Raw genomic sequence first — 136,221 nt, 5'->3', positions numbered from 1 at the left:
TCTTACTTTTAAACATTGTGTTTTCTGTAGCTTTTAGCAGAAAATCAGCAAACCTACTACAATACTATGTTCTATATAGAATAGAAACTATAATGTGTTTCAAATAAAATGACTTCTATTATATTCAGTCTCGCTGCAGATGATTGCACGACTGGATTTAGATTTATGTCAAATCGTTCTAAAAGAATGCAGCTTAAAAAGAAGAGTAAAAAGTTGTTTTTTTTCTCCTCTTAGACTCACTTTACAACATCTCACGTACGTTTTATAAAACAGAAAACCAGTAAAACGCATTCCACATTTTTGTGAATAGCAGGAAGATCATTTGTTGAGGCCTCCTGTCTTATTCCAAACTCCTATCAGGTTTCCAGACTCCATTATCCTGCAGTTTTCATTTGCTGTCTTCAGACAGAGGTAAGATGGAAGGATGGCTGAAAAAAAAAAAAAAACAAGGAGTGAGGAAGGCTAGAAAAAAGGGATCGGCTTTGCAAAATGAGGCAGAAACTCAAAATCACACTAGAAATGAAAATTATGGCGAATAACAATTACTATAATGAGGTTAAAACATCAGCATTTTCATTAAGTGCATTTTGAAGGAACTGTTTCTTGAAAAATTCAAATAAGAAGGGTATTTTGCTATTTTTTGTGACCTTCTATAAAGACAATCGACTCTTACATGAGTAAAAAACATTAATATAAACACGTTACATTGGACCAATAAAGACATTTACAATATAAAATTAATCAAATGAATAACATTTTTGATGAAAAATATCTGTGATAGCTGCTTGTAAGTTGCTATTTTTCAACTGGTAATCCTAATTTGATAAACAAGCCTCCTCAGAGCACATATTCTGATTTATTGAATATGAACTGCATAGAAAAAACAAAAAACAAACACCAAACCAACAGCATAACATGGCTGAGTCCTGGTAGGAAAGGTGGGGAAAAAAGAAAAGTGGAAACGAACCACACTGCATTGGCGCCGTTTGTCCTTCACTGTTCTGAGCTAAGTGTGTGGGACTACCATAAAAATCACCTTTTCATTTTCCAGTGTCATCTTTTGCATGTTTGCCCAAACGGGTTTTGCACGCAGAACCTTTGGCCTCGCATTTCAGAAAGAGACAGAGAAAGGCTGGCATTAAATCCACTTTAACGCCTGAAACCAATTAAAACATGCTAAAATTAGTTCTGCACCTCAACAAAGGAATTTTATTAATCTGAAGTGGAGCAGTTGAGTGTGTGTGTGTGTGGTGTGTGTGTGCGTGTGTGTGTGTGTGTGAGGGTGTGTGGGTGTGTGTGTGTCTGTGTGTGTGTGTGCATGCGTGCGTGCGTGTGTGTGTGTGTGTGTGGAGGGGGGGTCATTTCTAGTGAAGGTTTTTCTTGAAGAGATGAATAAGTGCAGTGATGGGGAAAAAGGAAGTATACTTTTTTGTCTTCAGGTTTCAAAGTATAAATTGTTTGACTCCCACAGTAAAAGTATTGAATCTTCTTTTATCATTGTCCAGCACTGAGTAAGTTTGGAAAAAGAAAAACTGAATGTGAACATTTTATCATTCTAATACTTCATAAGGTATAAGAACTAATAATGTTCTGTGGTTCTCGGGTTTTCTGTTGTTTTTTTTTTGCCCCCAAAAAAAAAATTCATTAATATTTTAGTCATCAGTTTTTGGTTGTTGATTTACTGACCCAGTTGCTCTCGTTCAGCGATCAGGAAGGGTTGCTTTACTTCCTGCTTTGTCTCTGGACAATGTTCATTTCTGCTTGAACCAAATACGCCACCAAACCAGTTCACTGTCTTTATCAATTTAAAGAAATAATGAAGACAACACCATCAAATACCTAAAAGAAACCCTTGAATTCAAAGGAGAAGCATCTTCATTTCACTGTGACACGCTTGTGGACAACTATCTGCCCTTTACTTGCCTATAACTGTGAAAACGGTTGAACATTTGATGAGATAGACTGCCTCAGCTGTTCAATTCCAATAGATTCAAACAGCAAGTTTGCTTTGGGTGTCGAGTCGGGAGAAATGAACTGTTCTCTCAAACCACAAACAAGGTCCATTCATACCCAAAGCCTCAGGACTGAGCTAAACGAAGCTCTTCTGAAACCCTGTTCTCAGCTTCACACGTCAACACCTTCCTGAAGCTGAACCTTTCAGTTTTCATGCCTTTAGTGTTAAAGGGACAATTTGCTTTTGTGTCGTCCTGAACGCAGAGCCGATTATCTTCCCTCTCAAGAAAGAAAAATACATTCCCATCCTCACTTTTGTCGGGACTCTCGGTGTGTATGCAACAGAAGGAGGCCTGCAAACAGGATTTCGATTTAACAGGTGGAGCGTCTGGGCGCTCGGCTCTTTGTTGGGGTTAATTTTAGCTTTTAATTAAAATGTCTATTGTAGTTATTGTCTCTGAGAAGTGCTCTTTTCTCCGATGGTCCACCTCTGTGGATCAGAAGCGATGAAGCTAATTTTAATTTCCTCGGATTAGTATTGGTTCTTCAAGAATGTGTGTGATGTGATGAAGCTGATGTGGGTTAACATTTATGGTCATTAATTGTTGTCTAGCAAGGCTGCTCACCACTAAGAGAGCAATAGCTGGTGGCATTTTGTCCTTTGTTTCAAGCCTTCCTCACTTTAGTTTGTCGGAGACAATGGGACAAAAGCAAACAGCGACAATTAGTCTAGCCTCCATAGTTTGTCCTTTTTTCTGAGATCCCATCGGAAAATGCATCGCTATGTGCTGGTTGACATGGCGCTTCGAGCGGCAAAAGTTTTCAACTCCAAAGGGACAAAACGTGTCAAATCGCACAGAAGGTTGATGCACGAAACGTGCCAGGATGCTCCCTCCATGCCTCTCTATGCAGGCTTTGAATGTAAACCAGATGTGCCTGACATTCAAAACCGTTAGTTACCCGTCTGCTGATGTTTGGCATATAGACCAAAACTCACCTCTGGTCTCATCAGGCCAGATTACCTTCTTCCATGAACTTGCCACACCTCTGTGCTTCGTGCAGACTGCAAAAATGCCATCGAAAAGCTTTCTTTTCACTTCTTGTTGTTCTTCGTCTTCTTGCAGCTGAGGTCAGCCAGCGTTATGGCCTAAATGTTTGAGATTCATTCATCCCTTAGACCTCTGGTTGTCTTCTCTCTTTTTTCTTTGTTCTTGCAAACCGACAGTCCCTCACCCTTATCCTCTTTCGTTTCTTGGCTCCCTCCCTACTGTACACCTCTCATTCATCATGGTAAAGCATGGCGACAAGACGGTGCTGCTTGGTGGCAGGCCGGTTAGTGGTGCCTGACGTCCACAGCCTCGGAGACAGCATCTCAAAATGAAAGTGAGAGCGGTATCGGACGATATGGAAATGGCTGAGGTGAAACAAGGGCAACAGGGAGAGGAGACGGATAAAAAGACTGAGGTCACATGTTCTCCCAGTGGAGCTGTCATTGGCTAACATGCTCCAATCTGTGTGCCTGTGTGTTTAGTGGATGACCGACCTTGAGAGATAAAGACGTGGAGATGTGTGTGTGTGTGTGTGTGTGTGTGTGTGTGTGTATGCGTGTGTGTGTGTGTGTGTGTGTGTGTGTGTGTGTGTGTGTGTGTGTGTGTGTGTGTGTGTGTGTGTGTGTGTGTGTTTGTGTGCATGTGTGGATGTGCGTGTGTGTGCGCGCGTGTGCATGTGTGTGTGTGTGGTTATTTCCCTAAGAGCTTCCATTTGTCTGGCCACAGTTGAGTTGTAAAAGATCAAGGAGGAGAGATTTTATAAAAATGACAGTCGACATCCCTCTGTTTTATTCTTTGGAGGTTTTTTCCCCCACAAAATTGCACAAACATCAAACTCAACATCGCTGGTTCCCAAGCCCTCAGATCTACTCCTGCCCTTCATGCTTTGGGTGTTTCCTTGCTGCTAAACACCTGAATTGCTGATTAACAGCTTCTGCAGCATTTGTTGCCTGCAGAGGAGGTCATACAATCATTTGAATGAAGTGTGCTGCAACAGAGACAAATCTAAAACATGAAGCCCAACGGTACTTCAGGACCAGGTGTGGGAACCTCTGATTTAAGATCTGAGGTGCTGCACATAAATCTGTCAACTACCCTATCAAGTCATTTATTACTCATTGTAAATTCTATAAGATTAATATGTTTTATGAGCTTTCCAAAAATCAACAGAATTCAGATTTCTCTTTTCAAAGCATATTAGGCAAATGATCAACTTGCAGAGGCTTTCTAAGTAAGTGAACATAAATGTGATTTAGTTTTTGCAGGAGCTGCAGTAATTAGCACGCTATTAGCTGTCTCATGTGGAACCAAAACTAGAATGAACAAAGAAAGTAAATGTCAGTATTCCCTCAAAGGTCAGTGCTCACTGTGCATGTTTACAAAATTCACTATATATAGTCTGTTTTAATTGCCCTAAGTATGTCAGTCCAGTGTCCAAAATAATGTTGGCATTCTATGCTTCTGAAAACCACCATCAGATATAACCATGTTGTTTCTGGACCAGAGGGATTAATACCATTGAAAACTGTAACATGGGATAATGTGAAATAAGTGCAAATTCTTTCCTGATGTACTCGCAGTGCAAATTTATTCTGTCATTTGTAATTTCCTTTTCAGAAATGAAAGAGAGAAAAAGTTGATTAAAATTGGAACTTGGTTGTGATAAAAAAAAATCTGAGATCTGATTTTCAATCCACAGCTCAAACGTTTACGTCTTCACCTACATAAGTGATGCTGTGTGACGGAAAACTGTCACTGCAGATACATTCTACACTTTTCTTTTCTTTTTTAAAAAGTTGAAAGTACAAAACCAAAATAAATATATTTATATTGTTTATCATGCTAACGAAGCCAACATGTTTGCTTTTGTCCAAATTCATCTTTTTAACTGTTTTTTGTGGTGTTTTTTTTATCATTTGGCCTCTGACCTTTTCACAGCGTGCTGCATAGTCTGTCTTTCTGTTATGACCAAGGCAAATGTGGACAAATATGACAATATTTTCTATAATATCAAAGAGACTTCCTCCAATTTAGATCTTCCTGTCCAAAGCAAATCCTCTCTAACGTTCTACTTCAGCAGTTTTTACTTCCATCTGACTGTAATTTGCTTTTGCGTAATCTCAGCATAATCACTGAGCTTCTTGATGGTTTAAAAAACAGTGTTCATTGGTTAAACTGACATGTGGGTCCTGCTTGATCCAAAACACATCAACGGCTTTAGAGTTACACCGTCGAGAAGTTCTGCAGGTATTTACAACATTTTACCGCTCAGCAGTAACCGCTGTTACCTTCCTAATGAGAGGCGGCACTTGTCATACATTTCTAAAAAGAAAAAAAAATGGTTGTGCACCGCTGCATAGTGCCTCGTTTATTATATTAGCCATGCTAGTGCTGATAGATCGTGTTTTAGACAGATTCTTTTAACATGTTTTAGTGCACATGCTGCCCTGTAATGTTTTATATCTCCCAGCTCTTGCTTGAAATGTGTGGTAAGAATATGTGAAAAACCATTAAGTTTTATAATGACTGAAATGTAAGTAGGCTATGTCACATGAAAGCTTTGAATTATAACCTAACTAGTTATGTTAATTAATTTTAATTAAGTATTTTTAATTTTGTATTTTAGCTAGCTACAGAAAACTAAAAACTATAGTTTGGATAATAGTTAAAATAGTGTTGTCTCTGCCAAACAGTCATGGAGTGTAAATCAGGCTGTCTTATTTTGTGTGGAGCCCAAAAGAAGAGAAAAGGCAATATCTCCCAGTTCTTCTTAAAGAGGCAAAAACCAGGACCAGACCAGGACCAGACAGAACCCTGCAGCAGTGACCAGGACCAGACAGAACCCTGCAGCAGTGACCAGGACCAGACAGAACCCTGCAGCAGTGACCAGGACCAGACAGAACCCTGCAGCAGTGACCAGGACCAGACAGAATCCTGCAGCAGTGACCAGGACCAGACAGAACCCTGCAGCAGTGAAAAGGACCAGACAGAACCCTGCAGCAGTGACCAGGACCAGACAGAACCCTGCAGCAGTGACCAGGACCAGACAGAATCCTGCAGCAGTGACCAGGACCAGACAGAATCCTGCAGCAGTGTCCAGGACCAGACAGAATCCTGCAGCAGTGACCAGGACCAGACAGAACCCTGCAGCAGTGACCAGGACCAGACAGAACCCTGCAGCAGTGACCAGGACCAGACAGAACCCTGCAGCAGTGACCAGGACCAGACAGAACCCTGCAGCAGTGAAAAGGACCAGACAGAACCCTGCAGCAGTGACCAGGACCAGACAGAACCTGCAGCAGTGACCAGGACCAGACAGAATCCTGCAGCAGTGACCAGGACCAGACAGAACCCTGCAGCAGTGACCAGGACCAGACAGAACCCTGCAGCAGTGACCAGGACCAGACAGAACCCTGCATCAGTGAAAAGGACCAGACAGAACCCTGCAGCAGAGACCAGGACCAGACAGAATCCTGCAGCAGTGACCAGGACCAGACAGAACCCTGCAGCAGTGACCAGGACCAGACAGAATCCTGCAGCAGTGACCAGGACCAGACAGAACCCTGCAGCAGTGACCAGGACCAGACAGAACCCTGCAGCAGTGACCAGGACCAGACAGAACCCTGCAGCAGTGACCAACCTGGAGAATCCAGCCAGGAGACTCCAGACCCAAGTGTATCACCAGCGGGTTAGAGGCTGTGACAGAGAGTTATTAAGTATTAAAATCCAATAAGCCTAATTCTAAAGGTTAGCATGATGCTTTTTGCATTTTTTATTGTGTCTGTTTATGCATTTCACAATTAAGTTCCAGAGAGTGATGAGGGTGATACAGATTCAGTCAGACTCTGGGGAGGAAGACAGTGAAGCAGAAGGAAATGGCACTGAACTGCCCCCACCCAGCACAACCTATTGCACACCAGAAGCACCAGTTTATTTATTTATTTATTTTTGAGAATTTGTTTTTGTCATATTCTGGGCTCTGAGTTTACATTTACGTGTTCACTGTTCCATAGTGCCGTTTAACGTCTTGTTTGGTCATGGCAAATCTTAGTTAAATAAACCATTTTAATTTGAGTGTGTGTGAGAAAATATTTGTTTCCTTTCGTTCATCATTTGTATATGGACCCCTCTGATAAAGCCTTGCTCACCCTGTGGCCACCCCTTGAAAAAAAGTCTAGCTCCGCCACTGTTAAAAAAACACAAGAACATTTTCAGAAATAGCATATTAACCTCTCTGTGTCAACGTGTGTGTGTGTGTGTGTGTGTGTGTGTGTGTGTGTGTGTGTGTGTGTGTGTGTGTGTGTGTGTGTGTGTGTGTGTGTGATTTGGCGTCAGGGTGGTGAAAATGTCAGCAGCTGTAGTACAAGACAGGACATTGGTTATTCTTTTTGGTCTTCATTTTTAACTTTTCTTGATTTTCTGATGTGATGTAGACAAAACAGAGAAGCAAAAAGAAATGAAATAGTCCTGAACCGCCTTGATGCATTACCAACCTACTCAGAGAAATCTGCGATTTTATTCACTGCCCTCAAAACAGCTCAGGAACGGTTTCCAGGTTACAAGGGGAATGTTTTGAGGCAGCGGACTCTCGCCTTTCATCTGTGAACTGACCACACTGGTCACCACTTGAGGAATCAGGCAGATTCACATCATCTGCAAAATCCAAGTTTTGGCTATGCAAGGTTTGAATGTCCCCTTAAAACGACCTTTGCACTTTTTACTCCCCAACAATCTTAAAAAATGTCTTATGCACTGCAAAAATCAAACTGCGAGGATTCCCTGACCCAATCCGCAAGGGGGGAAAAATGAGAGAGAGTAAAGAGATAAAGCCAAATGATCTCATTATGTGATTCAGGCGCATTGAGGCAGAGATGTCTCTAAAATTCCTAGAGTTTGACACATGTGTCCTAGAGCAGCTGGATAGTTGTAATGTCCATCCATTATCTAGACCAACTTTAATTTTTGCAGGCCCCGAGAGGCTGGTGTCTGTATTTTGCCGTCATTGGGCAAGAACTGAGTTTTAGCAGTGCAGCTCTTGAACCCAAAACGCATCGAGTCTGGTCAACCTTTGTAAACAACTGAGAAAGAAAACGTGTCCGACCGGCAGGATGCGTTCCCACAGATGACGTTGCAGTAGACATGTCAGATAACAGAACGGTGCAACGTTTGGTAGAGAGATGACGGCACGATGCCATTGTTTCCCAAAAAAAGACGAGGCTCACACGTCCACACGGAAACACAAAACGGGCATTTTGAAATGTGTCCACTCTGGGATCTGGTCTCAAAACCAATAGTTTCTGGTCCCCCAAGAGAATCGGATCTATGACGACGGACAGCCCAAGTGACTAAATCTGATGATCTCGTTTCTATGTGGGCTGGACTTTAGATAGCAGAACAAATGCCAGGCACGCACATTTCCTTCCTTATGCAGAAACTAGTTGACTTTACGTGCACAGTCTCAAACTATGATAAGAAGCTGGAATACTCTGAGAGGGGAGAACATCCATACTTCATACCAGATACACTACAGTCTGAGATTAAGCCTTTTGTGAGAAATTAGAGATGGACTCTGCATCTTGTAATTTGCATGACCGCCTTTTCTAGTTAAGACCAAATCCTCCTGGACTTTGTCTTAGTCGAAGCTTGAGGTAAACGCTTCTCGCATCTGGTAAATATGTTTGCTTACAGGAAACTCCTGCACTACAGTTTTGTGGGGTGGGGGTTTGATCGGATTACTTCAATGAGCAATATTTTACCTTCTGTTGCTGCCTCTGTTGTCGTACTTTAGAGAAAATTGATGTTGACGTTTACAGAGTTTGATAGCAATGCATCACTAAAAAAAGACAACATTATCAGTGAGAAGCACAGTTGCCAGCATCAAACTGTAATTCTGCTTTAAAATAAATGTTTGTATTTATTTCTTGATTTAAAAAACAACAACAACAACAACAACAAAAAATACATACTTTGATAGGATTTACTATTAAAATAATGCAGGTCTCGTTTTATTTTGCTGAAAGAAATGAAAAGCTACAAACTACAAACTCATTTTTATAGTTTGAAGGGGCGTTACCTCGGTTCAGATTGCTCCGTGGAAATTTATAAAACGATTAAACTAACTGTATGCTACAACAGCAAATCAGATTTTGTTTTTGTTTTGTTTTACAAAAAGGCTATTTTCTTAAATTTACTTGGTTGCATGAAGGTTTTCAAGTGAATATTACTTTGACCTGGTTAGAAGGTGTGTGGTTTCGTCTTAGGATAGAGTGTTTTTTTTGTTGCTTTTTTTCTACGATGAATAGAGAGATAGAAAGCAAGATGTGAAGCAAAGCCTCAAAGATTATTGACAGCAACTGAAGGCATTAAGAGACGGGAGAGGAGGAGGCTGCTGCTCGCAGAAAATACAGCCGGAGGGAACGAGTTATTGACAGCAGGCAGAGGGTGTGAATGGCATGGCAAAGCAAACATAGAGCAAAATATATATATATAAAAAATAACAATAAAGTAAGAGATTAAAATAGAAAGCAGAATTGACATGGAACTGCAGATTAGTAGGAGTGGAGATGAAGAAATGCCCAGAGGAAAAAGGAAACGCCGACTGTGCAAGAAAGGTGTGAGCAGGGGTCAGTAGAAGTGATAATGAGACAGGAAGCAGCAGAGAAGAAATTTAAACTTGCATTTTATCTTCTCCCCCCTCCATCAAGGATCCGTCAAGAAACAGCTGTAAAAGATTCTTGTGGTTAATGATGCAGGGTGGAAGATTAGACCCAAGCAATGAATTTGCCCAAGTTTTTCCATGTATAACTCCTGACATCTGTCTCCTCCTTTTACTCTCTCGTCTTCATAAATCATTTTGGAAAACAACGAGAGCTCACCGGCAGGGAGTTGAGTCAGAGCGAGCCGGTTGTCGATCTCTGGGCTCGGTCACTTGAAAACATTCACCTTAGCAGCCCGAGTGAAAGTCATTCAGAGAACCTAAAAAACAAAAACAAAAATAGAAGTAATCGCACCAAAAGGCGGAGGCAGGTAAACAGAAACAGAAATCAAACGGGCACAGAAAAGACTCCAACAAACAGAGACTTGCTCTGACTTCATCGCTGCTCGTCTGCCGCTTGTTTGATTAAAAGACACAAAGAAAGAAGTAGAAGTGAACTGATTGTTGGGGAACACAACTATCACAAATGTTTTACAAAGTGATATTTTGAGCAAAGGGCATGAGTTTAAAGTTTTGTGTAATTTAGGTTTTATATATATATATTTAGATAGATTTAACTCACATGTAGAAACCAGGCACGTTTAGAAGGTGCTTGGATCTGTGTTTGGTAAAGTAAGAGTGTGTGATCTTCTCTGTCAACACTGGAGTCACAAGGAAAATCCTTGTTTGTGCAAGGAAAACAACGAAGCATCGCCGATACTTTATCGTTAGTTACAGATCTGAAAATGATTTTAGACGTTCTGGGTAAATACTTTCTGCAATATTTCTGAGGTTGTAGTTTGAGGCTATGGCAAGGGATTGGGACATTTCTCTCCTCAGCTTCCTCCCCCCCATTAACCAAAACCGAATGCGTTTAAATTTCAAAATGTGTCTAAATGCTGTTTTATAAAGGCAATGCAAAATAATACACAGGATCTCATAGTGACGTCAATAGAAAACTAAACTTTTAAAAAAATTTAAAAACAGTAATTGGGAAGACAACACACAAATGTACTTAAATGCCATCTGAACTTTAACGTTCTTCCTTTACTCTGTATTGATCCGCAAAAGATATAAGTGCACATGAATGATTTGTACTATACTTCCATATTTAGATCTACTCAGTGAGGCCAAATGAAGGAATTAATCTATAAAAGCTCCATACCAGAGGCGCAGCAGCAGCTGGGTGGATGACGGCGCTCTAGTGCGATTCCGGTTTCTTTCTTTTGGTCTGCCGAAACAACTTTTTACTTTTCACCCTGTAATGCCGAGGTTCCTTCTGCAGGATTCTGAATGAAACCGGAACAGGGATAAGGTTTATCCCTCTGGACAAAAAGTTCAGGAACTGGAGTAATCTATAAATAATTTTGGATCTTTGAGCATAATAACATTGCAGGAAAAAGATCAAAATTCAAATGCAAACATCTTTACAGCATCATAATTGCTGCTATAATTTATGAGGTGCTGCCTTATATGCCCATCACTTTATTGAATTGGTTTGTTCCTGTTCTATTTCTTTTATATTTGTATTTAGTGAGCTCCTTCTGTCATTTCCAGGTCTACCCGGTTCCCTTCTCTACCAGCTGCACCCTGTTTGTAATCAACCACCTGTGTCTTGTTAGTAATTATAATCCTTTGTATTTAAATTTCTGAGGTTTCATTGTTCTTGTCTCCTCTGGTGATCCCATGTCCATGTGCCAAGAAGTTCCTTATTTTACTCAATTTTTCTATTTTCATTTATGTCTTATGCTGCATTTCATGTGTTTTAAACACAAATTTACGCATCACCAACAGCGTTTGGCACAGAGATTTAGTGTTCCGAGTACGACTCATGGTCATGCAGGATGTGATTGTGAACAAACAGAGCTCTCCAAACGGCACAAGAAAGATACTTGTTTGCTTGTGAAAATAAATAAATGAAAATGATAAAAACACCTCAATGCACTGGAAGGAGCGCACACACCACCTGTCTGACTCCATTTACAGACACGCACCGGCAAACCAGACAAATGCACCCTTCACTCGTGGCGCTCCCGCACCTCAAAGCTGCGATCGAGAGCATTCGTCATAAAGGTGCACACGTACTCACACAAAGGTAGCGCTTTGATGGACGGCAGCAACAAACTCCATCAACAAAAGCACAGCCGGGTTGCGCGTGGTTTAAAATAATGTGATCCTAAAACACACTGAGAGCAGGCAGCATTTTAGCACAACGCACAAGCAGACATTTCTCGCCTGCTTGTCAGAGAGGCGAAAGCGACGAATACACACGTATGACAGAACAGCAGCTGTCTCCGGGTGACCTACTTGTGGTCTATGTTGGCAAAATAAGACAGGAAAAGGAAGAAATAGCACACAAAGAGATGAAGAGGAAGAATTAGATTAAATTAGGAGTTTAAAAATAATTTAGCATGTTTCCGGTTGCAGGTGATCGAACTAAGATAAAGAAAAAACAGTGAAGATGGTTAAAGTTGAAATGAAACAAAGAACTTTCGAAAATGCCCGTTTGTTCCTTTTGGCCACTGACGCCGACGCCGTGCAGAATTAGCTCTGCCATTTGGCTGGAAAGGAATCGCAAAGTTGCTGAACGTCGCAACATCAGTCGGTGGTGGATATTTTTGTCTGCCCGGAGCCATCCGTCCAATATCTGAGCCATGAATAAACCAGAGGGAGTCGATAAAGGGGAACTGAGAACAGAAATAACGAAACAAACTAAATGTCACACATAAGACAAACGGCCGCCTACTCAAAGTAAAGCAATTTCCTCCTATCCAGTTGTTATACCTGCTGAATCATGCAGAGTTCTTCAGCAGTCTCTGGGTGCTACATCACACATCATGACCAATACTTTACGCAGAACCGTGAAAAAGAGGAATATTCAACCAGGAATATTAATTTGCACGTAGCACGATTTGTTGCCCAAATGCCGGTTTCTTGGCTTTCTTTGCCTTTCGCTACATTTTTTTCAAGCGTTCATTTGTGATTTGCAATGTCACTGAGAAATCTGCTGATCTGCAAGTCATTTCACCCAAAAGCTAATTTGACTGAGTGGACATTTATCCTAATAAATGTCATATTTTAGACAAATATGGCATAAAAGTTGACCTAAACGTGTGAATGCATTTAAAGTTTGTAATAAGGCAGGATTGTTGAGGGAGAGTTGTGATTTTGTGGGCAAGACGCTCAGAGAGAGCAGACAGGTTTTGCATTAGTCAGTGATGTAAATGAATGGTCTTGGGCACAATGAATTATTCAACTGATTGAGCTGCATTTTAATGTCATTGTCCTCAGGCGCCAGTCAGAATACTCCCACATAACTCTCTTTGTGTACACAGAAATGTAAAAAAATAAATAAATAAAAGTGAATTTTCACAATTCTCAGCAGCAACACAGTCACTTTGAATGAATAGGAGTACATCACTTCATGCAACATAATGCGCCACTTTCAAATTAGCACCATTAACCAAATGAATAGATAAGCATTGTTAAAATGTCTGCTACCTGAGCAATGTTATAATCACATTCTGAATAGTAATTTGCGTTTGGAAGCTTCACGGTCCTTTTCATTCATCCTGGGTCGTTTCTTGCATTAAATCTGAGAGATTTGTCACTTTTATAATATTTTCTCCACCTTAAATAAAAATCCTGACGTTTACCAATAAAATCAACTCATCAAAAGGACTACTGGGCGACCAGCTGTCTGTTTGTTGACAGGTTTCACAGGAGCACAGAGGTTGTTTTTGACGTCCGTCATGGTGGAGCTGGCCGTTTTCTGAACAGGCCAGGGGTCAATACGTGCGCACAGTAATAGCTTACACCCACTTAGATGGACGCATGACGACCAGACAGATCCCACTCTGACACTTGCATGGGAACCCTCCACAAACGCACAAAAAGTAGCAAACAAACAGGCTCGAAACTTAATTAGAGTTGGGGGTTGTTGCCGCCGCGGTTAAATTTAATTGGCCATTTGTCAGACAATGGACTCATCATGCACAATGTCTACAACGTCTGTTTTCATCCTAAAAAAAAAAAAAAACTGTAGAAAACTGTAGTCAGGTGGAAACAGCAGGAGGTTTATTCTTCACACGGCATCAATTATCATTTCACAGGCAAAACTGCAGCCTTAAATAGTCCCAGCTGTGTCTCACTTCACCCAGCTCCACCTATTTAATTAAAATACCTTTTACTAAATGCAAACATCCACTTACTTTTTGTAAATATTTTATGCTTTGTCACTACGCCATAATGAAACACCACAAACCCATAATCAATCCCCCATCGCCACCTGCACACTTTTCAATGGCCTCTCCCAGAACCTATAAATGGTGTCTGGACCCCTGGGGCAGTATTTGTCCAAACACCCTGGATGGGACACAGAAAAGACAGTTGAGTCACTCCAAACTAGCACTCCACACTTCACAGATTATGCACAAACATTTGCTCAGTTTTACCCATCATTGCTCTGAGTGATGATTATCCTCCCTTCACAGGAAACCAACTCGGTCCTCAATGAGGAGCAGCTGTGCAGAGCCCAGAACAAAAAGCTCCATGCTAATTACTAACAATACTCAATAAAAAATTACATTTATGGTTTTTTCAGAGCTGTTATCCCATGTGGTGAGTAAAATCGGCACATGATTATTTTTGAAAGGGTTTATTTTCTACAATTCTGTTTAATAGTTTTTAAAATACAAATAAAAGTTTTTTTTTTGTTTTTGTTTTTTTTTTTCCATCTTAAGAATTACAGTGCGGAGATCAGCAATACATTGAACAGCTATCTTAGTTGAAAGTTACCAAATCTTAAAAGTGGAGTTGACGTGAGGCTAATTGGTGTAAGAACATGAAGCGATTTAAACACGGCCCCATGCAGGACCTTGTTAAAGCAGAACAGATTTGATGCTCCGCGTGTGGGACTTCATCTCCAATCAAGCCGGCTTACTTTCATTCAACAGTGATCTGCCTGAATGCTTGGGATGAAGAGGAAATGTGATGAATATGTGGAGTCTGTCTCCGATAAGCAACTCGGAGGAACTCTGGCCTCACAGCGTGAAAATTCAGCTGATTTACTTATTTATTTATTTATTTATTTTGTGTGTCTGTCACATTCACTCTTAGGACGATTTGGTCCATTGTGATCTTGTTCTGGATTTTAGTCAAATGTTTCATTGCTGAGTTTTAATTCTGCGATTTGTTTTTGGTTCTTAACTTAGTTAGTAATGCATCCTCTGGTTTTGGTTCCGATTTAGCCAAGGACCAAAGTCTGACTTTAACTCCTCCATCAGCTCTCGGTCCTGCGATATCATTTTATTAATCTTAAGAAGTGGCATTTCCAGCTTCCTTTATCACCCCAGGTCTGCCGGATTGTTGGTTTTTATTTCCATCGGTCTGTTTCACAAAGAGACAAACCTGTCTCTTTGTGAAACAGAAACAGAGACTTTGAGAAGTAAAAGCTTCTCAAAGTCTCGAGAGCTGCGCGTTTCCCTGATTTAACGTGCAATGCTTTTAAATGAGTCCTCTCCCGCTAGCTGTTTGCTAGCTTTTACCTCCATGAGGACTTCACCATACTATGTTTTGTGCTCCAAATTGTTTTGTTTTTTTTCCTTTTGCATTGCTCTTGCAACAGCATGACTTAAATGATGTAAAAAATAGGGATTTAAAACCATATGTCCACTTCAGCCAATGGCTTCATCTGGACAAGATTAAATCGATTTATTGAATTCGAGTTGATAAACTAATAGCAGTCAGTACATAGATTGGTGGGACCACTGACAGCTGTTTAGCTTCAGGACCTGGAATATGTTTTCCAAATTCAAGAAGGTGGAGACTAATATCTCTTGGACTTTTGCATAACACCGTTTCTCCTTTATTTGGGACCATTTCTGCAGTTTCAACTGCAAGCAGCACAGAGCCAATCTTCAAGAACAAAGAAAATCCCTATTTGGTGAGCACTTTCTGAAACAAGCAGACTTGGATGACTTCTGATTATGTTAAGATTGCAGTCGTGGGGTGTATGTCTCTTACAGCCGCCACGTAATTGGCAACATTGTTCTCTAAGAGCAATGTCAGCATGCAGAAAGAAAGAAAAACGTAATAACTCTCGGATCCCAAAGACTCGACTTGCATCGTGGTGACTCATTACTTTTGGCCAAGTTTGTGTAAAAATGAGTCTCAGTCAGTGTATTTGGAAAATGGCACCTTGAGGGGAAAGAATCTTAAAACCTTTTTATTTTCTCATACATAATAGCGGAGAGAGACTCAACCAAGCATAACCGACACAAAAAAATGTGTTTATGTGTCTTCAATGTTAGAGCTGCTTGTTTTGTAATGGTTGTCTGTGCTGGATAGACAAATGGATAGGAATCATTGTCAAAAATAGAATGTTACACGTTCAAGCATTGCTTAAAATATATAAAACATTAAAAAAAATTGTTGTGGCGCAGAAGCAACAATAAAAGCGCCGTTAAGTTATATTTTTGTATCAAAAATCACATCCCTTTAATTACAGTCTCCAACCTTTTGGACGAATCTGTTTGATCGGTAAATAATTTTCTTTACCGGAAGTTTCTTAGCAAGCAATTCAAATTGGCAATCAAGATATTTCTGGATTTAGAAAAAAAACCCAACAGATTAGGATTACTCTTTCAAAAACTTTTTTCTGAGGGTCCATGGTTGGAACAGTGCAGTCAGAAAAATTGTTACTGAGCTTCAATTACTAAAAAAATTCATATAACAAATGATAAAACAAACCGATCTGTTTTATTATTTACGATTGGAAACCGTCGACTCAGGTGTGCCGCAAATTGTAATTGTCACATTTATCTAAGAAAGAGAAACATTTTGATACATGTGGTCATCCAGAGACCTTCCACATTATGCACACACACATACAAGCAGCAACCCAATTATCAACACGTTAGCGGCCTCACATGGGAGGCTTAAATCACACACACAAACATGCTGATAAGCCACTGTTGACCTTGGCTGAATCCTCAGTGCTGACACTGTAAATCTGCTGGTTTCCTGATGGCTCACTGATGAGAGAAGCACCAGGCCAGTACAGACCAGTTCCCCATAGCTGAGCCTCCATACGCCGTTCTAAATATAAAGCGATTATTGCTCTTTATTCTTGGACCGTCTGTTGTGTTTTCATTCAAATGTGTTGTAATTTCCACAATTTTTTATTTTTAAAACCGGTCAAAATGAGACTGAAATGTCCTGGAAATACGGGTATTTATCGATGAGTGGATCACAGCTCCACTTTTTTAAAACGCATAACTCCATCGTTATTTTGGGTTTCAGAGCCTAATCACTCTGGGTTTCTAATAAGACTGATAAGTTCTTCAGTGACACGTTGATGATCACAGAAAGTACATCTGTCTCTGATTTTGTAAAGTTGTATAATAACTGTTTTTACTTACTTTTCCCTTTTCTAGCAGATTTGTTCAGCAGTTAAACAATATATGTGAAGGATACATGGTAAATCCTACGTGGGAAAAATGTATAAATGACTTAGCAAGGTCTCATCACAAGAACCTGAAATTTAAACTATTGGAAAACGGCTGGATTAGCATATAATTAGAGCTTTTTATACACTCAGAGATCATTTGACATATATTAAGCAATGAACTAACTGATTTTAGAAGTACCTCTCTGAAAATTTCTCCTTGGAAGGAACAAAAAACAGTGGAAACCTAAAACTGTGCAACGATCGTCATCGTGTCATTTCAAATGTGCTCGTTTAATCTTGCCTCCCTCCCTCCCACTTGATGCCATGTTGCAGCTGTACACAAAGACTGAGACGCCCACACACCGCCCCATTGCTTTTTTTTCTAATTTAGAACATTAAGCAAGCCACGTTCGCATGATTGCACTTTTGGCTATGAATGTAAGTGTGTGTATATGCAACTGGGAGAGAGAAAAAGACAGAAAGAGAGAGCAGGTGTGCATGTTCAGGGAAAATGTTTTACATGCGCTCTTGTTTGTACCAACAGCACTGTATAATATTTCCACTCGGTCAGGCAGCTATGTTTTATCCGGGCCAGAGGTGACACGGTGCAGTCAGCTGAAGCAAAGCAACCAGCATGGAGGATCCATGCTGTGACCTTCCAATTTTCCGTCGGTCAAACCGTCAATTGAGTCGCTGGATCACAGCGAGCCACCAGAGGGTTTGCATAATGGTACAGGAGCTTTACGCACAGATCGTTAGCGTCGCTTGGAGTGTACCACTCTATTAGCGGAGGTGAAATTATTCAGGGTTTTACTTCCTCGATCAAAGGGCAGGTTGATGTTCACAAGAGGTGAATTGATAAAAGTACAGATAAATCTTCTATTTTCCTGTTTATTGCGTAATATCGGCTTTGAAGTAAATTTGTGTCAATTAAATTTAACAAATGCGCAGAGCTCTAATTGAAATCATGTAAGCCTCTCACTTTAAGTGACAAAAAGCTGAAAAAAAATCCTGCAAATCTGTTGCACTGGTGAAACATTACAATGGTGAATATTTTTTGTCACATTATTAGGTGTCTAACAAAGTCAACTAATGCTGATGGTTTGACTTTACATAAATAGCTGAATACATTTGACGATGACAGTCGTGGGGTTAAAACTTGGATAGCACAGTCAGCAAACAGAGCTGACTGCTCTTGCTAAAAATGACAGAGGGCGTAGATTAGCAGGTATTAGAACCTGCAATCAGCACTGAACCCAGCAAACAAAATAAACGGATCATATTTTCTTTGTTCAGATCTTAATATCCTTTATTGAACAACTAGGGGGTAAATAGATGACTTATTCTTTTCACCTTCTAATTGATATGAAATAAAAACGTCATCATCCATTATTCCTCTAATTGACCCGTCAAGTGACAGGGTGTCACTGTGAACTTCACCGCAGCATCACAGGATGTTTCACATTTTGAGCGTCGACACAAAGGACAGGACGCATTCACCCTCACATATACGTGTCAGAAGCACTAAAGCTTCTTAAAAACAAGAATATAAAATAAATGTTGCTATTATCATGCAAGATTTATACTGTAAGTGCAGTTCATAGTTTGGTGAAATATGATCTCATCCAAAGCCCATGCTGAGTCAGTCTCTTTTTCTCACACACACATTAGACAGCAGGTTCTTTTGTCAGCACATGCCCTCACCAACCGATGTGCTGTCATTTGTTATTAGTTCCTTTTCTTATCTTATATTTTGATGACACAAGTCTGATCCTCATTCCTGCTCGGCTAATTACTCTTAGTTTAATACAGCTTCATTTCTTTGCTGCAGAATTCAAAAGAAGCGTTGATCTCAACGGAGTTTTAACTTGGCTAAATAAATTAAACGGGTAAATCTCTTCACCAGACGTTTTGTGAAACGCAACAAGGCATTTCTGTTTTTCCTGCTTGAAACAGCCATGCTGCCAGAGGCGGCCGGTGAAAATAATCATCCTGGCTGTTATTGGCCAGGATTCCCTTTGCAGGTCAGATTTTTTTTTATCTCAATTGGATTGTCCTGGTGAAAGAAAGGTGAAATAAATAATTCTTGGTGGTGACGCTGTGCCAAGAGATTTCCTTTTCTAAACGTCTATAATTCCATAATGACATTCTTCAGAGAGCAAGATAGCACAAAGAGTTGAAGTAAAAGGTCTATAACAAATACAGTGGAGAGCACTTTATTTTTTCGAATAATTTGGAAATATGCAGTTGCATTTAACTTTCAATTATGTTAAAAACGACAAAAATATTGGAGTTAGAGGGAATTTTTTTTTTGAAATACACTTTAAGAGTATTTGCACACCATCAGTAGCCTCTCAGAGGAAACGTGTTTGTCAGATTCAGCTGATGATGGATTAAAGTGCTTTCTATATAGATGTTTGTATTTGCAGAGCTATATTTGCTGTCTGTTTGATTGCTGCCAGACAGCAAGCTAAAAGCAGAGGGCAAAAACAGGATGCGTTTGTGCAAATGTGAGCTTCTTATAGCATAGTCTTGTTACTATGTGTCAGGCAAAAGCAGGGCGATGGAGTTCAGAAACCCCCACAGATTTTACCCAGTAAAGAAAAAAAAAAACAAACGTAACAACCCAAATCATTGGCATAACAACAAATACATTGTACATGTGATCCCCAAACATTTCACATTTTTCACTTATTTTTTTCTGAAAAATATATGATCTTTCCAGACACGTCACTATGTGCTTTTATTCAAAAATGTACATAAACCATTTCAGACCTTCAAAGGAAGATTTAAAACAAACCGTATTCCTCAAGAAAAAAGCTATTGTGAGCTTTTTGTGACCGCTTCATCACGGCTTGATAGAGGAAAAAAAATGGAGAGGGATGAAATTAAAAAAAGGCTTAAAAATTCAAAAAACAAAAACCCAGTGATAAAAAGGTGTGGCTGGCTGATGTGGAATAGTGTCATTTTTTTTATGTGCAGACACTGACATGCCTCCTTGTCTGCACCGTAAGCTTTAGTTCCCTGTTCTGAAAAGAGCAGAGTACAAAGCTCAGGGTCCAACTGGCCTCATCTCTTAAGACCACAGCAGGATTAAATAAATAAGAATATCTGCATAAACACCAACATTTTAAAATTGTTACACACGTAAGCTGGAGTTCACTGGGTTTGGGAGAAGCCTTTAATTACACTTGCAGCCTCAGTGCTGCACTTTGTGCAAGTAGCCATCACACCTTGATAACTCTGATTTCTCCACGTGAATGCATAAATGTCACTGTAGAGTAATATGCAATGAGAATATCTTGCAACCTTAAGCCTCAGGAGAGCTGCGCTGTGCTGAAGTAGTTAGTCAGGCAGACTGCAGGCCAGTCTGGACGTGACAAATTGAGGCTGCTTTTGAATTTCCCTAAACCATCAGCATCTCCTTCTCAAAGGAAATAGGTCTGTCAGATTCAGCTGATAGATTAAAGTGGTCTCTATACACATGTGTGTATTCACTGAGCTATACTCGTTCTCCATTTGATAGCTGCCAGACCTCAAGTTAATAGCAAAAAGCATGTGTACGTGTGCGTTTGTGCATATGGGAATGGGCAAACGCATTGTGTTTATGTTTGCTGTTGTAGAAAAGAAAAAAATATAGTAATTTACTCGTTTCAAACACATCCAGGCACGCCTCACCTTGACAAAGTGCTTGTGGTTTTGCAGATGAAAGAACAGTTTTGGGAAAATGGCCCAAAAATATCACTGTGGGAAGAACAAAGAAATGAGTTTCACTCTGCTGGAGAGGCATTGTGCAGAAGCTGAGGTTTGAAACTATACAGAAAATATAGACGCAAGAACTAGTTTACGATAGAATTATTCATAACAAGGAAATTGTTGGCGAGTGATGGAAAAAGAAACCTGAAGGCGAAAACATACACTTATGTAAAAAGACAAAACAAGCTAACAAACAAAAAAAAACATAAGAAACCCTTCAACATAGTGCATGTTTTTACAAAAACACATATAACATCAGTAGCAAATAATAAAAATAAAAAAACTACAATTCAGCATTTTCAAGGAGATGTGCTCAGTCTAAACCTCAAATGTAGATTGATTTGCTGCTGGCTGTTGAACTAAGACTGTACGCCACGATAAGAGAAAATGAGCTTTATGGGTTTTGTAGATCTGAAGAGGGTGCAAAATTATTGGCTCTTTGCACCTCAGCTTCCGCGTTCAGGGAAAAGCTTCTCGAGTATTTCCGATTTATTGAAAATGGTACTTTACACTGGGTATCTTCAGGGCTTTTCCAAGGTAACGATTGATAATGTACATCGAGCCGAAGCCCCAAGTAACCTGGAGAACGTTTTAAGATGTACGCCTCGTTATATACATTCTCAGATACGAAGGTGAGTTTTACTTCCTCTAAACTTTGTGATTAACTTGAACTTATTCTAGAAGGCAATATTCATCTTTCTTGTAAAAGTGTGCTATTCAGGTATCTAAACATTGTTCATCCATTCTAAAGACAATGTTTTTACCTTATTTTCATGTATATTACGTGTGTTTATTGTCGTTGGTGTCAGAGACCAACTAATGGGGGATTTTTAGGTTTCGGGTTTTTGCTTCCGAAGCACAACGGTAGTTCAGCTGATTGTTCGGGTTCAGTGGTTCCTTTAAGAAAAATATGTCCGTGTTTCTCAAGGTCTCCGTGTTATTTTGTTGTATTAGTTTTGCATGCCTCTTGTGAAGCAGGACAGTGTTTGCAGCAGTGTGTAAAGGTGGATAAGCTGCTCGGCTGTCTGGCTCTCGTTCCCATACTCTCGCTCTTTCAGGCTGAATACAGAAGAGATTCCATGGAAACAACACAAAATGGCTCCTTTCTCATCTTCAGGCTGCGAACTTTGCTGTGCGGTTTTAGCTTTCACCGGTCGCAACAAATATTTACAAGCCACCGTTTTAATTCAGGATCGTTTGGAAGAATAAGAATTTAAAAGCCCATTATAGTAGGGAGACAACAAATGCATATTATTGTTTTATTTGCGTCTGAAATACGACTTTGCCTTTTCCAGCTGTCACGTAACTCAAAGCGGAAAAAAGAGCCCACTGCAAATGATCAATATTGTCTTCCCTTCTTTTAGATACAGTAGAGGGTGGTCAAGGCATTAGGTCCTTCCATATGTTATTGTATTTCTTGTATTACCCACAAAATGATCAGGTTTGGTGATAAAAGCTGGGCAAATTTACAAATCAGGAATTATCATGGTCTGAAGGTATTGCTTCTTGCTTGATAAGATGAAGGTTAGACAATAAATCAATCTCCAGGGGAAATAGTTTAACGTGTAGGGAAAAGAGCAAAGGAGGATTGAGATGCGGGTGGGAAAAAAAGGCAATGCAAGAGATCACAAGCAGCCTAAAAATAAAATAAATCAATATCTAATTTTGTTCACAAACATGTTCACATAACCATGTTGATTCTCAAAAGGTAATCAGATCTGTTGTGTCAATTCAATCCAGAGAAGATGGGGATTCTGCCTCATGTTTTCTGGACTGTTCATTTTTTACTTAATTGTCCCTGATGGTTCTGCTCTTTCTTTAGTGATGATTGAAGAATATAATCGTCTTTACTCTGGTTAAGTGTAAAGACGCAATTTTTCTACAGTTATCAAAAGTAAAACAACTTAAATGCATTTACTTTTGACAGAAGGACAGATAAGTTATTTCCAGCAAAAGCATCAAAACAAATGTTAAAGGTTAGTTTCATTGTCATGACACCTATTTCATTTAATTTTACAAAACATTATGCAAATCATATGATCTGAGTATGAGAAAGTATTAACTTCACTGATTCATACAGCTATTTTCTACATATGAATTAATAATAAAGCTTGCAGTTTATTGTACTGACTTGCTGAAATTATTCATGTCATTAAAAGATGAAAGCATATCAGCACAAAGTTTTTGTGAGACATAATATAAAGTGAAATGTATGTGCTTTGATATATATAGAAATTTTAAATCAGGGTAGCAGACTAAAGAGGAGTTATAGGCAGAGCAGAGGGAGGTGATGCTGCAGCAGAGGAAGGTGATGAAGCAGATTTGATTTGAAATACCAAATCCTCCAGGAGAAATAAAAAAAATGCTCATACAGACAAAGCAATCCTGCAGAAAAAAAACCCAAAACAAAATAAAAAACCACTGGAAGATTCTACAGGGCATCTTAATTAAAAGGTTGAAACCCGGACAATCCTTCAAAAGTCCCAGCAAGAGAAATCGGGTTTCTCAAGAATCAAGTGGAGCAGGTCAAGATAAAGCTGGCTGAAACGATTCAGAGAAGCAATGGAAATAAGATAAACTTTTAAAAAGACCTCCTGCGTACACAGGATTATACAAAACTGAAGGTGCAAAGAAGACGCTATGATTAAAAAACAGAAGAGCCACAGAAGATACTGTAATGAGTGAAAAGTTGGAATACAGACTGATGTAACTTGAACAGGAATGTCGAATTATAGAACTAAGGAAGTTCTGCGACTCCGTGAACCCTGCCTGTGTTCCCAGTATAATATAAACAAATGAAATTGTGTTTTACTGCACACTTTTATTCTTTAACTTTTTGTGCATTTTGAAGAGAAATATCTCAATCTGAAGTATTAGTGCATTGAGACAGCTTATGTAATGAATTAAAAATCATTTTCTCGGTTGGAATATTTTCACTCTTGAATTCTGCAACAGCTGCTAACGAAGTTGTCTGACCAGCTGAGCGCTTCTTGTAACTGTGATCATTCCTCGGCTCGAGACAGATGGTTTGTGGGCTCCCGTGTTGCTTTAGGCTGTGTCCGGGTCCAGCTTCGGTGTGTCTCCTGGTGCTCTTTAAGATGTTTTGTGTTAAAAAGAAAAAAACAAAAATGAACGGAGCTTAATTGCTAGAAAAAAAATGCAAAACCGAATAGACAAAACAGTTTGTGGAACTAAAACTACTATTTCAAATAAGAATAGCTGTAGATTTTTACGACTATAAAACGATAGTAGTTTTATATTTTGATATCCGTGCAGTGTCACTGATATTTCTTCATTCTGGCGATTGCTTTTCGCCTCCAGTTCTGTCTCTTGCACAACTCTGTGTTGTCCTTTAAGCTCCTCTTTCTGAGAATCGATTTGCTTTTGTTTTGCATCCAATGCGATCTTAAGATTGCAAATCGTGTTCTGTCTATTTCTCAAGAGATTCGACTGCTTTTTAAGCTCGACTTTGAGCCTCCGATTCATTTCTAAATGTGCTTGCTCTTTGCTGAGACGTATCTAGGTGTATTTTCAATGTTGGGTTGTCATCTGTAAGCTCTCATCTGTTTTCCACCGCTTGTTCTTTGCACACCTTCAGTGCTTTGTCAGACATTAGATTAATTGTCTTCTCCGCAAGACTTTGTTCCATGTTTTTTAACTGACCTTCTATATCCTGAGCTCTCAGAAGAAGGATACCAGCCCAAGAAGCAGAGATAAGTGCATATGTAACCAACATAAGAGTTGAAAAGTAAGATTACAGATATCTCATTTTCAAAGATAAACTTAAACCCATGCCGTCAAAAAGTATCAAACATCAGTGATGAAACCCTGAAACATTGTTTATGCTTGACTGATGGAACTATAGCATGTGAGAAGAATGTAGGCAGAACCTCAGTATTTGGAGGAGGGTCCAGCAGGACATGTGGGGACAAATCTGGTCTTTTGGATGCATTTTGGTAAAGGGGAGCATTGTACTGACTTTTCAAGAGTGTGGTCAATGATAAGTGTTGGGTTGAGGAATCTTTAGGATGTGGGTGTATTGACTTTAAGAGTGGTGGTCGACCCGCTGTTTTTGGGGAGGGTCCTGTCAGTTGGTGGGACAAAAATTTTTCTTCACTAGCTGCTGCCAGGATGTTTTATAGAACTGCTAACTTCTGAGTTGAGCTTGCAGTGTGGCTGTATTTATTTTTTTTAGTGCAATTTTATAGCACAACCATATTACCTTCAGTCGTTTTGAAAGTTATATATTACATAAAATTTTAAAGAATTTTTACTTTGTAATTTGAAGCATTTAAATCGATTCCGTCTCTTTAAAACTCCTGCTCTTTCTGAAGCTCCGCCTTCAGAAAGTCATTACAACATGGCTCTAACCCTTTAACAATGTCTTTACCAACGTTGCACTGAGGAGTAGCTTGTATGATCAGCAGATGTGCAGTCCCACCAGGTGTTTGCTAATTGCTGCTGGCTAGTCTGAAGGAGCCGAGTCAGGGAGACATGGGGCAAGGCTGCTCTGACGCTGAAGCTCCAAGAAGGAGCTGCGACTCAAAGGTGGGGCTTGGTCCACCCTGGAGTTTTGCCACTGAATTGTTGCCACAGGAGATTAAAGTATTTCTTCAAACATGAAGGAAAGAATCAAAACAACATTGGATGTTTTCAATGAGACAAAAACATTATAACATGATGTAAAAGCTTTCCATTTAATAAAATTTGGTCAAACCACTTTCTCTAGAAATCAAACAAGTATTGCAGCCAGTGATTTTTTTTTTTTTTTTTTGGATACAGATGTCATTTAAAAGGGGAACATAAATAAATATTAATTTATATTTTCTCCAGAGATGGTTGAAGATATGAGAAGTCGTTGAACCCTGTTGAGTAATGCTTGTGTGGACAACTGTTGGGATTTGTTCCATTTATCACCCGTCAGTTCTTCATCAGATGGCGTCAGGCTGCACGGTTGGCGAGCAGCAGCTTGCAGGTGTGTCGCAGCGCGAGTCACCAGACGCCAGAGCGTTAACACTCGCAGTGACTTCTAGCCTCCCTCTGTGCTCTACTGGCGATCCGCTTGATATTGAATAGTTTTGTTTTCCTATTGAAGTCTCCGAGACAAATACCCAGATTTCCGTCCAAGTTATTCTCCGGACCCGTAGGTGATCCGCACCCGCCAAGAACCTGACTTTTCCACTGTGCTCAAACCTGCGGCGCCCTCTGTCAGGCTCTGGATCGGACCGAACAGACGGACCTGTCCATTCTCGTTCTGTGCTGAACCTTCACACAGTGAAACGCTTCCTGTTTCACTTATTTTAATTTTTTTGTCAATAAGTCCTTAAAACTGTTATTTGAGGGTTTCTGCATGTGGGTCAGACCAGCCACTAAAATCATACTGAGTAAGGAAACAACAAAAATCTGAGACAGGAGAACAAAAACAGCATTATTTAGCATATTATTGGTCAATATTCTCTACAATGCACAGAGTAAAATCTTCTGCTGGCTCCAGCCACATGGATTATTCTGCTATGATTTCTCATTTTCCAGCCTAGAAACTTAAGTTGTGTTATGTAATGGATGGGTTATGTAAATGTCAGTAAGTCAGTCTAGAAAAATCACATTATGGTAATTACTGCCATGTCATTAAACCTTAAGCTAATCCTGTCAAAGCACAATGACTTTACTGAAACACTTCATTAACCGTTTATGTATTTTATATTGTGTCTTTGAGTGACTGGAAGTATCAAACATTCAGGTTTCTTAGCAATGGGGGTGATTTTAATTATAAATCTGTATGGTTAAAAGCACTGCTTAAGAACGATCAGTTAATCTGCTGTCTGTTTTAGAGCTGCTCTGACCTCATCCCCTATATTTGCTCATTTTTTAAATGACTCCATCAGGTATTATAACCATGCTTCCTTTTCGTAGCATAATTTTATTTTATTAAAATCCTTGAATTGGTTGGAAAAAATTTGACTCAACTGGGCACAAGCTGAGTTTCAATTATAAATGGGCGCAAATCTTTGTCTATATTCTGCTGATGTAAAAAGAATAAGTAACCTTTTTGAATGGGCTCTTTGTGTTTGCAGGGCTTGCCAAAGCCAACAATTAACGATGTGCATCGTATTTGTAAGGCGGGATCCAAAGCCCCATCAAGAAAACTGGAAAAAGGTTTTAAGATGTACGTCTCGTCATACATGGATACGAAGGCGAGTCTTACTTTAAAGTTCTTTAAACTTCAGAGCTAACATTAACTTTAGCTTATGCTAGTAGGGAATAGTCTCGGACATTTTACTTATGCAATTGTGCTTTTTAAATAACTAAACATTCTTGTCCTAATGGACAATGTTCTTATTTTACATATTTAAGAAAACAGAAGTGGGGTGAACAACCAAAATTTTAAAAAAGGTTCATTGCAGTGTACAAGCTTACCTTGTGTAAAATCGGATGTCATCAGACCCTGCGAACCTTTGTAATCCAAAGGTAGATTGGATTTTCAGTTCTTCCATCTGGTTTGTTAGGCTCTTATTTATTCTTTTAATTTCTCATTTTCATTTATTGCCATATCCAGGCCAGCTGGTTCTGGGACAGAGCAATAATCGTGATCTGCATCAGTGCATCGCACAGGAGGATCGGTTTCTCGGCTGTCCTGGTCTGCTCACTCGTTCCCAAACACTGGCTCTTTCAGGCTGAACACAGACGTTTGTTTACCATTAATTTCTCTCTCCAGTAGTTTTAGGCTGAAGGAGTTGATCCAGAAGGAAGTGAAGGCTGCAAACTTTGCTATGCGGTGTTAGCTTGAATTTGTCACAACGAATATTTACAAGCCAAGTCAGGATAGCTTGGAAATCCATGAAAACTTAAAACGGCCTGTAAGGACTCTCAGAGGGCACCCGGAAAATACGTAAAGGCTTGGAAGAAGACGCTGGCTCTCTGCTGGCTCGTGGCTGTCAATAATCTGGCAAAGAGGCTGAGAGGTGTTTAAGTAGGGCGGGGCCCAGGTGGAACAGGTAAACAATCAGCAGGTGAAGCAGGGAAGCTGAATGAGTGATTACACACAGCATGGACAGAACATGAATCATGACACGGCCGTTAGTGTTCATTGTGTTGCTTAGATTGCTTTTGAAATACAACTTCACTATTAATCATGTGGACTTGTGTAATGTGAGGTAAAAAAACCCCGCATCCTTTTAAGTTTAGCGAAATGCATCTATTTTGAGACACCTGGAAAACCACCTCATCCCTGCACAAAACATGAGTGTTTTAAAAATTGGCTTCTTTCCACTAAGCAAATTTATTTCCCTAATTTAATTTTTGCTATATTCTGTGCTTCATGGAAACGCTGCTACTGACAACTTCAATCAGTTTCATGTCTGGATTTATGACTCATAGAAATGTATGACATAATATATTTGCTCTTTCCCATTAAAGTAGAAGATGTTATTTTTTGCATCATGTCCTTGGACATCTCTGGAGTGGATGTGAGTGTAAAAACACTGCAATTCTCTGTTGACAACTCACACATAGGAAGCAGAAGTTGCTGAGTGCAGAGTCACTCTGCACTTGTATATGGAAATCCTGCATTGCAGTCGGGGCTCTGAGAGCATTAGTGCAAGAGCGTTGTGCTGCATGATTCGCTTTTCATTTCAAACCTACAGGCCAAAACAGCTCGGTGACTGCCAGCTCAGATATCAACTGTGGATTTGACTTCACCTGTTCAGCCGCATCGATTTCTCAGATGAGCAACTTGGGCCGCATGAGGCTTTTCTTAAAATTACTGGAAACATACGACCTAAGCTCTTCGGAAACAACAAATTTAAATAAATAAACCAGGATGAATAAGTCAAAACATTCTCTTTGAGTCAAATCGGGATATTGTGTGTGCCGTTCAGAATACTCGAGTGCCTTGAAAGATCTGAAAAACCCCCAACCAAATCTGATTAGCTCTTTATTCTGTTTGCAAGCATATAATTTATGCCAGTACTTTGCTTGCAGTAAGCTCAAAGACTTGACATTCCTCCATCTACTTGAATAGTTCTGCATAAACGCCACATATGGCCGACCGTGCTGAGGTGCCCACAATAGTTCCACTTGTGATTGAGGTGACAGGCACATAATAACATGGCTCTATGGTTAATGGCTCCCACACAGTCAGGCCTTTAAAATGTATTTCTCTCTGAATAAATAACCCCTGCCTCCACCCTTCCCCCTTTAAACATGATGGGATAATACATCTAATAAAGGCAATGATTAGTTGAGAAGCCAAGCACCAGCGCAGACTTATTCTGAGCCCACAGCTACAGCCTCCACACATGCATGATCTTTTGTGTCCGCTTTCAAATGTACCTTTGTAATGAACATTCTTACTTTTATTAAAGCTGTGACTCTGTCTGTGCGTTACGTTTTTGAAGTAATCGGTTGAGTGGTGAACACGCCGATGTTTCCTCCTGTCAGTGTATTTCTAATGCATCTGTCCGATCTCTGAACCCACTTGAGAGACACATTGGTTGTACGTTTAGAGCCATTTGCTTGGAAATAAACACTTGTTTCAAGAACATCCGGATCCAGTTCATCATTCATACTTCTTTCAGTCATATGAAGTGTGCCAGTACTATAGAGCTGTAAGACAACCCACAATATGATTCACTCACCTGTAAACGTCACAAACTCTTTAACAACTTGATTTTCACTTTGACTCCTACACAGGGGAACTTTCAGATTACGAACAACACAAACAGCTACAAAATGCATCTAGTTCTTACATTTTGCAGCAGTCAGACGTATTTGTGAAGGTCTCTGTGCTTTCATCAGTTTCACCACTCTGTGCACTTCTCTGGGATTGCGAGAGTTTTATAGACCAGGAGTTATTAAACTAGCTGATACTGATTTGAAACCAGAGTGCTTTCTGAATGCTGACGGGTTTCAGCTGGTTTCTTAGCGTTCCTTTAACCTGTGTCAATTTTCCCACTGGCTGTAAATCATTTGTCCAAACATCTGTCATATGCAATCCCTGGTTTCAGCTGGAAATCAGACTGATTGGAGTGAATGGCCATGCTTGTCTCAAATCCTGTGTCCTTTTGCCAGAATGGCTTGAAATGCAGCACTGGACCTATGACTAAGTGGTGGATTTGTGAAAAAAAGAGTTGATTATTTTTTCAAGGTAAAACAAAAAAAAAACGGTGTCCTCTTGTCACATAGTACATTTTTCTTTTGGTTTTCTTAAGAGAATTATCTAGAAATAATACAACTCTTATTCCTTTGACAACATAGCAGCCGAGGAGGAGCCATATTTTGTTTTGGAAAGTGATTTAGAATGAGTAGTTTGTTCCAGCATTCAGTGTAATCCTTCACTATTTTTTTAATTTCTTGTGCCACTAGGTATTTGAGACATGCAGACAGGTGTAATGGGACGTTTAAGGACCTTATTAAGGATATAATTTCTCAGTGAAACAGATATTCTTTCACGTCTAACAAAATCATGCATCTAAAAACCTCCGGTCTCATTGTTGGTTCGGGAACAAATCGAAATAAAATGCATCATGTTCTATTTTGGAAACTTAGTACCAAGACTTCAATAAAATGTTCACATAAGAGATGAGTTTTGTTTTTCATAACCAGCTTTTTACATGTAATATGTGTTTACAAGCGGTCCTTAAACCTTCAATGCCCTTTTGCATCTATAGTCACAAAAGGCTCACAAAAAGCCCATACAGTTAAGAACACATGGATACTGAAGGACTAAACATAATGGAGGACAAAAACTATGGATGTTTTATCAAGTGAATTTGAAAATGAAGTTGTTTGTGGGGAGCCAGGCCGTGGAGATATTCACTACCCGTGACAACACTTGTGTGATTAGTTTCTGTTCGATTCCGTTTTCATGGAAATGAGAAATCCATACGAATGGCAACCTGATAAAGATCATTTAATTAAATAAAGTGGACAGACAGGTCATGTTGACCCAAACAAGGATAGCAAAGCAGAGGTAAAAAAAATAAAAAGAAAAGAACAGATCAACTACAGTACATCCAGTGATTGGCAAATTCATCACTCAACATGAAATACTTTTCTAAAGTAATTTTGATCCTGCAAAAACATCCCAGTATATTTTAAAACTTCATACTTTCCCCTCACTACAGCTTATGGTTCTTAACTTATAGCTTCTAGCCTTTGGCTGGGATCTGTTCATAAAAGACATAGCACCAATGATAGTGTGCAAAAGTGTGTAGGTGTGTGTACCGTCTCGTGGTAGAACTGCAAAATCATCACTGTTCCAGTTAATGTTCTGGATATTTGTGATAACTCAGGCATGCTACTGAGAGCGCTATAAAAATCAGGGAGTAGGAACAAATAGGCCGTTAAATGAACAAGGCTTTATATTGTGAACCCTGCTCATGTTGGCGAGTGATTTCATGATTGTGTGAATTGTCAATAGACATGGCAAACATTTGAGGGAATTAAGAAAATACTACCCCACGTGTCCTGGAGTTTAAAAGCTTTATTCTTGTTGCACAATGCAACCGATTGCCTTCTCCCTTATGCATACTTGACGATATGCTTACATTTGGTAACTTATGCCATTATTACTGCGTATGAATTCGTAAGTCATTTCTTTTCATTTGTATGTAACCGTGCGTGCAGGTGGTCGTGAACAGAAGGAGAGGAAGTTTTATGTGCGACTATAAAGGATATCTTCCAATTTTCTTGCTGCACTGAGCTGTGACAGCACTCCAAATGGCTCAAAGGTCAAATTAGTTCCATTGGAAAATAGTTGAAATGGTGTGTGCATGAGCATGAAAGGGGGGGAACCAAAGGAGCTTTTATCTGGGGATGTTATATGACATCCATAGAGCTTAAGCAGACAGCATGAAGGGTGGCTTCACTGCCTTGTGCTGTTTATTGTACTGATACTTTAAATAACTCAAACAATGTGTAACTAAAGGCGATGATGGATATATTATAGTGGTATACTATATATTATAGTGGGTGTGTTAGTTTAGCTAGGTGTACAGGTAGCAGGGCACCGTTTTATGATTGTAACATTATTTGCTTTAAGTTAAATCACACAAATGTTTTCTGACATAACAGTTGCACTGCAGTGCAGTGTTTTTGTGCCTAGAAAGAAACTCAGGTTTTTTGATGTTGCTGACAGAGTGTCAATTTGAGCTGCTTGAATTTAATTCATGTACTTCAGAATAATCTGAAAATCCAAAATTTCTAATGTTTTCATAATGATCAGGACGAACCCCAGCGGTTGGACGAGTCGGTTTGGCGGAGCCTCTGCCGCGGAGGTAAAGACACACCTGTGTAAAGTCGTGATGACTCGCCCTGCTTGGCCATCACTTGCTTCAGAGGATCACGTGACATTGCTAAGCCAATCAGCGCGGAGGGAAAATTAAGCCGAGGCTCAAATTCAAACTGGAAGACTCTTCCTAGCCCCACCTGCATCATCCAACCTGCTCTTTGCCGTCAACCAATCAACGCTGGTACAAGACATGTCACGTCCAATCACCCTCCAAGTCCCAGCTGATAAGGACCTCCATTTTATTTATCACTAAAGAGGAGTTCAGTGAATGCGCATATGAAACTGGTGGGTTCGGTACCTCAAAAAAGGTTAACAACCACTGATATATATATATATATATATATATATATATATATATATATATATATATATATTATATTTTTATTTTTTTTTTTTTTTTTGATATTGAGAAAATTGTTTTGTTTTAAGGTTTTTCCATTTGGTCAGAGTATCTGTTGTTTTCCACAAATGATCATGTCTGATACTTTACTTCCATTTGTGTCCAGTCGGACAACCGCGTCATGCAGGGATTTGACTTGTAGAAAATGTCACGTTCTCACTGTGAAAGTTATGGAGGAAAAAAAACTGCTACTTTTAGGGTACAGCTAGAGCTAACAAAAATAACTTCATGTCCCTAAATCCTCTTAAGCAGTCAAACTGAATAAAGTTGGAGACGAAGGAGCCTGAAATAAATCTGAAAGAATATGGGGCAGCGGCTGAATTTAATTCAACATGGTGAGGCAAATTTGTCAACTGCTGTCAGAAATCCTGATTCTGATTCCTAAAGCAGCATTAACTCAAGGCAGAAAGAGTCACTGCAGCAAATAAAACGCAATGAAAAGGTTGAAAGAACTCTTTAGCGCTGGTTCTCAATCCTCGTCTTACTTTAGTTGGTCGAGGCAGCTAAAGCAACTATTGCTCTTAAAACTAATGTGAAATGAAACAAAGCTCCTGACGTGATAAATAGTCTTCTAATAAGATAAAAGGTATACAACTCAAAGCTGACCACAAGCCAAAAACCTCTTCTGAATCTCACAGAAAGCCGTTGGAACGTCTCTACAACTGCAGTTATGTCCTTTGGGTGAAAGACAAGAACCTTTTAGGACATAAAAATACTTAATACAAATCCACACTCTGCTCCTTTCACTTCCACTTTAAGCATCATTCAGGACGTCGAGTCGGCAATCATTTCTGGGACACTAGAACACAAAAATGGAGCTGAGATGGGCTTTTGAGTGGAAGGGGGAAAAAAACAGGACAATAGACCTCTTGCATAGTCGTCAAATGGCTGAATTCTATTTTAGAGAAAACTTTTCATTTATATATAGTTTTTACCTATAATATTTACTGTGTTGCCTGGTTATGAGCTGTGCTTTTTCTGTTTATTTCTCAACTTTCAGCTGAGAAATAAAACAGAATTCTGATTAAATGCAGAAAAAACAAAGAAAACAGACGACATAAGGAAAGTAAGCTAACGGGACATGAAATATTCTGTGATGAATAAAAAATAAAAAAACTTAGATCCAACTGGTTCAGTTGCTGTTATTCTAAAAATTAGTTAGATTCAGCTGCAGGTCTCGTTAGTGTGTTAGCCAAATGCTAACACACTAACAAGCAGGCAGGCTGGTAACAGAATAAACATACACAGCCTGATGTTAGTAGAAAGAGTGCATCATTAATAGTTCTTTTTTCACTCTGTGTTTCACTATGGGAATGACTTCAGCGTGACCCAGGTTGAGCCGTGACTGTGGCTCCACCCACCATCCGTTGGGTGGAGCTCGGCTGACTTACCCCTCTCAACTTATTCTCACTTTCTTCCCAATTCTCCCTCAGCACATTCAGGCTAGCTTGACTCTGCCTAACAGTTCGTAGGCGCTCTGTAAGGAAGACGCTGCTGAGAGTAGCTGTAGCTAACAGCCAGGACGCGTGCCTCTCCTCACCTTGAGCTGTTGCGGCAGGTGAAAACCATCAACTGCGAGCCTCTGTAAAGAGCTGGGCGGACATGATGCCTCCTCTGTTTGAGGGTCTCATGGGGAGCTGGGAACTCCAAACAGGCTTGGAAGAAATGGAGGGAGACCCAAACTCTGACCTCCTTGATCTGGAAGACACGAAGGAAGACGACGTGTCCCTGGCTCAACTGTCCAGGCCGCACAGTGGAGCGGAAATCGCCTCCCCTGGGGACAGTGACCTGTGTGATGTGTGCAGACGGGCTGCTTTAAAGCTGAACATCCCCTGGCCAGCAGCCTAGGATGCAGGCGGTACAGACTGCGACCAGTCTTGCCGTCAACAAAACAGCTTTTGCCGGCTGTTCCAGCTTGCATGAGAGAAATGAGCTGTTTCTGGTCTAGTCCAAGTTCTGTCAGCACAACCATGGCCCCTTCCCATTCACAGGGACCTTCTGTCTCAAGCTCAGGAGGAGATTTGTGCAGCAAAAATTTTTGTTTGTGCTACTTTGTAGATATTAATGAAAGGTTAAAGGTCAAAAGCTAAACCAGCCTCCCCCCCACTTTTATGAAATCAGACAAAATGGGTATCAAACGTTTGCACAGACCAACACAAGCATAGTTGAATTAATTGACACTCATTTTGTCTGATTTGAAGAAGGGGGGACAACTTCGGTCAGGTGAACAATGGACCTGACTGATTGGCTAACTCATAGTAGAGGTGAGGGGGGAGAGAGAGACAGAGAGAGAGAGAGAAAGTGGCACAGGGGACAAGGAAGAATACACAGGGGACTTGGAAATAAATCCAACACTAAAGAATAACTCGACCTAAAGAAACATAACTAAACTAGAGTAACAAAAAACCAAGAGACAAGTAATAAACTAGAGTCACTGAGAAGGACTGAACTAGAGTAAAACAGAAATAAGACTGCAGAATAATAAACAAACCTCAAAATAACCCAGGATTCCAACTAACAAAAAATGCTCCACTACTTTGTTTCAACGTCCTCTCATTAGTTTCTGTTTTTTTAACAAGACAACTGGAAATAGAAAAAAGTAAACAACACGTTGCTTTACTTGATACTTCTTCTTGGGACAAATGTATATTCTGGAGTTGCCTCAGGATCATCATGGTGAGGATGTGAATGAACATTGTGAAGGTGAATTTAAGTTGTTCTGCAGGTTTTTTGCTGAGAGAGAAGGTTTGCATGTGAGCCTTTTCTTTGCAAAATGTCCTCTAGCAATTCCCACGGAAACTGCTTCTCACAAAAGTCACAAGTCTAATTCAGAGCTAAAAGATAGAATTACCTGCAGCGGAAGGTGTTGTCAGATCAGCACTTTTGCGAATTTGGCAGCACTGAGAAATCTTGGTGCCAATACGTGCAGCTTTTCATCATTAAGCCTCTGCACCTCACACACGCGCGCATATTTGCAATTTACATTAGCCGTTTCTCTCAGTGAGAAATCATTGTTGGGCTTATTTTCTGGAGAATATTGCTGTTGGATAATGACCCCTCACTGTCCCTGACCCTCAGTGAGGAAACGGCGTGCTTCCAGCCTGACTGACGGACGGATATACGGGCAGACCGCACAGCGGGATTATTTTATGGTGGATGCAATTTGGTGATTTTAATTCCACTGAACGTGGTGTGGCTCACAGCTACATTTCCCCATGTCAATGAGAATTAAACTTGCATGAGATGAAAGTAACTTTAATGTTCAGCTGCAATGCCGTCAGCTCCGCATGGTTCCATTTTATGCGCATACTAACTCTCCTCTGCTCGTCTCCTACGGCAGGCCAGCCATTGCACTGTTTACTACGAGAGGGCCAAAGATGTTTTGCAAAACATTTTTTTTCTGATTCCTCGTACTCGTAGGCTGACTGAGTTTTTATGTGGAGAGGCACATGCAGAGGGGGTAGGTCAATTTTTCTTTTGTTTTCTTTTTTAATTTATTTTTTTTTAATTTCTGACCCTTGTACTAAAATTATTATTTTTATTCTTTATGTTTTGAACTTTGCAAGAAAAACAACATGATACGCTCTCCGGTCACATTGTCACTTTTGACCTTTCGCCCTTGACGCACCACGCAATTGCCTCTCGCCTTATCAAGGCGCAGTTAGCTCAAGGTAGCGAACGCTGCAGATTACAGAACAGTTTTTGGTGAATAAAAAAAAAAAGAAAGAAATTTTATCTCGGTTGATTTTCATTGCACTTTATCTGGCAAGACAGGGCATGTCATTTAGAGGAAATGATGAGACTTCAGGAAGACTAAATCGAGGCAACTTTTAGAGCTTGTGGAGTTATTCTGCAAGTATGACGGTGTCGTTAAATTGCACCTTGATGGGTTGAAAGAAACACTGGAAAGTCACAAAATATTGCTGGTCTCACTACTATCAAACAGAACACAAAATGACATAATAAAAGCATCAGGTATAGCAGCAAGATGTGCGATCAAAACTGAAAGAAAAGAAAGTGAGCTGTATTCCATTCTTATTGACGAAACCACAGATGTTTCACGCACGGAACAAGTGTCCCTTGTGGTCAGGTACGTGCACAACATGCAGATTAAGGATCAATTTATTCAAGTGTGCAACATTCAATCCACAAACAGAGAACGCCCTTGAAAATCTGGTTATGAAGGAAAACAACCTAAAAATGGGTAACATTTCAGAGGTCAGGGATATGATGGAGCAGCAAACATGACAGGACACTACAAGGGACTTCAGGCAAGAATTCTCAGACACAATCCCAAGGCTTTGTATGTCCAAGAAGAATTAGAGGAAATGTATTGGAAAGCCACAGAAAAGGCTGCATCTGTGGGGCTCAAACCCCCTGAAGATGTCAGTGGAAACAGAGGGAAGAGGAAAGTGCCAGTAAAGTTTTCTGTGGTTGGTACAGGCACTTCTGATGACCATGTTTTCTGTACCTAGAAGGAGTCCTGCCGTGCACAGGTACATTATGTTTCTGTTGACTTCATTACACAAGAGCTTCAGAAACGCTTTAAGGGAGGAGATAATGGTACGTGAAAAATAGTAAATGACTTCCACTGCTCTACTGTCCCAGAAAACTGGACCAATGCAATCGTTCCTCCAAAAGCACTCCAAGCTCTTAAAGATGCTCTGCCATTTTTAGGAAACTGATGACCAAGAAAAATTGCAGACAGAGCTGTAGGTTTTTCACGGATCATATTTGGACTTTTCACCTTATCAGTGTCTACTGTTGAGCGTTCCTTCTCAAAAGTGAAGCTAGAGAAAGCAAAACTACGCAGCTTATGCAAGGAGGATCGGTGGTCAGACCTTCTCTTGTTGGCAATGGAGAAGGAAGTGCCAATCATTCACAGTGAGGTTAACATTTTTTGAGACATGGCCAAGAGAAAACTGCTGCTGTGAACAAAAGAGAACAAGAATAGCAAAAATGCTTAAAAGTTGGAAATTTGTTTTTAAACTGTTAAATCACCATGATGGAAAAGAAGATTTTGAATAATAATCTTAGATTCAGTTTGGGGGAAAAAAAGAAAGGCAAGAGACCAAAATAAATAAGACATTGGTCTTCGCTCAACACAGAGAAGATGAAACAATAATGGAAAAAAGAAACTTACAAGAAAAAAAGAAGAGGAAAGATTGAAAAAAATGTACATAGGTACTTACAAAATACACTAAGACACAGATAGAGTAGGCTTTTCTCATGGTGACATTAATAAATTTTTTGCTTTTGTTCTTTTGTTTTTTGTTCTGCAGTTCCACGGAAAAGTTTGGTACTTTTCTGAATGGACCGACTTCATCTCCACTGCAAGTACAGCAAACCGGGCAGATGCTCTTTTTTATAGATCACAGTACACTAAAAGGTCACGTTGTGCGCTTGTTTACATTTTTAATGGAGTAATTCTGTAAAGACAAGGTATGTCTGTTGGTCCAGCTCTGATTTACATATTTTGCTAAATTGCGGTTTGAATATTGTAATACTTTCCTACAACAAAATAGACCAGCAGGAAGAAATTACTAATAAAATATTTTACATATGCATAGTTGTATGTTCTATGTAGAGATTTTCCTTAGCTTTGATTGTATGTCTCACAATTTTGTTATTTATCATAGTTCATTAAACTCTGAAAATTGTGTGACTGTTAATATTCTGTCCTAAAATGCGGTTAGATGTGTCGTTTTTTTTTTTTTGAGCACCTGCTCCTTTAGTGGTCTCTGCACGGCCATGACTTATACGTTTGGAAAAGAAAGGCTTTGGACTTTAATTTGACCAGCTTCCTGTGTGGTTTGGATCGTGTTGCCCGGTGTTGGTAGAAGACTTTTCAGGCTGAAGCGCAGCTTAAACTACCTTGTTTGGTATCCTTGGGCGCTCTGACTGCACGTTAAATGTATTTTATAAAATTGTAATCCAAACAAAACCTAAAAAAAATATTTAATACACGGTATACAAACGCATACATCGACACGTACACATCGACTTACCTTGTCCCGAACCGCTGCCTCTGTTCTAAGCCTGTTCCCTAGTAGTGGATTTCCTCCCACCTTATTTTCCTCCAACAAGTTATTCCAGCACTTAAAGCTCCCTCTTAACCTCAGTCTTTCCATTTATGACGCTGGGTTTCCAACGTCATAAAGTTTGAAATACCAGGCAGCTGCAAACCTTTTGTAGTGGCTAAGTTTTGCTGATGTCAATGTGGCCCTGCCTTGACATCAGCAGGGAAATAAAAAAAAAAACTAAGCTCTGGATTGTACCGACTAATTACTGGACACAATTTGCACACATCAAAACTGTTCTGTGGAATTTTTATGTGGAGTTTTGTACCATTAGCTCGCAGGTATTTTAACCTTTGCATTTATGGTTACTGCCAAGACTAAAAACAGTAGGAGCAAACGGTACCCTGAACGATCTATGTGGCGAAAATTAAACGGAAGTAAGTCGGCACTACTCGTGGCATATAGGCTATTGCATGCTAAGTAGAGTCATTAACACTTCCCGCCAGCCCGTTGCCCCGCTAGCTATTGCTACACTCTTGAAAAAACAATACAAACTCCCTCCTACTAAAATGGCACGATTTGTCCCCTTATATTCCATCGTAACCCTCTATAAATACTGAGGCTCAACCTCACTTGAAAAGTCAACACAACACACCCCAAAGCCCAAAATCCACCCACATGGCCCGATTTGTCCCCACGTGTCCTACACCTGCGTGAAGCTGACACCCCACCCACGTCAAAAAATTCAACAAATAATGTGAGTGGTTAGTGCTCCGTTTGTGCCTTTAAAATGTTCGTTTGAACAGCTTTGGTTTCTGAGATATCAAAAATTATTTTATAGGTCATCCAGAATTCGCCATCCCTCCATCTAGCTCCAAAACAGACCAAAGTGGGTTGCTTCGTTAGTGCTCCGTTTGTGTAGGTTTGTGCCGTTAAAATGTTCGTTTGCGCAGCTTTGGTTTTCAAGATATTAAGTTATCATTTTGGCCGATGACGTCTCCAAAACAAAGCAAAGTGGGCCACTTCGTTAGTGCTTGGTTAGTGCAGGTATGTGCCGTTAAAACAACCGCAGCAAAGTTGTTTTCAAGTCGGATATTGGATATTCAAATATCCGCAGAGTGAACGGTGCCTAGCTCAAGATTGATCCAATTTATGAACGATAAGCCATTCTCACGCCCAACAATCTCGTTGACTTCTATGCCGCCCTACCAATCTACACATACCCTAACATCAGGAAACATGCAATGAAGATGTCCACACTTTTTGGCAGCACGTATATCTGCGAGCAAACCTTTCCACGTATGAAACTGCTGAAAACTTCAATGGGCTCAAGATTGATAGATGAACATCTGCATCAGTATTTGAGGCTGGCAGTCTCCAGCCTGACGCAGGCCCACAGTTCACACTGATGACCGCACAAAGGTAAGCTCATTTTCTGGCTTGAATGAGTCTTTCTGAGTATAAAAACAAAATCATAATAAAATCTACTGGGTTAAAATCCATCTCCACAACCATACTGGTAGAAGCTGAAAACAACAAACCAAAACCCTATAAAAAATATTAAAGTGCTGCTTTTGCATCATTTTAATCAAAATTGTTTTCTTGCTTTGGACATTTTCTTTAATCTGAAAACGTCCGGAAATGTAAAACCTGATACCTCTTTGTTCCTGATGTGATACGGTGCTGAGAAATAAAATAATCTTATGTTATACTCCTTCTCAATCCTTTAGTTTGTTGTAAAAATGTTCTAGAAGATTCTACAGGGTATTTAGGTTCTTTACTGCAAGTTCCTCCCCCCCACTTATTAATAATCACAAAATAAACATTAAGCCTTAAACCATACCACTGCAACAGGCTGAATGTTCTGCTCTTTGTGTGGAAAATATTTCATTGTGTTTTTTTTTTAGGGCCATTGCTGTCAGTTGCTTTGGCAACGAGACTGTGTTTTTGTTTGTTTTTTAATTGTCAAGATATGCTAAACTCAAATATTTTGCCTACTGCAAAGCCTTTTTTGTAACATCAGTAAAAACGTTACAAAGAGATCATGACATAAATGCCTTAACCACAGGAAGGCGGTCCTGAAGGCATTGAAGATGTCCGAACCTTTTGCGTTATAAAAGGGTCGAACATCTGCTTGTCTGACGTTTGTTGTGTAGCACATGTCTGAATATCTATAAAACTTTGCTAACTATATACTCAGCTGTAACAGTTGTGAAATACCTCATTTTAAAATGAAAAGTAGGAGTTTTGATAATCTAAAAGCAGCAATCATGTCAAAAAAAAACAAGAGTGTTGGAGAGCAAAGACTTTGACTACTTGTTAAATCTTTTGTAAGCTCCTCAGACTTAATCAGCAGATTAAAACAAAGCCAGGTAGGATTTGCAGACAGCTGCTTAATGGCTTGCACTTTTACCGGCAGAGGAATTGCTGTGACCCTCCTCGGGTTCTTCTCTCTTTGCAGGGGGGGAGGAGACACGGAGGCGTTAGGGAGTGGGTGTCAGAAACAAAACAGCAGGGTTTGCAGTATCGATCCAAGCCATGTTAGAATGACCTGAAGACAGACAGGTCACCTGGGAAAACGCTCTCATCTCGCTCTCTGTCTCCTGTATCGCTGCATCCGGATTCTTGTGTTTGCTCTACCGATCTTTAGAGCTCATCAGATGAAACTCAAAGGTGCTTCCAAATTAAAAACAAAAATACTGAAACCATGAAAAGTAGTTGATGATATTAAAGAATATGTCCTTCTATTCTATTCCTCGTTCATGTAGGCTATCCTTCTCCTGTTAGCAAAAGGAGGTTTTCTCTCTCTGTTCTTTGATTAATTGGTTCCCTTCCTCTGTTTCCTCTCCTCGTTCTTTCCCACAGCTGTTCAACATCCCACTGGTGAAACCCACCTGATTCGTATGTCAACGATCATCTCTTCTGTACTAAATCTCATTGGTTTCTTCTGTTTGGTGCTTGATTAATATTCACCTGGTCTGACGTGAATGAGTGTTTGTAAGTAAGTTTCTTGTTTCTTTTTATTTCTAATTAAAAGGTTTTAAATTAACATCCTGCCCCCAAATTCCAGTTGCTGCTCTAACCATGTGTTAGAACGGCCATGCCAAAGTTCAGACCTGAATCTAATTGGGAATCTGAGGCAAGACATAAACATTTATGCGCCCAGTAATCTCTGTCCATTTTGACTGAGATTGAGCTATTTTGCAAAAATAAAATAAAAAATGTAGTTTATCAAAGGCAAGATGGTTCTTCAAATTATTGACTCTCATGGGCTCAAAACAAATGCAGATCATATACATTTTGTTTTCATGGAAATTAAATATTTATTTTTTTCCCCACTTTACAATTATAACTGTCATGAAGTGTGTTGCGGAGGCGGTGGTGAGGCAGACGCTGGAGGCCCAGGTAAGATGAGTGATGTGGATTTATTAACAAAAACCGTCCAAAAATAACAGTCAACAAGTCCGCGGCCAGGCAGCACGGCTGAGCAGAAGCCAGGGCTCACACCGGTAGCAACAGGTCAAACAGGCGGTTCAAACGACAACCAACTACAACAAGGCCCCAACGAGAAACAAAGGACACAGGAGGGACTAAATACACTGAGGGTAATCAAGGGAACAAGACACACCTGGGAGTAATCAAGGGGAAGACAGGACAACGAGGAGACCCAGGACACGGAAAACTCAGAATTAAACACAGAAAAACACAGAGCATGACAGTAAGCTTCCTTCTGTTGGTTTTTCAGTGAGCATGCTTTAGCTAGACACCATGTGAAGCAAAGCGGTGCAGCCAACAGGACGACATGAAATTTTTTTTAAATAACGCATAAGAGAATAAACTTTACAAATGACTAATATGAGAAAGGCAGATTGAATATATCACCAACTCTTTTCCTTGCCCTGGAAATGATATCTCCACATTCTTCCACTGGCTTCCATGTGCTTCTATCCTTTAACTCTCTAAACTTGGCCAGCAATTTTGTCTGCAGCTGTTTCATGTCCAACAGTGCAGGCTACAATCCAAGCTGGTTTTTCAATATGCTTTTGCTCATTCTCACTACAGATCTTGAGGTGGATAAAGTTGACTGTGACATCGACTGTCTCCCTCACACGGGAGGAATCAGTCCTCCGAAATCGCCGCTCAGACGAATTCTGTTCGGCTCCCAACTCCCCGCTTGCAGAAAGACGGAGGTCTGACAGCGGGTGTGATTGTTGTCTAATCTCTAAATCCACATTGAGAAGATGGATGGCTGAAGTTTTTGTTGTTGTTGTTGTTTTCAGTCCCTCTACCTATATTTTTATCCAATTGTGTGTCTTGATCCTTCTCTGCAACTGTAACTGTACAAATGCTGCCTTGAATGTTGCGTTAAAGCTGCAGTATATTGCTTTAAACAGTATGTTTTTCACAAATTTGCTAAAATTGTCATGATATATCGGTAATATGAGACACGTGTGGACAAATCGAGCTCCTCTACCTCCTTTCTGTAGTCCTAATGACATCTGCAGAAATGTGCTGTTCTTAGAAACAACCAATCAAAGCCAAGAGGAGGAACTTAGCGCTGTCAATCAATCCTGTGTACACGTTGCTCTGACCCTCCACCTTGCTCTCTGCTACATGACAGCTTGCTCATCACATAATAGGCTGCCACCAATGCTCAGGCTAGTTAGCGTCGCCACCAACGGCGGCAGATGTAGTAGATTTCCTGTTACAATAAGTTGTTTTTCTGCCATTTGCACAATGAGCAGCGCATCCATGAGCTTGATTAACAGCGGTAAGACATTCCTCCTGGCTCTGATTGGTTGTTTTTGACCAGGAGTGGTACATTTATGCAGATGGCAATAGTAGCACTGAGAGAAGTAGCTTGATTTATTGTTTTTCACAGATTATCTCTCTCATAGTACATTATCACGAAACAGAGAGTTTTAAGAAATATATAAAATACAGAGTTGTTTTGTTTTTTTTTTTAATAAAAATTATGTACTGAAGAAATGGCTCTTAATCTCAACTCATATATGAAGTATGATGATCAGAATTACTTGTTTTCAGCCTTCCCACCACAGACAGATAAAATGTAAACTCTTTGATTATGAGGTGCGGATCGTCATGAGAAATCAGTCTGCCATTACAAAGCAGAGCCATGTTGGTAGCAGATCCATCCACACAATGTCTATTACCTAGTTTATTGCTGTTTCTCTATCTTTGCATACAAAAAAAGCAAGCACGGAGTTATTCAAGTGTGAAACAATCATTTTAGACAATCCTGTTTGCAAATTAAAGTGTCAACACAGTGAGCAGCACTTCCAACTGCTAGTATTCTGACTGGTGCTGGAACCGGCTCCAGCACCACTCTTCACTCCAATCTCTACAAAGCCAAGAAAAATGAGTCACTCTTTTACATAAAGCCCTGGATGACTCTGTCATCATGGGGCAATTATTTTAGAGAAAAGTCCCAGCGAGTCCCTAATTCTTTCAGCTGCAGCTTCAGCCTCCCGCTGTCACACAGCTGGGGGACTGTCCGTGCTTCAGAGGCTCTTTGATTGCAGATCTAAGTGGAAGATGGAAATAGGCATGAGATTTTGCCGAAAATTATCCCTAATAAGGTCAAACTGAGACCCAGCACTCACCAGTAACTCTGCCGCATGGCAATCATTTCCAGAGGTAAGAGGGGTCGACTGGTAGTCTGCTGTGGGCCCTCAGAGACAGATTTGTGGGAATATGAACACAGCTTGAGCTCCCACAGGCATGTGTGAACGATCAGCCGAATTGGCGCTCCCTGTTTCCCCATTGTTAGATACACGAGTGTCATTATTTGCACTGACTTATGCAGAAAAAGCAGAATGATTTAATACAATAATTATTTTGTCAGCACCAAGCCCACCAATCAAGCCCAGCTGGCTGCCGGGAATCAGTTCAGACTGCTTTTATATTATAAATGGTAAAACTTTGTACCCCTCTACATTTTGTTGCGAATGGTAATTTGGTCCTGTATTCGTAACACTTGAACTTTTTCACATTAGTCACGTTGTATTCCCAAATCTCCATGGTGACGGGCAACCACACAATTATCACTGTGTGAGAGAAAAAACAAGACATGATGGGTCCAGGAAAATCGAATATAATTCAAATTTTTTTTTGCTGTGGTTGTACTCTAAAGGGGCAGTATTATTTAAGGTTGTCATTTAGGACCTTTATATCACGTAATGTTGCGATTCCCTCATCAAAAACATACCTGGAGGGTTGCTTAGATTCTTTCATGCATGTTTGAGAAATCCTTTAATCTCCCGTGGCAGCCGTCCAGCTGAGCAAAACGCCTAGTGGACCTCGCTCCGCCTCAGCTGCAGTTTCCTTATGAGCTCCCATCTCCCAGAGCACTTCGCCCACACAACTCGCCCCTTCAGTTCCTTCAGACTAGCCAGCTGCAATTAGCAAAGATCTGGTGTGATCACCATGTTGCTCAGTGGTGATAGTGTTTGTAGAGTCATATCTGGTGGTGTTTTCCCAAACATAACCGGCTAAAATGTTCAGCGTGGCTCTGATCTGACCAGATGACCTTCTTCATCTGGGCTTCATAGGATATTGTTCGTGACCTCCTTCTTTGCCACCTTCCTCACTGTGCTTTCTGCTGTGTTCCTTGTTCCTTGGACTTTGTCACATCGTTTTTTTTTTTTTTTCACTGATGTTGTCAATCAAAGCCTGAGATCCTGACAGAAAAATTATAATCACATGGAGATTAAATTACACTGAGTTTAGATTTTGTTCACTGACTGTGTGACTTCAGAAGACAATTCATTTGCAATGGATTTTTGCATCTTGGAGAAAAAAGGCAAAAAAAGAGAGGAAAATTGTGTATAGATTTCCTTCTACTTTCCGATCATGAACCCCTTTTAGTGTTCTATGAAACGTGGTTGTGATTGAAAAAATACATAAATAAAAGGTTACAATTACTTGCATGTCGTGCATATATAAGGTAATTTCCCTGGAGATGAGAAAACCTTAAACTTTCCCATTGTTTTTAACTATAAACCTCTGCCCTCAGCTAATTCAAACATTTAAAGCCAGACTTACAGTTTTTAATAACATTGGAATATATTCCACCTGTCAGAATATGTAAAATCTTGCAGATATAGCCACATCTTCAGTTCTTTCTATCCTGTTTCCAGAAACGTATTAGGCCACCTCCACCAGTCAGCACTCCCTGTCATCCATTTCTCCTTTTTTCTGTTTTGTGAGTTATTTTATCTTTGTTCTGCCTCACCTCTTTGGTTTTTAATTGTCTTGTCGTCTCTCTTCTCAGTGTGATAATTGTGATTAAAAAAATAAGGAAGGAGGCAAGGCATTGTAGATTGATTTATTCAGCCAATCAACAGACCATAGGAAAACTCTTGACAGTTGTTTTCCTTTTTGTCTGTCTGATTATTTCCCCCTACCAGAGCCCAGAGCTGCTCAGCAAACCACAAACATATTCATGGTAACAGGTTTCTAGGAGCCACTTTCACCCGATGATGGTGTTTACTGGGTGTACAAACGTAGCTAAAGGGCAGCATAGACACCTCATTAATAGCGACTAGTGGGAGCAGTGTTGGCTAAATGAAGCGGCTAAGTCTTAAGCAATAGAAATGATGGATGTCATTTTATTGCAAGGAGTGGCACTCCTGTTGCGAGAAACGGGGAGATCTGTTGCAATCTGACATGGCAATGAGAAAGAGGAATTTAGGGTGAAAAGAAATGAGTGACGGTTATCAAATTATGATTTATCTTTCTTAAAAAAGCTCGTGTTATCTGGTCCCAGAAAGCTTAACCATGTAGACTAGTCTAGAACAATGCAGTGGTTCAATCTGTGACAAAAAAAAGGCCTGAACAAAATCTTTCATTGTGGATTATTTTATGGTTTTATATCAAATAATGTTAAAGCACTTCTTCACAGCATTTATTGATGTGCTTCTGGCAGCTTTCTGATGTTTGTCTGCTCTTCTTATAGAGCCAAGTTCATTGCTCCATAGGATGCAGCTAACAAGACAGTCTACACATTTTTATCAGTGCAGATGTTGGTGCCATTCCAGACGTTAATGTCACTCTGCCCTCTATATTCAAAAACTTGTTTTCACATATGTTTGGGATCATTATTTTGTTGGTCATCCAGTGTTTCAACCATCTCGCTGTAGATTTGAGGTGGAGTTGAAGAATCTGAAGGTAGTTCTCTATTATTCAACCACTTTTTGCAGTTCACCAGCATCACTGGCAGTAAATGATGCTGCCACGCCAATGCTTGCTGGACAGAGTTTTCTCAGCTTTTACTCCTCCAAACATACTTCTTGTCACAGCTCAATCTTTGTTTTATTTGGCTATAAAACTTTTCTGCAGAGGACAAGTTTTTTTACTGGACCCAACTGAAACTTTATGGGTTGGGTTTCAAGAGTCCTTGCGGGGAAACAAAGAGTGGTCATCTGTCCTAAATTACGCCAAAACCTTGTTTATGGTAAGAGAAAGCATTATTCTTTTTCCTAATTATAATTCACTAAATAGTATTTGTTGAAATATCATGGTAAATGCTTGCAGTCTGTAATTCTGCCCCTGTGCCAAGAGGAGAAAATCTGCGCAAACCTCAAACTCGTGCAGACAGTTTTCATTTTTACATTTAATCTCAGCAGTCTGTTGTCACTCTATCTGGAATACGTATGATTAAATACAAAATGAGGATCAAAAACTTTTTTGTGAAAATAGTGCATGATTGATGTGAAATGTAAATGTTCTGTATTCTGTCTTGATGGTTTTGTTTTCGATAACTGACTGAAATACGATTTTGGTTTGTCATTTTGTTTATATTATGTCATAATTCAGTATTAGGCTTTGGCCTATTCCCTTTTTTGGTAAATTATGGGTTTGTTGATTGTTATTTTTTTATTTTTTATTTTTTGTTTCCTGTGTTTAATGTTGACCAAAATAAAGTGAGTTGATTGAGTATATCCAGAATGACAGTTACATTGCTTTAAATCTGGCTAAGAAATTAGACTAATACATTTTATTAGCTTTTTAATGACAGTGGACTATTAATGATTAAAAATATATATTACTTTGATGTTTTTGTGTTTTTTTTCCCCCCTTTTGGTCCTTCCATTTTTTTAACAGGCAACAGTACAGTCACCTTGTTGACTTCCGAAGGACCCGTTACTTCCCCAACATGGCGGCGTCCGTATGGGTGTGCAGGGCCCTCCGCGTCACACTCGGAGGTTAATTATGTGTCTATTTCAACTTCTATAACTTTGATATCTCTGTTATCTCAGTCTATTGTTATGTGCTCGCTCGTCAGGGCGCTGTGTTTGTGTTATTCTTGTCTGTTGCGTATGCTAACGCTAAAGAAGCCTGTTCCTGCAGACAACCAGCAGCCGCGTCTACAGTAGCAGCACTGAAGAGTTTGCAGCTTCATATTCTGGCATTTTACCTGCAGTGGTTGTGATTGACAACCTATTTATCTTTTAAGAGTTTTAGGTCAGTACTGCTGGTTATTTAACTTGCTTAATCTCGGCAACGTGATTTGACACGGGAGTTTTATTCGGTCTGCGCTTTAAAATGCTAGATGATTGGTGCCACGTTTAGCAGCATCAGCTGTCATCATTCATTTGTGATAGCTGGTTATTTTTCGGATGGGCTGCAGTGAATCTTTGTTCTGCTGCATGTCCACACTGTGCTTGAGCTTGAGGTCATGATTCGATGTTCAGTTTTTCCCCTTCGGATTTCATGGATCCATCTATAATCCAGATAGTTTAGGCTCTGAAGCGTCAAAATAGCTTCAGACCATCACAGTTGTCTCTTTCTTGTGGTTAATTCATCAACTTTGACCTTCATATGCTGCTCTTGGTTCTTCTGTGACTTCCTGGATGAATTGTCAGTGAGCTCTTAAAACTCAACTTATCTGACAATAAAACAAAACGACGAGTTTTCAGTCATTAATTGTCTGGATTTCCCAAGACAATTAATGTCTGACATTGGGTTAAGTTGCCAGCTTCTTTCCTTAATTGCACACTTAGGTAACAAGGTTATTCCTTTTTTTTTGGGGGGGGGGGGGGATTTTACATTTCAAACAATGATTATAAATATTTTCATACAGAATCCCAACATTTTCAGGTATTTGTACACTTAGAAGACCTTTTTCACTTAAGTTTGCTGTCTTCTTCCTGTCTTCCAGGCGCAGCATCACTCCGTACCACGGTGGGAGCTGTTCAGATCTCTCACCTTGCCTGTCGAACCTCATCAGGCTCTCTGCAGAGACGCCCAGAGTTTCTGATGAACCCATCACCAACCTGGCAGCAGAGCAGACCTGGCAGTTTCTTCAACAAGTGTGAGTTAAGGACATTTTCTCATTTATAACTCTTTTCCATTGCAACCTTAAAAACGCAAACCCTTGGTGTGATTTAAATAATGGGGAAAAATAATAGGTCTAGTTGAAATAATGCTTCTACCCTGTTTTCATTTATACATATATTTATGTAATAAATTGAGTGGGATCTTCCAAAAAACAAAACAATGAAACACAAATAAACAAAAGGCAAAATAAAAAATATATATTTATTGCAAAATGTGTCCACACTCAACCATAAAATAAAAAATAAGCAATAAAGCGGATGAAAAAAAATCCTAAGGTAATATTCTAACATCCACATTTATGCAAAACTAAGATTTTATTTATATTTCTTTAAACAATTTGTTGAACATGATCAAGTAATACTTGAACATAATGAACACAATATGTTAATAAAATATAAATAATTGAAAATGCATCCAAAGGGTTACTCTACTAATGCTTAACATACAGGAACTAACAGGAAAAAAAATGTTTACATTAAAAAGCAAAATCAAACATAAATCTGAGTGAAAAATAATATACATAAAGCAAATACAAAATATTTATTAACAACAAAATGTTACATCAAAATGACAATATAACCAACTGATTAAAAGCTATGAAACCTCAACCAAGAAGAAACAGTTTTAAAACTGAAACTCAATTCTTGACACCACAGAATTTGACAGCTAATATTTTCTTCAACAATTTTTTCAGTCGCGTTTTATCTTTTCGTTGCCATTCAGAGCAACTGCATTGTTAAAGTACTACTTACATTTAGGGCCCCAGAGAAACTTAAATGACTTTGTATAATATATACTTATATAAAAGACACTGATATATTTACAACAGTAATTTGTACTGTAATGATTCTAAACCTAGTCCATCTGCAGCAGGTGAAATGTAAAGGAACAGTTGCTTGTTTGGTCATCATGTCAGATCAATAAAGGCAGCCATATTGATCACATGTGAAGCTGCCAAAGCGTTTCATGAACTCTCTCTGCCTCTCATCCTGACTGCGTTCGTGGCGGCTCCTCATTTTTCAGTCTTACTCATGTCCAAGTTGAGAAATGTTAAATGCCTTCTGACTGTCAACATGTCTCACTCACAGTTTGCGTTCTGATCACAAGCCAACACAAACGGCAACAACCCGTCACTTTACATCGACTCGGCTTCTGATCAGAAAACATTCATTCTCAGGAGGAAAATGGCTCTGCTGTTTTTCTCATCCAGATTTTTTACAGGAGAACCAGATAGGTCTTGATTGTTATTACGAGCAGTGTTATGAATATACGTTAATATCCACTTGAAAAATAAAATGAATCTTTATATTAGTTATATTAAGCAAATAATACGTTCAGTCCTGTGTTTTATATATATATATATAATGCATTTATAAATTTTCCACTTTTTAAATGGTAAAATTCTTTTCAATTACATTTGGCCTTTAGATGAATCTGCTTGAGTTGTATGGTCAGTCTGATTTAGCTCAACAAATAATTTATTCATAGTCGTCTTTGCTCATATTTTAACATTCTGCAATTTTTCCAATCATGAGCTAAATATTACGATTAGTGGCCATTCACTTCTTCAGTTTTTAAGTACAAGAAGACAAGATAAGAACCTATTTAGAAAAAAACCCAAAAACATTAATAATAATTGATATATATGTGCGTGTGTGTGTGTTGGCAGTGACGGCTGAGGAACTGTGGAGGGGTGTGTTGGCTGAATCTGGAGCTGGAGCCAGAAAGGGCCGAGGGAAGCGAACCAAACGTAAACTGAGGAGAGACCTCAATCGAGGACAGATGATCGGAGAAGGTGAAACAGCATTTGTTTGTGTCTGGAAAATGACTCTTGAAGTGTGTGCGTGTGCATGTGCATGTGTGTGTGTGTGTGTGTCTCCCGGTTCCTTCAGATAAACATGAGGTTGGCTACAGGATTTTCCCTTTTCAAACAGGCTGTAATTTATCCTCCTTGGCTTTAATTTAGAGAGATGCTTCTAATAATTTGGCACTTATGCCTCTAACTAATGCTGATGGACACGGCGCTCTAGAATATTCATAAGCCAGTCTGACTGAATGAATTGCAGCTCTTTGCTGATAAGAAAAATGACTTTTTGTTCACTGTGTCCTCTTTTTAGAATTTGGAGTCATTTTTCCTCTCTTTTCTTTCACTCTCTCTCCCTTCCCTTTTCTCCCCTCTCTCAGTCTTTTCTCTCGTTTTGACCTCATTTTAGCTAAATATTGTGTGTTCATTAACCTAATTCTCTGCCTACTGCAAACGACAAAAACATGGCGAAATCTTTAAAATGCACCATTCGTCCCTACTTGTTTGAAGTTTTGCTGTTTGTTGAACAGATTTCCTTGTTCTCATCTGTCTTCAGGTCGAGGTGGTTTTTTGTGGCCCGGTCTGAATTCTCCTTTATCAAAAGACGGCGCTGTACAGAGCTTCAGCCGAAGAAGCGACGCCGAGCAACAGGAAGTTCAAGCCGAACTAAGTAAAGATACACATTGACGCACATTACATTTTTTTATCTACTTCTGCAGACTTAAGATTGAGCTAAAATCATAGATACTTTTTTACCAAGCAGAGGTGGACAGGTGGATAAACATTGTACTCAAGTAAGAGTAGCAATACTTCAACATATTTTTACTCACATAAAAGTAATAAGTAGCCATCCAAGAAATGACTTAAGTAAGAGTATAAAAATATTTGGTAAAAAAAGAAACTCAAATACTATATCTGATCAAAACGTCAATCATTTAATATTTCGAAATTACATAATCAGATGTTAGATTTTGCATATTTGTATTATAAAACCTAAATAAAAACAATTTATATCAGTAAAATGATTACAAAATAAGTCATTTTACATTCTTTTAGTGTAATACTTATGAAACTTTAACAAAAACTGCAGGTGTGTGTATGTGTGGTGAATTTTTGGTTAAAACAAGTTTGTTCTTCATTCAGTGAAGTAAGTCCAGAAATTAAAAGTAGCAAAAGTAGTAATACTTCATAATAAAATTACTATAAAAGTATAAAAGTACAAAATAGTAAAATAATACTCCTAAAAGTAATTTTTTACCCCCAAAAAAGTTACTCAAGTAGACGTAACTGCCCAGAAGTAACTAATTACTACACAACGCTGTTCCCAACACAAACTTGTGTGATATTTAATGCAAATGTCCTTTTCATGAAACATCAGGAGGAAAACAGCAGGGGGAGAGAGGGAAAGTAAGTCTTCAGTTTGAGAAATTGAAGCACCGCTGGTGTGAGAAGTTTCCAATTTGTTTCCACTGTGATCTCATTAGCTTGCAGTAATCACACGCCTAATTTGACAGTGACTGAAAGCACCTTTGACGCGTCGAGCAGCTCGAATTGAGACGTTCGTCTGCTTTGTCTCCCGACAGCGCGGCAGAGGGACGAGTGGGAGAAGAGGAGGAGGATGAAGGTGAAGAGACAGCGCGGCTGGACCGGAAACTCCTGGGGGGGGATCAGCCTGGGGCAGCCTGACCCCGGACCCACTGGAGGTAAAACTGCTTCCTGACATCCAGAGGGGTCAAAAAACTGTCTGCTTTAGGGCCGCAACTGACAATTGTTTCAATAATCGATTATTTCAAACAATTAATCGATTCTTCTGCAATCGAATAAAGAAATTGATACATTGTGCTGATTTATCATTTCTTTTAATTTTTTAAACAAAAAGATTAACATTTTAATACCTAAAATGTCATAACATAGTATTTCTTTAGTTTGCTTGATAATTTGTAGCACAAAAAATAAGTACTTTCGACATCAATTCTGCTTGACTTAACAACGATATGGTGTAGGGTTGATCTGTTGACTATTTTTTTGGAATAAATGATTAATAATTGATTAATTAATTAAATGATTAATAATTCATTATTAATACTATTTATAATTATTAATAATAATTAATAATGCTTTCGCAAAAGGTACGTAACAAATTTTTTATTTTTTTTTTCAAAAATTGAACACTTTGAAATTCTGAGTAGTTCTGGGTGGAGCATAATTACAGACATAGAAGGCTTTTATTAACCTCAAATACAAAATGTACATATTTCTTTTCGGTTCTGACTTATTTACTCATCTAATTATGTCAGTATTTTTCAATTGGCCTGTTTTTGAATTTGTACACTCTACAATTAATCGATTGCTAATAACCGTCAACTCTGCTATTGCTTTTATTTCCAACCACAAACAACATGGAAATGAATACAAATTTCTACTTGGAGTGCCTTGCAAAATTCTTCACACGGATTAAACTTTTCCATGTTATGTTACAACCACAAACATTGTATTTCATCAGGGAATTTATTAAACCATGTTTTATAGAAATTAGAACCAGTGCGCTGTGTAATATTTTTGCACAACTACGTAATCAAGTCTTGGTACTTTTGCAAAGATGGCGTAACCTCTGCAAAACGTCATGCACTTGGCGACCTGCACTAAAATCCCAAGCACCGTCATTCCAGTCTAAAAGCGACATCGAAGCGCGGCCTGAGTGCAGACTGGATAATCATCAGTGAGTCCGCATCATGACACAAACAAGGCTCAGAAGCACAGCTCACTCTCAGACAGACGCGCCGAGTGGCACAGGAGGACGTGGAAATAATGGCAGCGGTGGGACGAGAGGGAGACGGATGAGGCAGCAGAGGAGTAATAAGGGGCTGAGCAGCCGTGTGTGGGAGAGGAAGAGTGACGGGTCAGTATGGGAGCCCATTATCAGTGATGAAGATGAGGCTTCGACTCAAGTGTCAAGTGGGACGATTTCCTAATTTAGAAAGACATTTCTGTCCTTCCGTGTTGATTTAGATGGGTTTCACCTCCCTTTTCACTTTCCCTCTGGATTCACACATTGTGCTTAAATCACACCCGGAGGTTTTCTGTAATTTCTGTTCTTTGCTTGTTCTTTTCATTCTTTGTCTCTTGTTTTTTTCAATCTATTAAGCCGTTCTAATTCACACATTTTCAATCTTTGTTCTCCTTCAGTACTGACTTTCTTGTTGCATTCTTTTGAACCTTCAAGATTTATGTCGGCCTTTATTATGAAATTTTCTCTTTCAACAAAGTTTTTTCAACTTTGTTAAAAGCTAATTAGACTACGTTACCATTTGGCTTGCATTGAGTGCTGTAAAGTATTAAGGTAATTATTAGCGTTCTTCCCATTTCCAGCTATTCCTGTATTAATTGTAAAGGTCTTTCAGGGACAATAAGGAGCTGTTGTAGTTTATTAGTGCAATTATTGTAGAGTTCATTTAAAACTTGAATGTATGCAGTGAGCCGGTCAGGGTGGAGTGTTATGGAGAACATTCCTTATCTTCTTGTTGTCAGCCTGCCCTCATAGCTGAAGGTTTAAATGAAAAACTATTAATTCTGTTTTATCTGCCTCAAACTAAAGAAAATTCACTCTTGACTCAGTGGCTGTATTTAGGCTTGGTCAAGGATGGACACACAGGATACAAATATAGTAAGAAATTTGAAATAAAAGAATTAATTGATAAATAGAAGCGATCAAATAGACCCCTGAGGAACGCATCAACTGATTTAATTTTTTTTTTCTTTACTTGCCAAATAATTCAAAGTTTGGCTTCGTAAAACTGGCAGCATTGTCTGGTTTGCCTTATTTGGCTCAACAGTCGGCATGTCATGATGAACTAAATTACATGCAACCAAAATGTTGGACTGGATTTTATTTAGGGGTCTTGGAGTAAAATGTCTTTAATGGTTTTATTGTAAAAATACTTTTCACACTTGTATGTTACCTTATGAATCAGCCCAAAATACACAGAAATTTGTGGTTCTAACTGAACAAAATGTGTTGAATAAATTTGCAAGGCACTGTATGTACATTTGTTGTCTTACGCCTATTTGCTCACGCACTCTACTTGCTATTCTCCCCAACACACAATCGATGGACGCGGTGCATTTACAGCTTGTTTGCTTGTGATCAGGTCGGCTTTCATAAAGACGGCGGGACATTCCCCCGGATGACAGATGTGTGCTGATACAGTTTATTTTCTCTCTTTATTTATTCCTCCGTGGCCTTGTGTTTAATTCCGCCTTTGTTTGTTGTTAATTGGTTAGAAGCGAGCAGATTGCCGCGGGGAAGCGAACATCCTTCAGAGGTCACTGGAAATGAGAAGTGCAAACTCGTTACGCTGCTGCAAAGACTTCTGGGCATTTGTCCTGCTAGCAGGAGGCCAGGCTAATCTGTTCATCATGTTGGGATGTGTGTTTGAGTTTCAAATCCTTTTTTTTTTTCTTTTTTCCATGTCTTGGCAGAAACTTATGAAGACTTTGATTCTCGAGTCATTGAGGTGAGTCTCTTGTTTTTTTTCATTGTTCTGAACAGATTACAAACATACACAAATTGTTTGTTTTTTTTGTTTAGGGCTGAATGTTTTAGAAAAGGTGTCATTATTATTTTCATAATTTCATAATCAGGATCATTACAAATTATGCACTGAGTTTGGAATCACATTGTTTTAATCACACTTTAAAGAACAGAATAAAATCATGTTTGCAAAGCGAAATGTGGCAAAAAAAAATATCAACACATTTCTTTTTTATTAAAGAAAAATTGGACAAATCAAAATACATGCTACTGGTTGATGCACTAATTGAATAAATTGATGATGCTTCCAGTGACTAGAAAAAAACATGATCGGCTAATCGCTAACCTGAGCCGATTAGTGGGAAATTCTTCGGCAAATGTTTATTTGAACATGTCATAGTTTTTAATTTTGTTTTGAAATTGAAGCACAAATATGACACTAAGATTAAGCATACTCCTGTCAAATGGAAAATGTCACTACAATTCAAAGTATACATATTTATTTCACTTGTTCCTGATTGGTTGATTTTGAAAGAAACTTTAATGAACCAGAAATGAATCAATAACAAAGATTTATTTAGTTACGGTTATTTTGTACATATTATCCGAGACATGACATATTAATTCCTCTCAAATTGTCATTATGAGATTATGCTACAAAAAAAAAGTTTTCACATATCAAAAAATTCTGCAGCACATCTTTTTTTCTCTCTTGTTGACTGGAACACTGTTGTTTTCTTTTTGGTTTTTTTCGTTTTCAAATCATATGCATTTTTATTGCTTAAAGTCTTGCATTTTAGTGCAGTGAAGATCAGAAGGGAAATATCAGCTGTATGAACAGAGCTGGACAAACTTTTTTTGTGAATCTTTGAAAGTTCATAAAATAGCTAAAGAGAACCGTGACGGATTCAAATCTTTCCGGTTCTGTTCAGGGTCACTGAGCAAAGGAAGCAGAAAGTCTGAAAGCGCTGAGTGTGTAATGTCTTGACGTTTTCCTCTCGAACAAAGGTCGATACTTTCAGCCAGAATTATCAGAGCAAAAGTAAAAGTTTTTATTCAGTAAGAAAAGAGAGTGTGGTGAGTTGTTTCTGTGGTGAATCTTTGATATTTCACCTCTGCTGTATGAGTATGAGTCTTGATAGGTATTAGCAGTATGTTTTTTGTTTTTTTCTTCTTTTATGGTTTGCCCAACTTATTTAACTAAACACACAAACATGATGCCATTTTTCAGTTCTACTAATGTTTTCCTAAAGTCACCAAAATATCAACCCTGTCAAGACTCACCTTAGCTCTGTTTTTGTGGAGTTATTTAAACTGCAAAACTCTTCATTGCTTTACCCTTTGTACCTGAACAGGAAGAATATTAAAGAGGTAAAAAATAATAAGCTAAATAAAACGTCAAAGTAAATTGTCGGCACAAATGCAAAATTTTATAGTCCTGCTATAAAACTGCTGCTCCACGCACACCTTTGCAATGGTCTTCTCATTTTGATAGCATGACAGGATATAGGACAGTATGACTGCATCTATTTAAAGCGAGTGAACAGTGCTGAGGCCCAATTATATGTAACTGACTGAGCAGTGGCTTTTGAGATGGGCATTTGCCCTGGGCGGTGCTGGAACGGGGCGGCATGCATGCCAAGAGAAGAAAGAGATTTTTTAACTACTCTGTTCTGCTATAAACAAACTTTGTTTTCCATTTCTCACCTGAGCTGTCATTAAGAAATGGGCTAAGCTAATTGTGCTAACCCAGTTAGCACAGAACAAAACACCTCAAGTCAGTGTGATCTCAACTTGTCAGAATAGTTGTTTTCTTTATTTCAACAACTGTTTTGAAAAATAACTTCATCTTTGCAACATTCCTACAGAAATGTACATTTACATTTTAATGAATTTACACAACAGTTTTATTTTGAAGCTTCCTGCCTCAAGGAACACACATTATGTCCAGATGATGACATCTGACCACCTATTTCATCCACCCGTTCCTTTAAATTGAGAAGTTTAATCCTTGACAAAAAATATTTTGTCGTAATTTTTATGTTGTAAAACTAAACCAAAGAAAATACTCTAACATGCAACCCAAATAAAATGGAGCAAGGAAACTTAAAGTTTCGGCCTATAGCTGAATGACTCCACTCAGCAGTTGTTAAATTGAAAGACCGAAGACAAAGCTTCTGTGCGTATGTGTGTGTGCGTGTGTGTGTGTGTGTGTTGGATGACATATGGATACGGTACTCTCTGCGGACAGTTCATTTAGATTCTCTGTTCATCATGCAGAATCTCCCCTTAATTCAATTAGCACTAATGGTCCCTGGTGAGCTGGTGGGAGCTCTGCCACAGGGTCACATATACACACACCAAGCACCCAACTATGCCTCTGTGGCTCTTCTTCACACACAATATCCTTCTGTTGGAAATAAGCTGTGCATTATTCATGGTTACTGCACAGCTGGATATCATTTCTAAATATTTCATGTAGATTTCTCTGGCGTTCACTTCTTCCTCATGAAGCCATTTCTAATCACCTTTTACACATTTTTTTTTATCTACTCCACATATGGACATTATTGCGTGTGGGTGTGTTTCGCATTGGTAGTCTTCCCCAGCTCTCCTGCACGCATTAATAAGAACGGTGTCACAGACATTAGACTTCCCCTTGGAAGCCAACAGACACTTTTATGGTGCCATTGCCTTCTATAAATACACCCTTCATGGGGATGAATGTGTGTCTGTGTGTGGCACTATAAATTCAGGCCTAATGAAATGGAAGAGGCTTACTGGAAAAAAAGAAGGGGGGGAAAAAAGGCTCGTCTCCCAAGGACGATGAGGCTGCATTAGTGAGCAGATCCAGCGGGAGAAGAGGAAGCGGGGAGGGAGACGGATGAAAAAGCGGGAGGTGGAGCAAGGCCTGTGAATCTGAGTTTGGGAAAACAAGGTGACAAAACCACACAACTCAAAACTTTGGGGGTTTTGACTGCAATTGGAAAGTTAGAGAAACTTCAAATGTGGCAATAGCTGTTGGTGTTTATTGGCTCAGGGCAACGCAAGTGGCGCTCTTCTTTTAAGCGCTTTTTGTGCAATATTAGAAATTCACCAAAATATGCAAACTATTCAATTTCTTTTTTAAATAAAAAAACTTAAACATTTAATTGCCTAAAATAACACAACATTTCTTTAAAATGCCAGTGTGTGACGCTATGGAGGAGCCCAGCAGTGGACAAATAGCGGGAAGGAGGAGACGAGAGGGTTGTCCCGTCAGACCGTCAGTTCACGAAACCACCCAAAAAAAAACCTTATAAAAACACACAGGCACACAGCAAAAAGCTTGTTGGGGTCTAATGGATCCCATCTCTTAAGACTGTGGGAGGGTTAGTGTACAAAATATGTAGAAAATGTATATTTTTTTCCACAGTTTTGGCTTAATTACCACTCTCAGGGTGTTGTTCTTTCAGCAGTTGACCTTTTTTTGGGTCTGTGTACGCCAGTTAACAATTGTTTGAATAATTGATTCATTACAATTAATCCAATTAATCATTTCAGCCCTTATCGCAAACTGGCTCTTTCATGCCTTTACTGCGCTTTACTCATGCTAATACATCAGCATCGGTGATCATACCACCTACATCTCTGATGGCTCCACATCCTGACCCTGGCTTGGGATTCCTCTCTTGGATCAGATCAGCTGCAACAGCTGCACGCTGTTGTCTACTTCTGCATGACTTCATCTGGCTGTCGGCTGCCTGGGAGGATGTAGCTGAAAAGGATTCTTTAGCACAATGATCTCTGGGGATTTCCAGGCAGGTGAAAAGCCAAGACATTACTGAGACTCAAAGACTCAACTTGCTTTTCTTCTTTTTTAATGAGCTGATTATTGACTATGAAAATAACCATAAACGGAGTTCTCCAGCTTTTTCCTCTTTATCATTAAGCTCCACACATTAAGTGTTGTGGGATTTCCTGTTGCTTGAAAAACCCAAAGTTGATGATATTCGTCCAGCATGGCAGTTTTAGGAAAGATGCCAGATTCTTTTTTTTTTTTTTTTGGTGTTTGACAAGTCTGGATTGGTTGCCTCCATTGCCTGGTGAGAGCTTGTTGCTCAAAGCTACAGCAGCGAGAGGAATGCAACAGAGATGGCAACCTACTCACCTACTGCCTGCACCTAGTGAGTGTGATGAGGCGCAGCTGGCTGTTTGTTTTTCAAACTATCGACACCCAAACCTCATTGGTGTTTTCTGCCTCCGTTCTCCAAGATGCTACATGGTCCCACCCTGATAATAAACCACTTGTACCTCACTGCGTTGTTTTCAGGAATTGTTAAAACAGTCGGGCAATTCTGACTCGATGCCAAGATGTATGAAACCAGTGCCAAAAACCCTTTAAGGACCACTCGCATTCTGGCTGCTTCCTGACATCGCGCCCCTAATCCTGTGTAAATGGGACCTAAATGGAAGATGCACATGTTTAAGTTTTAATGAAAAAAAACTACATTTTTGTCAAGTATTTTTTGTCTAGTTTCTAGTACAAATACTTTTGTACACTTGAAATGAAACGAATATGACAAGTAACTTTTCAGCTAGATGCAGGAGCTCGTTTTAAATTAATTTTTTAATATTGATGTAGAACTACTAGTTGGGAGTGAATCTGCTAGTGGAACAAGACATTTTTTTTCCATATTATCAGTTAAAATATGAGAAAGATGTCTTGTTCCTTTGGCAGATTATTTACCTTACTAAGATATTTTCCCTAGAAACCAGACCAAAAATACTTAGTGAGATTTTGTTTTCTGCAGTGTATGGTTTTAAACTACTACACATCTTAACTTTTTATTGTATAATTATTTATCCTGTAAAGTCCCAAATTCCTCCCACGTTAAGGTAGATTATCTTTTAATAATCAGAGTAAATATTTTATGACTGCCATCAAGTTTAGGTAATGCTCCCTACCTGGATGGGAAAATGCTGTAAAACGTTGTCATGCAAAAACTCATTTAAAGCCCAGCGATGTCACAGAGTGGCATACCATTTCATTAAAAATAATACATCACAAACATCAGCCTCTAAGAAAAGAGAAAGCATGTCTGGCACACTCACAAAGTAGTTTGTTGAAAATGAAAAGAAGGGATGACAGAGTTAAAGTGAAACAAGATGAAAGTGATGTTCATGGCCTCCCTCCAGGTTCAGCAGCCTCTTGGACTGGATTCAGTGATTTCATTAACGGAGATGGAGCCTTGTCAGTGATGGAACAAGTTTGGTTTTCTTTTTTTATTCCCCTCCTCCCCGAAGTTAAGAACCTTGAAAGTTTGGTTGCAAACAAACAGCTGGCAGAAAAAGAGAAATTTTATGTGCACTTTTAGACGGGATGGGCGGCTTCTAATTTAGATTGCAGCTGCCAAGCACATTAAAATAGAAGAACTATAAAATCACAAGGCAAATAATAGCAGGTAAAGTAGAACACACACACACACATACAAACACACACATCAGTTTTGTATTTGAAGCAGGATTTACATGCAAGATTAGTTGATGGTGAGAAAAATGCCTGCATGTATTACACATGCTGCTTGCATTTGTATTGTCCTCTGTGATTTATTATTTTTTCTACTATTTAAGAGACTATTTTAGATTTTCACATATTAAAGGAGACTTTTTATGCAAATTTACCCTTTTCTTCTACTGCTTCCCAAAAGTGCTTAAACAGTCCATCCGTTTTTCTGGCAATAACTACATTTCATTTTTGGGCGAAAACTGAAATTTTATGAGCCGTTTCAAAAACCTCCTGATTATTAAGTCTTTAAAATCAAAGAAATGGCTTTACTCGAGGTGCGTTTAGGACATGACCACGCGTAAACTTTTGCCACAGTGAAGTACGACAAACCCCTTTACTGTTCACAGAACTGGTAAACCGTGAAAGCCCGAGTTGCCGAGATAATGCATGCTAACGCAGCGGTGATGTTATTGTGATAGTTTCTTTGTGCTTTCTCATCGCCCTGCAGTCCCATGTGCTGAGATGATTTCCCTCCCCTGCACTGCAACTTATAGACAAATACGGACAGACAAGGAGACGCGAAGAAACAGATTGAGAAAATAACCGATTAGGCAGGAGCGAGAGCAAGATAGAAACGTCCTCCCACCGCCGTTCTGTCACTCATCCGCCTTAGGAAAAAAAAAAAAAATCCCAAGCCCATCTGCTGGGCTGCTAAGGCGCCGCCAAAGCCCATGCATCCTCACCTAAAATGACAACTGCAGCCAGGAGCTCCTCGTCTTCACAGGCGTCAGCTCTAGTAGCCACAGGCGACACTGAAACGTGACAATTAATAACTTGATGGAATCTGGTTTGCGAGATGCGTCTGAAATACCATCTGTGGGGAAACCTCGCCGTTTCTTTATGCTCGACTTCAAACTCAAACTTGGCCCCGAAACGAAATGAGGTGTCAAATGCCCACAGCATCCTGCGTCTGAAAAGCTCTCGTAGACTCCCGCAAAAACATCAGCCATAAGCGTGTATTTAGAGATGGAAAACCAAGAAATAGTGCAGAGTTTTATTTTTAACCACTGAAGCCGAAGCATCCAGGACCTCCTCGGTGTGTACGCGGGCGTTTGTGTGTCCTGCAGGATTGCTGTAGGAGTGTTTTGGTGTTTGCTACTTCCCTGACCCCAATCCTTCGTCTGTGGCCCCATGGTTAAATTATAAACCCTTCACTGAAATGTGCTTGTTGCATAAGTTGTGAAGCTGAAGGCGAAGCTAAACGTCGGAGCTCCATCAGAGGAGATGCAACACTTTCCTGTCACTTGTTCCCTCTCTTTGGCACGCGGGCGCTGAAGCAGGCCGGGATTTGTAGCCGAGACGAGCCAGCTCAAAGTAAGAGCTGATCTATGAAAAAAAACACAAGGCAGTAAATACAGATGTGCGCAAGATTTTAAATGTATAGTCTTACCATTATCAGACCACTGATGGACTTTTGTCTGCAGTCAGATGTCACAGCAGCTTCTGTCCCTCCTGTTCCAGTTAGTCTCCCTTCGTGGCTGTAATGAGTTGAAGTTAGCTTGTAACCGTTAGCTCCTTCAGATGCAAGTCACATTATTTTAGTGATCAATTTTTTATTTGATTTTTTTAGTCTACTTTTGTACAATACTAGAATTACATTAAAATATTCCTTTAAAAAAAAAAAAAGATAAAGAAAATAAACATTTCATTGCCTTACATGCAACAGCAACATTCCTTCAGTGTACGCTTAGTCATCTGCAGCCAAAGAAAAAAAGTGAAAAAGTTTTGCTTCACTTGGCATCATTAAGTGATGCCAAGGTGATTGTTTTTGGATTGATTGTGAAGCAAATTGACTATTGCGTTGTTATTGCTAAGATTTTTCTTTATCTGAAGTGAAAAACGTTTACATTTTTTGTACATTTTTGGCTTAATTACTTCTCTGAATGTGGTGTTCTTTCAGCAAATAGCCTCTTTTTTTAAATCTGTATACTCCAGTTTATTAAATGATTTGACTATTATCTCCACAATCGATTTATTGTGATCGATAAAATCAAATGCTTAATTAGGTTGTATTTACCCAGAATACCCAGCGCTATTGTCCGCTTCCTGCTTTTGGAGCGGTCTCTGGTTCACCTGCTACTCACACGTGCATTGGAACCGCTTCAGAATTCACTTCGACCCAACCGAGACCCAGGATTGCGCGTTCACACCTCCCTAAGCGAACCAGACTTTCTAGATGAACAAACCAGAGCTAAATAGAGCTGGTGTGAATGCGCCGTTACGTTCAAGCTGACCGAGAACCATAAATAATACCTTAGGCTTAGGTGAAAGGGTGTCAACTGCGTAATAATCCCATTAATTAATAAGTCCATTATAACATCTTTAGATGTATTATCTAATCAGTGCTCTAATTTTCCTTTTAATGTGGTGATGTTATGTATCACTGTGGACACTGAGCAGCTCGGCTGCTCGTGGTGTAACCCAGCATCCCGTCTCACTCTGTGTTTCTGTGCAGGTGTGTGTGTGTGTATTAGTCGTGTCGTACTTTGTGCTGTTTTCCTGGGAGTCAGCAGTTTGCCTGTGTGTCATCAGGGCGCTGCACAAACTTATGATCTCGCAACTAAGGCTCTTTTTTTTCTTTTCCCCCGTCGTGTTTGCGGTTACTCACAGCCGCATGTTCAGCTGCGCAGAAACGCTTCGTTACAATACTTTTCACCACAGCCACGGTTTTTTTTTCTTCGTCTTTATGCATCTTCTGTGTTTTGTTTGGTTTCTCACGTCGTGGCTCTCTTCTTCTACACCTAATTTGTCTGATTAAGTCACGCCAAGTTTCCACCCTTGTCCTTAGAGACTTTTTTTTCTCCTCACTTCTGTGTTGTTTTCCTCAGTTTGTCTGTTTTATCTCTCTCTTCTCTTACCTTTCTCATGATCTTGTTTGGGTTCCCCCCCCCCCGATTTCTGTTTGTCCTCCAACTCTCCTCTGCACAGCTACTGTTCTTTTTCTTAAACTTTCATGCGTCTTTCTGGCATGTGACTGCTACCCCCTGCAGTTTCAACCGAGCACTGCAGGCAGTAAATAATCAACAAGCATTTGCACCCCAGAATATCATCAGCCCAATTTTAACCACCTTTATGAAGATAGAGCAACTTCAGAAATGCATGCTTTTGTGAGGTGACGCTCGTTAAAGTAAAGTTTTGGACCTCATTAACTAAAACAAAGATGTGCAATTGAAGTAGGACATACAATGGATTTGAAAATCATATGCAGCTTTTCCTGTATGTCTTGGATTGATGTGTAAATTTTGAATGGAAAAATTCAGCACTTTATAAAATATCAGTGCAAATGTCATAATTCTGCAGAATGCTTCTCTACCTCCAAGTCTGATCTCTTTTTTTTTATTAAATAAGTACAGTCTTTACGTGTTGCCCGGTCACATTGTGGGTTTGCTGTTCTTGGATTTTAGGTGAAGACTGTTTTCAACATGACGGCCAAGGAGGGCAGGAAGAGGTCCATCAGCTGTTTGGTTGCTGTAGGAAATGGCAACGGAGTGGCAGGTTTGATGCTTTTTTTTTTTTCTTAAATAAATAAAAACTAAAACAAGTCGGGCAGCTTGACTCCGAATGTTGTTTAGGAGTCGACAGAATTTTCAAAGCGGACACATCAGAACAGATTCCTTGCAAATCCTGACTTATTCTTTATTCTCAAACTTATTTCTTTTTTAATGCTGAAAAAAAGTCTTTTAGGGAAGATTTGTAACCTGCCTCTCCTTTCTGTGTCGTTAGGCTTCGCTTTGGGTAAAGCAGCAGACAGAACTGCAGCTCTGAGGAAGGTAAGAACTCCAAGGACGTCAGATTTTCTTTTTGGGTTTGAATTATTTCAATAATACCGTTATGAAACAAAACATAAACCACGTTACCTGATGTTTATTGAAATCTTTATTTAGATAATGACCAAGTAATCAGATATTCAAAATGTGTATCTTAATATTTGTCTACCTGCAGGCCAAGAACCGAGCCAAACGCCATTTGTACCACATTGAGCGATACAACAACCTCACCAGTAAGTTCCTCAACTCAGTAGAGCTCAACCAGTGAGTACTGGTTCATATCCAGTTTACTGCCGACTTTTTGTCCCATTTGTGCCCAAGTGACATAATATGGAACAGATCTGACTGCTCACTTATTCAAGTACCTTTTCAAAGGGTGATTATGAAAAAATGCTTTTCTAATTTATTGGAATTATGACCCGAGTGTGACCCTGAATTAGGTCCGTAAAGCGGCAGAGTAGAGGGCAGCTACCGCTTCAGATAGTAAGATCCATAGACCAGCTAAAAACGTCAAAAACAATAATATCGTATATCATATCATAAGTACAAAAATCTAAATCACCTTTAAGGAGCAGTCAGAATTTCACATTTCAAGCAAATCCAACTTTTCCAAACTTAATTTCCATGTTCTTCAGTGATAACGTGTTTCCTATAGTCATTTTAGAAGCAGAAATTCAACGCGTTATCATTTTTTACGCAACTATTCAACGTTTTGCTTGCTTAGCTAAAAAAGTCGGAACCTTTATATTTTATTTCTAGTACGCCCATAAATCTGACGCACAAGTGACATCCACAAACAGCAGCGACGGATGGTAATGCCGCTTCTCTTGCCACTTAGCCACAAAGCAGATTCTTCTTAATTCAAAATGTTGCTTATTTTGTCGACATATAGTTTCTGATTAAAAAGCGATTGAGTAATTACAGGCCCTTCGATTAACTTGATTAAAAATGTTAATTTAATCAAAATCAAATGCAAGCATTTGAATACTAGTTTGAATACGGTGGTGGATACTCCGAATGGCTAAACAGTCTATGCATCTTACCTCTTCTCCTTCCACAGCCCAGGTTTCATTCCTGTTCCCTCTTTCAGAATCTCTTCGACTTTGCTTTCTCCCTTTCCCTCTGCTGCCCCCTTGAATCACCCACTCATAGTCTCACAAGTGACATAATCTGAAAAAATGGCTTTGTAAGGCAATGAACGAGAATCAGAACGCATTACTTGGACTTTCTTAGTGGAAAGCTCCAGTTGGCTTCTATCTGGAGCAGCATCAGAAAGATTAATGCGAGTGAGTCATCAGCCTCCGCCGCGCCCACCAGAGGAGAAAGTTAGCTTCCCAATTTGCCCCCAAACCAGGCGGGGTATCTGTGTGTCGGTGTGTGTGTGTGTGGATCTGTACACTGCTTGACTTCAAGAACAGCGGTACATTTAATTTTCTCAGGTTCCGCTCTCTCTGTGCTGCCATCTGCAACCTGTCTATGCGATTGCTTTCTTTTTTCCTCTGTCTCAATGTCACCACTGCCCGCCATCTTGGATTGCTTGAGTTTCTTCTTCTGCAGCTCTGCAACCGAGGTTTCTCTCTGGGGAAACAATTTATTTTTTTGGTTTGTTTTGTGCTGGCAGTCAATAAAAACGAGTCGTTTCAAATTAGAATGAGTAGCATATTATTTATTATTAGGGTTAATATTAGTTTTACTGGGTGTTTTTTTAAATTTTATTTTATCTGACGCAGATCCTCATTGTAACACGTAATCTAAATTATTTAATGAATTAAAAGTTTTTAGCAAGTTTTCTGTCATTTTGTTTTAAAAGTACACTTCTCGTCATTCATAGGTCACATACAATTGAAGAAAATGTCCTCTTTAAGCAAATTACATGGTGTCCTGTATTTGAAAGCATAAATGTATTTCTTTCTGTAATACAAATTTCCTCTGGAAGATGTCTATATAAAGTTATAAGTTGTCAAAGATTTTGTTACATTGGTGTCTGTAGATGTTTTTAATTTGGCTGGACTGATGGCAAAAATGGCCCTTAGAATGATAGTTAGTGAGATGGTTTGGGATTTGTCGTCAATTTTTATTTATTTTTTTCCATTTCCTTGTTGGCAAAAGTTCCTCCAAAAACAGAATTCTTTGAATCATTGCTTTCTGTATAAAGTTAAGTTCTGTGTAAAGCAAAGTCACTTTCGTACTTTGCTTGAAGAAATCCACCGGATTTATTGGTACCTTTTATCCATTCGGTCTTCCAGCATCTGAAAGATAAATTAGTTATTTTCTCTGGGAAAAAAAAAAATCTGTTTTGATTTTCTCACTTTGTCAGATGAAGCCGGACCCCCTGCAGCTACAGCAAATGCTCGTTTCCCTGCGGTGGATGAGTCACCTAAGTGAATGTGAAGTTTATATTAAGTTAAATCAACTTTTCGATTCCTCACTTACCTTGACTTGTCAAACGAGCACTAAAATATATATATATATATCTTTAGAAAATTCATTTACTCATATTTCCTTCTCTGTTCTCATTAATGCCTGTCTGCACTGCAGCAGCATCCGCGTTTAATATCGAGTTCTTTGATTCACTGGATGTCAGCAAGTGCAGGATTTTCTCCTGAAGCAATGCGTCTAGCAGCACACAGCTCCTCCTGTGGGGAAGAAGAAGTGAGTGTGAATAAGTAATGGGCTGCAGCTGCTGCAGTGAGCAGGAGGGACATCTGGTGGGCACGTAGAGAAGCGCAGCGTCCAAAGGGTTAGGTGGGGGATAAAAACCACGAAGCAAAGCTCGTGGAGCTCGTTAAGATTTCCTGGATTTGTTTATGATTTATTGGTTTGGCTGTTTTGCTTCCATCTGCCTCTGCTCTGCCGTGCGTCTGATGCAACTGTTGTTGTTTTTTTCCTCCTCCGCCGACAGTTTATCACGACATCGACTCCAGGTTCAAGAGGACGACTCTGCGCATGAAGAAGCAAAACGAGGGTTGGTTGCCGTCAGTTTTACCCTAACTAATTCAAGCCAGATGTTCTGCTCTGCACATTTCCATTTAGTCATTGCATATTCTGCTGTGACTGCAGCTGGAGTTTAATTGCGCGCGTTTGCCGGTGTGTGTGTGCGTGTGCAGGTTACGGACTGCGCTGCCACAGGGCCGTCATCACGATGTGCAAGCTGATCGGCATCAAGGACATGTACTGCAAAGTGGAGGGCTCGGTCAACCTCCTCAACATCACGCGGGCGCTCTTCAATGGGCTGGCCAATCAGGTGAGATCATGTTGGGAGGTCAGTAGGAAATGAAAAATTCTCCAGAAATAAAGTCACTAAATTTATGGTTTTAGTTTTTTTTTTTTTCATTTTAAAAATCCTAATTTAGAGTTTAGAATAGAAATTGTCTGTATTCGTTCAGGCCGGTTGAATCGGCCAATGAGAACAGACGCTGGCAGAGCGTCATTGAAGTAAAAAACTGTACCGAGTCAGTTTTTAATGAGAATAATTAACTAATAATTCATTTAAATATTGATTGGTTCCCACATAAAAACCCACATATAGCTTAAAAAGTATTTTGCTGCTTTTAAAACTGTTCGATAATTTAGGGCTGACGCACATTTAACCTTTATACGAGGTGGAAGTCAATCAATCAATCAATGAGAATTTAATGTTAAAATATGGAAAGCAGTTTTTTTTTAGAATTTAGGACTGACATGAGTCAAAAGGTCAGAAAAGTTTGGAAAGCAGGAGCTTTCTTATTTTTACTGGGCTTGAATACTAATTTTCCAAATATTCCTTTTCCAAATATGTTATAATACTCCTTAATAAATACAATGGCTTTAGTTTGTTTGATCTTCCACAGCTTGTGGTAATTTTATCAGCTTTTCTCCTCTTCAAAACGATTAAATATTCCAGCACCACTTTTACAACCACATTTTCCATAGAAACATAAAGTTGTTTCTATGTTTCCAGTCCATTGTCCGTGAAATCTGCCAGATCTCTAAATGATTTTAAGTCACTTAAAAATTCTCATGTCTTAATTGCTGATTTAATCAATTTCATAACCTGATTAATCTCACACAGACATTAAATTACTCCGGCTATGATGCAGGAAATTGGAGGTTTCCTTTTTTGTCAGAGTAAAGCTTTATCTCACTGTTTTCATCGATTCAGACCTTCGTAACTCCTGTGCTTTTATTAATAATTCAAGAGATAAAACTCTTCTCATCTCCTCGTCATTATTATGTCGCTAAATCTTGTTAACGTCTTTGTCCACCCTTCAGGTAACCCACCAGAACCTGGCCAACAAGAAGCAGCTCCACGTCGTGGAGTTCCAGGCCCAGCGGGGCCCGCTGCCCATGGTGGTGGCCAGCCCGAAAGACGGAGCGCGTCTCCAGCCGGAGCCGGAGGACGAGGTCCCCAACACCAAGCTGCACTGGGACGACGTGCGAGACGCGCAGGGAACCAGACGTTCCGTCTGGGCCAGGGTGAAGCGCACCGTGTGGTAGAGCGGACCACAGGGTTGTTTATTAAAGCTCTCCGTAAGGAGGAATGGCAGGGAACCGAAAGGACTTGTGGAGCTTGTTCTGACAGAAACTTTAGAAAGCATCGCGAATGTGAAATTATCGTGGATTCTCCATTTAAATGTCAATTCAATGAACTTCTGAAAGTTTGTTTGGCAGCAAAACTCTAAATCATCATAAAAAAATCGTCCATGTTTGTGATGTTACAAAACAGATTGACAGAAAAATAAAGTTTCTGTTCTGAGTCTCAATTAGATTTTTTTTTCTTTTTTTATACTTTTTACATAAAAAAAAAGCAACAGGAAGGAAGTGAAACTTGGTGAGAAAATTCTCCGGGTGAAGTTCTGTCTGACAATCTGCACTGCGCACCTACTTGGAAATCCAGTGACCTGACAGACGGCACCGCAGGAGCCCGCTCATCATTTCTCGGCATGTAGCAGCAACTACACATAGCGAAAAGTAATGAGCTGCTGCTGAATTTTCAAAATGTAAAAACCTCCAACATAGGTTTGAATTTTCTTGTTTGTTTTATTGTTGTAGTTTTTTTTTTTTTTTTTTGCGTTAGATAAAGCAGAAGCTCAAACCGACAGAAATAAACCAGAAATCAAGAGTTAATTTAATTGAAATGAAACGTTTAAATTAATTTCACACTCACAAGCCTTAACGCTGTCAATCATCTTATGTACACGCTGCTAAATATGGGACATTCAGCATCTGTGGTCATGCTAACTAGCCTTTATTGTGGGGAGTTAGATGTAGCACAGCAGAGACGAAGGAGGGAAGGTGATAAACGGCGCTTATACTCTCTTGACTGACTGGTCAAATGATTTACATTTGCAATGGTTGTAACAAATACATACAAAAAAACCCCCAAAACATTTTATAAAAGTTATTTTCTTCAGCTTCAGCTAAAAAGAGCAAAAGAGAAAATACCAAAATGCCAACTCATGAAAATGTCTTATTTCATCACCTTTGACATTAGTTTAAATATTAAAGGTTATTTGTTACATACGCCACAGGCTCATTCTCTGCTCCTTAATCTTGCCGTCTCTACATAATAACACACCCACAGAATTAAACAAGTGCTCCAGGTGAGGCTCGAACTCACAACCTCGGCATTGCTCAAGGTGTACTGTCTTATAAGTACCGCGCGCTAACCGATTGCGCCACTGGAGCTCGCGAGATACTGAAGGAACATCTGTCGAGCAGAACTGTTCAAGTCCATTTCGGTTTATTTTTTTCTTGAAATAATAATAATAATTATTATTTTTTTTATTGGTGCTGTAGTTCAAGTATGGTGTAATTTTTGGGGCCGCCATAACCGAGCGAGTTTTTGAAGATGCCGAATTTTAGTTGAAGAATCCAGGAGGAAAAAAGACGCCGATGTGGGTGTGGTGGCTCCAGGGAGGCGCTAGGGGGTGCTAAAACTCCCCCTGGATCACACGAAGCACCCGAGAGAAATATTTCATTTCTTTTTTTGGATATTTTATAAGATTAAAATATGTTATAGATTAACAACAACAACAAAAAAAGACACTCAGAAAAACGCAACATTTTTTAATATTAAAATGTTTTCAAAATATTGACTTAAAAATGTAATAGTGGGTAGTGGGTACCATAATAGGATGAATTGCCACTTTTTTGTGTCACTTGGTCACAAAGAAGGGTATGTATTTACATCTGTTTGGCAGGAGTGTTTGCTTCTAGAATCTGCAAGAACATTTTTTTTGAAAAAATGCTACAAAAAAAAAAGTTTTATCAGCTGTAACCTACTGATCCTCCCAGGCCGGCGGCATCCGAACTCTTTCAGCTTTGTCGTACAAACAAACAACCACTTCCAAATCCAGTTTATTAAATGTTTCATGTTTATACACAGTAAGTGTCGACATCATTGGTTCTCACTGATACTGATCTATTTTGAATTTCAACTATTTTTTTTAACTCTGTTTTTTTTCTTTAACCCTCATTGTTTAGGGTACTGGTGCAGGAACAGTGATGTCACAGTGAACAATGAACATGACATCACTCATGACATAGTGATGTCATAGTCAAGGATTTTGACTCTGTCACAGACTCGCTCGAAGTCATTGCGTTCCGAGAGTTCCAAGGTGAGAGTACTTTCTGAGATTATACGTTTGTAGTCGTGAAACGATTGACGTGAAGCAAGAAGAAAATGAGCCAATCAACTCAAGAATCGGAGACCAAGAATAGGTCAGATCAGATGACTGACAAGGATCCCCGATCTTTTAAGAAACAGCAAGAGGACAACCGAGGAGAGAATGTTCCGTCCAAGGAAAAAGTGCAACGTAATGACAAAGATTTACGGGCACAACAAGACAGCGTATCTCAGCTGAAGAAGGAGGTGAAACTGCAAGAGGCTAAATGTTTCAAACTTTCAAACAAAAATAAAGCGCTTGAGACCAAACTTCAGGAGAGTGAAAATAGAATTCAGGAGCTGGAAGGTCAGTTAAAAGCCATGGATCGAAGTCTTGGGGACAAGACAAATGCCCTAATGGCTGAAACCGCGCGGCGGCGCGACCTGTCTGACAAGTGACAACACTGAAGGTGTACAAAGATCGAGCGTTGGATGCAGAGAAACAATTGAAAGAGCTTTCGGAGGAAAGCCATAGACTAAAATACAACTAGACACGTCTCTGCAAAAAACAACCTCATCTAAAAATGAATCAGAGGCCCTGAGAGCTGAGCTTAAAAAGCAGACGGATTTTGTGAGAAATAGGGATAACACGATTACTGCTCTTAAGATCACATTGGATGTAAAGGAAAAGCAAATAGATGTTCAGAATGAGGAGCTTAAGAGACAACGCAGGCTTGCACAAGAGATAGAACTGGAGGCGAAAAGAAATCGCCAGAATGAAGAAGCATCAATGAAGCGACTAAAGCACAAAGATGATGAAAATTTGAGCCTACGAAAGGAAATCACATCACTAAACAAGGCTGTGTTTGAGTTTGAGAGGAAGTTGGCAAAAAAGATTTGAGATACCACATCCTCCAGGACAAATATCAAAAAAGTATGGCAGAAAATGCATTTCTGCTGAAAACTAACCAAGCACTGGAAACTACTAGAGCAAATCTTGATAGAGAAATTGCTGAAACCCAGACACTCCTCCAAAAGTCCCAGCAAGTGAATATGCTTCTTAAGAATCGAATGGAGAAGGTCAAGATAAAGCTGACTGATTCGATTAAGCGCGGCAAGGAAAATAAGATCAAATTTGATAAAGACCTGCTGCGTAGAAAGGTGGATTATATGAAAATGAGGAGGCAGAGAGAAGATGCTCTGACAAAAAACAGAAGAGCCACAGAAGCACTACACTGTAATGAACGTAAAATTGGATTACAGACTGATATAATTCGCGAACAGGAATGTAGGATTACAGAACTATGCAAGGAAGTTCTGAGACTCCATGGGAATGCGCAGAAATTTAAAATGGTTCAAGAAACCTATTCTAAGGTGGAAAAGTTAGGGCTTGATGATGAAACAGGAGATCTTATAATTCTCCCAGAGGACAACGACGACTGGAAAAAGAAAAAACTCAGACTGCTTCGCTCTGAGAACCAGAGATTGTCCGAACTCCTGGAAAGGAGAGAGGCAGAAATTAGGTATCTCAAGCGTGAGCAGAAGAAACTGAAGAGTATGGTGCACAATCTCAGGTTTCAGCTTGACCAGCTGCCGGAAAATACATTGGATACAGTGCAGGAGAGTCAGAAAAACGTTAGAGAACTCAAAAGACAGATACAAGCCCAAGAAGCAGAGATAAGTGTGTGTGTATCAAAAATAAAAATGCAAGAAATGAACAACAAAAAGTTGAGAAATAAGCTGACAGAAATCACATTTATAAAGAAAGATATACTTCCGCCGATTCCGTCAAACAACATCAAACTGAAATCTGAGGACACAGACGTAAAGACTACGATAAAACCCCGAAACATCGTTTATCTACCGCCGCTTCAAATCAGTTCATATGGAAAGGGAAAAAAGTAAGAGGAGGTGGTTATTTATGCTTGACTGAAGGAATGATAATATTTGAGAAGGATGTAGGTAGAGCCTGGATGCAGAAAACAATTGAAAGAGCTTTCGGAGGAAAGCCATAGGAAAGCCAAAATACAAGGGGAGGGTCCTGCAGCTGATAAATGCCGGCTGGCGAAGCAGCATGCAGGATATTATAGGGTTGTGCTCGAGTGATTGCTGAGTGATTGCTGAGGGAAAAACTCGGGCATGGGAGGAGTATGGACTAGCCATGGAGAAAGACTTCCAAGACGAGGTCTCGCAAGTCCATCAGTTATGCTTGACTGATGGAATAATAGTATTTGAGTAGGATTTAGGCAGAGCCTGGATGCAGAGAAACAATTGAAAGAGCTTTCGGAGGAAAGCCATAGACTGAAAATACAAGGGGAGGGTCCTGCAGCTGATGAATGCCGGCTGGCGAAGCAGCATGCAGGATATTATAAGGTTGAGCTCGAGTGATTGCTGAGTGATTGCTGAGGGAAAAACTCGGGCATGGGAGGAGTATGGACTAGCCATGGAGAAAGACTTCCAAGACGAGGTCTCGCAAGTCCATCAGTTATGCTGGACTGATGGAATAATAGTATTTGAGAAGGATTTAGGCAGAGCCTGGATGCAGAGAAACAATTGAAAGAGCTTTCGGAGGAAAGCCATAAACTGAAAATACAAGGGGAGGGTCCTGTAGCTGATGAATGCCGGCTGGCGAAGCAGCATGCAGGATATTATAGGGTTGTGCTCGAGTGATTGCTGAGGGAAAAACTCGGGCATGGGAGGAGTATGGACTAGCCATGGAGAAAGACTTCCACATGGCTTCAAGGTAATTCTGGTCCACCATCCGGCATCTCGGGATGGGGATGCAGTGCAGCACAAACACTGTCTTATAGTGGGGATAGTGTGCTGCCGACCTCAACTCAGGATGTTGTGGGACAGTGGCCAGAGTACTTCAAAGTAAATAGAGAAAAATAAAGTTTAATCAAATGAACCAAGTCTTTCACTGTATAAGCTCTTTAAAGTAAATTATAAAACTTGTCAAACATCAATATTACAAACCTATGGAAATACACAATATTACTTGGTGTGTTGTGATTTTGATTTTCATTTGAATTTAAAAAAATATTAAAAGTTCATAAAGTGACTGCAGCAAGAGTTTTTTTTCATATTGTAATACATTTATTTAAGGCAAAACAAAACATCTGACTTTATTTAGTCCATCAGAGCCTCTAGGTCAGGGGTGTCAAACTCAAATACACAGTGGGCCAAAACTTTAAATTGAACAAAGTCGGGTCAAGGTTGAACAAATGAATCTTTTAATATGGACCCAAAAAAGTTCTAAAATAACAATAAATATTGAACAAGCAAAGCTTATCTAACTTAAAAGTGCAGGTGTGCAAAATTGAGTTGCTAATAATAATAAAACATATTATATTAAATAAAATATATTTTATATGCAATAAAATATTAAATATATTAAATAAACACTTAATGCCTCCTTTCTGACGTAAATGTCTAATATTAATTTGAAATTGCCTCGCGGGCCAAATATAATTACACTGCGGGCCAAATTTGGCCCGCGGGCCAGAGTTTGACACCTATGCTCTAGGTTCTCAGTTGCCGAGTGACGCTGCAAGTTAGCTGAGAAATTACCGCAGCTGCTGCGCTATGTACCGTAATATGGATAATATTCCCCAAATTGGACAAGAACCGAACAAAATCACATATTAACCTGTTATGGAGAGCAACTAATAAATCACGCAAAGCCTCGTGAGGGCCAGAAATAACGTGAATAAATCCAGAAAAATATTATTCCATCAAGCTAGCAAGTACGCTATCAGAGCCACGACGAAATATTCCGCAGCAAACTTTTAAAATCAACCACCTTTGTCAACGAACATTACATTTAACAACTGCAAACAGTTATGAATATTTGTACTGAATTTTTTTTTAAAAATACTATATTTTATGGAAAGATCACAACACGTCTTACCTTGACCGAAGCAGACTCGGAAGCAGAAAGTTCCAGAAAGTTCCGGCAGCTCGGGAATACGTGTCAGCCAATCAGAAATTGACATTTACAGCGTGAATGACGTAAGCTCCTGCTGTCCAGTCAGCTTTGCAAAATAACAAATTTAAAGATGCAACACAATAACAATTTTAAACATAGCTGTCAGAATCTGCCTTACGTCACAGGCATAGATACAGGATTTACATGTCAAAATCAGAGACTGACATTTTCCAGCGTGTATGGCATATGCTTCTGCTGACCACCGAGCTTCATAAAAAAATAAAAATAAAATAATATAGTATTTTAAGAGACAGAAACTACAAATGACTTATTTAAACATAGAGAACCTTATGTTTAAAGCTTCTTATATTTAATCTACATTACAGACATAGACACAAGATATAAAGAAGAAATCAGATATTGACATTTTCCAGCATTTGTCATATACTCTTCTTCTAACCTGAGAGAATAAATAGCAAAAATGCTTGTCTTAAGAAAAGGCTAATGTTAATTAAGCATCATTAGCCTTGATTCGTAAGTCAGTGCATTTGTGGGGGTGGAATGAGATGCTAATGTCTGTGCTGATGTCTGTGCTTACCTAATTACCATATTTAAAGTAAAAGGCTGATGCTAATGCTCTGCCTAGCCCTAACCTGAGTGAAAAATATAATGTAAGATAATCTTATTGCACTGGCTATGGAGGGCAGAGAAATGCTATGGAGGGCAGAGAAATGCTAAAATTTGTGCTAATGTTAACCTAAGTGAAAAAGATAATGTAGGATAATCTTCTTGCACTAGTGGAGGGCAGTGAAATGCTCATGTTTGTGCTAATGCTAATGCTCTGCCTTGCTGCACAAGGCAGAGCCCTAACCTGAGTAAAAAAGATCATGCAAGATAATCTTATTGAACTGCCTATGGCAGTGCACGAGTGGAGTGCAGTAAAATGCTAATGTTTGTGCTAAAGTTAATGCACTGTCTTGCTGCGAAAACAGTGCCCTAACCTGAGAGAAAATAATAATGCAGAATAATTTTAGCACTAATGGAGGGCGGAGAAATGCTAAAATGTGTGCTAATGTTAACTTGAGTGAAAAAGATAATGTAGGATAATCTTATTGTACTGCCTATGGCAGTACAATAAGACTAGTGCGGCAGTGCACTAGTGGGGAACAGTGAAATGCTCATGTTTGTGATGTTAATGCTCTGCCTTGCTGCGCAAGGCAGAGCCCAAACCTGAGTGAAGATCATGCAAGCTAATGCAGCGCCTGTGGCACTGCATTAGCCACAGATAAATCTTAAGGCTTTTATTTTGAAATTTTTATTAAGCTTAATTTAAAATTGCCACACTAATCCTGTGTGTAACAATGGTTGCTTAAAATCAGTTATAAAAAGTCCAAACACAATGTAATTCTAAAGGCCAGCTCATTCCTCCTCAGTAGTAACTGACTGTTCCGCCATGTTGTAGTTCTAACCTTCAGCAATTGTAGTTCTAAAGATGAGGTCAACTGTCATGTGTGTGAGACAGATTTCTATCTTTGTGAGATGCCCAGTCAGTTTTAATGGAAAAAGCAGCCCGAACAACTCCTTGCCGTTCGGGAACCGTGAAACGTGTCTGAAAACTGATTGAAGCGTATGAGAGAGCTATTTTTCATCTCAGATAGTCCTGCAAATCAAATCTGTAGCTCATTCACAGTAATTACAGTGATGAGAGAAAAATGGTGTGCGCTGAGGTCTGAAGTTTTCCAGAAAAGTATGAAAATATATGGTGGAGAGCGTCAGTTAGGCTGGAACTTGATTTTGCTCTAAAGCACCTTGACAGAAAACCGTAAGCCCTAGAAAAATTTTGAAAACATTTTACCGGAGCAGACATTCGTATCTATGTCATGACCGAGTTTCATACCGGTAGCACGATATTTGTGGGCGTGACGGCGATTTCAAAATTTATTTGGGGTCAGAAATTCACTTCATTTTTCACTCTAGCGGAGCGGCAGTTGGTGGCAGTTATGCTCTGCGTTTCGGCAGTTGGAAATTTCGCTCGTTTTTCACTTTTTACGTCGCCGTCGTAACGCCGATTCCCCATAAAAGTAATAGCTCCAATGCCTTGAACGAGCCGCACGTTTTGATACCACTTTTGTGGGTGGGCTCGCAGCGGTGCGAGCCGCATTCCGGTCTACGAAAGTGTAGCTGAGGCTGCTCTTAATTTGTAGGACGGTTTGAAGGCACTGTTCAGGTTTGTCACTGCTCTCAACCTGGAGTGTCGGTCAGAACACTACTTACTGGATTCAGTTCAGGACCAGATGTGGGGCAGCAGGTGGAAGAAGGAAGACATGAGGCAGGATCCCTTTTACTTTCTGTATTCCAAGTTGGGTCACAGATCTTAGTCCAACAACAGTAATTAGCATCAAGGTATATTTGGTGGGTGTGGGTGAGTGCTTCAGATATGTGTGTAGCTGTGTGTGTGGTCTCCTAGAATAAACAGAAATACAGAAATAAGTTTCAGGTGTTCTATCATTACACATTACACCTTAGATAAATTAAGGAAATAAATAAAGCCTAAACAAGCTTACCATCAGAATCACTATTCATAAGTGAATTAAAACAAATGAATTAATATCAATGCCTGTGCGCCTGTCAAGTACATCGCTCAGTGCTCTACAACACACATATAGCCGATAGCTGGGACCTAATGGTAAATAACGGTTAACAAATAAACTCCGAATCATTCATTTAACTTCAGCAAACAATCAAATATAATAACTTACTTGTCACTAACGCACACTTATAAGGCGATCACACATATTCTGCCCCTCTCACGTATTAGCAGTGGCTCTGTTACCCCACCTCCCCCTCTATCAGGAATGGTTCTCTTTCTTACGGCGATGTGATGACGTCATCGCCGCCCCCAACTACGGTATGCCCTAAGTGGCAAAAGTAACGCTGAACAGAAGTCACTACGAACAGTAGTAGTTAACAAACTTAGATTATTTAAGGGGTCTTTTGAACAGCCGCCCCCAAATGTGTACAATACATTTGCTCAAACAAAAGACTCTAGGTAGGGTGACCTTGCGCCTGAGGGTCACTGTCCTCCTGAGGTATGGCAGGGAGGATCACCAGCCGGGCCACAGGTCGAGTGTAAGTTCTGTCCTTAGTCTTCACATCTGCTGACCTGATGTGTCCATCAGGACTGGGGTGAACCTTGATGATGCGTCCCATGGGCCAGAGGGCCCTAGGCAGATGAGGATCCACGATCATGGCGACCATCCCTTCTCTGATGTCAACTGCAGAGGTTTGCCATTTCTGGCACGTCTGAAGTCCAGGTAGATATAGACGACCAAACCGGGCCCAAAAATGGTCAGCGAGCACTTGGGCATGCCTCCACTGTCGACGACTTAAAAGTTCATCTTTGGAGTAAACCACCTGCGGCAGCGAACCATCCGGCCGCCCCATAAGCAAGCAGTTTGGTGTCACAGGATCTGGATCTCTTACATCGGATGAGACGTAGCCCAGCGGCTTTGAGTTGAGGATCCCCTCTACTTCTACAAGTACTGTACGGAGGACCTCTTCTGTGATGGGCTGTGCTCCGACTGTAGCATACAGTGCTGACTTCACAGAGCGGATTTCACGTTCCCACACCCCTCCAAAGTGAGGCGCTGCAGGAGGATTGAAGTGGAACTGAATCTTGTGTGGAGCTAGCAGTTGCTGAAGTTCCAATGTCATGTCTGAAAATGCTTCCCTCAATTCAGCATCACCTCCCCTAAAATTGGTGCCCTGGTCTGAATAAAGCTCAGCTGGTGTTCCTCTTCGTGAAATAAACCGACGCAGAGCCATCAGAAAGGAGTCTGTGTTGATGGAGGTCAGTACATCCAGATGTACAGCTCTGACAGTCATACACTTAAATATTATTCCCCATCTCTTTTCCAAATGGCGGCCCACTTTAACTTCAAAGGGACCAAAGCAGTCAGTTCCAGTGGAATAGAAGGCTGGCTTGAAGAGGCGGAGTCGGGCCAAAGGCAGGTCCGCCATTTTAGGGACAGTAGGTCTCGCCCTCCATCTTTGACATTCTACACAGGTTCTTTGAAAGCGCCGAATTGCTTCTCTGCCTTTAAGGATCCAATAATGGCGCCGGAGCTGTGCAAAAACTCGTTCTGGTCCGGGATGCCGCAGTCGATGGTCACAGTCCTGGATGAGCAGCTTGGTCACTGGATGAGAGGGATCAAGTACCAGTGGGTGAAGGTTGCAGAAGGTTAAGTCTTCAGCACGACGTAGACGGCCACCCACTCTTATCAGTTCTCCACTTTCATCCAGCTCTGGAGACAATGTTAGGAGACGACTACTTCGTTGAACTGGTTTCCCTGCTTTCAGAAGGTGAAATTCATCTGGGCAACTCTCCTTTTGAGCTCTCTTGATGAGAAGCATCTCTGCTTTCCGGTAGTCCTCAGCGGTGGGACCACTGCCATTTGCCGCCCCCTGAAGTTCCTGTACGGTTGCATCCAGAAGTTCATGCCAGGTATCATACTGACTCATGTAGGTTGGGGAGGCAGAGGTCATGGCACAAAAGGTTGACCTGCGAAGCTCAGATGCATCTGGGGAGATTTCAGGGTTTTCAGATGGGTCTTTAGGCCATTGATCTTGCGGTAGGTATAGGATGGGAGGACCTTGACTCCATCGGTTTGGTCTTGCTAACTCCTGCAGGGTTTTGCCACGTGTTATGTCATCAGCAGGATTTTGGGCAGATTCCACATAACGCCAGCTCTGCAGATGGGTTAACTCCTGGATCTCAGCAATGCGCGTGCCCACAAAGACTTTGTAGCGGCAGGATTCAGATCGTAGCCAGGTCAGCACAGTGGTAGAGTCTGTCCACATCACTGTCTTCTGAATGTGCAGAGAGAGCTCACCCTCAAGAAGCTTAGAAAGCTGGGCTCCCAGAAGCGCTGCACATAGCTCCAGTCTTGGAATGGAGTGAAGGCGTTTGGGAGCTACTCTGGAGCGAGCCATAACAAAGGACACATATGCTTGATCATTCTCTCCAGTCATTCTAATATGCCACAGCACCATAAGCCTGCTCTGACGCATCACAGAACACATGCAGCTCTCTGCTTGTCACCTCCCAGGCTACATCAGTGGGCAGGTATGGTCTGGGTAGACGGATTTCAGAAAGGAACTGCAGCTCCCGTTCCCAGATATCCCACTGTTGACGGAGGTCAGGTGGCAGCTGGGGGTCATCCCAGCCCCGATCCTTGTCCCACAGACGTCTGACCAACATCCTAGCTCTGGTGGTGTATGGTAGTATAAACCCCAGTGGATCATACTGACTGGCCAGTACTCTGTAGATGATGCGCATGGTAGGAGCCTCATATTGGACTGGACGGTGCTTATAGCCAAGCATGTCTGAAGCAAAGTGCCAGCTAAGGCCCAGGGTTGATTCCGGGATCTCCGTCTTACTCTCTGCAAGCCAGAGCTCAGCACTGTCTGACCGATCTTCTTCTGGTAGGTGACTGATGGCACATGACTCGTTGCTGGCCCATTGCCGAAGGACAAATCCCGCTGATGACAATAGAGCTCTAAGTTGGTCCACCAGTTCTCTGGCCTCTGTGGCTGTTGGCACACTGTGTAGACAGTTATCCACATAAAAACATTTCTCTATGGAAGTTCTCATCTCCTCTCCTGGCTGACTGTGGTCTTTGGCATGGTATTGCAGAGCGAATGTGGCACAACATGGGCTGCAGGTGGTGCCAAACGGTAACACCTGCCACTCGTACACTGCAGGTGGTTCCTCATGTTGTAGGTTACGCCACAGGAAGCGCAGAAGAGGGCGATCTTCGGGTAGTAAGCGGACCTGGTGGAACATGGCCTTAATATCCCCACTCACTGCCACGGCATGCTCACGGAACCTTAAAAGGACCCCGAGCAGAGAGGAATCAAGGGTGGGGCCAGGAAGGAGATAATCATTCAGAGTTTGACCTTTGTGCTGAAATGAACAGATAATTACTAGTCTATGATTTCCATTGTGGCTAACGAGGTGGTGAGGAATATACCACGATTCATCTCCTTTCTTTAGCTCTTTAACTTCCACTCTCAGCACATATCCAGCCTTTATCAGTTTGTCTATCTCTGACTGGTAAATCTCAGCTTTCTTTGGGTCTTTACGAAGCCTCTTCTCAACTCCTCTCAGGCTCGGCATGACAGCCTCAGGTGTGGCCTGTAGGAGAGGCATGTCTTTGCATCGCAGCAGTGGGGTAGCATAGTGGAAAATGCCATCGACTTCCACTCGGGCTGTTTTAGCCTCTAAAAGGTTCAGAGCTTGATTATCTTGCTTGGAGCGGGTCACCACTTTATCACTCCTAAGGGGGATATCTGTTTTCCAGAGCTTCTCCACATGTCTCATTAGCTCATTCACTTGAGGGGGTATGGGGTCTTAACACCTTCCTTCCCTTGGTGTAGGATGCTAGAGGACCTTGTAACGTCCATCCCAACCTGGTGTGGACAGCAGCTGGGCCTCCTGGTGGACCAAGTCGTACAGGTTCTGTAGGAGTAACGAGATGTGGGTGATCGCTGCCTATCAGGAGCAGAGGTTTTATCTTCTTAAAGGGCTGGATGCTTGTATTTCTTCATGAGGGAGTCAACAGGGTAAGTATGATCTGCTAGGTCGATACGTTCAGTGGTGAAGGCATTACGGATGCGGTATTGAATCCTCTGCTTGGTTCTGGGGGATATAATGAAGGATACACAGGATCCATTTAGTGTCTGAACATCTTGTCTGATGGTACGTAGAGGCAAAGACTCTGGTGTGCCCTGGAGTCCCAGTTTTTGAGCTGCTGAAGGCAGGAGCATACTTCTTTCAGAACCATCATCTAAGATTGCATAGGTTTCCAGAGTTTTGGCACCATGACGAAGGAGAACAGGAACAACTTTCAACAAAACTCTGCTACCTTCTGTTGGTCGATCGAGATACAACACTCCTGTTGGGTTCTCACTTGGTATTTGGCTGGGTGATGCTGGCAATGGTCCCTTTACTGGACCTGTGTTAACATCATGAAGAACTTGTAAGTGTCTGCCCCGACACAGGTTACAAGACTTCTTCAGGTTGCACTGTGCAGCATGATGTGCACGTGCACAGCGCCAACATCTTTTGTTGGTCTTTATCCAATCTGCCAGCTGTTCCTTTGTCAGTTGTCTTACTGCTGCACATTGACTTAGATGGTGCTCTTTAACATCACAAAAGGCACAATAAGGGGGTGGCTTGGCTTTTGTTGGTGAACTACTTGGTGGTTTAATGCCTTGAGATAAACTGTCCGCACCATGGAGCACAGCAACTGACCGTTTCCCGAATCTTCCTTCTTCTTTCATGCCGCTTTGTTTCTCCTTTAAACCTCTGGCAGGTAGTTGACCATCATAATCTTGACACCAAGACTCATATTTCAGCCAGTCAGACAAATCAATAAGGTTGTGGTTACGTCCAGACTGCTTAAACATACATCTGCGGAACTCCGCTCGCTGCTCAGGGGGTAACTTACTAAGCAGGCGAACAACATGTGAGCCGCAATAGAGCTCCATCTCTCCCTCAGGGCCAAGTGTCTTTAGCAGGCCCACCAGTGACTGGATTTGGAGAGAAAACTTCTCAAAGGCGACGACATCACCACGTCTGATGTCAGGTGAGTCCATCACAGTGGCAATTCTCCTTAGAGCCAGTTGGTGAGGCTGTCCAAACTTCTCATTTAAGGCCATCATGGTGTCTGTGAATGGGGTTGGAGAGTGAAGGTAGGCTTCCGCTACCAGTTTGGCATCCTCCAACTTTAGATGGTCCACTAAAACTTGATATTTGAAGAGCTCTGGGCTGTCAGGTGGTAGTAAGTTCTCTAGAGCCATCTTCAGGTGTGCAAATTCAACAGGGTCTCTGTGAAATAGGTTAGGGATGGTGGGACGAGGACCATGATAGGCTGTATCTGAGCTGAAACTCTGATAGGGTGGCCTAGGATTTGGAGCAGTTGCTTGGGGAACATGAGGAGTGTGCAGGAGAGGTGCTTGCTGTATTGGTTGCTGAAGGGGAGTAGCTGGAATGCTCGTAGGCATGTAATTGGTGGAGCTAAATCCCAGGTTGAAAGTAGTTGACAGATGTGCTGATGCATGCTGCGGTGAAGTTATGAGTGGAGCCTGACTGCTGGGTTGATAATTATTCCTTCTCTGGTGATGACTTAAGGCCATTTGTGTTGCTGGTTGAGCCGAAGGCTGACTGCGTTGGGTTAGCAGAGCTTCACCTTTCAAAATCTGAAGCTCACTCATCATTTTGTCCAGGCGCTCCAGGACCGGCGTTTCCTCCTCATCCTCAGTCATCCAAACTGGTGGAGGTGGCAGTGGCCACTCCTCATCCTCATTATTGTCAGGTGAGTCAGGCGGCTGGACGTATGCTGCGCCTTTAAGCTGTTCCTGCTGAGCCTCATGAGCAGCATTCATTATCTGAACCACATCAGTCTGTATAGCTCTTAAATGTGCCAAGTCTGCTGAAATGCGCTGCTGTGACTGCTGAAGGAGGAACCTTTCATGCTGGAGCTCTTCTAACTCTGATCTTAGAGCCATGGCTTCAGTTGAGGTGGGAGGTAAGAGACTGTGAGGGTAGGCTGTCTCCATAACCTTGCTGGTCTTCCTTCTGACACTAGCGATTGAGCTAACTGCTCCTCTTTGATCCACAGCTGACTGTCTCCTGGATCATGTGTGGTAGGTTCGCTGAGAACCCATGCCTCCATGGCTGTTGGGGAAGCATATGACGAGGTGAGTGGAGTATTCTCGGCCAGTCCCTCCTGTGTAGCCATCCTTCCTCTCTCCAATCTGTGTTGGTAAGAGTTGAGACCGTTGAAATCGAGCTGATAATCTTCATAACGTTGGGGGGGACGGATCTGACGTTTAGGACGTGCTCCACTTCTGAGCTCCTGATTTCCATCCATTTTACTAGGGTAAGGCAGTGAATCCGGCTCGAAGGACCATTAATGTAGCTGAGGCTGCTCTTAATTTGTAGGACGGTTTGAAGGCACTGTTCAGGTTTGTCACTGCTCTCAACCTGGAGTGTCGGTCAGAACACTACTTAGACTGGATTCAGTTCAGGACCAGATGTGGGGCAGCAGGTGGAAGAAGGAAGACATGAGGCAGGATCCCTTTTACTTTCTGTATTCCAAGTTGGGTCACAGATCTTAGTCCAACAACAGTAATTGGCATCAAGGTATATTTGGTGGGTGTGGGTGAGTGCTTCAGATATGTGTGTAGCTGTGTGTGTGGTCTCCTAGAATAAACAGAAATACAGAAATAAGTTTCAGGTGTTCTATCATTACACATTACACCTTAGATAAATTAAGAAGGAAATAAATAAAGCCTAAACAAGCTTACCATCAGAATCACTATTCATAAGTGAACTAAAACAAATGAATTAATATCAATGCCTGTGCGCCTGTCAAGTACATCGCTCAGTGCTCTACAACACACATATAGCCGATAGCTCGGACCTAACGGTAAATAACGGTTAACAAATAAACTCCGAATCATTCATTTAACTTCAGCAAACAATCAAATATAATAACTTACTTGTCACTAACGCACACTTATAAGGCGATCACACATATTCTGCCCCTCTCACGTATTAGCAGTGGCTCTGTTACCCCACCTCCCCCTCTGATATCAGGAATGGTTCTCTTTCTTACGGCGATGTGATGACGTCATCGCCGCCCCCAACTACGGTATGCTCTAAGTGGCAAAAGTAACGCTGAACAGAAGTCACTACGAACAGTAGTAGTTAACAAACTTAGATTATTTAAGGGGTCTTTTGAACAGGAAGAATAAGTTATAATAATAATAAAGAGACATTCTATTGGGTGAAGATTAATAGGTGCCTGCCATGCAATGCATGGCAGGCATTGCTTATGCATTGCTATGGGCAGGCCCCAACTAGAAAATTCCTGAAGAAATTTAACCGGGGCCTGCCAAAGTGTGCCCGTCGATTTTGACCCAGCGTTCTGATGCAGCTAAAGAAAGCTGCAATGTCATCAATAGCACGTGGAGATTCACAAGCATGACTTACTGCATTCAGGAAACTAAATATGGGTAATAAGTAAGGGAAATAGCTAATGCAAGGTAAAAGGCTAATGCTAATGCTCTGCCTTTCGCAGCAAGTGGAAAAGGGTTGTGCTCGAGTGATTGCTGAGGGAAAAACTCGGGCATGGGAGGAGTATGGACTAGCCATGGAGAAAGACTTCCAAGACGAGGTCTCGCAAGTCCATCAGTTATGCTTGACTGATGGAATAATAGTATTTGAGAAGGATTTAGGCAGAGCCTGGATGCAGAGATACAATTGAAAGAGCTTTCGGAGGAAAGCCATATACTGAAAATACAAGGGGAAGGTCCTGCAGCTGATGAATGCCGGCTGGCGAAGCAGCATGCAGGATATTATAGGGTTGTGCTCGAGTGATTGCTGAGGGAAAAACTCGGGCATGGGAGGAGTATGGACTAGCCATGGAGAAAGACTTCCACATGGCTTCAAGGTAATTCTGGTCCACCATCCGGCATCTCGGATGGGGATGCAGTGCAGCACAAACACTGTCTTATAGTGGGGATAGTGTGCTGCCGACTTCAACTCGGGATGTTGTGGGACAGTGGCCAGAGTACTTCAAAGACCTCCTCAATCCCACCAGCAAATTTAGATACATTTGCTACATTTTATGGACCAAACCTCAAGGTGGTTTCCTCTCTCTTCTTGGCAGCCTCCAAGGATAATTTTGTGTGGAAAACCTTGCAAAAACAGACTAAAACTGGGAGAAAAAATGGTTAATTCCACAAAACCAAACAAATTCTCACCAGGTGGAGAGAGTCCAACAGGACAAAAGTGAGTTCAACATTTGTCCTGCTTGTGAAGTGAAAATAAGATAACCACTAGGGGGCTGCAGCAGTAAAAAGTGCAGCGTGACTGAGGAGAGATTAAACAAGGAGAGCTTTAATTGAATGACGCAAACGGTGAAGAATAAAAAAGTTGTTGCGCAAAAAATTTAGGCTTATTTTAAGGGTAAAGGCTACTCTATCTGGATTAGAAAAATAAGGAAAACTAGCCCTATTTAAAATCATTTTTATTTCAAATTTAACAGAATATACGTTCATCACCTTTGACATTAGTTTAAATATTAAAGGTTATTTGTTACATACGCCACAGGCTCATTCTCTGCTCCTTATTCTTGCCGTCTCTACATAATAATACACCCGCAGAATTAAACAAGTGCTCCAGGTGAGGCTCGAACTCACAACCTCGGCATTGCTCAAGGTGTACTGTCTTATAAGTACCGCGCACTAACCGATTGCGCCACTGGAGCTCGCGAGATACTGAAGGAACATCTGTCGAGCAGAACTGTTCAAGTCCATTTCGGTTTATTTTTTTCTTGAAATAATAATAATTTTTTTTTTTTTTATTGGTGCTGTAGTTCAAGTATGGTGTAATTTTTGGGGCCGCCATAACCGAGCGAGTTTTTGAAGATGCCGAATTTTAGTTGAAGAATCCAGGAGGAAAAAAAGACGCCGATGTGGGTGTGGTGGCTCCAGGGAGGCGCTAGGGGGTGCTGAACTCCCCCTGGATCACACGAAGCACCCGAGAGAAATATTTCATTTCTTTTTTTGGATATTTTATAAGATTAAAATATGTTATAGATTAACAACAACAACAAAAAAACACTCAGAAAAACGCAACTTTTTTAATATTAAAATGTTTTCAAAATATTGACTTAAAAATGTAATAGTGGTAGTGGGTACCATAATAGGATGAATTGCCACTTTTTTGTGTCACTTGGTCACAAAGAAGGGTATGTATTTACATCTGTTTGGCAGGAGTGTTTGCTTTTAGAATCTGCAAGAACGGTTTTTTTGAAAAAATGCTACAAAAAAAAAGTTTTATCAGCTGTAACCTACTGATCCTCCAAGGCCGGCGGCATCTGAACTCTTTCAGCTTCGTCGTACAAACAAACAACCACTTCCAAATCCAGTTTATTAAACGTTTCATGTTTATACACAGTAAGTGTCGACATCATTGGTTCTCACTGATACTGATCTATTTTGAATTTCAACTATTTTTTTTAACTCTGTTTTTTTTCTTTAACCCTCATTGTTTAGGGTACTGGTGCAGGAACAGTGATGTCACAGTGAACAATGAACATGACATCACTCATGACATAGTGATGTCATAGTCAAGGATTATGACTCTGTCACAGACTCGCTCGAAGTCATTGCGTTCCGAGAGTTCCAAGGTGAAAGTACTTTCTGAGATTATACGTTTGTAGTCGTGAAACGATTGACGTGAAGCAAGAAGAAAATGAGCCAATCAACTCAAGAATCGGAGACCAAGAATAGGTCAGATCAGATGACTGACAAGGATCCCCGATCTTTTAAGAAACAGCAAGGACAACCGAGGAGAGAATGTTCCGTCCAAGGAAAAAGTGCAACGTAATGACAAATTTACGGGCACAACAAGACAGCGTATCTCAGCTGAAGAAGGAGGTGAAATTGCAAGAGGCTAAATGTTTCAAACTTTCAAACAAAAATAAAGCGCTTGAGACCAAACTTCAGGAGAGTGAAAATAGAATTCAGGAGCTGGAAGGTCAGTTAAAAGCCATGGATCGAAGTCTTGGGGACAAGACAAATGCCCTAATGGCTGAAACCGCGCGGCGGCGCGACCTGTCTGACAAAGTGACAACACTGAAGGTGTAAAAGATCGAGCGTTGGATGCAGAGAAACAATTGAAAGAGCTTTCGGAGGAAAGCCATAGACTAAAAATACAACTAGACACGTCTCTGCAAAAAACAACCTCATCTAAAAATGAATCAGAGGCCCTGAGAGCTGAGCTTAAAAAGCAGACGGATTTTGTGAGAAATAGGGATAACACGATTACTGCTCTTAAGATCGCATTGGATGTAAAGGAAAAGCAAATAGATGTTCAGAATGAGGAGCTTAAGAGACAACGCAGGCTTGCACAAGAGATAGAACTGGAGGCGAAAGAAATCGCCAGAATGAAGAAGCATCAATGAAGCGACTAAAGCACAAAGATGATGAAAATTTGAGCCTACGAAAGGAAATCACATCACTAAACAAGGCTGTGTTTGAGTTTGAGAGGAAGTTGGCAAAAAAAGATTTGAGATACCACATCCTCCAGGACAAATATCAAAAAAGTATGGCAGAAAATGCATTTCTGCTGAAAACTAACCAAGCACTGGAAACTACTAGAGCAAATCTTGATAGAGAAATTGCTGAAACCCAGACACTCCTCCAAAAGTCCCAGCAAGTGAATATGCTTCTTAAGAATCGAATGGAGAAGGTCAAGATAAAGCTGACTGATTCGATTAAGCGCGGCAAGGAAAAAAATCAAAAAAAGACCTGCTGCGTAGAAAGGTGGATTATATGAAAATGAGGAGGCAGAGAGAAGATGCTCTGACAAAAAACAGAAGAGCCACAGAAGCACTACACTGTAATGAACGTAAAATTGGATTACAGACTGATATAATTCGCGAACAGGAATGTAGGATTACAGAACTATGCAAGGAAGTTCTGAGACTCCATGGGAATGCGCAGAAATTTAAAATGGTTCAAGAAACCTATTCTAAGGTGGAAAAGTTAGGGCTTGATGATGAAACAGGAGATCTTATAATTCTCCCAGAGGACAACGACGACTGGAAAAAGAAAAAACTCAGACTGCTTCGCTCTGAGAACCAGAGATTGTCCGAACTCCTGGAAAGGAGAGAGGCAGAAATTAGGTATCTCAAGCGTGAGCAGAAGAAACTGAAGAGTATGGTGCACAATCTCAGGTTTCAGCTTGACCAGCTGCCGGAAAATACATTGGATACAGTGCAGGAGAGTCAGAAAAACGTTAGAGAACTCAAAAGACAGATACAAGCCCAAGAAGCAGAGATAAGTGTGTGTGTATCAAAAATAAAAATGCAAGAAATGAACAACAAAAAGTTGAGAAATAAGCTGACAGAAATCACATTTATAAAGAAAGATATACTTCCGCCGATTCCGTCAAACAACATCAAACTGAAATCTGAGGACACAGACGTAAAGACTACGATAAAACCCCGAAACATCGTTTATCTACCGCCGCTTCAAATCAGTTCATATGGAAAGGGAAAAAAGTAAGAGGATGTGGTTATTTATGCTTGACTGAAGGAATGATAATATTGAGAAGGATGTAGGTAGAGCCTGGATGCAGAAAAACAATTGAAAGAGCTTTCGGAGGAAAGCCATAGGAAAGCCAAAATACAAGGGGAGGGTCCTGCAGCTGATAAATGCCGGCTGGCGAAGCAGCATGCAGGATATTATAGGGTTGTGCTCGAGTGATTGCTGAGTGATTGCTGAGGGAAAAACTCGGGCATGGGAGGAGTATGGATCAGCCATGGAGAAAAGACTTCCAAGACGAGGTCTCGCAAGTCCATCAGTTATGCTTGACTGATGGAATAATAGTATTTGAGAAGGATTTAGGCAGAGCCTGGATGCAGAGAAACAATTGAAAGAGCTTTCGGAGGAAAGCCATAGACTGAAAATACAAGGGGAGGGTCCTGTAGCTGATGAATGCCGGCTGGCGAAGCAGCATGCAGGATATTATAGGGTTGTGCTCGAGTGATTGCTGAGTGATTGATGAGGGAAAAACTCGGGCATGGGAGGAGTATGGACTAGCCATGGAGAAAGACTTCCAAGACGAGGTCTCGCAAGTCCATCAGTTATGCTTGACTGATGGAATAATAGTATTTGAGAAGGATTTAGGCAGAGCCTGGATGCAGAGAAACAATTGAAAGAGCTTTCGGGAAAGCCATAGACTGAAAATACAAGGGGAGGGTCCTGTAGCTGATGAATGCCGGCTGGCGAAGAAGCATGCAGGATATTATAGGGTTGTGCTCGAGTGATTGCTGAGGGAAAAACTCGGGCATGGGAGGAGTATGGACTAGCCATGGAGAAAGACTTCCACATGGCTTCAAGGTAATTCTGGTCCACCATCCGGCATCTCGGGAGGGGGATGCAGTGCAGCACAAACACTGTCTTATAGTGGGGATAGTGTGCTGCCTACCTCAACTGGATGTTGTGGGACAGTGGCCAGAGTACTTCAAAGTAAATAGAGAAAAATAAAGTTTAATCAAATGAACAAAGTCTTTCACTGTATAAGCTCTTTAAAGTAAATTATAAAACTTGTCAAACATCAATATTACAAACCTATGGAAATACACAATATTACCTTGGTGTGTTGTGATTTTGATTTTTCATTTGAATTTAAAAAATATTAAAAGTTCATAAAGTGACTGCAGCAAGAGTTTTTTTTATCATTATGTAATACATTTATTTAAGGCAAAACAAAACATCTGACTTTATTTAGTCCATCAGAGCCTCTAGGTCAGGGGTGTCAAACTCAAATACACAGTGGGCCAAAACTTTAAATTGAACAAAGTCGCGGGTCAAGGTTGAACAAATGAATCTTTTAATATGGACCCAAACAAGTTCTAAAATAACAATAAATATTGAACAAGCAAAGCTTATCTAACTTAAAAGTGCAGGTGTGCAAAATTGAGTTGCTAATAATAATAAAACATATTATATTAAATAAAATATATTTAATATATGCAATAAAATATTAAATATATTAAATAAAATTTAAATAAACATTTAATGCCTCCTTTCTGACGTAAATGTCTAATATTAATTTGAAATTGCCTCGCGGGCCAAATATAATTACACTGCGGGCCAAATTTGGCCCGCGGGCCAGAGTTTGACACCTATGCTCTAGGTTCTCAGTTGCCGAGTGACGCTGCAAGTTAGCTGAGAAATTACCGCAGCTGCTGCGCTATGTACCGTAATATGGATAATATTCCCCAAATTGGACAAGAACCGAACAAAATCACATATTAACCTGTTATGGAGAGCAACTAATAAATCACGCAAAGCCTCGTGAGGGCCAGAAATAACGTGAATAAATCCAGAAAAAATATTATTCCATCAAGCTAGCAAGTACGCTATCAGAGCCACGACGAAATATTCCGCAGCAAACTTTTAAAATCAACCACCTTTGTCAACGAACATTACATTTAACAACTGCAAACAGTTATGATAATATTGTACTGAAATTTTTTTTTTAAATACTATATTTTATGGAAAGATCACAAACACGTCTTACCTTGACCGAAGCAGACTCGGAAGCAGAAAGTTCCAGAAAGTTCCGGCAGCTCGGGAATACGTGTCAGCCAATCAGAAATTGACATTTACAGCGTGAATGACGTAAGCTCCTGCTGTCCAGTCAGCTTTGCAAAATAACAAATTTAAAAGATGCAACACAATAACAATTTTAAACATAGCTGTCAGAATCTGCACCTTACGTCACAGGCATAGATACAGGATGTTACATGTCAACAAATCAGAGACTGACATTTTCCAGCGTGTATGGCATATGCTTCTGCTGACCACCGAGCTTCATAAAAAAAATAAAAATAAAATAATATAGTATTTTAAGAGACAGAAACTACAAATGACTTATTTAAACATAGAGAAACTTATGTTTAAAGCTTCTTATATTTAATCTACATTACAGACATAGACACAAGATATTACATAAAGAAGAAATCAGATATTGACATTTTCCAGCATTTGTCATATACTCTTCTTCTAACCTGAGAGAATAAATAGCAAAAACGCTTGTCTTAAGAAAAGGCTAATGTTAATTAAGCATCATTAGCCTTGATTCCTAAGTCAGTGCATTTGTGGGGGTGGGGGGAATGAGATGCTAATGTCTGTGCTAATGTCTGTGCTGATGTCTGTGCTTACCTAATTACCATATTTAAAGTAAAAGGCTGATGCTAATGCTCTGCCTAGCCCCAACCTGAGTGAAAAATATAATGTAAGATAATCTTATTGCACTGGCTATGGCAGTGCGCTAATGGAGGGCAGAGAAATGCTAAAATTTGTGCTAATGTTAACCTAAGTGAAAAAGATAATGTAGGATAATCTTCTTGCACTAGTGGAGGGCAGTGAAATGCTCATGTTTGTGCTAATGCTAATGCTCTGCCTTGTGCAGCAAGGCAGAGCCCTAACCTGAGTAAAAAAGATCATGCAAGATAATCTTATTGAACTGCCTATGGCAGTGCACGAGTGGAGTGCAGTAAAATGCTAATGTTTGTGCTAAAGTTAATGCACTGTCTTGCGCAGCAAGACAGTGCCCTAACCTGAGAGAAAATAATAATGCAGAATAATTTTAGCACTAATGGAGGGCGGAGAAATGCTAAAATGTGTGCTAATGTTAACCTGAGTGAAAAAGATAATGTAGGATAATCTTATTGTACTGCCTATGGCAGTACAATAAGATTTGATGTTTTTTCGCTTTTTACTTTTTTATCGTAACTCCGAATCCCACCAAAAGTAATAGCTCCAATGCCGGGAACGAGCCGCACGTTTTGATACCACTTTTTATGGGTGGGCTCGCAGCGGTACGAGCCGCATTAACGGTAGCGGAAGAAGAAGTTATAATAATAATAATAAAGAAGCGTTCTATTGGGTGTAGATTAATAGGTGCCTGCCATGCAATGCATGGAGGCAGTTACTGACTTGCTTTGCAAGTCAGTAACTGCTCTCCTTATGCATTGCTAGGCAGGCCCCAATAATAATAAAGAAGCGTTCTATTGGGTGTAGATTAATAGGTGCCTGCCATGCAATGCATGGAGGCAGTGACTGACTTGCTTCGCAAGTCAGTCACTGCTCTCCTCATGCATTGCTAGGCAGGCCCCAATAAAGAGATATTCTATTGGGTGTAGAATAATAGGTGCCTGCCATGCAATGCATGGAGGCAGTTACTGACTTGCTTCGCAAGTCCCATATGCATTGCTATGGGCAGGGCCCCAATAATAATAATAAAGAGGCGTTCTATTGGGTGTAGATTAATAGGTGCCTGCCATGCAATGCATGGAGGCAGTTACTGACTTGCTTCGCAAGTCAGTAACTGCTCTCCTTATGCATTGCTATGGGCAGGGCCCCAACTAGAAAATTCCTGAAGAAATTTAACCGGGGCCCTGCTTTCGGAGGAAAACCATAGACTGAAAATACAACTAGACACGTCTCTGCAAAAAACAACCTAATCTAAAAATGAATCAGAGGCCCTGAGAGCTGAGCTTAAAAAGCAGACGGATTTTGTGAGAAATAGGGATAACACGATTACTGCTCTTAAGATCGCATTGGATGTAAAGGAAAAGCAAATCGATGTTCAGAAGGAGGAGCTTAAGAGACAACGCAGGCTTGCACAAGAGATAGAACTGGAGGCGAAAAGAAATCGCCAGAATGAAGAAGCATCAATGAAGCGGCTAAAGCACAAAGATGATGAAAATTTGAGCCTACGAAAGGAAATCACGTCACTAAACAAGGCTGTGTTTGAGTTTGAGAGGAAGTTGGCAAAAAATTTGAGATACCACATCCTCCAGGACAAATATCAAAAAAGTATGGCAGAAAATGCATTTCTGCTGAAAACTAACCAAGCACTGGAAACTACTAGAGCAAATCTTGATAGAGAAATTGCTGAAACCCAGACACTCCTCCAAAAGTCCCAGCAAGTGAATATGCTTCTTAAGAATCGAATGGAGAAGGTCAAGATAAAGCTGACTGATTCGATTAAGCGCGGCAAGGAAAATAAGATCAAATTTGATAAAGACCTGCTGCGTAGAAAGGTGGATTATATGAAAATGAGGAGGCAGAGAGAAGATGCTCTGACAAAAAACAGAAGAGCCACAGAAGCACTACACTGTAATGAACGTAAAATTGGATTACAGACTGATATAATTCGCGAACAGGAATGTAGGATTATAGAACTATGCAAGGAAGTTCTGAGACTCCATGGGAATGCGCAGAAATTTAAAATGGTTCAAGAAACCTATTCTAAGGTGGAAAAGTTAGGGCTTGATGATGAAACAGGAGATCTTATAATTCTCCCAGAGGACAACGACGACTGGAAAAAGAAAAAACTCAGACTGCTTCGCTCTGAGAACCAGAGATTGTCCGAACTCCTGGAAAGGAGAGAGGCAGAAATTAGGTATCTCAAGCGTGAGCAGAAGAAACTGAAGAGTATGGTGCACAATCTCAGGTTTCAGCTTGACCAGCTGCCGGAAAATACATTGGATACAGTGCAGGAGAGTCAGAAAAACGTTAGAGACTCAAAAGACAGATACAAGCCCAAGAAGCAGAGATAAGTGTGTGTGTATCAAAAATAAAAATGCAAGAAATGAACAACAAAAAGTTGAGAAATAAGCTGACAGAAATCACATTTATAAAGAAAGATATACTTCCGCCGATTCCGTCAAACAACATCAAACTGAAATCTGAGGACACAGACGTAAAGACTACGATAAAACCCCGAAACATCGTTTATCTACCGCCGCTTCAAATCAGTTCATATGGAAAGGGAAAAAAGTAAGAGGATGTGGTTATTTATGCTTGACTGAAGGAATGATAATATTTGAGAAGGATGTAGGTAGAGCCTGGATGCAGAAAAACAATTGAAAGAGCTTTCGGAGGAAAGCCATAGGAAAGCCAAAATACAAGGGGAGGGTCCTGCAGCTGATAAATGCCGCTGGCGAAGCAGCATGCAGGATATTATAGGGTTGTGCTCGAGTGATTGCTGAGTGATTGCTGAGGGAAAAACTCGGGCATGGGAGGAGTATGGACTAGCCATGGAGAAAGACTTCCAAGACGAGGTCTCGCAAGTCCATCAGTTATGCTTGACTGATGGAATAATAGTATTTGAGAAGGATTTAGGCAGAGCCTGGATGCAGAGAAACAATTGAAAGAGCTTTCGGAGGAAAGCCATAGACTGAAAATACAAGGGGAGGGTCCTGCAGCTGATGAATGCCGGCTGGCGAAGCAGCATGCAGGATATTATAGGGTTGTGCTCGAGTGATTGCTGAGTGATTGCTGAGGGAAAAACTCGGGCATGGGAGGAGTATGGACTAGCCATGGAGAAAGACTTCCAAGACGAGGTCTCGCAAGTCCATCAGTTATGCTTGACTGATGGAATAATAGTATTTGAGAAGGATTTAGGCAGAGCCTGGATGCAGAGAAACAATTGAAAGAGCTTTCGGAGGAAAGCCATAGACTGAAAATACAAGGGGAGGGTCCTGTAGCTGATGAATGCCGGCTGGCGAAGAAGCATGCAGGATATTATAGGGTTGTGCTCGAGTGATTGCTGAGGGAAAAACTCGGGCATGGGAGGAGTATGGACTAGCCATGGAGAAAGACTTCCACATGGCTTCAAGGTAATTCTGGTCCACCATCCGGCATCTCGGGAGGGGGATGCAGTGCAGCACAAACACTGTCTTATAGTGGGGATAGTGTGCTGCCGCCCTCAACTCGGGATGTTGTGGGACAGTGGCCAGAGTACTTCAAAGACCTCCTCAATCCCACCAGCAAATTTAGATACATTTGCTACATTTTATGGACCAAACCTCAAGGTGGTTTCCTCTCTCTCTTCTTGGCAGCCTCCAAGGATAATTTTGTGTGGAAAACCCTGCAAAAACAGACTAAAACTGGGAGGAAAAATGGTTAATTCCACAAAACCAAACAAATTCTCACCAGGTGGAGGGAGTCCAACAGGACAAAAGTGAGTTCAACATTTGTCCTGCTTGTGAAGTGAAAATAAGATAATCACTAGGGGGCTGCAGCAGTAAAAAGTGCAGCGTGACTGAGGAGAGATTAAACAAGGAGAGCTTTAATTGAATGACGCAAACGGTGAAGAATAAAAAAGTTGTTGCGCAAAAAATTTAGGCTTATTTTAAGGGTAAAGGCTACTCTAACTGGATTAGAAAAATAAGGAAAACTAGCCCTATTTAAAATCATTTTTATTTCAAATTTTATTTTCAAATTCAACAGAATATACGTATAGTAACTAATTTTCTTTTCTACCTTCTTTTCTACCTCCTCCCAATATTTACAGCAACTACTCTGACAGAGAACCGATAAGTGTTTCAAGATCAGCCACTTTCGTGTTCACAAAGCTCAAACAAACTTTCATGTCCATGTACAAAACCTGTTCATGAAGCCTCTTCTACGGAAGTAGTAAGTACTTAAAAGATGAAAAGATTCACAAAGTATTCAAGAATCTCTTATGTCGACAACAAAATCCACAAGCATTCACCATAATTCACAAATCTGTACAATAAATAAGTACATATAAAATCCACTGCAACAATGATCAAGAAAAACGATCCACGCTGTTGTATTTACGAAAGAAAACGGTCAGATAAAGTGACATTAAAAATGACAAGAGATTTTAACGTTTTCTCCAAAGAGAATTTGAAGTCATAATTTCAGGGTTAAGATGCACAGTGTTTACAAAGTAATCATATCCCTTCAACTGTTCCATATTGTTACATTGCAACCACAAATATATTTTATCCAAATCTCATATGAAAGACCCATGACTTAGAACCCTTATAATAAGTGAGATTGTTTGATTCAGTCTTCATAAGACACCGGGGAACACCCTACCCCCTACCTTTGTTCAAAAAGGAGGACCGGGGGGTATGATGCCTCCCTGGCAAGGTCTATTTTGGGGTCAGAGAGGACTGGCCGTCAATAGTCAAAGTCGGATTAAAGAAGAGCAGTGTTATTTTTGCCCTGGTCATAGAAAACTGGACCAGCTCTTCACCCTCAGCAGGGTCCTGGAGGGTGCATGGGAGTTTTCCCAACCAGTCTTTATGTGTTTTGTGCACTTGGAGAAGGAGTTTCACTTTTTTCCTTCAGGGAGCGAGGGGTGGGTTCTCCGGTAGTGTAGGGTACCTGGTCCTTTCATACAGGCTGTTAGGTCCCTATATGACTGCTTTTCATAGTCTAGTGTGCATTTCCAGCAGAGTGAGGCTCGTTTCCTTGGTGGAGTCCAGCTCTAAGCAGAAATGAGCCTTACTTACTACTAGTAATGCAGAGCACGTTTCTGTAAGGTCACGCAGAAACCTTACAGCCCGTATCAAAAGACTTTGACACCATACTCCCAGAGAACCCCCGCCCCCACCCACAAGTTACCCAGAGGGACCCTGTGAATTGCCTTCTCACAGTCCACAAAACACATAAAAATATGACAGATTTTTTTGCAAATAAACTGAAGTCTGTAATGTTAAGTATATACCTGCAAAAAAAACAAGTTCTCTCCACTGTTTTTCTATAGTTGTTGTTGTAATGTGATAAAATATGGAAAACTTAAAGGAATATTACTCCTTTTGCAAGCCACTGTAGATGCAACTTATACTGAAGCCAACACACAGTATACAGGATTGTGGTAGCTGTAGTAAGTCTGCAAGACACCCGATTGAACACAGTATTCTGGATGGGAGATGTAAATGTGATCAAGGAGAGTACGTTTTTCTGTGGTTGGATCAGAGATAAGGTGCATAAACCCTTTTGCTCTAAAACAGTCATTTATGGCTTTTTTCCCAGGAGGAATAAGGTCCTCATTAAAGTCTCCTAACACGACAATTGGCTGAATAGCCATTGAATTCAGGCCATGCAAGAGGTTTTCCAGATTTCTTAAAAATGTTCCAAGATCATAACTTGGTGGCCTGTAAACTGTCGAGATGAGGGCTTCAATTGGGGTATTCACTTTCACAACGTTAAATTCAAGATCTGTAACCTCGTTAAAGAATCGTTGTTCCTGCGGTTGGAGAAAACTCCGGCAGTAAGTTGACACTCCCCCGCTCTCTTTCGTAGCAATGTCGACTCTGTTCGAGTAGGAGACATGTCTGTTCCGTTAAAAGAAAGAATATCCCTCCATTTCGCAAGAAGCTGGAACAGAAGATCCAAACAAATGAGTCTCCGTAAGGCATAAGATATCTGCCAACATAAGTTCATGATGTTGTTTCATGTCCTCAGAATGACAGACAAGACCTTCGACATTGTGATGGACAATTTTTAAAGTTGTACCCTGATTACCTGACTGAAAATGCAATAGTGGTCTGCTCTGCAAAAACGATACTGTTCTCATTGATTCCATAGCTGCTCTGATATTCTCATCAGCGTAAATCTTCCTTTCATCAAAATCAATGATTTTAAGTCCTTCCAGGGAAGTTGTGCGACTCAGTGCCACATATGCCATACCAGGTTCAAAAATACGCTTAAAGGAAATCACCGCAGACTTCATAGTCATCCCTTGGACTTTGTGTGCCGTACATCCAAAGGCTAACCTAATTGGAAATTGCCGTCGTACCACTCACTTTACGCTACTCTGTTCCTCAAATCTGTCAATTTAAACAAAGCTGTCTGGTTTACCCTGAATCTTTTTTGTGTGTCCAGCTACGGTATTATCCAATTTAAGTCCAATTAACTTAACACTAGTCTTTCCATCTTTGGTACTAGTTATAATATCAGCAATGGTGCCAAATGTTCCATTCACAAGACCGTCCTCTACATCCAAGTTTCTTATAATCATGACTCTAAAACCCAAACCAGCCTGTATGTTGTTAGGCAAGTCTCGCTTGTTGCCCGCTATGCAACAGCCCAGGTTAATCATGTTTCCTGTCTTTGTAACTCTTTTGTAGTCCTCTGCCTGGATATCAACTGTTACTGCACCTAAAGAGGCCACAACTGCTGCATTATGGGTGTCCACCAGTTTGTTTGTTGCAAAAATGTGTAGGACATCCATTGGACACTCTTTGGGATCAGTAACAGCTTGAATCAAAAGAGTCTTGTCATCGTCACTGAGCAAATCCGCTTTACCTTTAACTCTAATCCGGTTCAGGAGCTCTGCAAATGGTCTGTCATCTTTCTGCCGCATGATTTTGGTCAGGCTGATCATCTCGAAATTTTCATTCCAGATATTAAGCATGCCATCCTCGGCGACACAAAGAGGTTTTGCTCGTCCAAGGGGAGGAAGTTGGAAAAAGTCCCCAACAGCCAGAACAGAGACCCCACCCATGAACCTGTTATTCCCCTTTATTTGTTGAAATCTCCAGTCAACATATGCAAGCAGGTCTTTGGAGACCATGGAGATTTCATCAATGATTAAGATTTCCACACTAGAAAGAACTGCCATCACTTCATCCAATGAATTTCCAAGACCCTTGTATGGTGGTTTTAAACTTTTGGGTAGTTTCAAGATGGAATGTAAAGTCTTCCCCGACATATTGTATGCTGCAGTACCAGTAAAAGCTGTGAGGAGCACAGTGGGCTTGGACATGTCACCTATATCAAGAAGTCTAGGAAGCTGGCGCAAGAGCTTGGTTGCTTCCTGGTAAACACATTTTATTACATGAGATTTACCACAGCCAGCTCCTCCCATCAAGAAATAAAAGAATGGTTCTGGATTGTCACCCCAGACGCGCTTCAGACACCAATGGCGAATGGCGTAAAACACGGACGCTTGAGTCTCATTTAAACTCCTGTACATTTTTCTGATGAAATCAGCGCTCAATTTTGGAGCTTCGATTTTTGGCATGTCTCCAATATTTACATCAATTTCATAATCTGGAATAGGATCTTGTTCTTCGTCTTCTTCCATCGGTGGTCGCTCACCAACGCATTCTAAACGGTCTAACTCAACCTCTGGTGCAAAAGTGTTCCAAGCGTTACGAACTGGTCCTTGCTTTTTTAGTTCTTCCATAATCTTGTCAATTTTTTTACCTTGCCCTTCATACCTTTTGCGGTTGAAATCCACATACCATTTAACCTGATACCTACCACAGAAACCGTTGTTGTAAAACGCTTCGTAGGTTGTGTGTTCCTCATTTTTGAGGTCCTCGTCTCTTCTGTGTGGACAATATAACTTTAGAAGCCGTCTGTAAAATTTTTCGGGTGTTTTTTTCTCAGAGAACGAGTAAATCTGATAACTGCTGGTTTGCCCATACTTCTTTTCTGAATGTATCCTGCATCATTAAGTAGGGGAATTGCATTTGGCCCTTCAATTTGATTGCCATATAGAACGCGGTATTCTGACGCAAATTTAGCCAGGCACATGTTTTCGAATTCTAACGTTTCTGGTCTGTTGACATATTTTTCCGGCAATCCTGCCATCCACACATTCTCCTCATCTGGGGACATGTTCATTAGTTTACTCATCGGAAGGCTCATTTTCACACTGTCTTCATCTGTTTGAAGAAAAAGAACACTACGCGAGGACTTTTTCAGAGGTAGGCTACAAGTGCGCGCAACCGATTCTTGAGCACTAACCTCTCTCTGTTTTGAATAAGCCTGCATAATCTTTTTCATCTCATCGCGTTCGCTAACATTGGTCGTCTTTAAATCATCAACAACAGATTTGAGGAACTGCGCCATTTCATGCTCTGGCTTTGCTATGTACGACATCATGTACTCAATGCAGCTATACTCGTCAAGCACATACTGAATGTCCATATTTGCATTCCACGCACGCAAGAGATCAGAGTTGTACCCATTCACCCAACTATCTTTAGGATCACGTTTCATCATTACCACCATTCCAGAAGTGAGAGCATCAACGTGGCCAATGTACTCTTCTTTGGTCATGTTACAAGCCTGGCGTAACTCTGACAAATTACTGAAAGATGATTTTTCATCCTTCAGTAAATCCCTAATTGGTTTCAATTTCTTCTTAGCCTCTCTTTGTAGGTTTGAGACAAATGGTGATTTGGATTTATTAGACTTTCTCCTACCTTTTTTCTTAATTTGTTTTGGTTTTTCCTCATCATTTTCCAGATCAAAGTCAATTACTGGGACGGTAATTCTGGTGCGGTCCGTTGGTAGTTTGGGGAATCCAAATTGGCATTCTACATTACCTTTTTTGCATGATTTTGAGTGATTTTTGCTGTGCATTTGAACTTCTGTTACAATTTTGTGGATCTCTGGATCTCTGATTTCATCAGGCAACTGACAGGATATGTATTCATCAATGAACTTTATAACTTCATCGCAACATGCGGGATCTTCCATTTCAGGTGCATCCTTAATCCATATCACAGCATGTATATGCGGTGAACCCCTTGCCTGAAATTCCACACGATAAAAGTAATCCTCAACTGGTCCAATTGGCTGTGCAGGGGAAAGAATGAGGTCTCTAAACAGTGCGTCGACTCTCTTTTCAAACATGCGAATGACAGTTACAGGGTTACTCCTAAGAATGTCACACTTTGCATTCCAGTCAAGCTGAGAAAAACTTACCTCCTCTCCTTGTTGAGCTTTGATTGCCTCAATGACTTCTGGCCATCTCATTTCAGCAGCAGAGAACGTGCAAAAGAAAGTGGGCTTTCCAAGTTGCCTCACCATGGCGTGCAACTCACGTAATCCTTTTTCCCAATAAGCAGGAGTTCCTCTTAAAGGCTGCATGAAACGGGTGGCCTCTTTATTTTAATCGATTCCTCATGTATCAGTTTTTCCAACTCCTCTTTGTCCTGTAGCATTTTGCTGGAAATATTTTTCCCTTGTTTGGTGCTTGGTTTCCCTTTTCTTGTCTGAATGGACATACTATCATTGGCCATTTGAGTTTCTGTAACAAACTGAGCAAAGAAAAGATAACTCTGGTCTTTTGCAAACCGAGTATCTATTGAGAACAGCCGTACATTGAAATACCTACTTGGTGAAAGTCCAACACGGCGGGATTCATCTAACGTGTTTACTCCAGTTGGGAAATGTACAGGATAAGCCTTGGCTTCAAGTCTCGGAACACTGAAGAAGGAGATGGGCTTATTCCCCTGGGCAGGCGCAATGCTGAAAATTCCTTCTCCATATGACAATACTTCCTGTGCAATGTCAGGAGGCTGCATGCAGGTGTCCAAGATCAGACCAGGTCGAAGTGCCTGATGCTCTGCCATCAGGTTGCTGATCTGCTGCTGCATCCATTTCAGCCTCCTCTGCTTGTTTCTCCGAGTCCTCAACTGGCTCATCCTCTTGGAAACCCTGAAATGTTGCACTTTCATTTATACTTACATCTTTGTAATCCGGATGAGTCTCCTTAAGCTTTCTCAGTGCAGCTAAGACATTTTTCATGTTGACCGTGTAAAAGTACTGGTAACCTTTGTACTTGGTTTTCCTCTTCAGCTTCACCTGTAAAAGCTGGGCTTCCTCATGGCCTCGGAAGACTGTTTACAACTGTTTTCCATGTCAGAAGGAACACAGACAACTGCTCCATGTATTGCCCTTTGCTGTCCCTTGGGCAAAGAAACAATTTTTGCAAAAGGTAGAATTTTTGCAATTAATTGCCTTTCAAGTACATTCAATTCTACAAGCTCTATGGGAACAGGAGCTAAGTGAAGGTTATTTGCAGCAGCAATGGATGGCATCTTTCCTCTACTTAGATGGCTGTCACATGTGTAGCAGATCCACTCCCCCATCATCTCTTTTGGTACAGAACATGGAATCGGGCATGCAGATCCACACACATGAACATACGTACCTGTCAGACAATCAGCTACTACACGCATATTCTTGGTATATTTATCTCGTTTACATTGCTTTACTTGATTCGGGAAAAGAGCTCTGTGACACACGGTGCAAACATATGTTGGTCCGTTATGTATGTTCTTATAAAAGTTTTGTATTGCAGCTTTCATTTTGTCACTCATCAAAGGGCGTGGAGTTTCAAAGTGAAAGCCTACATTTCTTCTGTACTTCCTTCTGATTCGTAAAGCATGCTGCAGTGTCAAATTTGTGGAATGTACTTCTCTTGATAGTGTCCCTCTTCTGTTGGCAGCACGTTTTTTATTATGTTTTACCCGATAACCAGGTTCACCATGATACTTCCCCTTCATATATTCACGCATATTTTTTTTGTGTTGGCTTCTGAAGACCGGATCATCTCTGAATCGATTCCTCATGTATAATTTTTGTCTGCTTCTAAAGACCGGATCATCTCTGAATCGATTCCTGACGTATGATTTTTGTCTGCTTCTAAAGACCGGATCATCTCTGAATCTTTTTCTAATGTATGATTTTTTTCTGCTTCTAAGGGTCATCTCTGAAACGTTTACTCGTATACTCAGCCATGTGGGCTTTATGACTTGCTCTGAAGTTGTGGATAAAGTTGAATCTGTACTTAATGTAATTTATTCGTTGCTTCCGGAAAGATTCATCAGTCCTATATCTATCTTTTAAATTATCCTTCCTCTCCGCCTGATGAAGAATGTATGTTTGTTTTAAGGCCTGTAGCTTTTTTTTCCTAAATGTAGGAGATTTGAGATATCTTTCTTTTTCAGATGAACTTTGTTTCATTTTACTTACTACATTCTGTCCCTGTTGTGTTTTGACCCTGTTCTTAATTTTTCTTCTAATGGCTTTTGGAACTTTTGACATATTTGGAATTGTTGGAACTGTTTCCCCTAATACATTTGCAACTTCCCTAAGCCAAAAATGCATTTCCTCTTCAGAGGTGCTGTCTGGTTTCAAAACAGGTGGACTTACTTTTTTGGCTTCAGGTGAAATGTTCTGAAAGGCCAAATTCTCAGAATGGTCCTCATTCTCCCTGACAAAACCTACTGGCACAAACTCATAGGTGGCATTGGGGCCGCGGTTTCTAAAGAGCTTCAGCAGATGGTTGACCGTGTCAGACAGGTTGCAGAAAGTCATCATTACTGCAGTTCCACTGCGGTGGGGCAGGCCTTCTGAATTTCTTGAGTGTGAGTCAAAAACTCCAAACCGACCACTTCTGTCCCTGAAAACTGCAATGCACTCTGGAGTCACCAAAAGAAAAGCATGGGTGACATTTTCCATTAGACATTCCAGTTGCAAGGCAAGAGGCAAACCAAATTGTTGAGATCCTTGACGGCTCCCGCTATGAGCCAAAACATGACCTACCCTTAAACCAGTTGTGTGTACTGCATAGATGTTCCCATCTGTCAGCACATGGTCAGGCATCTCTTCAAACGTCAAGTGATTATCACGAAACGTTCCATCGCTGATCAGTTGCTGTTTAACGCCGACATAAAGTTGGTCTCCTTTTTCAATCACTCTGTAAAGCAACACTGTATCAAACTGCAACCCCTCATTGTGGTACGCCAAAAATGTGAGTGCCATGCATGTGCACTGGTGATTACGGGAAAATGCAGCATACCTCTTGTCGGCCTGGGAATGTGTAGCACTTACCAACAGGACAGGTGGACCACGGATCCCGGGTTCCAGAGCAGCAGCCTGTTAACAGAAATAAATAAATAAATAAATAATATTAATACAAATATTCACCTGATGACTAACTATCACTAATTAGGCCTATTGTAAACATATTTTGTAATTCAGTAATGAATTATTCTGGTGATAAATAGATTAAGGGAATGAAAAATTAGACAAAATAACAATGGTAAATACTGTCATCACAGCAGTATTGGATGGGCTTTGATAATAAATCAAAGCACAAATATGTACGGCTGTTCATATTTGTGCATCTGAAATTCACTTTTCTGTACTTTAGAAATTAATCTTTAAAAATATTAGTTCACGTTTTTTAGCAAATCTTTACGAATATAATTTTTCAATTATGTTCAATTTAATAAAAATAAAAAGGCACAAATAAAAAAGCAGCACACCCACAAAGTCAAAAACTTGAAAACACATTTTCTAAACTCACAATACACAGAACCACGTATACTAACTTTCTCCACAACACATTGCACCCATTTGTTGTAACCTTGATGGTAGTTAGGAGTTACCTCGCAGCTCCCATCCCGGACATGGTCCTCCAGTGGCACGCAAGAGGACTCGGGGGGCACGTCCATCGGGGGGACCGGTCTCCGTGCCTGGCGACGAGCTGGCGTGGCGGTCTCTCTCGGCGCTCCCTCCATCTATAAATCAACAGAAGCTATTAACTTGGTGCAAAGTTAACTTATACATTTCATTATCTTAAAGTCTGTGATATATATTCTGAAACAGTGTCACACCTGCTGCTCCACCGGAATCAGCTGGGAGGGATCAGAAATTGGACGACGCCTCGGACTCGTCTTCTAATTAAAAAATAGAAGAAATTATATAATTGTTAAAACCAACTGTGGCATATCAAATTCAAATGATTAGTTTTTAAAAAAATAAAATACCTTCTTCCTCATCGGAGGACATGTAGGTAACGGAGCGTCACGGCCAGACGCAGGAACGATCCGGTCCATCTCATCCAGCAACGTTGGGCTGAACCACACCGGATTCGGGGGGATGGAAGAATCCAGCAGGTCTCCCTGTAAAATAACAAAAATAGTTTAAAATAGATTCATTTCTACTCTGACAACACATGTTTTGCTTTGAGGTTAAGAAAATTATACCTGTTGGTCAACCACCCTCCCAGTGGCGTGTGGACAGCCATCACCAACCTGGACACCGCGCGATGTCTGTAAACAAAGAAAAAGTATTTTCAGTAACAGCAGACCCTCAGTACATGTATAGTAACTTTGAACAAACTTTTATTTTACCTTTGTATTTCCTCATCAGAAAACATATTAATGCTACAGTTAGGGCCAGAAATATTTGGACAGTGACACAGGTTTTGTTATTTTAGCTGTTGACAAAAATATGTTCAGAAATACAATTTATATATAATATGGGCTGAAAGTGCACACTCCCAGCTGCAATATGAGAGTTTCCACATCCAAATCGGAGAAGGGTTTAGGAATCATAGCTCTGTAATGCAGAGCCTCCTCTTTTTCAAGGGACCAAACGTAATTGGACAATGGACTCTAAAGGCTGCAAGTAACTCAAAAGGCCTTTCCCTCGTTAACCTGTAATCAAGTAAGTAGTTAAAGGTCTGGGGTTGTTTCCAGGTGTGTGGTTTTGCATTTGGAAGCTGTTGCTGTGTCCAGACAACATGCGGTCAAAGGAGCTCTCAATTGAGGTGAAGCAGAACATCCTGAGGCTGAAAAAAAAAAAAATCCATCACAGAGATAGCAGACATGCTTGGAGTAGCAAAATCAACAGTCGGGTACATTCTGAGGAAAAAGGAATTGACTGGTGAGCTTGGGAACTCAAAAAGGCCTGGGCGTCCACCAAAGACAACAGTGGTGGATGATCGCCGCATACTTCCTTTGGTGAAGAAGGACCCGTTCACAACATCAACTGAGGTCCAGAACACTCTCAGAGAAGTAGGTGTATCTGTCTCTAAGTCAACAGTAAAGAGAAGACTCCATGAAAGCAAATACAAAGGGTTCACATGTAGATGCAAACCATTCATCAATTCCAAAAATAGACAGGCCAGAGTTAAATTTGCCCAAAAACACCTCAAGAAGCCAGCCCAGTTCTGGAAAAGTATTCTATGGACAGATGAGACAAAGATCAACCTGTACCAGAATGATGGGAAGAAAAAAGTTTGGAGAAGAAAGGGAACGGCACATGATCCAAGGCACACCACATCCTCTGTAAAACATGGTGGAGGCAACGTGATGGCATGGGCATGCATGGCTTTCAATGGCACTGGGTCACTTGTGTTTATTGATGACATAACAGCAGACAAGAGTAGCCGGATGAATTCTGAAGTGTACCGGGATATACTGTCAGCCCAGATTCAGCCAAATGCTGCAAAGTTGATCGGACGGCGCTTCACAGTACAGATGGACAATGACCCCAAGCATACAGCCAAAGCTACCCAGGAGTTCATGAGAGCAAAAAGGTGGAATATTCTGCAATGGCCATGTCAATCACCAGATCTTAACCCAATTGAGCATGCATTTCACTTGCTCAAATCCAGACTTCAGACGGAAAGACCCACTAACAAGCAAGACCTGAAGGCTGCGGCTGTAAAGGCCTGGCAAAGCATTAAGAAGGAGGAAACCCAGCGTTTGGTGATGTCCATGGGTTCCAGACTTAAGGCAGTGATTGCCTCCAAAGGATTCACAACAAAATATTAAGAAAAACTTTTTTGTTTGGGTTATGTTTATATGTCCAATTACTTTTGAGCTCCTAAAATGTGGAGTGTTTGTAAAAAATGTGTACAATTCCTACATTTTCTATCAGATATTTTTGTTCAACCCTTTAAATTAAACGTTACAATCTGCACTTGAATTCTGTTGTAGCGGTTTCATTTCAAATCCAATGCAGTGGCATGCAGAGCCCAACTCACAAATATTGTGTTACTGTCCAAATATTTCTGGCCCTAACTGTATATATATATATATATATATATATATATATATATGTGTGTGTGTGTATGTGTGTGTATATATATATATACAGATATATATTTAGAAATAAAAAAACAGACAGAAAGACAAACTCTAATTTACTCCTATTTGATTCTTTCTTTTTCCTCTGTCTGAGCCTCTCTGCGGTGCGTCTGACCTCTGACCTCAACTCAAACCTATCTTACCATGGCCGAGATGATGTCCCTCCCCCCTCACCAGCTAATGACAGTGATAAAGAAGACAAAGAAGAGATCTGCTGATCCTAATTTTCTGACACCAGGAACTGTCATTGAGCAACTACTACATGGAGTCCTGCTGGACATTTGGTCTGAAACTACATTCCTGGGTTTGGGTGCAACTGAACTCTTACAACCTCCGCTGGTCTTCTCCCTGACATCAGCCTGGAAAAGGAAGGATAATGTGCTTCAGAGACAACAAACTGAACTGTTTGACCCTTGTTTCATTTGTGGACAGCATGGACATTGAGTGAGGGACAGTCTGGGCAACTCAAAGATCCAATACAGAACCAGTTGTGGACAGCATGGACATTGAGTGAGGGACAGTCTGGGCAACTCAAAGATACAATACAGAACCAGTTGGACTGACAGGAAACTGCAGAGAGAGAGGAGGAGAGGACCAGGCTGCAGCGACGCCAGCAGCAGGAGGAGGAGGGAGAAGTGAACTCATCCAAGATAAGTGTTATACACATACACAACTGTTATACACTGCTACTGCAATGAAGACTTGCTTGCTTTATAACCCTGTTCACATATTATCTAGCCAGAAAATAAAGTCTTAACGGCTTTCATGTTCAATGATAGACAAATTCTCTCAGTTTGTCCCTTTTAACTCTGAGTCCTAAACAGCAGGGCCACTGCTAAGGATCCTCTTAGGGTCCATGAGCCACAGATTGGGAAACCGTGAAGGGAAAACTGCAATCGCTGAAAGATCAGCAAAGAAGTAATGGAAATTATGCCACTAAATTACACCAGCTAAAAATGATCAAAGATTCTAAGCTAATAATTATTTACAAAAGTTTTCTTTTTCTTTTTTTTTAGGACTATCTTGATAATAAATGCTAGAGTGGATTTAAAATCAAATATCTCTGAATATTGAAATAAATAAATAAGAAATAAATGAAATAATATAAATTGCAGTTAAATCGAACAGTTATGAATCTACATTTTATTGAAATAGGTGAAGTGTTTAAGCAGCAGGACATTCAGTTGTGGCTGGTTTCCAACATGTCTGAGATAGCTCTTAAAATGTATGCATTACTTAAAAGGAGATTCTGACAGCTAAAGATAAATATTAACACATTGAAATGTTGTTGACAAATAAAAGAAAATTCTTGAAGCTTCGGAAAATTGTATAACCATTTGAGCAAATGAAAACAATGAAAGCAGACTATAAATTTGTGGCTAAAAATCTGATTAATTTTCATGTTTTTGTTTGTGTCACATTACGTTGATGGAAATGAGTGTGATTATGGGAACAAACAGATTGCACTCAAGAACTGAGTAACTGATCAAATTATTATTTAAATCATAAAAATTACATTCTCAAATGGTCTGAAATGCAAGGTTAAATTAAATTTTCATATTTGATCAAGCTAGTTACTCCAAATTGATGTTTGTGAATGAACATAATATTTTCTAGATAACGCCTAAAACCATTAATCCAAATTTGATTGATTGATGATCATTAAATTCATAAAGAAATATTGAATTAGAGGATTTGAGATTTTGGCCTAATTTCAGAATGGTAATTTTCATGTAAAAGGGTAATAACATTGTTCTGCAGCAGAACCAACTCTGGGTTGTGCTTTCTGTCAGGAGTAAAACAAAAGTGCTTCGCCTTGATGAATTTGATAACATCCATATGTAAGATCTTTAACAAAATGCCTCTTTGCTAACAGCTATCCTTCAAGCAATATAACTGTCAGCTAAAACTAGCAGGGTGCAAAATGAATGATGAGGACATTTTTCAAGTCAATAACAAACCAGTTCTCCCAAAGTCTTTATCTAAAGCAGCCGCAATTGTGGCACATGGGCAATGCCATGTGTCAACAGGGGGAATGGTGGGGATAATACAACAATATTTCACAACATATGGACTAAATTTCTAACACAAGGCCAAAAAGAGGAAGTTTCCCAAACCCTTCTTATCCATTTCAAACAATGCAAACAAATATTGTTTGGAAATTATTGATTCTCTTTCTAAATGGGTTGAAATAGTTCTAGCAAAGCATCCAGATGCTTTGACAGTAGCTAAAGCTATATGTAAAACTATTATTCCAATACCACAAACCATTTATACTTAAAATTAGATTAAAGAAAATGTATGGAACACCGTGGTTAAAATGTTTAGATTTGGTAAAGTTGTACATGAGAATTACACCCACACAAGAAGGATTAACACCATTTGAAATAATTCATGGCAGACCATACAGATTACCTATATTTTCACCAAATTTGCAACATGCAGATGAGGAGCAAACACTGGCAGATTACATGATCAGGACTCTGAAACAGAAGGAGGTGTCAAATGCAAATTTACTGCCCTCTGACTCTCCTCTCCCGCAGGAAACCACTCCCACCAAGCCAGGAGACTGGGTGTTTATCAAAGTCATAAAGAGGAAGAGCTGGGCCAGCCCGCGGTGGGAGGGACCATTCCAAGTGCTGATAACAACTCCAACTGCTGTAAAGATTGCTGAACGACCCAACTGGATTCATCTCAGTCACTGTAAGTTGCAGAGAGTGTTGGAAGCCTAGGTGGGAGCAGGTGGGAGTCCACCTTCACAGGGGTTAGGCTTTTTAGGGTCACTCGTCTCAACGGTGGTGAAGAAATCATCAACCCCCTGTTCTATAGAGTCCTAGGTACATTCTAACATCTCTGTAATCTGAGCAGCAATGGGATTCTCATACGCCAGGTGGAATCTCTGCTGCGCTGTGACTGCAGCATGTTTTTTGTTCTGGAGTGGAAGCTGCCTCAGCCTCCACAAGATAAGGAGAGAAGCACAAACACTCTTCCCCCAGTCTCATCCACATGACTACAGCACTAACCTGTGGTGGCAACTAATGAACAGGACTGCTCATGAGGTGAACGAGGTGAACCCCTATGTGTGTGCACAGCTGCCCTACGCCACACACAACTGAGGCCTTTGATCAGGAGCTGCCGCTAAAGGACTTTTTGGAGCTATGAACTGTTCACTTGCTGCTGATGTTCTTCCATTTCCACAAACTGTGATGAAAATACCAGAGACCATTTCCTTGGCAGGAGCCAAACCAGGATCTCTCAGGAGCTGCATTTATAACAATGGACCTACAACACTAGGAATGCTCCCATGGAACCTGTGTAACACAGTTTACACCTTCTGCGAGACAACACCGGAATTCGTCGCCTGCAGAGGTCAGGAGCCAACCTCAGGATGCAGCATCTGGAACGACAATCCAGACTGTCACAATTTGCTTCAGGAAAGGAGGTTCGACGTTCGACATCACTCAGCAGACAAGAGGACGACAGGAGACAGCTCGTTGCAGCGCCATAGTGCCAGGAGACTATGGTCAACGGGTGATGGCTGACTGGTACTTCCTGTGCGGACATGGAACTTACATGTTTTTGAAAACCGTGTTGTGTTGGCTTTTCTCACAACCTCTCAAGGAAGCGCCTGCAAGATCATAGGTTCAACATGAGATGAAAGAGGAACTGGTGGAACTATTCATGATGCCCTGCATGATTTGGAAGAGCTTAAGAACTATGTGGACAGTGCAACTCAGGGCTCACAAACTTTTGACTTTCTTTCTTGGCTGACCTCCAGACTCTGGTGGCAGCTTTTGGTTAACATTGGAACACCCATCTTGACTGGACTGATTCTATTCTGTCTGTTCACAACCTGCCTCATTTCATGTTTTCAAAGCATGCTGTTAAAGACATTTAACACTGCTCCGCTCAGCTATCAGTTGGTCAGGGTAACCTCTGACACAGATGAGGACTACATGTTGCTCCAGAAGAAAGAAGATGACTGGAAAATGAGTACATGAGGTGATGTCTTGTAAATTAATAAACAGATTAAATCATTTGCTTGATGACTCCTACACTGAAAATGTGAAAACAAATGGTGTTAGTGATGATAACTGCACTTGATTTTCTGCTGTTTGTTTGTTTTTGGGTTGTTGTTTTTTTTCTGTGTTCTTATTCTTACATTCAACATTATTATATTATTAACACCACATTATATGCATTTGGTTTTTAATGTTTCTTTTACATTTCTTTTTTTTCTATCCTTCTTATTTTATATATTATGCATTCTACAACTCTTGTATCACATGTGTAATTCATTCTTTTTCTTTTTATACTTTTTTTTTTTTGCATAATTATTACGTAAGAATTATAAACAGGGGGGAATGTTAGAATAATTATGTTTTGTTATAATTCTTACATTGGTAGTTATAATAGATTTAGTATTCACATCCCTGAGAAAAGCTCTCATACTTGTTAGACTTTGGAGCTGCAGCTGTGTACAGACCTTGAAGCTGCAGCCACTTGTATTTTCGGGATACTCCTATCTGCCTCCCTCCACATTCCTTTTCTACTATCTACTTTGTAATAAAAGAGAAAGCCCTAACAAAGGATCTTCAGAGCGCTCGGTGAACGGCTGGAAGCAGCGGTTTGCTGGGTTCTCCCCTTTTGCAAAAGCTTTCATAAAATTCACTTACGTTGCCTGTTTGTTCTTCTATTTAGATTCACAAATACCTATCACCTATGACCTCTTCTGTAGGCACTGAGTGTTCTGCCATGTTGTAGTCATAACCTTCAGGAATTGTAGTTCTAAAGAAGAGGTCAAGTGTCATGTCAGTGTGACACACAAGGAGAGACTTAATTATAAATGCTTGAAGAAGTTAGTTTTTCTGACAGGCCTGAGAGAAATATTTAAGGTTTTATTTTGAAATTTTCATTCAGCTTAATTTAAAGTTTCCACACAAATACTGTGTGTAACAATGGTGGCTTAAAATCAGTTATAAAAAGCCCAAACACAATGTAATTCTAAAGAGCAGCTCATTCCTCCTCAGTAGTAACTGACAGTTCCACCAATGCCGGGAACAAGCCGCACGTTTTGATACCACTTTTGTGGGTGAGCTCGCAGCGGTGCGACCCGCATTCCGGTCTACGGAAGAATAAGTTATAAGAATAATAATAAAGAGACATTCTATTGGGTGTAGATTAATAGGTGCCTGCCATGCAATGCATGGAGGCAGTGACTGACTTGCTTTGCAAGTCAGTCACTGCTCTCCTTATGCATTGCTAGGCAGGCCCCAATAATAATAAAGAGACATTCTATTGGGTGAAGATTAATAGGTGCCTGCCATGCAATGCATGGAGGCAGTGACTGACTTGCTTTGCAAGTCAGTCACTGCTCTCCTTATGCATTGCTAGGCAGGCCCCAATAATAATAATAAAGAGGCGTTCTATTGGGTGTAGATTAATAGGTGCCTGCCATGCAATGCATGGAGGCAGTGACTGACTTGCTTTGCAAGTCAGTCACTGCTCTCCTTATGCATTGCTATGGGCAGGCCCCAATAATAATAATAAAGAGACATTCTATTGGGTGTAGATTAATAGGTGCCTGCCATGCAATGCATGGAGGCAGTTACTGACTTGCTTTGCAAGTCAGTCACTGCTCTCCTTATGCATTGCTAGGCAGGCCCCAATAATAAAGAGGCGTTCTATTGGGTGTAGATTAATAGGTGCCTGCCATGCAATGCATGGAGGCAGTTACTGACTTGCTTTGCAAGTCAGTCACTGCTCTCCTTATGCATTGCTATGGGCAGGCCCCAATAAATAAAGAGACATTCTATTGGGTGTAGATTAATAGGTGCCTGCCATGCAATGCATGGAGGCAGTGACTGACTTGCTTCGCAAGTCAGTCACTGCTCTCCTTATGCATTGCTAGGCAGGCCCCAATAATAATAATAAAGAGGCGTTCTATTGGGTGTAGATTAATAGGTGCCTGCCATGCAATGCATGGAGGCAGTGACTGACTTGCTTAGCAAGTCAGTCACTGCTCTCCTTATGCATTGCTATGCGCAAGGCCCCAATAATAATAATAATAAAGAGACGTTTTATTGGGTGAAGATTAATAGGTGCCTGCCATGCAATGCATGGAGGCAGTAACTGACTTGCTTAGCAAGTCAGTCACTGCTCTCCTTATGCATTGCTAGGCAGGCCCCAATAATAAAGAGGCATTCTATTGGGTGTAGAATAATAGGTGCCTGCCATGCATTGCATGGAGGCAGTTACTGACTTGCTTTGCAAGTCAGTAACTGCTCTCCTTATGCATTGCTAGGCAGGCCCCAATAATAATAATAATAAAGAGACGTTCTATTGGGTGTAGAATAATAGGTGCCTGCCATGCATTGCATGGAGGCAGTTACTGACTTGCTTTGCAAGTCAGTAACTGCTCTCCTTATGCATTGCTAGGCAGGCCCCAATAATAATAATAAAGAGACATTCTATTGGGTGAAGATCAATAGGTGCCTGCCATGCAATGCATGGAGGCAGTGACTGACTTGCTTTGCAAGTCAGTCACTGCTCTCCTTATGCATTGCTAGGCAAGCCCCAATAATAAAGAGATATTCTATTGGGTGTAGAATAATTGGTGCCTGCCATGCAATGCATGGAGGCAGTGACTGACTTGCAAAGCAAGTCAGTAACTGCTCTCCTTATGCTTTGCTATGGGCAGGGCCCCAATAAAGAGAAATTCTATTAGGCTTCGCAAGTCAGTAACTGCTCTCCTTATGCATTGCTATGGGCAGGGCCCCAATAATAATAATAATAATAAAGAGGCGTTCTATTAGGTGAAGATTAATAGGTGCCTGCCATGCAATGCATGGAGGCAGTGACTGACTTGCTTCGCAAGGCCCCAATAATAATAAGGAGAGCAGTGACTGACTTGCGAAGCAAGTCAGTAACTGCCTCCATGCATTGCTATGGGCAGGGCCCCAATAAAGAGACATTCTATTGGGTGAAGATTAATAGGTGCCTGCCATGCAATGGCAGAATTAGTGGGCAGGGCCCCAATAATTCATTTAAAGAAAATAATTCATTTAAATATTGATTGGTTCCCACATAAAAACCCACATATAGCTTAAAAAGTATTTTGCTGCTTTTAAAACTGTTTGATAATTTAGGGCTGACGCACATTTAACCTTTATACGAGGTGGAAGTCAATCAATCAATCAAAGTTTCTGTTCTGAGTCTCAATTAGATTTTTTTTTTCTTTTTTTATACTTTTTACATAAAAAAAAAGCAACAGGAAGGAAGTGAAACTTGGTGAGAAAATTCTCCAGGTGAAGTTCTGTCTGACAATCTGCACTGCGCACCTACTTGGAAATCCAGTGACCTGACAGACGGCACCGCAGGAGCCCGCTCATCATTTCTCGGCATGTAGCAGCAACTACATATGTCGAAAAGTAATGAGCTGCTGCTGAATTTTCAAAATGTAAAAACCTCCAACATAGGTTTGAATTTTCTTGTTTGTTTTATTGTTGTTTTTTTTTTGCGTTAGATAAAGCAGAAGCTCAAACCGACAGAAATAAACTAGAAATTAATTGAAATGACACGTTTAAATTAATTTCACACTCACAAGCCTTAGCGCTGTCAATCCTCTTATGTACACGCTGCTAAATATGGGACATTCAGCATCTGTGGTCATGCTAACTAGCCTTTATTGTGGGGAGTTAGATGTAGCATAGCAGAGACGAAGGAGGGAAGGTGATAAACGGCGCTTATACTCTCTTGACTGACTGGTCAAATGATTTACATTTGCAATGGTTGTAACAAATACATACAAAAAAAAACCAAAACATTTTATAAAAGTTATTTTCTTCAGCTTCAGCTAAAAAGAGCAAAAGAGAAAATACCAACTCATGAAAATGTCTTATTTCATCACCTTTGACATTAGTTTAAATATTAAAGGTTATTTGTTACATACGCCACAGGCTCATTCTCTGCTCCTTACTCTTGCCGTCTCTACATAATAACACACCCACAGAATTAAACAAGTGCTCCAGGTGAGGCTCGAACTCACAACCTCGGCATTGCTCAAGGTGTACTGTCTTATAAGTACCGCCCGCTAACCGATTGCGCCACTGGAGCTCGCGAGATACTGAAGGAACATCTGTCGAGCAGAACTGTTCAAGTCCATTTCGGTTTAATTTTTTCTTGAAATAATAATAATAATTTTTTTATTGGTGCTGTAGTTCAAGTATGGTGTAATTTTTGGGGCCGCCATAACCGAGCGAGTTTTTGAAGATGCCGAATTTTAGTTGAAGAATCCAGGAGGAAAAAAAGACGCCGATGTGGGTGTGGTGGCTCCAGGGAGGCGCTAGGGGGTGCTAAAACTCCCCCTGGATCACACGAAGCACCCGAGAGAAATATTTCATTTCTTTTTTTGGATATTTTATAAGATTAAAATATGTTATAGACTAACAACAACAACAACAAAAAAAGACACTCAGAAAAACGCAACATTTTTTAATATTAAAATGTTTTCAAGGGGCGTGGCCTAGGTCTGACATGGAGTAGACGTGTATCGAGGGAGCTCCGACTCAACTTCAAAATTTTTTCACCCTAAATAATATTTTAAACTTCTGCTCAGCAAATTCATAGTATACCATAACCCGATTAACAAGATGACGAAGCCCAAAGGAAATAAGAAGGACAAAAGCTCGGGGGATGAGGCCGTGGACGACCGGACCAAGCTAGCAAGCTTCGAGGTGGCTAATGCTAACACGAGCCCCGCGCGCTCTCCGGGTGCATCCGCCACCAATGAAGACGTCCTAACTGCCATAAGCAAGCTTAGCAGCACGGTCGACACGAGGTTTGCTGAGCTCAATGGATCAATTTCCAGTCTCAAAACGGCGCTCGCCGATATTTGTGATCGTGTGACATCAACCGAGGCTGCAGTCGTGTCACAGGATAGACGGATCTCAGAGCTGGAGAAGAGGCACGATAGCCTCGCTGCTCAATGCTCTTTACAGCAAGCTAAACTGGATGATCTGGAGGCTCGCTCGCGCCGGCAGAATATCCGTATTGTAGGCATACGAGAGAAAGCCGAGAATGGTCGACCGACGGATTTTGTCTGTAAACTGCTACCCGAATTGCTGGGAGAGGACAACTTTGATCGGCCAATCGAAGTGGATCGGGCGCACCGGAGCCTAACGCAGGCCAAAGATGGGAAGGCGAGAGCCATCATCGTCAGGTTGCATTATTTTCAAGAGAAGAAGCGGGTGCTACGGCTGGCGAAGGAGAAGAGCCCTCTGCAGTACGACGGTCGCCCGGTGTTCATCTTTCCCGACCTCACGTCAGCTGTTATGAAGAAGCGTCAGGCGTTCCAAGCCATCAGGGAGCAATGCAGGTCCAAGAGGATTCGTTATGGGTTTCGGTACCCTGCGCAGTTCATGGTTACTGTGAATAACAACACCGCTACATTCAGCACCCCAGAGGAAGCCGATAAATTCCTGAGCCAGCAAATTGAGGATTGGCAATCTGGAACTAAATGAAGCAGGAGACAGACCATTTTTTTGTTGCCATGTTTGAAATCTTGAGAAAGCGAGAAGTAAAAAATTTGTCATTGAGTGAGAAATTGAACTTATTCATTTTGATACTTAATTGTGAGGTTGAGCGGCAACCCGGGTTGGAGAGATGGAGAAGCTTGTAGCTAATCCTCCACCAGGTGGAAGGCTGGTTCTAGCTTTTAGTTGGGGGTATGGAGACACCGCTCCTGGTTCTGTTCAGTTATGTTGGGGGATGGGGAGGGTTCATTACGTTATTGGGAGGGTTGTTTCTTGCACATCGGCATGTTCTGAATACTGTACAATTATCTTCACAGTCATGCAACACATAGTTACTAAAATATATACAAATTGATGTCAACTGATCCAGATAAACAAAGTAAGTATGGAATTAATCTAATTAGCTGGAATGTTCGAGGGATAAATAGCCCTCTAAAAAGAGGTAAAGTTTATGCACACCTGCGTTCGTTGAAGGCTGATATTTGTTTTCTCCAGGAAACTCATATCAAGAAAACAGCTGCTAAAGTTCTTATTCCCTCTTGGGCCTCCCATGTATATCAGTCAAATTTCAGCACAAAAACTAGAGGGGTTGCAATTTTGATTAAAAAACATACACCTTTTGTTCACAAACAGACTATTTCAGATCAAGGGGGAAGATATGTGATTGTTAGTGGGCTGCTGAATTCTATACCAGTGACTTTTATAAATATATATGGGCCTAATTTTGACAGTCCCATCTTTTTTCAAGACCTTTTTAATGTAGTACCGGATTGGGTTGGCTCTAATATAATTATTGGGGGGGATCTAAACCTAATCCTGGACCCAATTTTAGATAGACAACACCCTCAGTCTAATTCATTCAAGAACAGGGAGTCACTTAAAACTCTATTACAATCTCATAATATGGTTGACATATGGAGACTGCTATATCCTAATGGGAGAGATTATTCATACTTTTCAGCAGTACATAAGTCCTACTCTAGGATTGATTACTTCTTATTGGACTCTAGGTTGCTGGCATCAGTATCAAGCTGCAAATATCACAATATTCACATATCGGATCACGCTCTGTGTTGCTGAACCTTAAACTAGATTTTAAAAAAGGGAGACAGAGCTGGCGCTTAAATAATGCACTGCTGAAAGATAAGGAGTTTGTCTCCTATATCTCAGACGAAATTAAGTCATTTCTGAATTCTAATGATAAGGGGGATGTGGATGAATCAATGCTTTGGGAAGCAATGAAGGCTGTTATAAGAGGATGTATAATCTCATTCGAGGCAGCAAAATGTAAAGAGTCCAAGTTAAGGTTGGATGAAATAGATGACCTGTTGACCACCTTAGAAAACGCATATAAATTAAAACATAGCCCTGACATTTTGAATAAAATAACAACTCTACGATATGAATATAACTCTTTATGTCAAGAAACGTTTAAATTACTGGTTCAAGTCAAACAAAGATACTTTGAGTTAGGTGATAAACCCCATAAGCTATTAGCCCGCCAGCTTAAACAAACACAGGCCTCTAGAGCCATACATCGTATTAAGCTTGAAGATGGAACTTTACTCACAGATCCGGATAAAATCAACGACTGCTTTGCAGACTTCTACACTAGTGTCTATCAGTCACAAGGAAAATTGGACATTGAAAATATGGACAGATTTTTTGAAAGTTTGAATTTGCCAAAACTGCCATCAGATTCAGCTGAGGCTCTGGAAGTCAACATAACTTTACAGGAAATTGTATCTTTATTTCTACTTCCCAACAACAAAGCGCCTGGTCCTGATGGCTTCAGTGTTGAGTTTTTTTCAAGGTATTCAGTTCCAAATTATCACCTCTACTTTTGCGTATGTTAAACCACTCTAAGCAAGCAGCAAGACTGCCTCCCACCCTATACAGAGCCAATATCTCACTTATTCCTAAACCAGGCCGAGATCCAGAAGTTGTTACATCCTACCGCCCAATATCATTGTTACCTCTAGAAACCAAGATCCTTGGGAAAATTCTAGCCAATAGACTTAAAAAGCACATATGTTTAATCATCCACCCGGATCAGACTGGCTTTATGCCAGGTAGGCATATGTTTTTTAATTTGCGTCGTCTTTTCAATATATTATATTCAAATCATTCAAGGAGTCCATTGTTGTCTCGCTAGATGCACAACGAGCATTTGATCAAGTAGAATGGCCTTATATGATGTATGTTCTTAAAAAGTTTGGTTTTGGGCCTCTGTTTACGGATTGGATTGAAATAATTTATTCACACCCAACTGCCTCGGTTATTACTAATCAGAATATCTCCCGCCCCTTTGCTATTCATCGTGGGTACGCGTCAAGGCTGCCCCCTCTCCCCATTTCTCTTTTCAGTTGCTATTGAACCTCTTGCTGCCAGCATTAGGCAAAACCTATTAATATCTCCTATTGAGATGTTTAATTGTAAGCATCACATTTCGCTGTATGCTGACGACATACTCTTATACATCTCTAACCCACAGAAATCACTGTCTCCTCTTTTGACGACGATCAACAATTTCAGCAGTTTCTCTGGTTTTTCTATTAATTGGGATAAAAGTGAACTAATGCCGCTTACTACAGAGGCTGATTTGGCATATCTGAAGTCCACATCATTTAAGATAACTTATGACTCTTTTACATACCTGGGCGTTGGTAACAAAGAAGCCAGAACATCTTTTACGGCTGAATTGGCAGAGTAAAATCCAACAACTCAAACAGAATATTGATTTCTGGAAAACTCTCCCGCTATCTATGGCTGGCAAGATTAACGCCATTAAAATGATGGTATTACCACAATTTCTTCACTTATTTCAATCTGTCCCATGTTTTATAGGGGTATCCTACTTCAGACAACTAGATTCTATTATTATTCCCTTTATTTGGGGCTATAAAAATGTCAGGATTTCCAAAGTACACTTATGTAAACCGGGAATGGTGGGTGGGTTTTCCTACCGGATTTCAAGCAAATATTACTGGGCTTGCCATTTACCCATCTTAGCGTGGTGGAAGAAGGGCCCACTCTCATCTGATGAGACCTGTCCTTCCTGGTTATCCTTGGAGCGTCTGCACTGTTGTAATTCATCTCTAACTGCGCTCCTTAACAGCCCCATTAAAGTCAATAAAACACGCTATACCAATAGTTTTGTCATTAGGAATACCATCAGAATATGGAAACAGATACAAAAGTTTATAAAAGCTCCAGAGGTTTACTTTGATACTCCTATCTGTGAAAATCATTCCTTTGCACCAGGTCTCTGTGACGCCGTCTTTCGGACGTGGAGAATGAAAGGCATTGATGTGATAGGCAACCTATATATCAATGGAACTTTTGCATCTTTTGCACAGTTATGTTCTGAGATAATCTTCCCCCATCAAGTTTTTTCCGTTATCTGCAGGTTCGGGACTATGTTAGGAAAAATGTCTTGGATTTTGGAACTCTAGCAAAACATGAAAACCTGGAGGAAATAAATAGATTTGATCCTGCCAATCGGGGGGCAGTGTCATACTTTTATAAGATCTTTAATAACGTACGTGTAGACACAACCAAGATAAAAAAGGCCTGGGAGGATGAGTTAGGGCAGCAGCTATCCGATGAATTATGGGAGGAGGGTTTGAAAAGTGTGCAAGACTGTTCTGTCAATGCCAGACATAATCTCATACAGTTCAAAACATTACATAGACTCCATTATTCGAGGGAGAAGCTGAGCACTTTCTTTACTAGCGTGTCTCCAGTTGTAGTCGCTGCCGGCAGCCATTGGTAACTTGACACACTCCTTCTGGTCATGTGTTCAGCTTCACTCATTTTGGAAGAACATTTTTCATTTTTTTTCATCAGCTTTTGGAAAGAAATGGGACCCAGAACCACTTATTGCAATCATTGGGGTCTCCAGTGCTTTGCGACCAGCCACTAAGCAGGAAAAAACGGCTGTTTTATTTGGTACAGTGATTGCCAAAAGGTTGATTTTGAGATTTTGGAAAAAAGACTCTGTGCCCACATTTGATCTCTGGTTGGGGGAACTAGCAAATACTCTGCATCTGGAAAGACTGAGATATTACAATGAAGATAAAGTCAGTGTGTTTGAGAAAATATGGAATCCTGTATTAAAATCCCTTCAATGAAAAACTGATAATGACAGACCTGCCACAGTTGAGATCTTGTACTCACTTTGTGATGTACTTATGTTGTTGACTTTGTAAGAGCTTTATGATGTGCCGATTTGGGAGGGTAAGGAATGGGTGGGAATTTGATCTGTTATGTTAATCTATGTATGTCAGTATGTAAAATTTAATAAATAAATAAAAAAAAAAAAAAAAATGTTTTCAAAATATTGACTTAAAAATGTAATAGTGGGTAGTGGGTACCATAATAGAATGAATTGCCACTTTTTTGTGTCACTTGGTCACAAAGAAGGGTATGTATTTACATCTGTTTGGCAGGAGTGTTTGCTTCTAGAATCTGCAAGAACGGTTTTTTGAAAAAATGCTACAAAAAAAAAAAGTTTTATCAGCTGTAACCTACTGATCCTCCCAGGCCGGCGGCATCCGAACTCTTTCAGCTTCGTCGTACAAACAAACAACCACTTCCAAATCCAGTTTATTAAACGTTTCATGTTTATACACAGTAAGTGTCGACATCATTGGTTCTCACTGATACTGATCTATTTTGAATTTCAACTATTTTTTTAACTCTGTTTTTTTTCTTTAACCCTCATTGTTTAGGGTACTGGTGCAGGAACAGTGATGTCACAGTGAACAATGAACATGACATCACTCATGATATAGTGATGTCATAGTCAAGGATTTTGACTCTGTCACAGACAGACTCGCTCGAAGTCATTGCGTTCCGAGAGTTCCAAGGTGAGAGTACTTTCTGAGATTATACGTTTGTAGTCGTGAAACGATTGACGTGAAGCAAGAAGAAAATGAGCCAATCAACTCAAGAATCGGAGACCAAGAATAGGTCAGATCAGATGACTGACAAGGATCCCCGATCTTTTAAGAAACAGCAAGAGGACAACCGAGGAGAGAATGTTCCGTCCAAGGAAAAAGTGCAACGTAATGACAAAGATTTACGGGCACAACAAGACAGCGTATCTCAGCTGAAGAAAGGAGGTGAAACTGCAAGAGGCTAAATGTTTCAAACTTTCAAACAAAAATAAAAGCGCTTGAGACCAAACTTCAGGAGAGTGAAAATAGAATTCAGGAGCTGGAAGGTCAGTTAAAAGCCATGGATCGAAGTCTTGGGGACAAGACAAATGCCCTAATGGCTGAAACCGCGCGGCGGCGCGACCTGTCTGACAAAGTGACAACACTGAAGGTGTACAAAGATCGAGCGTTGGATGCAGAGAAACAATTGAAAGAGCTTTCGGAGGAAAGCCATAGACTAAAAATACAACTAGACACGTCTCTGCAAAAAACAACCTCATCTAAAAATGAATCAGAGGCCCTGAGAGCTGAGCTTAAAAAGCAGACGGATTTGTGAGAAATAGGGATAACACGATTACTGCTCTTAAGATCGCATTGGATGTAAAGGAAAAGCAAATAGATGTTCAGAATGAGGAGCTTAAGAGACAACGCAAACTTGCACAAGAGATAGAACTGGAGGCGAAAAGAAATCGCCAGAATGAAGAAGCATCAATGAAGCGACTAAAGCACAAAGATGATGAAAATTTGAGCCTACGAAAGGAAATCACATCACTAAACAAGGCTGTGTTTGAGTTTGAGAGGAAGTTGGCAAAAAAAGATTTGAGATACCACATCCTCCAGGACAAATATCAAAAAAGTATGGCAGAAAATGCATTTCTGCTGAAAACTAACCAAGCACTGGAAACTACTAGAGCAAATCTTGATAGAGAAATTGCTGAAACCCAGACACTCCTCCAAAGTCCCAGCAAGTGAATATGCTTCTTAAGAATCGAATGGAGAAGGTCAAATAAAGCTGACTGATTCGATTAAGCGCGGCAAGGAAAATAAGATCAAATTGATAAAGACCTGCTGCGTAGAAAGGTGGATTATATGAAATGAGGAGGCAGAGAGAAGATGCTCTGACAAAAAACAGAAGAGCCACAGAAGCACTACACTGTAATGAACGTAAAATTGGATTACAGACTGATATAATTCGCGAACAGGAATGTAGGATTATAGAACTATGCAAGGAAGTTCTGAGACTCCATGGGAATGCGCAGAAATTTAAAATGGTTCAAGAAACCTATTCTAAGGTGGAAAAGTTAGGGCTTGATGATGAAACAGGAGATCTTATAATTCTCCCAGAGGACAACGACGACTGGAAAAAGAAAAACTCAGACTGCTTCGCTCTGAGAACCAGAGATTGTCCGAACTCCTGGAAAGGAGAGAGGCAGAAATTAGGTATCTCAAGCGTGAGCAGAAGAAACTGAAGAGTATGGTGCACAATCTCAGGTTTCAGCTTGACCAGCTGCCGGAAAATACATTGGATACAGTGCAGGAGAGTCAGAAAAACGTTAGAGAACTCAAAAGACAGATACAAGCCCAAGAAGCAGAGATAAGTGTGTGTGTATCAAAAATAAAAATGCAAGAAATGAACAACAAAAAGTTGAGAAATAAGCTGACAGAAATCACATTCATAAAGAAAGATATACTTCCGCCGATTCCGTCAAACAACATCAAACTGAAATCTGAGGACACAGACGTAAAGACTACGATAAAACCCCGAAACATCGTTTATCTACCGCCGCTTCAAATCAGTTCATATGGAAAGGGAAAAAAGTAAGAGGAGGTGGTTATTTATGCTTGACTGAAGGAATGATAATATTTGAGAAGGATGTAGGTAGAGCCTGGATGCAGAAAAACAATTGAAAGAGCTTTCGGAGGAAAGCCATAAAAGCCAAAATACAAGGGGAGGGTCCTGCAGCTGATAAATGCCGGCTGGCGAAGCAGCATGCAGGATATTATAGGGTTGAGCTCGAGTGATTGCTGAGTGATTGCTGAGGGAAAAACTCGGGCATGGGAGGAGTATGGACTAACCATGGAGAAAGACTTCCAAGACGAGGTCTCGCAAGTCCATCAGTTATGCTTGACTGATGGAATGATAGTATTTGAGAAGGATGTAGGCAGAGCCTGGATGCAGAGAAACATTTGAAAGAGCTTTCGGAGGAAAGCCATAGACTGAAAATACAAGGGGAGGGTCCTGCAGCTGATGAATGCCGGCTGGCGAAGCAGCATGCAGGATATTATAGGGTTGTGCTCGAGTGATTGCTGAGGGAAAAACTCGGGCATGGGAGGAGTATGGACTAGCCATGGAGAAAGACTTCCAAGACGAGGTCTCGCAAGTCCATCAGTTATGCTTGACTGATGGAATGATAGTATTTGAGAAGGATGTAGGCAGAGCCTGGATGCAGAGAAACAATTGAAAGAGCTTTCGGAGGAAAGCCATAGACTGAAAATACAAGGGGAGGGTCCTGTAGCTGATGAATGCCGGCTGGCGAAGCAGCATGCAGGATATTATAGGGTTGTGCTCGAGTGATTGCTGAGGGAAAAACTCGGGCATGGGAGGAGTATGGACTAGCCATGGAGAAAGACTTCCACATGGCTTCAAGGTAATTCTGGTCCACCATCCGGCGTCTTGGGAGGGGGATGCAGTGCAGCACAAACACTGACTTATAGTGGGGATAGTGTGCTGCCGACCTCAACTCGGGATGTTGTGGGACAGTGGCCAGAGTACTTCGAAGACCTCCTCAATCCCACCAACACGCCTTCCTTTGAGGAAGCTGAGCCTGGGGACTCTGGCTTGGGCTCTCCAATCTCTGGGGATGAAGTCGCTGAGGTGATTAAAGATCTCCTCAGTGGCCGGAACCCAGGGGTGGATGAGATTCGTCCAGAGTTCCTTAAAGCTCTGGATGTTGTAGGGTTGTGTTGGCTGACATGACTCTGCAATATCGCATTGACATCGGGGGACAGTTCCCCTGGATAGGCAGACTGGGGTGGTGGTCCCTCAGTTCAAAAAGGGGGACCAGAGGGTGTGCTCCACTTATGGAGGGGTCACACTCTTAAGCCTCCCTGGCAAGGTCTATTCAGGGGTACTGGAGAGGAGGGTCCGTCGGATAGTGGAACCTCGGATTTAGGAAGAGCATTGTGGTTTTCGACCTGGTCGTGGAACACTGGACCAGCTCTACACCCTCAGCAGGGTCCTGGAGGGTGCATGGGTGTTCGCCCTATCCGTCTACATGCTTTTTGTGGACTTGGAGGGTTCTCCGGGAGTATGGGAGTATGGGGACAGCCCTTTGATATGGGCTGTCAATTCCCTGTATGACCTGTGTCAGAGTCTGGTCCACATCGCTGGCAGTAAGTCGGGGGGGCTTCAAGAGGAGGAGTTTATGTATCTTGTTCATGAATGAGAGAAGAAGGGAGCTGGAGAGCGACAGGCGGATTGGTACAGCGTGTGCCGTGAAGCTGGCGCTGTACTAAAAAAGCGAAAAGTGAAGACTTTATGGACAGAAAGCATCTCTATTCTGCCAATGTACAACTTATGCACATGATCTACTATTTAGAATAAATGTCTAGAGTCCCACTCAAAGGACTTTCTGACACGCTGTCATTCTTCAAATCCCTGCTGGACGCGATGCTGTTCTAATAGGGATTTGCATAATCTCTTTATTTATTTTTAATTTGGATTTTTTTTTTTTTAAATGCATTATTTTTGTTTGTTTGAGGTGACCTTGTGCCCTGAAAGGACATTTTGCCTTAAATCAATCAATCAATCAATCAATCAATCAATCAAATTTTATTTGTCTTGCACATTTCAGCAACAAGGCATTTCAAAGTGCTTTACATCATAAACACAAAAACAGAATTGTTGTTATTATAAATACTTATTGCTACAAACAGATTTATACTAATTTACATATTAAGGGTGGCGAAAGGGCTGCTACTGTCTAATATTAGACAGTAGTCTCAGGTCATTAACATGACCTGAGAGAAAAAGGTCATGTTAATGAAACATAACATTAACATTAGCACAAACATTAGCAGTGCACTACTGCTTATGTTTGTGCATTAGCAGTAGTGCTACTTAGTGCACTACTAGTGGTATTCGCTAATGCTAATGCTAATAATTAGCTAATGCTTATTGGCATTTGCTAATGCTGATAATTAGCTAATGCTTATTGGCATTTGCTAATGCTAATAATTAGCTAATGCTTATTGGCATTCGTTATGCTAATTATCATTAGCCTTTTCCTTGAAAAAAGCTTTTTTCTTATTAGCCATTCAGTGTACTCCATTAGTACACTGAATGGAGGAAGTCAATGTAAGACAGCATACGAAATGCTGCTAGTGACTAGCAGCATTTAGGCTAACATTAGCATTTTGGCTAATTTTAGCTAATACACTCATTTCAACATACTGAATGGGACAGGTCCATGTTAGTCAACATGCTTGTGGTTCTCCACATGCTATTTAGTAATTGCTAGCTAAGCTAGCATTGATGCTAATTTTTAGTATCAGAACGCTGGGTTCCAACTGAAGGGCACACTTTGGCAGGCCCTGGTTAAATTTCCAGGTATTTCCAGTTGATCGGAGACTTGTGGATACATTTTCTGTAGTGGGGGAAAAAAACTACCCAAGAAAAAACAACAGGGACATTTGAACAACTACCCTTTCAAAAACCATCTCTAAGACCCTGATAGTTAAAGGACTCAACTGTTGCTGGTTTGCCCCTCTACCACAACAAGCCAATTTTCCTTCTGTGTAGAGCAATGGGCTTTAAAAATGTCTGTTTTTAATGTTTTTTTTTAATAGTTCATTTAAAACACTTTATAGAAAGAAATTATGATTATCTTTTTATTAATTGTTCTCCCCCCTTTATTGCTGCATTCCTAACTTTAGCTGAATAGTCATAAAGCAGTTGTATCAGCTGATATGAACCCTGCATGTTCTCCACTTGATGACGACAACTAGTAAAACTATAAGAACTAGCGAATTCTCCACTTTAAATGGCCTCCAGATGGTTTTCCCCCTGCAGTGAAAGCTCATTCAGAAGGTGAATCATTCTGTTTCACATGACTTATTTAGAAATGCTTATCGGGGGTTTTCTGTTGACTCCGCCCTCAGCTTGCGTGAAAATGACATGTTAGCTCAAAACCTACCACAGCATGTGGTGTCAAACTTGTAACCAAACCCTGCTGTGTTAAATGACCCCGAGCTGCTCTGGCTGATTTAATATCCAGCAGTGGGTGGAACAACAACCTGAAGTGGGTCACTTTAACCCACCTGATGATGGGACGTTATCTCCTCAGGTTTATCACTGTTCATCTCTCCTATGTTAAAAGATTAGGAACTCATTTTGGGAAGCATTTTTTCTTGTTGCGCTTGAAGTTTGCTTTCCAAAGTTAAAACACGGTCAGAAGGAGGGATTACTGTAATGGAGAGATGCCATTGGCCTGGCTTCCTTACACTGACAGCGGTTTAATATTAAAAGTGATCAACTTTATGTTACTGAGTTGAATTGTATGTAATTGGATTTGAACCTGACCACAGCTAATTATTAAATCTCCTGGCAGATTTATGGGTTTAAAGTAATCTTAATATTTTTGGAGTAGAGAATCTGTGAAATTGTTAAAGATTAAGGTAATGGCATGGAGGCCGTCCAACCCCGAAGAGGTGGAGATGTGTTTCTGTGTCGCTCTAAACACACCTTAAACATTTAACAAAATTTTCATATTTTGCTTCTTTGTTTGAAAAACAAAAAACCCAAACAAACATGGATGACATAACCTTGAAGCAAATGAAAAACAGACACTTGATTTGTTCCACTTCAATTTTCTATAATTACATGTACAGTATTTGCTTGACCACATACAAAAAGAATTTTCTACTCTCCATTTCTAAACTTTATGTTTGCATCTCTAAACTGTTTGGTGCTCAGTCCAGAAAGCCTCAACCCCCCCAAAAAAGAATCACAAATGTTATGTAACATAACAAACTGCGGATCAACAGCTTATCGTGACCCTATGAACTTTTAAGTTGCTGACAACATTTAGTAACTGAGAAAATATAAAATAGGAGTAAAAAGGTTTGAATCTGAACACATTTCTTCATGCCTGTTTGTGCACGTCCTTTATGACGCTTGCAGGATTTCTTCCTGATTCTCCTCAGAAGTGTTTCCATCGGATGGCGGAGAGGATGGCATGGATGAAGTAGAGGAATGTGGTCGCAAAGGCAAACACCTTCAAAAACAAACAAAAAACACAGAGTCAGAGCCATGAGTTGGGGAAATGTGGTTCTGTAAATGAAGCTGTGTTTACAGGTCAGCATTGGGTAACACTATATTTGAAGGGGTGGGAATAAGACGGACGGACATAACACCTGTTATGAACATGAAGAAGTTTTTATAAATGTTATGACTGTTGTCATTAAGAGTCATTCGGCAAATAATAAAACTTTTACTGCAAAGTTGTACTGAAAGTTGCATTAAAAGTCCACTAAAATACGCAACTGTCGCAGGTTCGATTCCCGGCCTGGTGACCTTTGCCGCATGTCTTCCCCTTCTCTCATGACCAAATTGTTTAGTAAATTATGATATTTTTAATGCAACGTTGTACTAAAACCTGCATTAACATTCCATTAAAAGAGTCGACTTTGCAATAAAAGTGTCATTACTTACTGAATGACACTTCATGACAACAGTCACAAGCATTTATGAAGTCTCCTTCATCTTCCATTACATTGACAGTATTTGTTTTGTTTGCGTCTTTTTCTTTTCCATACCGCATTGGATTAGTTTAGATGAAGCATTGTTGCTGTCGCTATGACATTTCAGAAGCACAACATCACTCCCGAGGTGTTAGAGCCTTTAGAGGTAATAATAAACTGCAAGGTGTCTCAGAGTTGTGAAGCTCATATCGCAGTTTTTTGTTATGCTCAAATAACTCTGTGGCTGTGAATAAACTATGTGTGCTTCAGTTCCAGAAATCTGCGCCACAGAAATGCAACACAGATGTAGAATAGAGTTTATCTTTGTCGCAGATGTATAATAACTACCATACAGACTACAGTTGTTATGCGAATGCACAAGGACAAGTTCTTGTGCTCTTACAGGGAGATACCGTAAACAGTCTGACAGTAAGAAGAGGAACATCTCACCACTGCTGCAATATCAATCTGGTAGAATCGTAACGGCGGAAGTGATTTTCTCAGCAAAGTAATGTAAGCCAAGGCCACTCCCGCACTGAGGTAGAAAATCACTGCCAGGCCGTGGTAGACAAAGTCCTGCACATCCAAAACAAATACAGAGCAGTTACCCTCATTGCTACTCTTATGTCTTGTTTTTATTCCGCCTTCACGTTGTGTCGTGCTCTTACAGCGGCGGCCCAGCCGGGGCTGCTCTTGTGGCAGCCAGCAGCAAACATGATCATCCACAGGAAGGTCATGACGAAGCAGAAGACCGAGACGAACATCACCCACCCCAAAGGGTTGACGGGGTCGATGTGGGTCGACGCCACCAGGATCCACACCAAGCCTCCGAACACCTGGACACAACAAGTAGGAGTACGAGAAGGAAATTTTGATGAGAAGCTTACAGCCACTCATCATCAGCATGGATGCCATGTTGCCTTTAGGGTTATAATGACGCATTTGAACCATGTATTTCCATAGTTGAAGAATTAATTATAAATCAACCTCAATGAATTTGAACTCACTTATGACATGTATTCTGGGGGGACGAGGGGTTTAGCTATTAGCAAAGTTCATGCCTTATCTGTAAATCCTTTTATGTAAATCTGAGGTTTGGACCATAACCTTGAAGGTCAATGTGAGCCTGCTTAATCCATTCCAAACAATAGTTTTAATCTGCATTTGGGACTATTGTCCTATTTGAAACACCCATCAGTGTCAAAGTTTCATCATCCATGATGAAAGGAAACTGGCCAGATTCTGTAGCAACACATGACGTCTTATAAACTGGAACCTGCTAAAACACCAGTTGTTCTCATCCATGGCAAAGAGAAATTAACACCAACATGAACCTGGAGGGTCCTGATCGAGAAAACAGAAAGTCCAACAACAACTTGATTAAAATTTGCAGCTTCCTCGCATGGACAAACTCATAGTAAATACGTAGTAAATGTAGTATTTTAGCACTATAAGAACAAATGACAACACTCTTGAGGAGACAAACCCGAGAACGTTGCAGCAGTGGTCAAACATGGTGGCGGGACCATCATGCTGAGGGAATTTCCTAGTGGTCCGGTACTGACGCATTGAACACAATTGGTGAAATAATAAAGATGGAGGACTGCCTCCAAATTCCTTAGTATCACCTTAAGTAATGGTTACTTGAGATGGTTAAAACTTGAACACAGTCGGGTGTTTTTCAGGAGAGTAAAAACACAAAACTGAGATCACAGTTGGTTTTGGGGGTGGTTAAACGAAGCTAGCCTTAAGCTTCTAGGATGAGTTTGCCGTTAGCCCGGTTGTACATTTTTGACCTGTGCCTAAAACCAATCGAGCAGAGACACACGCAGAACGTTTCCGAAGTCTCAGACAAAGAGATTTTTTTTTTCCTTTTTGTAAGCAAATGCATGACAAGCTGTGTGTGTGTTTACGCTCGAGCCTGTGTGTCATTTTGATGTTGTTTCAATGATGGCGACTCCTTCTGCCAATATTAACTCACGCGCTAGATTCTTGTTTTTACGTTCTGCTGTTTGCAATTCCACATGCACCAAAAAAAATGATATCAAAACAAACCATTAAAAGCCCGAAATAACAGAACGCGTGTCAGTCAATGGGAAACAGTTAAAAAAAGGAGAGAGAAAAAGTTAAATGCCGAGTGAAAAAGGGAGGAAAACACAGTTGGCAAATAATAAATCTGCAGCCTCAGAGACAATCCCTCTCTGACTATTGACTAAACAAACATCGGCCTTATTGGAATGTGGGCGTTGTTTAATTTGCAAAGCCATAATGGCAATACGTGAGTCGCTATAGACCAAACTGGAATAAAGCGAGGGGTCGTAAAACCTAATTCTAGTTTATTCCAACAGTTAAATCAAAGGCGTCTTCTCTCCAAGTTAGTAGAAATTTATGAGCCAAAGTTGCTGTTATGGAGCGCTAACTGTGGCGTTTGTCAGATCAAGCCACAAAATGAAAACGTTTCTGTGTGTCTTTCTTTATTTACCAACACGACGGTGCAGATAGGTGGAACAACAGCATTAATCACCTGATTTTAAGCTCAGTGAAGACACAAAAGCACTTTTTTTCCCTTTAAATTCTCAATCTTTTATCCAACAAAAATGTCATTTTTTTTCTTAAAATACAAAAAGTCATCAAGGTTCTCACATTGTTGATTAACTTTGATAAATGGTCAGCGAAGCTATAGGATGCTATTACCTGGCTTAACTGTATGAAACTGTAAAATGAAAGGTTTTTATTTTCCCTGATTATGTATATGTATATAAAATGTATATTTTTTGTTGAAAATACACATTTTAGATGCAACATTTCAAATGATTCTCAGTCCTAAGCTAAAGGTTCATCAAAGATGATGAATTAAAGATCAGTTTAGTGTGCAGTGGTCCAAAACGCTGTTCAACTTTTAACTCAAATTTAAAACCATGTTGAGCTGGTTCTCCCTCTTACAGATAAGATGAGGCAGGAACTCTGTGTGGCTTTAATACTCCAGAACTCAAACGTTTGACCTGAACTGGATCTGATGTGTTTGTATTATAATGTAAACACAGTTTGATCATAATTTAATCCCATAGGGCTAAACTTTAGTGAATTTGGTTATAATGAGTTTGTTGTATTTGCATAACCGACATTACTTTAGTAATACGTTGTCGCCGTGTTAACAGGCAGAATTAAATTGCTGATTGTTAAATTGCTGAAGCGACTTTCTGAGAAATTTTTTTTCTGCTTATAATAATTTATTGATCCCATACAAGTTTGACTAAATCTCCAGTTTGAACGCAGCTTCCGAGCAATGAAACCTGCAGCAGGTGTTTTTCCAGGCTTCATGGGAGCGATTTACATTTCTTGAATTTTTTTTTCTTCTTCTTCTTCTTTTTTTTTCTTCTTCTGTAGACAGAGAGGCCACCACAGTTTTTGGTAACAGAGACACAATATGACTGAAATATGAGAGGTGAACAGATGCAGGCACTCCTCCCACGTTAGAAATGTTTTATTGTGTTCCTTTATTTCCCCCACAGAATGTGGGAACTTTTGCGTTTATTAACAATGGATTCAATCTAAGTCTTTATTCGTGACAAATAAAGACACGTTTTACAAAATATTATGTAGTTTATGAATTAGTTTGGAGAAAATATGCTTCATTGTCTTCAAACGGCTCTGTCTTATTGCTTTCTTTCGCGTAAATTGACACATTTATTGGTGTAGCGTCATTCAGATTAATACAAATATATATATATATTTTGTACAAACAACTTATATATATATATATATATATATATATATATATATATATATATATATATATATACATATCCAAAAGGAAAAAATGTTGGCCTCTTGGACTAAACAGACCCTAAAGCCAATGTCAACTTACAAGTAACATTTGCAATAAATCCTATAGAAAAGTACATTTTGAGTTTCTTCTCTAATAGGTTGCAAAAGGACAAAATCTCCAAAAAATTGACTTTAAAAAGATAATGATAATAATAATAATGTTCCACTCACCAGTTCCGGCAGATAAAATATATCTGGGGCTGTGGTGCATATCTCCATTCCACTGGGCAGCGTCCCCATGGACTGAGCTGTGGTAGCAGCCATCTCTTCCTGGGCTCCTCTGAACTAACGGGGCAGCAGCAGGTGTAACCGGACCTTATACCTAAGCCAGGTTTAGCAGACAAACCCGTTCTGCTATTGCGTGTGTGTGTGTGTGTGTGTGTGCGTGTGTGTGTGTGTGGGATCCCTTCCCACAACAGCTTATCGTTGTTGGGTAACTCCAGACAGACACACCCTCCTCCCCGAGCTCCCGGCCCGCTCGCTGGTTCACCAGGAGCTGATGGTGTGTGACGGGGCTTTTGAAACATCGACAGGAGGAATGTCGTGACCCGAGGCAGCGGGCGGAGAGGCTGTGACGAACTGTGTCGCAGCCTCAGTGTGTTGCCGCTCATTGCTGAGCAGAGAAACAGCAGAGTGCGCTTTCAGGTGACCCCGACACTGTGGCCTCTGTTCGTACTGCACACACTCCCTTTTCAACAAGCTTTCCTCCAGAATAAAAGGGCTTTACTAGAGTGAGCTCATTTAATTGTCGACCTCTGGCACAAAAAAGTCTTTATTGGTGATTACATGAGTCAAGATTTTTGTATCCATAGTGAATCACTTGATCGTCCCCCAAGGGACTGAGTGAGCAATCAGCACGTGTTAGTAACCTCTGAAGTCTTTGTTGTAACCTTGTTTGTATTTGATAAACTCAAATCAAGGTGAGGCTAGCTGACCAGGGTGTTTTTAACATAACATCAGAGAAAATCTGCTCTGTCACTCTGACACGAAAAGATTTTTTAAGCTAATTCTTGGCTGATAGGAACTTCTAGAGGAAGCACAGAAAGTGTCGGGTTGTTCCTTCAACCTGAATGCTGACACAAGTCGAGTCATCTCAGGCAGACATCGGGTCAGAAATGGTCACTCAGTTTGCTGGTCCAAGAAAGAAGTCTCGTATTGTTCGACGTACGTTCATTTCATGCTGAACAGCAACCTGATCTAAAGTCACTGATATGGTTTTTATACAGGATGAAATAATAAGACATGAGATAATAAAATGATCTTGTATATTTATGGTCACATCAGTGTTTTATCAGTTATTTAATATTATTTAATAATTATTTGTCAGTTCCTGGGTTTTTAAAATGGTTTTGCTCTTTGTTTGTGTTTCTGTTTCACTTTAGCTCAGTTCTTCTCAGTGATTTTAGTTTTAATTTTTATTTATTCCTTATGTCCAGTTCCTATTTGTCAGATTTATTTTCCTACTCCCTATGTTGTGTTTAGCCGTCATTTAGGGTCATTAAGAGTACATTCTGATAAACATGTTCATCAAAATCTAGAATTACTCAATAAAGAAGAAGATACGTGTAATTAATAATCATCAGTTTATGTATCAAACAATGTATACTTCAGTTATTTGTTAAGAAAAGTCTTATTAGACATTACGGTGGCATTGCATTGACTTTGCGAATCTTGATTTACTTTAAACTAATACAAAATGTGTGCTTTTTCTTGCATTTTAATGAAAAAACATTGGACAAAACGTAAACAATCAACAAATATATGACAAAAAAATGAGGTAGGAGTAAATAAATGAAACACAGTGAGTGTTGAACTGCTGCTTCCGCGACACAAAGTCCAGACTCAGTTGTTTTTTCGACATATTTTGAAGTAGAAGTCAGAATGTCAAGTCGGTTTTACCATCACAGATAAACTTCAGTGAATACATTTCAATGTCCATCTTTTTTTTTTATTTAATTTAATCAACAAACCAACAGATATTCCAATTTTCAATCTATTTATTTTGTGACAAAGATTATCAACATGCCCTGTAAAGTGACATCATTTATTTACAATCTCAAAATCTCAACATTTGTTCCATGGTAACAGTGGATAAAAAAAAAATAGGGAAACCACACAGAATAAAAAAAAAGTGAATCAAAAACTGATTTCTTTGTTTTTTTAAATTTTATTTTCATTTATTCGTTTCATGATTTTCTCGTTTAAAATGTTAAGAAAACAGACAAAAAGAGCAAACGCAGTCGACTAGATCATGAAATGTGTCAGACGTTGAACTTTGGGGGTTTTTTTTCTAAGAAAAAACAACAAAAAACAAAAAAACTGACGTTTTGACCACTGCAATTTGACTCTACATTATTTTGTCATAATTATTATAGTTATTATCATTATTATTATCAGCAGTAATCTATTAGAATTTTACTTGATTTTACCTTCACTTTACCCCGGTGTCATAGATGTAAGGCGTTAGATGAAATTGTATCTGGTTTAGTTTTAAAGGTCTCTGCTGGCTGAGCCAACTTTTAAAAAGCTGCTTTGTGAAGGTCAAACGCAATGAAATGTTAGATGAAAGGAAAACATTGAAAATCTTTTTTTTTCCTATTTGTCAAACAACACAGACTGTCTGAATTAATGACATTTCTTTCTTTTTTTTTACGTACTTACATCAGCAGAATCACTCCGGTTTATCTCGCACAAACCTGGTCTAAATAGTTGCTTGTCATGTCAAAACAGTAACTTATATTGTGCATTATGGGTTCCATTGCTTTAGTTTTTTTTTCTTATTTTAGCCTTTTATTTTAACAGAATAGAAAAACAAAAATTTCATTATTATTCTGTGCCTCTTCTTGTGTTTGACGCCTGCCAGGGCTTCAGGTTGTGCTTCAGGCTCTCTTCCATCGGATGGCAGAGAAAATGGCGTGGAGGAAGTAGAGGAGAGTAGCCACATAGGACATCACCTGTAATGTAGAGACAGGAGTATTAAAGTGCCTGGATGCCAAAAGTCTAAATTCAAAATGGAAAAGTTACTCAGAGGATTTTAGATTTTGGATGGAAATTTGCAATCCTGTCTTTCTGATCTTGAGAATAATCCCCCTGCAGTTGTACGATCAACAGTGGATTTTAGGAATATAAAAAAAGAAAGACCAAACGACCCCACAGCAATAAATTATTTCAAAATGTTGCTCTTTTTTCTTTTTTTCCTTTTGGATTTGATCGAACGTTCACCCGGACAACAAAGAAATCTGTCGATAAGAACATGAAAAATACACATTCGGCAATCAAGGATGCTGAAGCGTGCACGCTTTCCAACTCATATTTTGTCAAAACAATTTTTGATTCGGCTTCTGCATTCCTTTGTCTTCTGTGATTGCAATCTATCGCACTCCCCATCTGGCCTTGGCAGTATTTGCCCACTTTACCCTGCAAATCAATCAGATTGCGACGACAAACCGAGACTTTATTGGAGATTACATGAGTCAAGGTTTTTGTATCGATAGTGATACAAAATTTATGAACCCTTACTAGAACATGCCCTTATTTTTCACCTGCTAAACCCATTTTTTTGTATGTCAAAAATAAGAATAGCAAAAACAAATTCTTGACTTTATTGTCAAATGGCTTCATTTTCATTACACTATGGCTTTATGCTTGTAATTTTATGACTAATACAGGAATTTAGAGAACAAAGTCATAATATTGTGACTTTTTTCTTGTAATTTTATTATGTTTCTCATTTTCTTAGCTTGGTCCTAATCCTCCATAATAATTGTGGATCGATGGGTGAAGATAAAATCACTCCTCATCTTCAGCTGTAATATTTTCTAATATCTATGTCCTAAAATTAAGGAGAAATGTTGTGTTTTGCGCACCACTGCAGAAATGTCAAGTCGGTAGATCTTCAGTCCTAAAGCATCCTTCAATATAATGGTGATGTAG

General features: G+C 40.4%; 4 protein-coding genes, 2 long non-coding RNA genes, 3 other non-coding genes and 4 pseudogenes across 9 annotated transcripts in view; 6 read left to right on the top strand and 7 right to left on the bottom strand.

Moving 5' to 3' along the window:
- Positions 1-47,775: 47,775 nt before the first annotated feature.
- mrps5 (mitochondrial ribosomal protein S5) lies at positions 47,776-69,366 on the top strand. Its single transcript, XM_055029949.1, has 12 exons — positions 47,776-47,839; positions 48,796-48,948; positions 50,644-50,769; positions 51,335-51,448; positions 52,362-52,481; positions 55,258-55,292; positions 64,262-64,352; positions 64,581-64,627; positions 64,800-64,857; positions 67,527-67,589; positions 67,732-67,868; positions 68,876-69,366. Exons 1-12 carry the CDS (start codon positions 47,791-47,793, stop codon positions 69,098-69,100), a joined length of 1,218 nt encoding a protein of 405 aa, XP_054885924.1. The 5' UTR covers positions 47,776-47,790; the 3' UTR covers positions 69,101-69,366.
- On the bottom strand, positions 61,342-75,195 carry LOC129359961 (uncharacterized). Its single transcript, XR_008605970.1, has 5 exons — positions 75,121-75,195; positions 67,118-67,260; positions 66,934-67,001; positions 62,248-62,335; positions 61,342-62,183 (listed from the first exon to the last, which is right to left on the bottom strand). It is a non-coding gene; the product is annotated as an uncharacterized LOC129359961 (long non-coding RNA).
- trnai-uau (transfer RNA isoleucine (anticodon UAU)) lies at positions 70,199-70,291 on the bottom strand. Its single transcript is given in 2 exon segments — positions 70,199-70,234; positions 70,254-70,291. It is a non-coding gene; the product is annotated as a tRNA-Ile (tRNA).
- LOC129359959 (myosin heavy chain, clone 203-like) lies at positions 71,005-73,169 on the top strand (annotated as a pseudogene).
- Positions 75,196-77,482: 2,287 nt separating the features above from the next.
- LOC129359828 (uncharacterized) lies at positions 77,483-81,520 on the bottom strand. Its single transcript, XM_055029742.1, has 2 exons — positions 77,898-81,520; positions 77,483-77,601 (listed from the first exon to the last, which is right to left on the bottom strand). Exon 1 carries the CDS (start codon positions 80,218-80,220, stop codon positions 78,184-78,186), a length of 2,037 nt encoding a protein of 678 aa, XP_054885717.1. The 5' UTR covers positions 80,221-81,520; the 3' UTR covers positions 77,483-77,601; positions 77,898-78,183.
- Positions 81,521-86,384: 4,864 nt separating this feature from the next.
- On the bottom strand, positions 86,385-86,477 carry trnai-uau (transfer RNA isoleucine (anticodon UAU)). Its single transcript is given in 2 exon segments — positions 86,385-86,420; positions 86,440-86,477. It is a non-coding gene; the product is annotated as a tRNA-Ile (tRNA).
- A 989-nt stretch (positions 86,478-87,466) lies between these two features.
- LOC129359833 (myosin-7-like) lies at positions 87,467-89,286 on the top strand (annotated as a pseudogene).
- Positions 89,287-90,069: 783 nt separating this feature from the next.
- On the top strand, positions 90,070-94,696 carry LOC129359662 (centromere-associated protein E-like; annotated as a pseudogene).
- A 13,088-nt stretch (positions 94,697-107,784) lies between these two features.
- LOC129359847 (uncharacterized) lies at positions 107,785-111,917 on the top strand. The gene is made up of 2 exons (XR_008605952.1): positions 107,785-107,881; positions 109,790-111,917. It is a non-coding gene; the product is annotated as an uncharacterized LOC129359847 (long non-coding RNA).
- Positions 111,918-115,268: 3,351 nt separating this feature from the next.
- Positions 115,269-115,361, bottom strand: trnai-uau (transfer RNA isoleucine (anticodon UAU)). Its single transcript is given in 2 exon segments — positions 115,269-115,304; positions 115,324-115,361. It is a non-coding gene; the product is annotated as a tRNA-Ile (tRNA).
- Positions 115,362-121,661: 6,300 nt separating this feature from the next.
- On the top strand, positions 121,662-123,582 carry LOC129359935 (myosin heavy chain, clone 203-like; annotated as a pseudogene).
- A 1,950-nt stretch (positions 123,583-125,532) lies between these two features.
- On the bottom strand, positions 125,533-132,595 carry LOC129360174 (myelin and lymphocyte protein-like). Its single transcript, XM_055030300.1, has 4 exons — positions 132,460-132,595; positions 129,129-129,296; positions 128,911-129,036; positions 125,533-127,994 (listed from the first exon to the last, which is right to left on the bottom strand). The coding sequence occupies exons 1-4, from the start codon at positions 132,550-132,552 to the stop codon at positions 127,920-127,922; spliced, it is 462 nt and encodes a 153-aa protein (XP_054886275.1). The 5' UTR covers positions 132,553-132,595; the 3' UTR covers positions 125,533-127,919.
- A 1,672-nt stretch (positions 132,596-134,267) lies between these two features.
- LOC129359511 (myelin and lymphocyte protein-like) overlaps positions 134,268-136,221 on the bottom strand; it is a 7,273-nt gene continuing 5,319 nt past the window's right edge. Inside the window, exons 3-4 of the mRNA XM_055029114.1 lie at positions 136,155-136,221; positions 134,268-135,242 (exon numbers count right to left, since the gene is read on the bottom strand). The exon at positions 136,155-136,221 is cut by the window's right edge and continues 59 nt beyond it. Of these exons, the coding sequence (XP_054885089.1) occupies positions 135,168-135,242; positions 136,155-136,221 (142 nt within the window). The 3' untranslated portion in view covers positions 134,268-135,167. The remainder of the gene's footprint in view (positions 135,243-136,154) is intronic.

This window comes from Poeciliopsis prolifica, unplaced genomic scaffold (assembly GCF_027474105.1).
Source record: "Poeciliopsis prolifica strain line A6 unplaced genomic scaffold, Auburn_PproV2 SCAFFOLD005, whole genome shotgun sequence".
In the NCBI taxonomy this organism is placed as follows: Eukaryota; Metazoa; Chordata; class Actinopteri; order Cyprinodontiformes; family Poeciliidae; genus Poeciliopsis; species Poeciliopsis prolifica.
The sequence above is the reverse complement of the archived record's forward strand: the minus strand, read 5'-3'. Positions and strand labels throughout refer to the sequence as shown.

What these genes read in the sequence shown, in the direction of transcription:
- mrps5 (XM_055029949.1), top strand. Translation starts at nt 47,791, where the DNA reads ATGGCGGCGTCCGTATGGGTGTGCAGGGCCCTCCGCGTCACACTCGGA. An exon ending in TGGCAGTTTCTTCAACAAGT is followed by an intron (nt 48,949 to 50,643) that starts GTGAGTTAAGGA and finishes GTGTGTTGGCAG; the next exon opens with TGACGGCTGAGGAACTGTGG. An exon ending in CATGAAGAAGCAAAACGAGG is followed by an intron (nt 67,590 to 67,731) that starts GTTGGTTGCCGT and finishes GTGCGTGTGCAG; the next exon opens with GTTACGGACTGCGCTGCCAC.
- LOC129359828 (XM_055029742.1), bottom strand. Translation starts at nt 80,220, where the DNA reads ATGTGTTCTGTGATGCGTCAGAGCAGGCTTATGGTGCTGTGGCATATT.
- LOC129360174 (XM_055030300.1), bottom strand. Translation starts at nt 132,552, where the DNA reads ATGGCTGCTACCACAGCTCAGTCCATGGGGACGCTGCCCAGTGGAATG. An exon ending in GCCCCGGCTGGGCCGCCGCT is followed by an intron (nt 129,037 to 129,128) that starts GTAAGAGCACGA and finishes TTGGATGTGCAG; the next exon opens with GACTTTGTCTACCACGGCCT. An exon ending in AGATTGATATTGCAGCAGTG is followed by an intron (nt 127,995 to 128,910) that starts GTGAGATGTTCC and finishes TTGTTTTTGAAG; the next exon opens with GTGTTTGCCTTTGCGACCAC.